General features: G+C 41.6%; 4 protein-coding genes across 14 annotated transcripts; 2 read left to right on the top strand and 2 right to left on the bottom strand.

The window, feature by feature from the left end:
* Positions 1–31947: 31947 nt before the first annotated feature.
* rapgef1b (Rap guanine nucleotide exchange factor (GEF) 1b) lies at positions 31948–87847 on the top strand. 11 transcript variants are annotated; one of them, XM_049604948.1, is made up of 27 exons: positions 31948–32243; positions 58224–58369; positions 59007–59185; positions 62360–62516; positions 62630–62718; positions 62807–62965; positions 65192–65242; positions 65794–65908; positions 66834–67020; positions 67927–68445; positions 69269–69471; positions 73248–73409; positions 76447–76593; positions 77091–77183; positions 78141–78226; positions 78979–79084; positions 79779–79854; positions 80235–80319; positions 82111–82203; positions 82921–83106; positions 83409–83493; positions 83601–83695; positions 83798–83876; positions 83963–84064; positions 86034–86131; positions 86222–86350; positions 86609–87847. In XM_049604948.1, exons 1-27 carry the CDS (start codon positions 32216–32218, stop codon positions 86757–86759), a joined length of 3606 nt encoding a protein of 1201 aa, XP_049460905.1. In that variant the 5' UTR covers positions 31948–32215; the 3' UTR covers positions 86760–87847. The 11 variants fall into 11 exon arrangements, with proteins under 11 accessions (XP_049460905.1, XP_049460907.1, XP_049460906.1 ...); XM_049604950.1 differs by having other exon boundaries at positions 66837–67020; XM_049604949.1 differs by having other exon boundaries at positions 62810–62965.
* A 50-nt stretch (positions 87848–87897) lies between these two features.
* Positions 87898–90955, bottom strand: uck1 (uridine-cytidine kinase 1). The gene is made up of 7 exons (XM_049604961.1): positions 90778–90955; positions 90136–90295; positions 89379–89475; positions 89132–89274; positions 88959–89053; positions 88822–88870; positions 87898–88735 (listed from the first exon to the last, which is right to left on the bottom strand). Exons 1-7 carry the CDS (start codon positions 90865–90867, stop codon positions 88542–88544), a joined length of 828 nt encoding a protein of 275 aa, XP_049460918.1. The 5' UTR covers positions 90868–90955; the 3' UTR covers positions 87898–88541.
* Positions 90956–91982: 1027 nt separating this feature from the next.
* dnlz (DNL-type zinc finger) lies at positions 91983–94276 on the bottom strand. Its single transcript, XM_049604962.1, has 3 exons — positions 93876–94276; positions 93637–93776; positions 91983–92210 (listed from the first exon to the last, which is right to left on the bottom strand). The coding sequence occupies exons 1-3, from the start codon at positions 94146–94148 to the stop codon at positions 92057–92059; spliced, it is 567 nt and encodes a 188-aa protein (XP_049460919.1). The 5' UTR covers positions 94149–94276; the 3' UTR covers positions 91983–92056.
* Positions 94277–99647: 5371 nt separating this feature from the next.
* Positions 99648–120590, top strand: lrrc8aa (leucine rich repeat containing 8 VRAC subunit Aa). The gene is given in 4 exon segments (XM_049604960.1): positions 99648–99818; positions 110102–110611; positions 110613–112224; positions 115932–120590. Coding segments are annotated over 3 exon segments (2388 nt in total). The 5' UTR covers positions 99648–99818; positions 110102–110111; the 3' UTR covers positions 116208–120590.
* Positions 120591–121896: the final 1306 nt, after the last annotated feature.

Here is a 121896-nt window from a genome sequence, read left to right on the forward strand (position 1 = left end):
GCAGGGTACACCCTGGACAGGTCGCCAGGGTGTACCCTGCTATGTGTCAGCAGGGCTGACACATAGAGACAAACAACCATTCACGCTCACATTCACACACATTCACACCTACGGACAATTTAGAGTTACCAATTAACCTAGTCCCCAATCTGCATGTCTTTGGACTGTGGGAGGAAGCCGGAGTGCCCGGAGAGAACCCACGCTGACACGGGGAGAACATGCAAACTCCGCACAGAAGGGCTCCCATGCCCGGGATCGAACCAGCAACCCTCTTGCTGTGAGGCGAGAGTGCTAACCACCACACCACCGTGCTGCATAGAACATGATTATTTTTTTGATTTGTTTTGTCTAGTTTTCAACCTGGACTGTGTGTTATCATCAGATATTAACTTTTAAACATTTTTATGTGCGCTTTAAGATGAAAATTGCAATGATGGTAGACGTATGTGGTTAATTGTTGATACTCATGTTCCAGATTGCGCTGTGTGGACAGCAGGGAAACACCCCTGAACAGGTTGTCACACCATTAGAGGTTCAGCAAAAACACCGTCTCTTCCGTTCATGTTCATACATATAGTCCAGGCAACATGAAGTCCATGTGGCGCAAATATCTTGAACTGTGGAAGGAAACCAGAGCAGCTGGTGGACATCCAGACACAACCGTCCTCAGGTGACTTCAGCGGGAACAATTGGAATGAGTCAGTGTGTTTACTTCTTGTTTGACTTTTGTGATGAATCTATTTAAATCATGGGTGGATTATGAGACAGTGGTCCCCTGGGCACAGATATGTAAAAGGCCCCACCACTTATCCTGCACAGGAGCAAGAAACAGACATTTTGGTGGCTTTGTGTCTCTTTTTAGAGTTGTTTTGTGTCTGTTTGCGGTTGTTTTACCTCTTTTTGTAGTTATTTAGTGTTTCTTTGCCATTCCTTTGCATGTTTTTGTGGTCACTGATTGAGTCTCCTCCTGTTTGGTACGTGCCTCCCTTAGTGACATTGTGCAGATGAAGGCTCGTGGGCTCCTCACATTAATATTAGGAGTTGAGTGCATTGAGATAAACAGCTGGTGGTGCTAATTCACCAGTCGGGTACCATTAATCAACTGCAAAATAAGTGCCAGTCTAACCTCTAACACTGGAAAACAATGTAGAAAACATGATTGAAATATAGCACTATGTTTACATCCCACATTAACTCCAGGACTGTTACAGTCTACTTATCGCTCCATACAAATCTGATGTTTTAGTCTGCCGCCTTTTTCCATCTCTTCAGTGAAGTGCAAGCTTGACCACTATTAAAGTAACATGCTTCATGTAGGTTATGATTTAATCAGGTGACAGGTGAATGGAAACACACTTTATGACATGCTAAAACACAATGTAACAGTAGCACAACTAGAAAACAGTCATAAAGTCTCATGAAATATTAAAGGTCCAGTGTGTAGGATTTAGGGGGATGTATTGGCAGAAACGGAAAATGATATATATTTATTTTCATATTTTTTCTTAAGTATATAATTTACCTGAAAGTAAGAATCAGTGTGTTTTTGTTACCCCAGAATGAGCAATTTATATCTACATAGGGAACAGGTCCTCCTCCACACAGATGGCCATGATGCACTGCCATGTTTCTACAGTAGCCCAGAACGATCAAACCAAACACTGGCTCTAGATAGGACCATTCATGTCTTTGTGGTTTTGCACTGGCCACCATAGGTAGCAACCCTTTGCAATGAGAGCAGAACAAAAACCTGCTTTGTTCAGTGTTTTTAGCTGTTTTAATCACTGGGTCCGCTGGAGAGGTCTCTGTGGATGAAAATCCAGCATGCAGCATGTTGTGCTAGGCTACCCACATGGCAAACAGCTTCAGAGAAACACAGATTTGTAATGTGAAGCTGCTTTATTCAATGTTTTTACTGGTACAGATTACCTGGTCCACTTGTTTTGAAGAGGAGGATATCTTTGAGAATAATTCGGCTCCAGGTTAAAACCTCCTGAATGTCCGGATCAGAAACAAGGTGAGCGCACATTAAGTTTTCATCGGTGAGCACACGTGTAGGGACAGGGCAAGCAGGCTGTCCGCAACATGCCGAGCACAGTAGGAGAACACTTGTTTGTAAAGTGAAACTGGTTTATTTAGTGTTTTTTTTTTACTGGTTCTACAATCTAGTTTAAATTGTTTTGGAGAGGAAGAGACCTCTGCAGACAACTTGGCTCCTGGTTAAAAGCTCCTGAACAATGAAAACTGAAGAAACTCTAACTGGGAGTTCACACTTGGCAAATGGGACCGGTTTCAACTAGTTGCAATCTGCAGTCCTCACTGCTAGATGCAGCTAAATCCTCCACACTGCATCTTTAATAAAAAATTTAAATTGCATGCCCTGAATGTCAATTTGCCTATGGTATCGAAAAAGGTATCAAATATTGATATTTTTCAAGGTAAAGTAGTCCATCAAAGTTAGAGATTCCAGTATCTTGACATCACTGTACCAGACCAAGCGAAGCTGCAGCAGCAGAAGCACAAGTATTTAATGAAACAACAGTTCAACTTTTAATTTGTTAGAGAAAGAAGAGCCATTTCGTCTTTTAAAAGTTACATACTCTCACTTTACATTGACCAGACAGCACAACATTATACCTTACTCTTGATAAATAGTTAAATTATTTAAAATAAATGAACATTTAGCAACAAAATTTAAGACAGATTAAAGTTATGTTTCATCTCTGTGGCTGTAAATATAATTTTTGACTAGCGTTCCACATGTAAGCCATGGCATGTGGAAGGAAAATACCTAAAAAATCAATAAAAATTCCCCACATTCAAGTTATATTCCCCCTTTTTTTCCTTTCATTACAAAACATTTAACACACTAACAACATATATGACATTCCACTAAGCGCCGGGCTCGACATGCTTTTAGTTCGAGCCCTTAGCCAGCTGTCTGAATGCCAGTTAGGGAAACATTATACCTTAAATATTAATGCAGTAATATGGCATTGTTGGAATGCTTACTGAGCTGTGGGCTCCAGGCCTGCTGGGTTATTTGTCACACTCCAGAAAGCTCACAGCAGCCAGAAAAGAAAGAAACCTCCATGAAAGGGGCGAAAGTGTACACAGTGCAGAGCGTAGCCTCTTCAGCCGTTAAGGAAAAATGCAGCACCTTTTATAATTAGAACACTGGGATCATGTTGCTATTGTGTCTTTTAGTATCATTTGTGTAGCCCCAAGTCTCTAATGTTCTCTTTCTTCTGCATAAATGCTCCCTCACTTCCAGCACATTAGCAAGTTGTCCTTTGTAAATGCTAAATCCAACTAAAACCCAAATGAAATGTTGCTATTTGTTCAGAATCCAATTGAGATTTGTACAATCAAAAACAGGTGCAAAATGCATTAAGCTCAATAGTCAAAGCAGCCCTCCCCTCCTCTTTCTTTCTCTGTGTGAATCTTCCAGCAACAGATGGCCGATGGAGAAATCAGCAACACATTTATTTTCTCTGTCCTTTATTTTAACAAAACTGTGTCATAATTGGACGGCTACCCGAACACACATATTTTAGTATATATTGATTCTGTTCCAGCTGAAATATTTTCATCTTACATCATCCCGGGAGCTGAGTATACGTGCCTTTGGGAGTAAGTTGCTTTTCACCAACAACACTTTTTTAAGATTTAGTTTCTGTGTAACCACAAGAAATATGCAAACGTGCATAAAACGCTATGCATAATCACCACGCTCACAAAAGGTTCCTACACATGCAGCCTCAGTGCTCTGTGCTTTACTGCTTGTAATGTATTAAGTTAACCTTGGAGACACCCTATGGTGCTTTAGCTAGAGCTGCCAATGATCCCTTTAACTCTGCAGGGAATGAGAAGATGAGAAGACAGAGGGAAAAAACGATACTCGAACAACTCGAGTATAACTTCAGAGAAAGAGTGAGATAATTTTTTGGCACATACGTATGTGTGTGTATGAGTGTGTGACAGTGTCTCTGCGTTTGTGTGTGAGGAGGTTATGTGAAGAAATGCAAATATAAAATCGGCGATAGGATGCACAGGCTCACAACCGAGAAAGACTTTCTGTGGGTAGAGTGGAAAGGTCGGGGGCATGGGGGGCGGGGGTGGGTTAGGGGGCGCATACGGTTAGAGGGGGTCAATGATGTGAATTCCATCGATCGCAGGCTTCCTGACAAGTGTTCAGTGATTTCCTGTCCCTGGCAGAAATATTGTGCTTGTTAATCCATTTGAGTCAGGGCAGCAAGGGGGCTCAGTGAAAGAGGCAGAGAGTCTGTGTGTTTGCCGGAGTGTGTGTGTGCTGCTTGGAAATGGTGGAGTGGTGGGGGGGTCAACGCAAACAGGATGCTAATGAGCCTGCGCTAATCAATGTGTGCTTAATCAGCTATTCAGCTCTGAGTGGCCACGGGAAGGATAGAGGAGGGGAGCGGAGGGAGCGGTGAGAGAGTGTTGGGAGGAGTTCATGAGAAAGTGCAGGCCCAACCTCTGATTCACTCCCTTTGTTGAAAACATTGGTTCTCAGGAACCCCTTGGTGAATGCAGATTTACCTTCCTTCAGACAGTAGAGCAGCTAGTGTGTCGTTGGGTTTCTGAATGAGCGGCTCTGCTGCTTCACTCTTTACTTAATGATATGCAGTGTAAAAGATGGTGACTTCATGATTCGTGACTTTTGAATGCACACATGTAGAATATTATCTAATATACTTTTCAGAGATAAAGCACTTATACAGACAATAAAAGGATACATATTTTAGCTGGAATTTGGCAAGGGTTTCCTTAAAAATGACACCTTAGCGCCATGGGCTTCTCGTCTGGATGAGAAATAATTCTAATTATGCCATTACCTGTCCTCAGATTGTGTCTTGCAGGGACCTGACCTCTTCATTCTTGCATAAGATGATCTGCTATATAAACCAATTCCCATTATAATGAACTCAATTTGTCTTCCAGCCAAACTACAATATATATTCATCACTTAATTTACCGCTCGTTATGCACTACCCCCCCAAAATTTTCCGTTCTTTCACTGCACATATGCAGTTTACAATGATTCTGGTGGCATGTTTACCACCCAAATTTTTTAAACAATCTAAAAAGTCAATTTCTCATTTCTACCCAGCAACCCTCTATTTTTAAAGCTGAAATGATTAATTTCTAATTTCCAAGACCAGCTCCCAGGCTGGCACTGCATCTACCCCACCACCAGCACATATGAAAAATTAGTTCCACAACCTGACCCATCAACACAAGATTCACAGCCCGAACTGGAACCACAAATCCTATAGGCTAAAAACCATGCTAATAATTTGGCTTGGCAGCACATTTGAAGTAATCATTTTAGAACATTTCATACAGTTAAAATTAAGACAAGATATTTTAGAACAAAGGTGATTCAGGAAATACTATCAAAATTAATATTTATGCCTCTGCTCCTGTGAAAGCCGTGGACAGAGGCATTATGTTTTCTGTTGTCTGACTGACCGCCCATTCCATTCTCATGAACACGATATCTCAAGAACACCTGGAGAGAATTTTATCCAAATTTGACACAAACGTTCCCTTGGACTCATGGATGAACTGATTTTGCTGGTCGTAGGTCAAAGTCACAGTGACCTTGTATCCGTCTCATTCTCATGAATGTGATATCTCAAGAACATCTTGAGGGAACTTTTATCCAAATTTAGCACAAACATCTACTTGGACTCATAGATGAACTGATTAGAATTTGGTGGTTGAAGGTCAAGGTCACTGTGACCTTACATCCATCTTATGTTGTAAACGCGATATCACAAGAAAGCCTTGAGTAATTTCCTCAAATTTGGCACAAGCATCCACTTGAACTCAAAAATAAACTGATTACAATTTGGTGGTCAAAGGTCAAGGTCACAGTGACCTCACAAAACATGTTTTTGGCCATAACTCAGGAATTCCTTTGCTAATTATAACATAATTTCACACAAATGTCTAAAAGGATAAAAGTGATGACATTTTATAACCAAAGGTCAACTTCAGTGTGACATTATAATGTACTGCGTAATCACTTTTCTGGCCATTACTCAATGTTATAATTCAGAGCAGAAGTGGAGACATTTGGTCAGATGCTGAATTTGTGATACTAATTTTGGGTGTCCACCTTGAAACTATGCTGATGGTATAGATCTTCTTTGCTGCCCAGCTGAAGATGTGTGTGAGGCATCCATGTTTTCACAGACATGGATGTAAACTGTAACTACAACTTGATGGGTTTGTGAAGGCATATGACCAGAAGGTGGTAATTCTAGTTCCTGCTTATTCTTATAATAATGAGCAGACCAATTCTCCACAGCGAACGTGCTTGTTAGTAACACACCTGATTAAAGCGGCTCTCATATTCCAGCTTGTGCAAAGCACAGAACTGACGCACATAGACAGCAGTCCAAAGGTTACAGCATTAAAGCATTAAATTAAAACAATTATTATTTTTATGCAGTTTTAATGTACTTGTGAAATATATATGTTGCTGGCATACACAAGTCTGACCCATGCCTTCTGTCAGAAAAACTGCAGCAATCCAATTCAGTCAACAATCTCTAATAACGTCCCACTGGAGTAAAGACAGATGTGTACATTGAATGCCGTATCCAATATTAAGAGACATCCAATTATGAAGTTGTGGTTATCTGAAGGATCATAAGCAAAATAAAACATATATGAGTTTTTGCGATTTTTTTTCTCAATAATCAAGCAAATAACCACAATAAGATCAACTTGTGTGAGAAACAGTCAGCTATATTGTATTACAAAAAACCCTCTGCTAGAAGCAGTCAGCTACACAATACTATTTAAAACTTCGGGTGGAAACAGGCAACTGCACAATATTATAAGCAGTACCCCAAATGTCCAAAGGAGGTCTCTCTTGACCGCAACAAGGGATCTACAGCACGTGTTGAATGGCCGTCGATAGCGTCATAAAAGTATTACACAACGAGCAATGTTGCTTACGTTACTGGATGGTCCCATCACCTGTTTGTAAAAACCTACACATAATTACATTCAGAACAGATAATATACAGTTAGTGCTGCTATTAAGCTAAAGGTCAAGCTTAGAACAACTGTAACTGTATGTGTAAGCAATTTATGAACAGCATGTAATGAACGTGATCATAAATCACCTTTCCTGATAAGGTAATGTTTACAGTTAAGTGCTGAACACCCTTCTCCGTAGCTAGCTAACTATTTGAGCTTATGTTAGGTTGAAAAGGCTGGTTAGTACTTGTTATTTTCAAACAATATTTTTTTTGCTTTTAATGTTACAAGATAAAAAGTTTTTACATGAGGACTAAGTATTCCATTTAGCAAAATACTAACGGGATTTGCTTAAGTGTAAACCTCCCCAAATCCATTTAAGAGCAAGACAGAGATGCTAGCAATAGCCTGTATCAGCCCACATCCAGGCAGTATTTTGTTACAAGCTAAAAAACTGAGGAAATATATGTTCCATTTTTTTTGACAAGACGAGATGGGTCAAAAATATTAATGCTGGACTATCGGACATTCAAAATGAGAGAAGAGGTAAACAGAAGGACCAACAACAGCTGTGCTTCCAATTATTTTTATTACCATATGAGCAGTATGAGCCCGGAATGCTGATTGGCTGTAAACTCCAGTAAATAGTCAGTGCGTGGATGTTTAGCTAGCTGGCAAAACACTCACACTGAAGCAGTGTCAGCTCAGCTGTAAACATAAGTTGTGAACTCTAATTTGGCAGTAAATAAGCAGCATTGTGTTTCTGACTGTAGCTGGGGGAGCTGTTGAATAGATTTTTTGTTTGTTAGTTGCAGCGATGGCTGTTAGCAGCTAGCTCTGCTTGTTAGCTGCTGAATGGTAGAAGACTGAGCAGCCGTCAGCTGCCAGACTTCACATCTGCTGATCCCAGCAGGACTCCTCTCAGATCTGTCGAGAGAAGGTTAATGATTTGATTGCTGTTTGACAGGCAGGTAGGAGGCTCGGTTATCTGTGAGTGCAGCTGTGTTGTCAGTAAACAGTCTGAACTCAGTGGAGTTTTCTATGACAAAGATGAAAGTTACCTTTTAATCACTGACTCTGAGAAAACGTTAGTTTAAACCTCCAGACTAACATGTTGCAGATTTAAAGAATTCAGGCTGAAACAAACTTATTCATCTGCTTCTTAACAGTGTGTTCAACAAGTCAGAGTTTATAATGAGCCAGGAAACAAATCCTAGATGTCTCAAATTAATATGCTGTTTATAGTAAAGTTTGAGACTTAAGTGTGTGCTCTTAAATCATCCCTTAAAACTGTCAAAAACTCTGCTAGAGAGATACTAGTTTGTAATTGTGTAGACATTATTTGTACTTGTAGAAAAAAAAAACTGTCTATACGAAATTTACATACAACCTTTCACCTCTAAATTTCTGATACTTGTTTTAGTCTAGTTGAATTAGTATAAATGGGGAAAAATGAACCTCGACTAAGAATAACAAATCCAGGAAGTAAACAAAATGTCGAAGAGGAGTGCACTCGCAGGAACACGTTCTCACCACAAACAAACCACACCAGAGTTCATTTATAACTGGACCGAGACTACCTCTTCAAGAAGGTCTCGGCCCGGTTGCGTTGGTGTGTACCCGATTGCGATTGCTGTGTTCACACCTGCCCAAACGAACCGCACCTGGGGGGCAAACAAACTTGAGTTTGATTGAACCGAACCAAACAGGGCAGGTGAGAAAGCACCATTAAATAGTTGGAAAAATTCTGACTTCATCCAGGACCAGCTCCCAAAAAGTGAAGAGAGTATAACACAGTATAACACAGTGGATTTGTGAGCGGGACTTTTTTAACACAACCCATAACCCCACAAACTAATGTAGTAACTTAGCCCGCCATGCTAAGGATTTCGGGTTACTGTACATTAGAGTAAGCAGACGCACTGCTTAATCTGTACCTCACATTTTCGCTCGGGTTTATAAATAATATTAAGATACATCACTCTAAAAACTTTTTAAATGTAAGGTATCACTTTTACTGCAGTCCTTTGCACAGTGCTTCTGCATGTAGAGATCCAGAGCTAGAGGTCTGCTGTGTCCTGTTCCGGTTCCTAAACTATGATTGCACCAGTGCTGTTTAGGGGAGGGGTTCAGTGGATGATTTATACCAAAGGTAAGTAGTTTGGTATTGTTTTGTGCTATTAAGCACCTAGTCATGAAAAAAGAGCATTGTAATGATTATTCATTCATTTTAAAAGGTTGTTTAACACCTGCACTACTTGTCAAACACAGTTCACTCGCATTCCCATGAACAGATCACACGTGTCTTTCATAAAGAATTAATGATATCGTAAATAATGCCCTTGTTCATAAACTTTCATTATTTAACCCACTCCCACAGGACATTCTCCCAACTGTTTTTTCCCTTGTTTCCAACGTGTTGGTTTCAAGAGTTATGCATTAATCCTGTTCTTTACCCACTCAGAAAAAGGCCACAACTCAATCAGTCTCGCGTCCTCGGGAACGGCGGCCTTTAAAAAATGACTCCATACCCTGAGTTGACAGCCCAAAGATGGGAAGAGAGGAATTAATCTCAGAGAAAGAGCCAGAATAAAAAAGAAGGTTGGGGAGGGTGAAGAAACAAGCTGTGTGTTTGGTGAACGTGGGGACAGCCAGGGTCCGCTCACAAATTGTACACAAATTCTGCAGCACAAGGTGTATGCGCGCACACACCTACGCACACCCACACATCCAGTATGTGCGAAGATGAGAGGTGGGAGGGAGGGGGAGCAGGGATCAATCCATATTACGGTCTAATCTGTATCGCCCTGGGCTGCCGCAGACGCAGGGTTTTGGGGGACCTTATGAAGTGTCAACAAGTTGTGATTTCAACTGGAGCTAGCCCAGGGAAATAGGGCTACTGCATTTGGTTGTTAATATTCTATAACAGGCCAGGTCAGTGCAGACACTGAGGTGTCTACTTCCAAACAGTTAACAAAAGGACACATTATTTGGCTACCTCGACTGGCCACCCAAATAGGATATGACCTGAGGGCAGCGAGCAGCTGTGGGGGGGAAGATACGGCAAAAAGTGAGAAGTGGGTACGCAGAGAGAGAAAGAAAGAAGTGTTGATTCCTGGCAGAGGTCCATATCGATGGTCTCATGGAGTGTGTTAGTGAGTTTGCGTTGGTGTGCGAACTGCATCGGAATTTGGAAGGAGAACAGAGGCAGACAGGGAGGCAGATTGGGGAGAAATAAAAAGGAGAGACAGATAGATCGCAAAGGATCGTGCCAGAATCTCAAGCCTTGGGAGGACGGCATCTCTCTGAGGCCGTCCATTGTGAATCACGGTTGCCAGTAAATTTATCACATCACAGCATACAACACTCCTCGTTCTATTTCATTGCTCCTCTTGATCATTCCGACCATTCATCCTGCGAGACAGCAGCATGTACATGGTGATGCCCAATTGATTTACTGTTCTGAAAAATACACATTAACATGCCTAACAGTTGTCACATACCAAGTCCGTGACTGTAATTTAAATGGCTCAAGTCTGATGTCGTGTCATTTGGCTTGTGATGGAGAATATTTTATAAGGCTACATCATTACATACCCACCCCCCACCCCCCCAACCCCCCATCTATCTATGTATCTATTTGGGTAAATGAGCAATGGCTCTCGTTTGAGCCGGAAAGCCGAGCTGTCATTAGTCTGTCTTCAAATACACCCACAAGCTCTAATGATGCAAAAACATGCCTGGCTATGCCTGAGCACGAGCCGTTTGAAGAGTATGAAAAAAAATTAAATAAAAAGATTTGAAGAAAGATGGATGTAGCATAGCATGTCTTCAGGTGGAGGTAGTATTTCACCACTGAGAGACGGGGAGGATGACGGGATCTTTTTCGTGGGGCGGTGATGTGTGTGTGCGCGTGTGTCAGTGTGTTTTATTTTCATTTTAAAAGAGAAATGGGCTTTTAACATGCAACTCAGAATCTGTCTGTCTGTCAACCACTCTTTGATGTCCTGCTGCTTCTGTAGCCTTTGAGAGGGGCTTGGGTATCATTAAGCACTTCCAATGAGTCCCACGTAGAAAGATGACTGGATCCCAAAAGTTTTTCATCATCAATAAAACGGAGTCTGCCTCTCCTTCAACTAGGGACTTCTATCGACTTTAATTCATTTATTTGTCCATAAATAACCTGCCTGTGATTAGCCAAATGATATTCTTTTAGCATTGTTTGAAAATCGATCACTGCCCTTTCTTTTTTCCCCGAGCAGCTTCATCACAGTGGCGTCTGGCGTGTGGTCTATAATGATGCGCAGGTATCCATCGTATGTGAGTGATATGAGGCTAATGTGCAGAGAGCTAATATATGCCTGTCACCAGTAAAGGAGCGCACAAGCATTCCAGAGTGCACCGCATGCTGAATTTGAACGAGGGGGAAGACATTAAATATTCTTTTTGATTGCATATCCAGCTGCATATTCTCACAGAGGGGTTTTGCTTTTAACTGAATGTGCTGTACACAAGCACTTTGCAGTTTAACAAATATTTTTCCCCTGGCAATGTCTCAGCCCACCGGTGGTTTAGTACTTAATCCTTCCCAACAAATTCAACTACTAGATTCACCCAGGGGTGGGCGGGGAGCTGCCATCTCTACAAAGGGAATTATTGACATTATTAAGCTGTTTACAGTAGAAAAGGCATTTTGTATTATAAACAAATGTATGCTTTCAATCCCTATAAGCCCTCTGTAGGCTATAACTTAGCTCATAATGATGAAAGTGACCTTGCTCCAGAGAGTTGGGTGGGCAGGTTTTACAAATGTAGCTGGGAATACTTAAGGGAATACTAATGTTAGTTGAGGCAACATCTTAGGCCTGCTTATAGCAGTTCTTACCCCAGGTCTCCCTGAGAATCAAGGGTCCTTTTGAAAAACCCCGTCTTCTCATCTCTGGCTCAGTTCTGAAAGCTCATTAGGACCGGAGATCAAAGAGTGGGGCAGCCGGCCTGCGAACTGGACACTGTGGGCTATTTCCATCTATTTATCACTCATACGGCCATTTTGGCTCGCACTGGAGGTGATCTGCATCCAGATTGCACCACAACTTTCCTATGTTATCGTGCCATTTTGGTGACATCCATCAGCAGCCATGCAGTACGATTTCCCTGAACTGAATGGCTGTTTCCAACAAATGCTGGCCTGCACATGAAAGGCTTATTTACAAGTTTGAGCTGCAAACAGCTTTAACCTTGTCAGACTAAAACGTAGAAGCTGTGCTAATTTTAAGTATTATGAATTTAAAAGGACTTTGAAATGCTCTGTGTGATGTACACAGAAACATGTCGTTCAAGATATAATCAGACTCCTTAATTTATGAATTATTGTGCATCCACATTGTGGTTATCAGTTTGCCCCTAATTTATCTTTTCTTCCCCTGTGTATCTGCATTTCTCTGAGGTCAGTGGTTTTAAAGTTCATTAGATTAGTGCTCTCCCCGCTCGATTGTGAAACTACATTATGCATCATTTGTGCTGTTAGGACAGCAACAATGGAGGAAAGTCACACACACAGAAAACACAGGAATATTAAATGTGCCACTGATAAGATTCATTTGAGGATGTATGTTGTATGTGTGGCATTTTGTAGGGACAATACCAGGGAGACCGGGGCATCATTGAGAGATGACTGCCTGGCTAAATTTTGGAAAATTGCTTTTTGACAATCAGCATTTTCAGTCAGAGCAGCAGATAAAGGAAACTCACTTCCCATCCATATCAGACAATGCACGAGTTTCAGTTTTTTAAAACAACACTTCAAACATAACAAACTAATCTTGTGATCATAGATCAAAACCTTTGTATGGAATCAACCGTCCACAGTGACAGATCTTCCTATAGACCACACAGGCGGCCGCTCAGGGCACCACACAGAAGGGAGGGGGCACAACCCCCACCACCCACCCCACATTCTGCATGTACGAGAATGGGATGACATCTGTCTGTCGTTCCTCATTTCCTCAATTACAGTTTGAACCTGTGTTTTTGTTTTTTTATTCTGTGTCCTCAAGAGTTTACTTTGTCTTAATTTTTACTGTATGTCTCTGTCTTACTTTATATAATCTCTTTTTTCTGTTTATGTGTCCCCGTGCATGTCTTCACTTGTTATGTTATCACCCTACTACACAATAAAGGGGGGAAAAAAGGATGACATTCGTCTGTCACATGATATGTGATATGTCAAGGCCACCTTTGAGAAATTTCTTCAAATTTGGCACAAACATCCACTTGGACTTAACAATGAACTGATTAGATTTTTCTGGGCAAAGGTCAAGGTCACTGTGACATCATCTGTCTCATTCTTGTGGACGCAATACCTCAAGAAAACCTTGAGGGTTTTTTCTTTTTCAAATTTGGTACCATCTCACTTGGGCTCAATGATGAACTAACTGGAATTTGGTGGTCAAAGGTCAAGGTCGCTGTGACCTTGCATCTGTCTCATTTTGTGTACTCGATATCTCAAGAACACCTAGAGGGATTTTCTTTAAATTTGGCACTAATATCCACTTGGACTTCACAATGTACTGATTAGAATTTAGTGATCGAGAGTCAAAGGCCAAGGTCACACTGATCTCACAAAACCTGTTTTTGGACATCTTAGCCAATTATGACAAAATTTCACACAAATGTGTAATAGGATAACATGATGATGTGCTGACATTATATATCCAAAAGGTCAAAGGTTAGCTTCACTGTGACATCATAATGTTCTGCAAAAATACTTTTCTGGGCATTACACTGATACTGATCGGTGACATTAGGAGAAGCATGCCAAGGGCGCTAAATCTAAAGGTCCAGCACTGATTTTCCAAGACTATCAAATAAAATAATTTTGTATGGCATTTTAAATGCAATGAACTGTTTGTAAACTTGAATACTGTTTTGCTTTTAATTGTTTGTGTTGTACTGTCTGTACCGTTACTTTATTGTCTTTAAATAATTTCCTGCCAAGGGACCACAGATGCAAATTAGCTATATAACTAACGCTGGATCAACAGTTGTGTGTAGCATTTGCTCCTGGTAGATAAACTAATACGCTAAGATAAACATAATGTAACATAAGAAAAGATTTTTATTCATCCCAAAGGAAATGTTGCCAGTTGCCTGTTTCTTAGTTAGGAGGTTTTTTGGTGCTGCTATACTGTATTATGTTGTACAAAAAGGTGTTCCTGTTATTAAGCCCACCTTACTGACATAAATGGTATGGACAAAATAATAGAAACACCAGTCAGTGCGGTATAGAATTCAACAGCAACACAAATTGCAGATAGATAGATAGATAGATAGAACACTAACATTACCAATAACCATGCATTTAATCCACATCAGCTTGATTCTTTGCGCACACGCAATAGATCTGTAATGGTGATTTGTCTTATCTGTTGTCCAGGCCCTTCAACCACTCTCAGGGTGCGTGTTAGAGGAGAAGAGTGTTTGTCAATAAATTACTTTTCTTTGTCTTCCATCACCACCAACGTTGCACGCAGTTAGACCTGCTTTCGTGCAGAACATCAGGGAATTGCCTTGCACGATCTTTAGCAGTAACTTTTGTTGGCAAATGTGAGACATGCCTGTCGCACATGTCTGCATCTTCACAACCAGAAACAAGGAAGTGAGTTTAGTGACGTGCAGGGGATGCACATTTGTGTTTCCTAGGATAGAGAAGGCATGACCCGCCCTACTCTGTCTTACTCTGCTTTACATTGGCTTACCCTGACATAACACTAACCGGAAATAATCTTACCAGTCTTACCTCCTAAGAGGGAGAATAGGACAGGTCATGCATATGCTATCCTAGGAAACGCAAATTTGCATTGCGGGCAGCTGTGATTAGTGAAACTGTAGGGAAACTAGGATGATTGGTCAAATTTGTGAAAAAGTTAAGGTGACTGGACAAAATTGCAGGGTTGCACAAAATTCACAGGGATTGATTGAAGTTGTGTTAACCGTTGTGATGAAAACATTGCAACATCCTAGAGGACTGGTTTAATGCATACTGTGTAGCTGTGCTTTCCAACTGCATTTTCACCCGGAGTAGCTTTGTAGATGCTAAATCTCTCGGCCTCAGACTATATGCTCAGGTGGGAACTTGATCAGGGGAGGATGCAGGACAAACAATACAGTTCCTGTCTCAACCTTGTTCCCTGCTTTTATGGTCTGCAGACAAACACACCTGCAAGATTACATTAGTTTAAACATGCATGTTCATTCACTGACATACAATGACTGACCTCAGACAGCCCAGAGCAGGTGATGAGCCGGTGATCCGTCTGTTCGCATTCATCGTTGTTTAACGATGACATTGCACAGCCAAGTCAAACAACAGTGAAGACAGGTGAGCTGTGGATCTCATTCTATTGGTGCCACTCTGTTCTCCCTCAGTGCACGGACTGGCCAACACATGCAGTATTTATAACCTTTAAAACCTTTCTAGTCCTTGGGCTTATAGTGTCCATAACACACACGACAGGAGTAGCAGACAAGTGTGAGAAAATACACAAAGAAGAAATCTAAAGGGAGCTAGTGTATGATGGATGAGCCGTAAGGGACATTGTGTGACAGACAGCATCACACTGTAGTGACCTCTCTACACATATGATACATTATACATGATGCACCTGCACTCCACATGCATATAAAGCCTTTTCACTCATGCATGTCCCCTCATTTGTGTCATAAACATACCAGAAGAGCGCAGTGACCCGTTCCCTGGAGCAAGCATTTTTGCTCTCACAAGCTGTCCAAACATTTCTGCCTTTGAAGACCTGTCTCAGTCTTTTCTACCTTCGCGTGGTACCTGGCTTCTTTTAAAAGCAACACTCTAACCACTGATTTATACTTCAGAGAGACTGAGACTGAGTGGGAGAGAGCAGGTAGAGGAAAAAAGAGTGAGTGTGTCTCGTTTCAGTGTGCTCTTGTGTGTGCAACAGCCCGCTTGTGCGCTCTGCTGCAGGAGAGCGGGATGTTTCATTGCAGAATTTGTTTTTTTGCCAATTAAACAGACACTAATATTCATCACAGGGCCTGAGCTGAGGGGCTGCGAGGTTCCAGGTAAGGTATCTTCGCAGGGCGCAGAGCAAACTAGGTTACTCCGTCTACATAAAAAAGTTGATTGCAGCACATCAGAGCTAAAGCAGCCCGAACACCCCAATAGCTGTCGTTGGAGCTCAACAGATGTAGCTTCCTTCGCTAAATCAGCTCCTGGAAAGTTGTCAACACAGCTCTGCCAGAACTGCTGCTTCTCTTCTTCCTGCCTGTTATAGTTGCCTTTTTTCTCTTCACTTCGGTGTTTAGTGTTTGCTGACTGACTGTGGGGGAGATAATGAGGAGGGTGTTCTTTCTTTTTGTCCCCACATTCATGTCCTCTTTTTGCACTGCCTCGCACCTTTATACTTCATAGAGGAACTATACAGTATGTTTGTGTAGCGCATGGGTGTTTGTGTGGGTGTGTGGGGTAGGGGTGTGTAATAAACATGTAAGAGTCTTTTGATGCACCCTAGTATCATGATAGCATTCACAATTTTGCATGAAGAGATTCTTTTTCATCTGCTTTTAAGGACCCCATTGAGACTGTTTATTTCAAGAGGTTTATCCATGAAATTTGAATTTAAAAGATGCACTAATCTTAACGCTGTGTTTGAAGTTTAAATACTCTCTTAAAGCAATATTAATAGATTTTTTTGGTGGCAGCAGAACCAGCTGTAAACACAGCATATCATATCACTTTTTAAAGCTGATTCGGCTAACACGTTAGCAAACCGTTGCTTGTTTTCGAATTCATCAGAGGCGGAGTAACATTATTTAGGCCTATTTGAAGTCATGTTTCTGTCCACTCCAATATATGTAAGGTCAGTATTCAGCATGGCCTCCACTGCCTCCTAAGTTAAATATATCCCTATGCTTCACTTTGTTCACAAGCTGCTAACTTTCTCTGTCTGCCATTTGGTGCTGGGCAGGTAGCATACAGTGGGTTTATCAGTGCTTTTTCACTGAAAACTCCTGCTTGTTTCTAAATGACAGCCATAAGAGTGAAGCAAAATTTTAAAAAGTTGCATGCTATAACCAAAACAATGTGTTTAAAGACTCTAAAAAAGCTAAATAGGGTTGCAGGAAACTACAGAGTTAGTGAATCTCTGTGGGTTTATCAATACAAGCAACACCTTTCACATTAAACATACCGGTAGTCAATTTACTAACTGTTAATATAAAAATATTGATTAATGCAGCTTTAAGTAGATAAGGTAAAGTAAGATAGAACTTTATTCATTCTGAAGTGAAAAATTGTGCCCAAGATGCTCAATAAACACAATAAAATAAATACATACATCATGTGAATATACCATGCAGCACAAACATAATATACACATGAATGACACAAATACATTTAAAGTTTTAAAATATTGATGGTAATAGTATAAATCATGGTGCAACACATGGATAGAATTGGTGAATACTGGTGCAATCAGAGTAAATCAAGCACAGAAATATGAAGTAGCTATTCACAGAAAATGAAAACACTGCTTTTTTGAGACATTAGGTTCTTCCTTTGGAATGATGTTGTAAACATTGTGGTGTTATGTTAAAACTCAGCTTTCCTGATAATGAAATATCTGGATGTCAACATGTCCTTAAAGCTACAGTTGTTAACATTTAAAATAATGAATTTTTGTCATATTTGCTGGCTTTTAATGACAGGACAGTTATAAATGTGAAGGGGGAAAGAGAGGGGATGACATGCAACAAGGGGCCACAGGCCAGAGCCAAGCCCACGGCTGTTGTGGCAAGGACATTGCTTTTGTACAGTACATGGGGCGTCTGATCTACCCACTGAGCTACTAGGCACCCGTCTTTACCTCCTCCTAGTGCTTACTTAAATCAAGATTCTGTTACCGCATTATCTATTTTTGGGCTCAAGTGTTTTCAGAAACTTTAGTGTACTGTTTAGCTGTAGTAGTTAGAAGTTTGTGGCCTGGCCGCCATGATGAAAACAAAAGTAAGCATTGTCCGCAGAGCAAACCTCATTTTACAGCTAAACAATTCACCAAAATATGTTTCTGAAAACATTTGAGCCCAGAAACGCAACGCAGTAACAAAATCTTGATTTAAATTTGATCAGCCCTGCCTTGTTTGACAGTTTGACAGTAGTTCACGGCTTTAATTAGCTGTTTTCCTTCAGACGCAGTAGATTATAGCAAATGCCATTAAAAGTACTACAAGGAGAAGGAGGAGGAACATAATTTTCTTTTACACACTGTGCTCTGTCTCATGTACTACTGTGTGGATATAGTGACAGGTTTAGCAAATATGACAAACATTTATTTTTATAAAAGGTACCAACTGTAGCTTTATTTGGTGTACATAAAAATAGGCATACTAATTATATAGTTAAAGTCAGATTGACAAGGGGGAGCTAGATTTTAAAGGAAGTGAAAAGGTGATTTAACCTTTGGGAATCAATGACAGCGTGACACTTTTACCTCACAGCTACAAGGTTTGATCCACAGTGCATTCTGTTTGTTCTCCCTCTGTACATTTGGGTTTCTCCTAGATACCCTGGCTTCCTCCCACAGCCCACAGACATACAATCAGGTGGATTAGAGATTCTAAATTTCCCACAGGAACAAATGCGAGTGTGTGTGTGTTTATCTGTCAATCTGTGTTAGCTTTGTGATAGACCGGCAACATGTCCAGGGCTTTCCTTGCCTTCTGCAGAGTGTGTGCTGGTTTAGGATCCACCCCTTCTCCATTATTATTAGCCTGGAAAGAGATACATGAGAGAAGACAGAACTTTTTTTCCTGTTGAACAAAATTTGTGTCAAAGTAATTTGGTGAAATGTTAATGTCTATGATTGTTTCACTGCAAGCAATAGGTGCATGCACGTGTGTGTGTTTGCATGTGTGTGTAGGTAAGTAGGGCAGTTCTACATTAATAATGACCTGTCACAATGTATTTTTTTGAGGCAGTGCGAGCGATTAGACCTGACTTAAACTGTGTCCCACTTCCACACTGTATACTAATACAATTTTCACATTGTACTAAACTTCATATTGTACCATTCTGGCAGTTAATGCTCAGGAAATTCATGCACTTTGCTGTTTTGTACTGACAATGATACAAAACCCATGCCAACAAGCATCAATCAAACACTGATATTGGAATGTTGCTGCCAATTACAATTTTGGAAACTTAACAAAGAGAAAGCAAAATGTTTTCCCAAACATTTAATACTTCTTTAATATTCATGGAGCCGTCTCACCACCATCCAGAATTTATGTTTTTCCAGCTGTGAGCAGATACTCAATAATAAAGCAAATTTAGCATGCATATTGACATCTTTGAGAATAATTTTGTCACTTATCCAGCGCCAATGCACCTCATACTAAAATCCAGGTTAGATATAATATGCAGTATGGAATTGGGACGCAGCTCTGCTCTCAGCATGCGACAGGCTGGGCTACATGTGAAAAAAACCCTGCAAAGAACAAATCCTGCTTTCATTTTCTATTGTTACACCTCATGTATTTATGAATGAGCACACTCTCTGGACCATCACACTGTACATATACACAGAGAAATCCAAGCTGCTATGTATGTCAAAGAAGTATAAATGTGACTTTCAGTGCATAAATGCTTTAGGGGAGACTGGGTCTGGTTGTAACAGTGGAATGATTAGAACAGCTCACTTTCACCAAGAAGGGATGACTTATGAGTCATGTAATATTTACTGTCACTTTAGAAAAAGTGTAATAACAATCCCCAGTGACAGCTATACACATTTTATCTACATCCTTGTTATACCCCCATGTCGGCAGTAGCCGTGGCTGGAGGCATTATATTTTTGGGTTGTGCGTCCATCCCATTCTCGTGAACGCAACATTTCAAGTACACCTTGAGGACATTCCTCGAATTTGGCTCAAATGTCCACTAGGACTCAACAATGAATTGATTGCATTTTGGTAGACAAAGGTCAAGGTCACTGTGACCTTGTGTCTGTCTCTTTCTCATAAGTGTGGTATCTCAAGTAAGTCTTAACAGAATTTCCTCAAATTTGGCACAAACTTCCACTTGGACTCAAGAATGAACTGATTAAATTTTGGTGGTCACTGTGACCTTACAAAACATGTTTTTAGCTGTAAGAAGCCACAAGATTTCATAGCTAATAATGTAGTTTCATACAAATGTCCAGTAGGGTAAAATGAAGTGATGACTCTGCTCTGCCTTTAATAATTTTTTTCTTGAGTCTGTATGTGAACTTGGGAAAAAATTTTCACCAAGGGAACTGGATATTGTTTCATTGGACACAACAGATCAGGTTTTTGAACTGATAGAAACAAATGTGTCACAAGTACAAAAAATCATCAGCTCCTTAAAAACATCCAAAAGTAGAGATGCTTTTCATCTTGACACCAAGTTTGTTAAGTCACACAAAGATATCTTAGCTTGTCCTATTACTCATTTAATTAATTTGTCTTTTAAATTGAGCCTTTTTCCTGAGGCCTGGAAATGTGCCATTGTCACGCCTGTTTTTAAATCTGGAGACCGCCTTGATGCCAGTAACTACAGACCTATAAGCATACTGCCAGTACTCTCAAAAGTTGCTGAGAAGGTTGTCATTAAACAACTGACTACATTTCTTAACACTAGCAATTTTGGTCTACATCGTATGCAATTTGGTTTTAGAGCCAATCATTCCACTGAGACTGCTACCTTGTATTTAATAGAGCAAATTAAATCAAGGCTCGACAAAGGAGGAGTAGTCGGTGCTGTATTCTTAGATCTGCGTAAAGCATTCGATACAGTCAATCACAGTGTTTTAATATCAAAACTTACTAAATTTAATTTCTCTCCTAGAGTGCTGGCCTGGATGTCCTCATATTTATCAAACAGGAGGCAATGTGTTAGTGTGTGTGATGCACAGTCCAACTACATGAAGTGCACTATGGGCGTTCCACAAGGATCAGTTTTAGGTCCTCTATTATTTAGTCTTTATATTAACGATCTTGCTGAAGAGTGTGCTGATGTCGACCTACAGATGTACGCAGATGACACTGTTGTATATGTACATGCTAAAACAGCTGACTTAGCAGCTGTCCAGTTAACAACTGCGCTGGAAAGGATCACTCTTTGGTTTGATCAATCATGTCTGAGTTTAAATGTAGATAAGACAAAATGTGTGTTTTTTTCTAAAACCATGGTACAACCTCCTAATGTTGGTATTCTAATTAAAGGCAAACAAATTGACATAGTTACTGATTTTAAATATCTTGGCGTGATTCTGGATTCAAATTTGAACTTTAAGAAACATGTTAAAAAAAATGGTTAAATCCATAAAATACAATCTAGTAAATTTCAGACATATCAGAAACTGTCTTTCTCTGGATGGAGCCAAGACATTTATGCATGCCATGATTCTGTCTCGTATGTCTTACTGTATCACCTGCTGGGGGCAGGCTGGTGATTCCACTCTAAGACCTCTCGAGTCCTTATACAAACAAACTTTAAAAACTCTAGACAAAAAGCCAATGCGTCACCATCACTGCAGGATACTGGAGAAATATAACTTATTGAGCTTTGAGAATTTTAGGTTATTTTCCAATTTGTGTGTAGTTTATAATATTTTAAATGGTTTGGCCCCCCCTCCACTATGTGATTTTGTGCATACTCGCCCGTTAAATTCTATCAGATCCTCCAGAATATCCTCCATACGAGATTGTACCATACCATTTCGCCGTTCTGTAACTGGACAATCGGCTTTTTCTATAAAGGCCACTAATCAGTGGAACACCCTGCCTGATGTTGTGAGGAGCTGCAGTTCTGTCAGCACTTTCAAAATCACCCTAAAAAATCTGTTAAAAGCTGCTCAGCTCTGTAATCACTGACTTGGTCTTTAGAACTTGGTTTTTGGAGTGTGTGTGTGTGTGTGTGTGTGTGTGTGTGTGTGTGTGTGTGTGTGTGTATGTGTGTCTGTGCGCGAGTAGCCTGTTATTTTTCTGTCTATCCTTGTATGCTGTTTTTATCTGTCTTGCTATTGTACTGTATTTTTTACTGTGACCTGCCAAGGGACTACAGATGCGAATTAGCTTGAAGCTATAATCTGGTACGGTGCATCAAATGGTGACATTTATGTTTGAGCTGTACATTGTCCATTTTAAATAAATAAAATTTAAAAAAAAAAAAAAAAAAAAAAATTATATCCAAGGCCAACTTCACTGTGACATCATAATGTTCTGCTAAAACACTTTCTGGACATTACCCAATGTCATATCTCAGAAACAGAAGAGGTAACATTTGGACAGATACTGAATTGGTGGCACTAATTTGGGGTGTCCACCTTGAAACTGTGCTGATTGTATAGATCTTCTGTGCTGCTGGTTTGAAGATGTGTGTGAAGCATCCATGTTTTAGATGCATGGCTTCATCAATGTTTTAAGCATTGTCTACTGTCATGGCTACATATGAGTCTGGACAGACATGTAAACTGCAACTTGACTGGTTGGTGGAGCCATACAAACGCAAGGCCGTGGCTCTAGTTTTAGTTTCAGTTGCCAGGAGAGTTGGTGAAAAAAAACTTAGAGGTTGCACACATACTAAAGTTTGCATCAGATGAGGTGAGGCAAGAGAAGACACTAAGGTCTGTCCCAAGCTGCAATGTCCTGGGCTGAAAAATGAAGCCAACACTGAAGTGCCACAAACTGCAATTCTTTGAATGGCACCTTGAAGCTGGCTCTAGTAGCCAGTCATCCCCATAGGCACCCATGTTAAACATGTTTACAACCTGGTGCACAGAGAAAAAAAAAACAGTTTTGATGTCTATGGCTAATTTTCCCCTTCATGATAACTACAGAAGGTGCATTTTTATATAACTCACCAGTTTACATTTTAATAATTAAGGATTGGCCACACTGAGCGACATGCTGTTTGCCGATAGTGTCCCCAGCTTCTCAGTCAGATCCACCCCTCACTTCTCTGCAATTCCACCCTCTCACCCACATGTGGTCACTTCTTATGAGTCCCAAAAAACAAGATGTTGGCAGCCAAACTGCCAAACTTGAGGCTTCATGGGAGTCCACAAACCAGTGAGTGATGTTTTACACTCTGTGGTATGTCCCCAAAGAATACTGTACCTGCCATGTGACACTGATCAGATGATGCAAGAATTAAAAAAAAAATCTACAGAGAAAGAGGATCAACAAATCTGCCCTGCATGGGCAATCACATCAGTCAAAAAGTCTTCAGTGTGCAGCAAGAGGATGTTTTGACTGGTTACTTGATTGAAGCAGCAGACGTGTATTTTGGACCCACTCCATGTGAGGTAAGCATCAAAAGGTACAGGTGAGGGAGTTAGACTTCAGTGGGAATTGGTTATTAGTGTCTGTCTTAGTTTTCTGCTATGTCTTTTTTTCATTGTGTTATTTTTGATTTGTCACTCTTAACTATTGCAACAGGGTTGTGTTACAGTTTGCTCTGGTACTGGGGTAAGTTGTCAGATTGGAAGTCCTTGCATTTGATGCCAATTAATTAATTATGTGATACTGTTAGAGAAGTTGGAAGCATTGCTTTTTGTAGCAGATAAATAAGGGTACTTTGTGCCAAAATCTGAGAGCTTTAATACCGAAATTCAACAAGTTACAGGTGCTGAGACAAAAAGTGTTATAACCATACCCTGTGTGGTCTATCAAAAGTTTCTATCACTTTATGATGACTCTTTGATGAATCTGTGATCATTAGTTACGGGTTAAATAATGTGTGGGCTTCACTCACCTCTTTTACTTTAACCACAAACTTTCTCATCTTATTCCCATCCAAGTCTCTGTTAGGCAGCTTTAGCTTTGCACAATCCTAATTCAATTACTCACAGCCTTAATCACTGATCCTGTTAAATGGCCCTTGTGTGGATTGTATGTTGGATAGTCAGGCAGCTGAGCCATGCTGCAGGACTTGTCAGGCCAGCAGTACAGTAACCCCCTCACCCAGGAGCTGGCATGAACTTAAGCGTGACACCCACGGACCAGACTGTCTCGCTCTGCACCTAGTTCATAATAACATGCTCCTGTCAAAACTGGGCTGGACTAGTGTGAATAGACAGTGACGCATTCTGGTCAGCTGCCATATCCACTGATAACACCTACCAGTACAACTGACCAGTATTACACACTGAGATGAGTTGTGTGAAGAGGCAGTCACCCAGAGGGCAGATTTTACAGAGTGGGATTTAAAACACACAAAAAAATGAGTGCGTGATAAAAATTTGAATGTTACTGAAACTAAATCCGAACCATGAAGCACAGACAGGTAAGGAAGGATAAACACAAGAGTGATATGAGACCAGATGTGTGCAAGAGAAAAAAATATTTAGTGTCACTGAAGCCTCAAACTCACATTAAATGCTTCAGACCTGCTGAGCAGCATAAAGGAGATGATGCACATTGACATTTAGTCGCCGAAAGTGGAGAGTGGAAAGTGGAAAGAAAGCTGAGGCTTACTGCTAAGATGATAATCTAAAGAAGTGTAATTGTGCTCTGTGTCACTACATCACAAGGTTGGCCTATACACTCCCGTGCTCTTTGTGCTTTTACATCCAGAGCCGTGAGCTCACCTCTCTGGCTGAGGGCGCCTGCACACCCCAGGGACTCTGGCAGCTAATGGAGGTGGAGGTGCGAGATGGGGAGTGGTCAGGTCTCACTGTGCACCCCTATGGCCATTCTCATTTCATGCTCTTTGGCCCTCTTTAGCCAGGCCTTGGAGTTAAATGTCAATCAGGAGTGCTGGAAGGACTGGCACAGTGGAGTGGAGGGTCCCGCCACGAAGAGCGGCTGACCCTGCCGTTTGAAAACGCCATGAGAGATAGAGAGGAGGGAGAAGGCAATAGAGAGAGAGGGAGAGTTTTGGGAGTGAGACCTTCACTGTCATGTTGATAGGACGGAGCGTTCTTGAAAGGCAAGCAGCTGTGCTTTCCAAAAGCCAGGGCCGCCGCCCTGTAGCGCTCCAAAGAGCAGCGCAACAATGCCTGTCTCAGCACATAAATAATTCCTACTGTATGTGTTAGAGTGTGTATGCATCCACAAATGTGTGTAGTTACAGTATGTGTGTGCCCTGTCCTACATAAGACCCACTGTATACCTTTGAAACTGTGGGAAAACCTGTGATTGGTTTATATGATGAGATTTGTGTTAATACACACTTTTCATTTCATGTGTATACTGGGAAGAGCGTGCAGCTCTGTTTGTTTTTCCAGTTCCTGTCAACGACCTCCTTGTCTAATTTCCCCGACCTTGTCAACATGTGTCTCCATGTGTTTGTTTGCAGCAGTGACAGAGTGCTCTATTCTCATGCAGTATTGAGTAGGTTATGACCTAGACATCTTGTCCTCTTCGTCCGACGCCTCTCCATCTTCTATCTCCACCGACTTGTGTCTGACCACCTTATTGATACCTCTGGCCGTTCCATCTTAATTCCACCATGAAAAGCTCACTTGAAAAATCACTCTATTGTATGTTTACAAAGGGGCCAAAGACAGAGGACCCCGATTGTTGTGGAGGTACTTTTCCCTCCTTCTCCGATAAACGTATTCAGTCGTTTAAGCCTCACTGATCCCCTCCCTTTTTCCCCAACTCTCAGATGTGAGACAGACGGAGGGGCCTGACCGCTGGCCAAGGTTAACAGAGCCTTAAACTGTGTTTGAGCTCTGCATCACACGCCCACCACCGCAGAGATCAAACACTGTTCTTCTCCCAGCTCCCACAACTGACAACTCTCGCCTAACAAAACTGTCTCGCTTCTCCTTTCTTTGCCCTGTCTGCCGTGAACCGTATCCAGCCTGCAGCGGACCTGATCAGACTCTAAGCCCAGTGTGAAACTTCCCAGTATAAACCAGTATGAACCTTCCCACATGAATCAAACATTTCAATCCTGAATATTTGAACGTGGTGATTGATTAATGCTTGCTTTGGTAATCCGTTTCAATTTAGAAAAGTTAGGCAGCAGTGAGATGGTGTTATAAAGTGAAAACGTACTAATCATATAATGTACTTCATGTGTTTGGTCCTTGTACGCCTTGTCATAGTCTAATCTAAATTCCTGCTATCAGCTCAGCTTTATTGTTTCAGTGAGTCTCATCAAGAAAACAGCAATTTCATCCTTGTAATGCCAGATTTGGTTACACTGAGCTAATCCTTCTCAAATTACATTTCATCAGCACTCCCTCCACCTGCCTATACATTGCTACAAAGTAACCACTACAGGGTGCATAAAGCTCCAGGATACAAAAACGATCAGCAGTTCATGAGCACCACTTTGTGGCGCAAAGTATAATGGCAGTGTTTGGTTTGTACTGTGCTTTGTATAGATATAAGTTAGCTGCAAAGAGCTACAAAGCCCTGACAGTGATACCTTTGTGACCTTAATGACAACAGTAAAATTGACATGGAAATTGATGGATGTCAATCGTCCTTCACAGACATCTGCTAGTACAAAACTGCTAGTCCTAGGTATGAAGAGAATCTGCACACACTTACACACATTTGAGTGCTGACATGTTTGGGGAAAAATCATTGTGTTTGCTTAAGTTCTACAGTTTATAAAAAATATAGCATTTAAATCACAACAGTAGCTATATCATCTATATTTTTGATATTTAATTTTATCATTTTACGAAGCATTATGGTTTTTCAAAATAGATAACCGCTACACTAACACTTTAGTTCATATCAGTTATGTTAATTGGGAACCACGCCATCCAGTAATTAGTGATTTATCAGGCTATTTATAGGCCCAAAGTAGCCCTATTTCTGCACCCTGGGTCCACCCGCACAGTGGCATATTTACTGCTGCTGCAAGATGCTGCAGAGTGTGCCCTTAGGACAGAATGCATCTTCCAGGGTGATGAGGACAAGTCTCCCATGGTCAGCCTCTCTCATCTGTGTTTTGTGATTATTGGGGGACCTCAGGTTTGAGATCAAACAATTTTATAAAACTTCATCAGTTGTGTTCTTTGAAGGAGTAATAACATCGCATGCATCATTTGTGTGTGTCTATGTGTTATTTTTTTTTCCATTACTGACGCTACTACTGTAAATATAACAGCTCATTTGGCTGCACTTCCTGCAGAAGTACCTTGAATTCATAACTATTGTGTTTTTACGTTTGGAGTCCGGTGCTCCACCCTCTTTAGACTTCTGTTTGGGCAGTCTTGACTTTATTCTCTCAACTTTTTTGTCAGTTTCTTTGTGCAAACGGCCAATGCTAGTTAGCAGAGGTGTGGACTCGAGTTGTACAACTTGATGATGATGACTTTAGACTGGACTTGATAAAATCAAAAAAGACTTGCGACTCATCTTGGACTTTAACATCAATGACTCGTGACCTTGCCTGGACTTGAGCCTTTTGATACCCGATACCTTCACCCAGGCTCAACGATTATAAAGTATATTACTTCAAAAGTGTGCCATAAATCATTTGATTTTTTTAACTCAATGTTACTGAGAGCCAGTTGGGGAAAAAACTGATCCGAAATTTCTTGGTGGTCTACAAAAAACAAATTGCAGTATTCAAAATATGCAGGTTGAAAATTACAGATAGAGACGCAACATCTCTCAACAAAATTTTTTTTAACAAATAAAAACAATTTTACAATTAAAATTCATGATTTTTGTAAATTTAATATATTACTCTGTTCTTAAGATGGCATTAGATTTGGTGAAGAGTGCATTATAACTTGTTTGGGACTTGAAACTCAGTGTTTAGAACTTGCGATTTACTTGTGACTTGCAAATCAATGACTTGGTCCCAGCTCTGCTAATTAGGATCAACTGCCACAGGCTTTAAATTTACGAGCACAAGTTCATCATTCTAAGAGGTGCAAACAATTCTGCAGTTTAAGAACATGTCATGAACCTGACTTAGACTTTTCTTTTGACCTTTCTCAATAACAAATTTAAGAAGGAGTCTATTAACATATTAGTAAATGAGGCCCAGTGTCTTTATTGACAGAGAGGTTCACACTGCTTTTTGAAGCCAATATTTTAAAACCAAATTGTGTAAATGACCTTTTGAGTTCGTCACCTGCTGGGCTGATTCAAGTTGCAGCACTGATAAACTGAACGTAGCCTGTCAAGCAAAGCTAAAACAGTGCGGCTGTGATTGTGCTGGAGGCCTATCCTGTCCTGACAAGTCTGCCACTGCTTAAGAGTTCATTGTCTTCCCTGTGTGACTTTACCATAGCCTCAAGGAAGGTATTCCACTCCTTCCCCTCCACCATTCACGCCCACACATTCTCACTAGTGCACACACACACATACAGAAAGCACATCGCACTTGTTATATGGGTGTGGTTTCTGCTGTGCAAGCAACAGCACAAGGGAGCAGGCATAATGACAGCCAGTGTAAATATGAACCCTTGACTCCCGAGGCCTCGGCTTGATAACTGATTAAATAGGGCTGATGATGAGGTAAGCTGCACGAAGCTTGAAAGAAGCCTCTAACATTATGCGATGAACTCCTTATTTTGGTGTTTTAGTACATGCCTCTGCTTTCATGAGTGCATTGCAAGCGTACAGGCTGACCCAGATCACTCAGAGAATGTAGATCATTTCAGTCAGATCAATTATTCATAAAAAGATGACAGGGCATGCTTGCTTCGTCTTGATATGCCAGAGACATACCGGTAATCCAAATGGTTGCTCCTTAATGGCCCAGGATAATGTGCAGCACTAAATAGGCAAAAGCCATAGTCAGCAGTTTACTGAAATCAGGGTTAAATCAGAAGTCATCCTCCCCCCACCCTCTGCTTCACTCATTTAAGCTGTCCTGTAAGAACAAGTTGAAGTCAGGGAATGGGAGGAAAACAAAGAATAGCTGCAGCCAAGGTTTCATTATGCCCAATAGGGGGCTCTGTGCTTCCATTTAAGCTGCATATGACCTAAGTCAAGCACAACTTCAAATGTAACCACTTTATTTCCCAAGATTATTTTTCATTATAATATCGATATTTGCAACTAAACTTTTCAATCACTGTTTATAAGGTATCCATAAGTTACAAAATGTGAAGGCTTCACACCCCATTGTACAGTTCAGTCTGTGACAAATTGTACAATTTTTATTATTTACAATTGAAATTATTTATTGCAGACCTTTTTGAGTGGATTTGTCAAAGAGACAGTTCATTGCCAAATAAGAAAACATATTTTTCCTCTTACCTGTAGTGCTATTAATCAACAGAGGCGTGGACTTAAATTGCATGACTTGGACATGAGTCAGATTTGAGTCACAGATTATATGACTTAAGACTTGACTTGACAAAATCGACAAAACTGGACTTGGAGTTTAACACCAATAACTTGTAACTTCTCTTTGACTTGAGCTTTTTGACATGCAAATATTTGAGAACTTCAACCAAGCCAAAAAATTACAAATTTAAATTTAACATATTATAGTTGTTCTACTGCTGATTGTTTCTATTGTTAAAATGGCATTACATTTGGTGAAGAGTGCATTATGACTTGTTTAGGACTCAGACTCAAAGTTAAGGATTTGGGACTTGCCTATCTTGACTTGGGACTTGATGACAAAGACTTTAGACTTGTGACTTCCTAAACAATGACTTGGTCCAACCTGTGATTATAAATCTAGATTATTTTGGTGTGAGTTGCCAAATGTTGGTGAAATCAGCCATAGAGATGTCAGCCTGCTCTCCCGTGTAATGGAACTAGATGGCATTCAGCTTGTGGTGCTCAAACGCCAAAATAATACATTTGAAAAACTCAACAGCAATGTCTCTTTCCAGAAATCATGACCTGGTTACTCAGGATAATCCACGGACCTTGTTGTAAGCAGTTTGATGTCGGAACTATTTTCTGTCTACCGAAATACACCCACTAACTGTATCACTGTGCAGAGGGAAGCATGCAGATAACTCTAACACACCAAAACAATCTAAACTGATAAATAGCACTACATGTAAGAGGGAAAATATGTAATTTTGATTTTGGGTTGAACTGTCTCTTTAGGACTGGGTGAAGAAAAATGACTATTATATACACTGAGTTCTGTTTTTAATCATAGCAGTTTGAGCTGATGCTCCAGTTAACATGGCCAGTGATGATGCATAAAAACACACCAGGGTTTCCTGCAGGGTTTTATAGCAGAAAAGGGCCATCTCACCTGAAACAAAGCACACCTCCGCTAACATCATTAAAATTATTACACTTTTATGAAAAAACCCCAACCCATTAATGTTTATGAGGAAAAAACATATATTTAAGTTTGTCTGTTGTTCAGGCATCCACTCACTAAACTGATCACTTACCACCTCGGCTAAACAATATCCTGAGGGAAACCCTGCACATAATGAAAATTAAAATAGTACACAAAATGATAAGCCTCCATGTTAAGGAAATGGCTGAAAGTCTCATGCTGTCTTATCAGTGTAAGCACTGAATCAGGAAACACCCTAACCTGACCTAGCAGAGGAACACATGAGCACACAATAGAACAGCCTTGATGCTAACCTGTGGAAGGCATTGGAGAGCTATGACGGAAAAGAAAAACTGTATGGACCACAACAATATTCTTATAAAGAAGATGGAGTAGAGGACTAACACTCCCAGGAGGAAGCTGCACAGTGTGCCAAGGCATTTTTCTGGGGAAGAGTCTAACTTCTAATGTGCAGAGCAAGAGGAATATTGACACCGATAATACCTTCAGTAGAATGATTAAAGATACAGTTTGATAACAAGCAAAAATATTGTCCAGGTTGTCTCATTTAGATCAAAATCAGTTTTTTTTTGTTCAAGAAAGAAAAAAGGCGTGCATAAAAAAAGTTTCAGTCACATATTCCACAATTGTGAATAACAGATATCAGCTACCCTGCGAATTACGACAAACGTCAGTGACTAAAGCTTTAAAACCAGACCACGCTGATAAAATGGTAGGAATATGCTATTTTGTTAAAGTCTGCCATATATTAATGTAATCAATGTAAATGAGGCTCTTAAGCCATTACAGAATAACCTAGAAAATGTGATCTGTTGAGTTTACTGTGAAGTGAATCGTTGATATTTACATGCAAATTTCTAATCACTGAATGTACCATTTCAAAACAACACTGCTGATCATCCTTTTAATCTGTATTTTTAGGGTCAGTTGTCGCTTTTGGCCAGTGATGGTTGGTTTAGTTTTTGAACTTCTTTTTCTAGCCAACAGGCTTTGTCATTTCATTAGCCCCGTGCTGCTGAGATCAGTGATGAGGTCAGGAATGACTGTGTGATGGCATGGACTACAGCTTTTAACTGGGTCATATAACACCCATTCAAGCTGTCCAGCAGTGGTTTCTTCTCTTCCATCTGTGTAATTTGATTTTGCCTAGCAGTGCCTTTTTTGCTCAAGTGGATGAATTTAATTGTGTTTTTTGCAGGCGGGAACTGCATTCTGCACAACTTCTCAATTTTGATGTTTTGGGAACTCCATGTTATTGTATGCATGCAAAACACAGCGGATGTAGTTTGTGAGTCCATGCAGAATCTATGATATTTTTGAATCACTTTTTTAACACATGCCTTTTCCTCGGTAATTTATTCAGTTTTCTTTTTGTATTATTTTAACTGCACTTCTGAAATGTTCCAACCCTGATTCTACCATGTAAAGTATTTTGTAACTTTGTTTTGAAGAGTGCTGCATGTTCATTATTGTTATTATTATGTGCAATGCTTGCCATCTCTATGTTATTATTCCATGGTGCCCACAAATGCACCGCACTTAATATCTAACCCTGGAAACAAATGTGAGCTCCAACTCTTTGAATTGAAATTGAAACACGCCCATCCTCTTGTTGACAGATTGACATGACTAATTCCTCCCGCAGGGGGGCGCTGCTCTACTGGATGAGGCGCTCTCTGCCCGAGTCTAGGTTCAAGACATTACCGAGTGTGTGTGTTGTGTGTATCCAGTGAAAATTACCCGGAGACGGACTGAGACAGTTTTTGACCGTACCAATGTGTGTGGCCTATAAATATATAACGTTAAACCCGGCGGAATCATCTCATGGACACAACGGCGTATCGAAAATGAGGGAATAATCGGAGGAGACACACGGCGAGGCTCGTCTGTAGCTAACGTTTTGTTGAACTGCGAGTGGGATCACAGCTGCTGGCTACGAAAATGTCGGGAAAAATAGAGAGCAAGCAAGGTAAGTGCTGCCCGGCTGGACTCAAGCACACTGCTCCACCTCACCGGATAACGGTATTCCTCACACAGGGCACGGATGAATCAAATGTGGGGTCTATGGACGTTAAACGGCGCTCCAGATACCGCTGGACGGATATGTGGAGTGTAAATGGTGGTTTAATTGGGCCTTATGGATTGTTCTTTTCTTGGCTATCCAGTTAAAATAAAGCGTCACCGTATCAGCTAACGTTAGCTATTAGCTACTGAGCAAACGGCTTTTCTGTAACGTTAACGTTACCATTTCAGCCTCATACTGGTTAGTAGTAACTAGCTGCTTTAGTGACCAGTGAATGATTTACGTTGGTACTATCCCAGCAATTTAGCGAGAGAGATGTCGTGGGCTAGCTAGCATAGAAAATACCATTTAAATGTGCTATTCTACTTCACCGGCATTTCACCATTGACTCTCTCAGCTCAGCGGTCGTAAATATACCCTGCTTTGATTGTTTGGGAGCATCTCCAACATTCAGGAACAAATCGCAGCTTTTTATCCGTGAAGGAACATTTTAACACAATTAAATACTCGAGCGTTATGTGTTTAAAATTATTCTCCTGCTCCATAGTTTGCTTCATAGTAAGCTAACATTTAAGATGGGTTTGTAACGGGGGCTAGCAACAGCTAAGGGTTAGCTTTTCACGAGCTAACGCTAGCTACGTTGTTACCTAGTACACTGGAGTTGAAATGCGTTCACGCCCAAGACTGTCGTGTGTATTTGTGTTGTGTTGGTTTCCACATTGTGTGCACGTGGCATTTTTTCCTTCTGCTTTGACCCCTTGTTGTGTATGTCTGCCAGCGCCGTTCATTTTGTATGCAGCTTTAAGGACAAATAAAGCAGTGCAAAGCGCACTCAGTATGAGGGGAAACAGGGTGGTCTCGGGTATGCTTTGGAAAGGAAACTTTATACCCACCAGCTACACTTGCATCCCACTCCACCAGCTGTCTCCCTGCTTCGCTCCATATAACAGTCCTGTCCGGTGATGCCTGCAGTAAATGGACACACACACCAGCACAGTCACACAGTTCCCAGTAACAGGGGAGGGAGTGTCATCCACCACTAGCTCAGTCATTCTTCATAGGCGTAAAAGTTTCCGATTCCTTTCGTGTCTTGCAGACAGATGACTACATATGGTCACAGCTAAATGAAAACTCTGAGGCAGTGTAGTTTCTGCAGAGTGTGGTTCAATGACAAGTTAAAAAAAAATAAAGGCTAAGGATAATAGAGCCCAATCCATCACTTCTCCCATGGATCTGTGTCCCCAGACTTCTGGTCACATGTGTCCATCGATCCCAAATATGTACCCAGAGGACACACTATGCTGGATGAAATGGAAACAGGGGGCAAGGCTGGGGACTCATGGTGGCACTGAAAAATTGTGCAGCAGGCATAGTGTCAGCGTCAGCTTGTTAAGCCTTTTCCTCAGAGAGAGACTGTGTGTGTGTGTGTGTGTGTGTGTGTGTGTAAGGATTGGAGTAAAAAGATGGTGTTAAAAGGAGACACTTGTCTATGTGAGCTTAGGCTGCGGAGACTCCACAGAAAAGGGACCAGTTTTAGACCTCGACAGAAGGAGATTAATTCACTGGTGCCTCGAGGAGCAAATTAAAACAGAAAAGATTTGGATGAAGTGAAGTAAAGTTCCCGTCTGTAAGTAGGGATTCCTGCACATGGATATAGTCATCACAGGTTAAGGTTTAAATGGTGATATAATGCAGATGGTTACCAGGACACAGACCAAGCAGAACTATCAATGCACACATGGACACCGAGCTCCAGCAGGAGACTTAAGGCCAGCATTTCTTCCAAAGCTGCATCAACATACTCTCTTATCACCATGGATACTGTATCCTGCTGTCACTGACTTGTCCTCTCTTGGGGGTTAAACACTGACACACTGTTACCTGTTTGGAGCCTTCTCTCCCATTTGTGTGGAGCTTAGCTAGGCTGTCATCACCTGGAGAATCACGTGGCTGGGTCTTCTGTCTGTTTTGAGCACTAAACCCCACTCTGTGTATACGCACCATCATGACTTCATCACTCAGGCAGCTCAAACTGTGATCCATAAACAGAGCAACAGCAGCAGACAGCTAAAGTCATCTCAAATGCTTTCCTTGGAGAAAAGGAACTGGGTGGAGAAAACTGAGGATGTGGGAGTGTGGGTTTTTATTTGGATGTTCACACTGTGTACTGTGTTGGATTTGTTAAATGGACTCAGAAAAGTGGACAGTAGTTTAATTGGATTGTTGGTACTCAAAAATGATGTTTTAAACCCACCTTTAGACATGTGCATGTGATGTGTTAATAAGTGATCTAGTCTGTTACGTCCATGTCAGCTAACTGTTAACTTACAGAGGTCTCTTCAATTTTTTATCCACAATGGGGAAATTTCATTTTTCTCACTGGTGCAAAACCCCAGCTAATGATGAGTGATTCAAAATAGACTGGGTGTGCCTTTATTGTGTATGAAATAAAAATACTTTCTGCTCATTACCTCTGAATTACCAGGCTTCAACAATAATAATTGCCCAATTGCCCGGGGCAAGTAAAACACCATGTCAGGCCAGTAAATCTAGCAGCTCACTTGCCAGGTTAGGCAAGTGTTTAAACAAAAATGAAATGCATTGTTTTTTCTAGAGCTCATGATGGAAGTAGCTAAAGAGTGAGCCATCTCGCTTCCTCGTCAGCTTTGTTCAGAGTTGCACATGCGCAATACTGCTTGGGCACTCACTCACGAGAAATTTGTGGCAGGCAAAGGCAAAGTTTATGAGCTGAAGTGCAAGCGAGCATTTTGGTTATGTTGGCAACAAAAATTTATTTGGGTGGCGTTAGAGGATGTGGGTGAATCTCCAACAATGTATTGTGCAGTTCGCTGTAAGTTTGAGAGCAAGGTGGATAATACAGAATCATGACAATTAACTTTTACCATTGATGTATTGAGATAATCACGAATAAATAAAACAGTTGGTATAGTGTCAAGTAAAAATAGACTTTGGGCAAATAGATTTCTGACCCACTTGTTCGACCAGGCAAGTTTAAAAAACATTAATGCTGAACCCTGAATACCATATTTTGTTGTTGAGAGTTACTGCTCTGTATGGGACTCTCCCACTGAGCCATTAAATGTGTTGGAAATTAATTTTTTGGTCCACCTGCCACTGTGACTGGTGGATTCCAAGATCTGCTAGTCACTCAGTCGGTCGCCATTGTTGTTTTGGCAGGTGAATAAAGCAAATCTAACACCCACTTGCATATTTTACCAGCATTTGCCTGGTGGCTGGTTCCAATTTCCAACCCTGGCCGTTACCCAGGTTCAGACTCTGTGTGTTGTGTGGCACTGGCTTGTGAATGCCAACCGATATTAGTAAAATTGCTCATTGTTCACTTTGTATATTTGTCTAATGTAATGCTTGTAATGACCTAATGAAACACCCTGGAATGAGTCCACTGTTGCAGTTATAGTTGGCAGTGATAGATTTAATGCGACACCCTTAAAACAAGTTGTGACACAGGACTTTAGTACAGCAAGCGCCTTTTGGCTTCATGTTGCAGAATATAACCTGCATCCACTTTTCTGTTTATCATTCCTGTAGAAAAATACAGTGGAGATACACATCTGCTGTGACTACATTTTTTTGCTGAGATAAGGAGGTCCTCCTGTGTGTGAAGACTTCATTCATGAATAATTCTAAAATTGAATGACTTGACTACAACTTATAACAATTATAGCTGCTCCTTGTTGCCAGGATATGTGCACTGTGTTCATTTTACAGAGCATGAAAGTTGTTTCATTGTGAAGATAAGTAGAAGGTTTAAAACTCAGATTGCTGGTGTCTTTTTTTATGCTGTGTTGAAAAAGCACTGTGATGCAACGGCATATTTATAAAACCATGTGTTAGTAGTTATGCATGGATGTTGTGCACACATTTACCACCTAGTAGGATGCTTGTGTTGCTGTAACGGAACATTCAAAGAAGTCAAAGAAAGGTCTTCTAGTGTTGCTTTTGTATCTCTGTCTGGCAAACTTTACAGCAAGAAACGCCCTTATTAACATGCAACTTCATGACTAAACGAAACAAGCCTTAATTGAGACTATTTTTAGTATTATTGCAGTTGCAAAACTTAGGCTGTGTCCTCATTTTCCCCATAGTGACAGGGATTGTGACACAACAGTTTTGGCATGGCAGTGTTGGTAACAAAGTTGTGGGAGTATGTTTTATTATTAGCCTGTTGACTGCTCTGCTACTGGACAGTGAATGGTAGTAGCCAGTCACAGCGGAACTGATCCATCAGTTCCTTATTTTAGGACACACACAAACACACACACACACACACACACACACACACAGTGTTGGAGTGTGTATCTGTGTATTTGCCTTTGAAAGGTTTCAGCCGTAATGCGAAGAGTTTACTCTCAAGCATTCCTAGAGTTAACACTGAAGTGTAAGTCATTTTGATGGCTTTTTGTTTGCTAAGTGGTTACTGCATTACCTTCAGACTGAAATATCTCCTTCCCCTGATGTACAGAAATAGCAAGCTCCACATGCCTTAGTCACCAAAACTCTGAGCAAGAGCTAAAGTAGTCGTGATTACAAAAGGCTTCCCCGGATGATTAGGTTAACGCACATTGCTGATGAGTGATCCCACTGTTGCACAGGGCAGGCTATGGGTCTTGGTTTGACATGCTGCAATTTTGAGGTCTGATGGCAAGAAGCATTTCACCCTCCCTCTCCCACAGAATGAGAGGCTTGCTGTTCCCATATAGGTTTAGCAGTGTTGTAATTAGTTTTTTTTTTGTGTGTGTGCGCGCTGTGTATGGGAAAGCAAAAAAAAAAAAAAAGAAGGAGGGAATAGAACTTAGGGAGAGAAAGAAAGGGGGTGGAGGAAGGTAGCACACTGATGGGAATTGAGTCTCTGCACAGATGGAGAAATGGATGGATTACATGTTGGGAAATGACTGGACCGAGGCTATCAATGAGCAATGGAGGGCTTCGTCTGAGAAAGGCAATCAGGTCTTTGTAACATGAATATATGCAAGGCTGTTCTGCCTTCAGCATCTTTCAAGGAATTCAATACTGCTTCCATTTACAGGTCATATTCATCTCTCTACTTCCACGCGCGCTCTTGAGGCTTCTTTCTTGAAGGAGTCCGTCTTAAAAGACGATGCTTCACTCAATTTCTCTGCTGTGTGTTGGCCTGCACGCCAGAGTGCAGGTCATTTATTCCCACAAGTGGCCCTGCTCAGTTCCTTGTGACTCTTATGTACATCCCCGCTCCAGATAACTGTGGGTTGGACCCTCTCCAGGACCACTGATGACAGCTTAGACAGCTTCACGCAGACCTTCTGCACAGGATTATGTGATTCTAGACATATCTACAACAAGAATTAATGAATAAAACACTGGAAAAGCACATTACTTTTTAATTCCTCTCGCCCTCTCTCTGTGCTATTTGTGGATCTTTCCTCCAAAGTGCTGTGTAGTGTGTCTGAGTCAAGCAAGGATGATCATGCGGGCCAGTTAGTTTGTGACTAACTCTCAGCTGTGCCATTGAGTGATAGCTGTGACAATGCCAGCCTGACCAGCAAGTCGTCAGTATACAAGAAGTATAGCTGCCACAATCACTCCTGGACCGGTAGCTGTGTGTGGACACAGGTCTCTTGGATGGGCAATATAAACTGGAGGAGTCAGGCCTCCTCAGAGGACACAGACTCCTCTCTACAGGGGGATCTAGATGAGGACACAGGTAAAGACGCACAACTATACACAGTTCTTCTCAAGAGGCATGCATGGTGGACTCTGAGATCAATGCCACACTTGCTGTTTTTGCATTAATGCTGACATAGTCCATTGTTGTAAAGTAAACTAGGTCAGAGAGTGCTAAATAAACAGGATTTTTTTTACATTAATCTTCCCCAAAAAGTCTTTTTTTGCATTTTATGTGGGATGAAATGATTATAACAGTGAAGAAAACCGAATATAGCCTTGTGATACTCTGTGTTGTTCCACCATTAAATTAGCACAGAGTTGAAATGCGTCAAAAGAATAGGCATTATTTGAAATGTAAATGAACAGGCTAGAACACAGGCTCTATTTGCTGCTAAGAATTATTCTCAAGCAAAGTCTGGCACAGGAGTAGCTGGTTACAGAAGTTTCATCGCGTGCACACTATGCATTTATTCAACAGTTTTTTGTGAAGCAAATGCATACTTGCATTGTTTTTTTTGGGCCACACACTCCTTTGTTTAAGGCTGCTTTCGCCAGTTTTGGAGCTTTAATGTAAAAAAGGCTCGCTGGCGGAATGAAATGCAGGGGACATTCCTCGCTGTGCTTTTTGTGTCGTGTGGCTTTTTAGAAGGTGCTCATTTGCTCCGCCGAAAGTCTTGGGTGGACCCAGCCCGAGGAGGCTGCTCTGCAGGGCCACAGCCTTCCATCACGGGCTGCCTCTGTGCCTTGTCACCTCCAGAGTTTGTAGACAGAAGCCATGGCTTCTCTAAGCTTGGCTCATCAGGTGAGGATCTGCCAGCATGCTTAGATGCTGGGGTCTTAATCCAGTTACACAATACAAAAGAAACTGGCACTGGTTTCACTGTGGGGCTGTGATCTTGGCTCCTTAAATCCAACCTGCCTGCCTTGCTTCACCGTGGCAAGCTGAGCCTGCTCGTTGGGGTTAACACTGTTTGATTTGTTAATGTTCACAGTGAGTTTGTGCTGCTCCTGTTAAGCTGCGTGAACAGATCCACCCTGGTGAGCCGGTAGCACATAGAGGCTCCATAATTAAGGCAGTTGAGTCCATCATTGTGTAATTACACAGTGCCGAGTGCCATAATACCTTGTTTTGAAAACACACAGTCTGTGGTGCGCTCAGCCTAATAAATCTGTGCATTTCAGCCCAGCGGGCAGTAAGAGTCAGTGTTTGAGTGGGTGTGTGTATCTTCTGTCTGGCCTGCCCAGTCTCTGTAGCTGTGATGGCCCTCACTGGGGATGAGTAGTGATGTGTGTTAAAACCAATGGACTGCATGGTGGTACAGATGAGGAGGTCTCACTTCAGCTACCACTGAGTTGGCCATGCTGTAGGGATGCTACACAGTGAGGATTATCAAGAGGATGATTCCACTTTTTCATCATATAAAATGAGAATCAGCTGATGCCAATCTTAATGCAGTAACAACATTTTTAAACTGCAGAAAATCTCAGGATGCATCTGTGTTAACTAATAATGCCTCCTCCACTGTGTCCTAATGTATAGTGCTTGGGTGTCAAGATTGAAAAATTATCTAACCCAGAGTTTCCAGGTTGGATTCAGTCTGATACATTATGAAGTTCAGTAAATCTAAGGGACAAATTAACAACAAGTTAATTGCATCAATGCACTGTGTGGTATAGGCTCAAAGTAATCCTTGATCAGACCCTGGAACTAAAACTAGCAGGGCTGAGAACCACCACTGAAACTCAGTTCTTATTTGTAGTGAGATTTCAACTAAGTTTATATTTCAGTTTGCTGAGATTTGTGAGATTTTTCAGAACCTGTCGTGCAGAGCTACAAGTTATGGATACATGTATTTCCACTTCAAATAAGAGCGAGTATATAAAATGTTTATTTAATGCCCTTGTTGACTACCAGGCATACATTACAGATACATTAACTACAAAGAATGAAGAAAAGAAAAGCCTGCAAAAGTCTGCATGCAATTTCCTAAGCAGCCAAAGTCAAATGAGCAGCAGGGAGAGAGTCAGAAATAGTGGCCTTGGTGCGACTGTGAATGGCTAAAGGAAAATGTGGTAATCTTGAAAAAAGGGTTTTGTGCCTCCGTGTGTGGTTGTGTGTGAGTGTGTCAAATCATTCAGACCCCAGGGTGGCATGGCTGGGTCAGGGAGCTGGCACACAATGAAGGGGACGTCCCACAGAAGCTGCCAGTTTCCGACGCCAGTCTAAATCAGGAATGAGAGAGAGAAGTTGACATCGCTTGCAAACAAGTCGCTGTTGTTGTCAAGGCAGATGTGGGCGCGAATTTGTCTGTGTGAGCATGTGTGTGCGTGTGTGTTTGTGTGTGTGCCTCTCTGGGTACAGAAATGATTCTGAATTGTTGGTTTGATATCTTTTAATGATACCCAAACAGTATATGACATACTTTAATGCAGAAAATGTTTATTACGTCAGTGACACTGAAGTGTGGACTTTGTGTTTGACTGTGTCTGCCTTGTCTGACCCACTTCCTCCTCATACAGTCTGGATAAGAGAATATGTTTTTAGACTGGCAATAAAACACTGGATTTATGAGCTTCTAAGGAAATTGTAAAATACTTGACCAGAGTGAATTAGGTTGGTCTGAGGAGGTCAAACTGAAAACATACCCTAACACTTTTTGCCTTTCATATATCATACTTCAGTTAAATAAATTAATTAAAGGGGTAAATTTTAAGTAAGGTAAGGTAAATTTTAAGAAAAACCAAATTCTGGTGGCGGAATGTGTTCCTGCAGAAAATTGTGCCCACCCTCTGGTCTTCCATCAGATCGCCCTGGTGGCTTCATACTGAACCACAAAACCCTTTTTGCATTGTTAGGGTTGTTACCACTCAAAATTGAGCCGTACTCAAGGGCAAGCTGAGGCGACACTGGAGAGTGGGCACATTGTTTCCACAGCAACACTGTTGGGTCAGGACAGTGTTAATAGTGGTAATGACCAGATGAGTGGTGCCGCTAACGCAAGCTAGCTCCCACCAGACCTGCGGGATATGCAGTGCAGTAAACTGAAGAGTAGCATAATTAACCTATGGACTGACACGTGTAACTGATCAAAAATATTCTCTGTGATTAACCGTTGACATCGCTAGTTCAAATGCAGGCGCGTGCCCAAGCACGCTACTTGGCCGTGCAGGAGATTGTTTGTACTGACATGTTTTAAATCGTGATGTTCTGGCAAAAAAGACATCTGTTTTGGAAGTACTGAGCACACAACTAGATAAATGAGACTTGAATTACACTGAACAAGTTGTGTGCAAGTTTGTGAAGGGATGTTTTCATGATAGTTTTAATATAGTGATATAGTTGCCTTTTTTTATGGAGTCTGTTCCTCTGGTTTCTCACAGAAGACACATGCAAGAAAAGAAAAGGTTTATTTACATATTCAACATGCAGTTAGTCACTGGTATGCAAATGGCCATTTTGCAGGGGAAATACCCCTTTAAATCTCGAAGCAACGTCACAGATGTCTGGTCAAGCAAGTGCATCCTCAGACTGTTAACTCTGAAGATTCACATAGTCAAGTAAAAACCACAGACTTTTCATTGTTCGTTATTTTAACCCAAATCGATCCTCGTGTTCTTCAGTTCCTTGAGGAGTTCTCTAGCAACATCTTTTTGGGGGGGAATTTTGGCTTCATTATTGTCCCAGTGTTTTTTATTATTATCGTTGTGAGGCAACACATATTGGACATCGTTTGCACAAGCATATTTATTATAACAAGCAGCACATGGACAAACTGAAACCAATGGAGGGAAAAAAATACACAAAAACAAGCAAGATAAAAGCCTTTGCTACCCACCAAAAATTATGCCAGAAATAATGTTTGCTGATGATCTCTTGCCAGTTAAGTAAGGAAACGATATGAAGTTTCAGCAGAGGCCTCCTGTTTGTCTTTTAAAGCTGATTATTTATTTATTTATTTATTTATTTATTTATTTATTTATTTATTTATCCAGATTTAGCACATAGGTCATTTCTGCAAGCCACTGCTTTACTGTAGGTACCCCACCATGTTTCAACAGTCTAATAATGAGTTTTCTTTTAGCTGTAATTAATCCATAAGCAATAAACATTTGCTTAAACTGACCTCCAATAGCATCTAATGTTCACTCTCTGCTGGAGCAAGAGATGCGAGTAGGAGGTTGCAGCTACCCACTCATCAGAATGCTTTTCTTTATAGACCTCAGATGCATCACTATTTTAGGTCCTATGACTTCTACTTCATTAAAACATAGAAATGAGGCAACAAAAATACACCTATTGGGTCAGATCAGATGTGTTTCAAAGGGTCAGTCATACTCGTGTTTGTCTCAGGGTTTGATTGAAGTGTTTTAACATAGACAGCTTTGACAATAAATGCAAATGTGGTAGAGTCTATCTCATTTGTTCAGTGTGTCTGCTGCAGTGTGTCTGCATTCAGAGGTAGACCAGAGGACAAAACATCAGTCAATCAATAAATCGCTGGAAGATGATATGCAGCTATGTAGACGCAACTTTTTTCATTCCTTTTTTCACAGTAAGACTGCGTAATAATGTAATATGTAAAGCCTTTTAAGATGTCATTGTGACATCAAAAACTGACATCTGTATTTTCTATACATTTTGTATTACAGACTGAGGAACTGATCCCAAGTGATTCTGAACAATAGAGCTCTTGCAGTCTTTGTCCCGCCTTCATTTAAACTCTCAAATCAAGTTCCTTCCGACTTCAAGTCCTGCCCTAACATGCTGTTTCATGTGGAAAAATGTCAAACCACAAAAGAAACGTACAATCTCAATGCTGTTTTATTAGACCTTTTTCAGAAATATATATGTGACACCACAATAGACTTGGCTCAGTGTTTAGCACGGTTACTATAAATAGAGACATTCATCGTTTTTTATGAAAGAAATTTACACAAATAAAAAAAAAAAAAAAACTGAAAAGGAAGTATTGTATCTTCTGCAACAGCGCAGAGAGAGTGAAACACGTCAATTGTTTTGCTGGTGCACGTGATGATTAAAAGAATTTAAAAAGAAACAGTAATGTGTGTTGGATTATTCATCACTGACATAGTTTAAACAACCACTGCCTAATTATAAGTGGCTGTGCGAGGGCGAGTCTTGTTCTTTGTGGCGGACACATCTGTCATCTAAGCCTATTTATAAGAGGCTGTGAAACAATCCGAAAGTAGAGAGTTTGGTTTGCCACAGTGCATTGGAGCTGCAGGATGAGTGTGTATCATTTGGCATCTGTCTGTCAGCCTTGTCTGATGCAGTGTGTGTGCTCAGCGTGTCAAGAGGATGACAAGTAGCCCGCTGTACAGACAAGATCAGCTTTGTACAGACACTCTAACACGGGGAGAGTGGTACCACTCCTCGCTGCTTGAGGCCATTTACTCACAAGAACGCTGTTGCTTATGCTTCTCTGTATCTGTCTCTGTCTTGTACTATGGCAGTGAAGTGATTGGCTCTCTTGTGGCTGTTTGTCTGTGTGTAGGATCAGTCTCCTATCTCTAAGGGACCCCTAAGTGCTTTATAGTGCCTGTTTGCTTCGTGCTCTCTTGCCAAACAGCTGCCGTTCACTGAGATCTCTGAATTCATCTCAGTAGATCACAGGGTTTTTAGCTGTCGCAGTGTCTCTGTTCGGGTGCTGCTTGATGTTACAGATACTGACAAGCTGGGTATTTATAGCACTTTGTGGGTCTTTAGTCTATTGGTTTCACCCAAGGTGAACCTGCTGCCTGTCTGTCTCTGCTGAAACACTCAGTTCAGAAAGCAAGCTTTAAATGGAATTCTAGAAAATGCAGTAAACCACTGTAGGCAGAAGGTCACATGGAAGGTTGGGACTGTTTTGAGCGCGTTTTTGTGGAATGGTTGTGTGGCACAGTGAGCGTCTTTGTCTTGTGTGAGTTTCAGTGCACTGTGTTATTAGGTCTTTGCCTGTTTAGGTGAGGTAAGTTGTTATACAGGGGAGCTGTAGCAGCAGAGGTTTTGAGTCCAGGCTTCTCTGGACTGTGAGGTTTGTCCAGAAAAGAGGGAGCGGCTCTCAGCGAGGGAGACAAGGGACAGGAAATTGTGCCAGTGGCCTCAGCGTCAGGGGGGAAGGAACAGGAGGGGTACCCAGGATGGCACACGTGTGTGTGTGTGCTGTGTGATTTCCCGCTTTCAACACTCTAACTCACATTTGCTTACTAAGGTTGGATAGCATCCACATTTGAACCGATAGTGGTACCTGCGATACCGAACCGAAGGATACAATTTATCGGTACTTAACTCTTCTTCAGAACATTCTGTTATTTATTTAGAACATTTTATACATCACACACACATCACCCCTCCCAAACCCGTCCCTAAACCTCCAGCCTGTCAATCTGTCACCAGGGTATAGCATGTGAACCCCGTCATGTGTGTCTCAGAGGACGCACAGCAACTGCAGTAATGTTGTAAAGTAGTAGTGCTTTATTGAGAATTAATCTTGCTTTTATGTGCATAATATTGTAAGATAGACTTGAAGCGTAAATAGATGCTTCAGGTCACAGTTACGCCTTTGGGATGCAGCTGAGTCGCGAGCCTGAATGGTATTACATATTAGAGATATTGCAGCGAGTGCTGTCTGTGCCATTGTTCGTCATTGCCCTGACTCTGTGACATGACTCTACTCTCTCTCACCAAGATGCAGTTGCAGGTACCAAAATTTGGCACTGCTTGATCTAACATTTATTGGTACACAGTAGTACCAATGTAAATTGGTCAGTACCTTTAATACCAAGTTTGGTGCCTTACCCAAGTGCTTACCCAGTCCTACACTGTAATTTTGACATTGTCTGTAGCCTCATTCATCCCATACATCAGCGCAATGATGAGCTGTCACCACCTTGGTTTCCCAATATGGTTGAGAAAAAAATCAATATCACAATTACTGCTACACGTAACGATTTAAAATGTAATTATTTTCTAAATTAATTCATTAGGGCAGTTAATTGGTTGTCAAATGTGTGGCAATAGTGAAAATGCCCAGAAGATGTTGTCAAATTCTATGTTTTGTCCAACAAACAGTCCAAAATCTAAATATATGCAGTGAACTATCACATAAAAAGCAACAAATTATCACTGTGGAGAAGCTGAAAGTAGTATGTGTCTCAAAATATTAAATATTTAATTAGTTGCATTGATTTAACCAGTAATTTGGGCTTAGTCATTTGATCCCTTTGCCTAAAAAAAAAAACAGTAATAAATTGAGAGTGACTATATAATGGTTCAGAAATTTGAGGTTATTTATCTCACAAACCCCTGTTCTCTGATAACACGAGGGAGATGTTTCAATATAGTGTTGCCCATAGTGAGACACCTGAACGAATCTGCTCTGGACATCTGATATTTTATTACCATCCCCATGACAAGGATACTAATTCTTTAGACAAACTAATTTAGAACCAAAATACTGTACATCAGCCCATGTAGAAGATGTGAGCTTTATCTGATGATATCAAGTGATTTCTTCCCTTCCTGTAGTGATACACAGGGACTCTCAAGTTAATTGTGTTTTTAATCTTCCTCAAGGCTACTAGATTTATAGCCTGTACCTACTGTAATAAAAGTTCACCTCTGGACCTTTTCCTATTTTCACTTTGTTGTTTACTCAACCCTTTTGTCACTGTGCCAAACAGTGTGTGCAGCTTGCTTTTCTTTTTTATTTTACAGTTCGGGCATCAAAACCCCCTGTTCATGTGCCGCGGACTGTGTTCTGTGTGTTGTCGATGCTGTCGAAAAGCAGGCCCCGTGGCATCCCCTCTGCAACCTTTCACTTTTGGTTGAATAGTTTAGAGGCACTCTTTGTGTACTCAATTGTTTCTGTCTGGGGATGTGGACGTGCACTGTGTGTATGTGTGTGTCCGTTGTACATAGGACAATTGAATGACCTAGACCTCGGGGCTCCCTCCATAGCTTTCAATACAACCCCACTGAACTACTTGTGCCAAGTGCTCCTATTAACTAGTTCCATTAACTCGTCCAGTGTCCACTTTGAGACCTCAACCCATGCTCAAACCATACAGATAAAGAGTTACAGCTACGTCAAAAGAGTGGGGATTATTTGAATAGTCAGAATAACTTAACAGTCAGTCACAGCCCACAGTCAACAACACTGCCACATGCAGCATGACTAATAAATTGCTGTTAATTTAGTTGTGATTACACACAGACATACTAATATAAAAGGTAGGGTGTGAAAGAATGGCCATCAAAAGCAGTGGAGCAGAGGAATAAATGAGTAATAATAAGAAAGTAGCTTGGGGGGAGGGGTTGATATGGTAACTGAGCCACCAGCAGCTCCAACAGTATATTTGTTTTTTTTGTTTTTTTTTTGTTCTAGCCCATTGCACAGTGATGTGCAAATGTGGACAAATAATGTGGTCTATACCGTCATCACACACTACCAAGGAAGGAGGATATGTGTGGGCTACCCACTAGCACTGGTACCAGTGAGAATGAACCACCAGTCTAGCTGAGGTAGGAAGGAACAGAGGAGCATAGAGAAATATAGATCAGAGAAAAGATACTGGTAACTCTGCTCTGAGAGAGCTTTGGAAGAAGGAGTTTTGTTGGGCTTCATGGTTAAACAGAGGAGGCATTGAAGCTAGAGACTTGTAAATGTTTATGCCACCACACAATACACAGACCTAATAGTCCCACCCTCTTCCAAAACACCACCTTCCATCAGAGTCAAACTAAATGCATCCATATTGGATCGTACATGTACCAATCTGATCGAGCAGTTTTTACTCTAGAGAAAATTAAAGATTTACTCATGAAATATCTCATCAGTAATTAATTGCTTCACCAGAATGGTTTGTGAAATGACTCATTTTGGATTAATACTTTGATAATATTTCAAACATTACCTAGAGAAAAGATGAAAGCTTTTCTTTGGCCCTCTTTACACCTGGTACTAACAAGTGTCCTGGGTGATCGGATCACAAGTATGAGCTCTAAGTACAGGTGTGAATGCACCAAATGTGTCCTCAGTGCATCTTCAGATACAATCACTCAGACCTCATCTGGAGGTGGAATGTGTAGGCTAATGTGTCTTTGCCACATTAAAAGACTATTCAGTCAACGTCCTTGCTAATCTGACAACCCACTGGGTAAGAAGACTTTCTGTTGGTGCAGTTACACAGCCGCAGAGCTGAAGGACTGTTTCTGGAGCCACTCTTCTCCTAGTGAATGGTCAGTTCAGCATCTGCACTTTAGCATGAGCTAACACAACAGCAGCAGCAGCAGCAGCAGCTGTCAAATGGTCCCTACAGAAATGGCTCGACTCCTACATTTAGATAATATTTACATGCCAAACCTTATACTGATTAAAAACAAGAAATGAAAATGATTTATGTGTTTATTTCTACATAGAGTAGGGAAGTGAGACCCAATCACAAATGGTCGCTCAAGATGCATGTGGAGATGCAGACAGACATGAAGCTGTCTACTTTTTATTGGATCACCCAAAACGCATATTAATACGAGGTGAAAACAGGCTCTTTGTGAGCTATGAACACAACCACAGCAGGTAAAGTCAACTTCCCTTGAGTGGCATTTCATACAGAAAGTCCCATGCCAGGGTTTACTGTTGATTTCTGTTGCCCATGCATCAGTAGTTACCCTGTCCACTTTTTGACAATGTGCTGGAACACACACACCCTTAATCTGCAAATAACATTTATATGTTGACACAGCTCTCTTACAATCTTATCTGAATATTAAACACAAAATCAGTAAATAATGCCTCATATTATTAAGAACTAATTTAATATTCAAATGTATACTGTGTGGCATTTTCCTTAAAAATTTACAGATTCATACAGAAGTAATTTCTCTATCTTAATACAGTTTTTCTTGAACTCAATGAATAGAAGCATGCCAGCATCTTTCTCTCTAACTAGACATTGTCCCTTCTGCTAGAAAAGTTAACATGTTTGTGAAATCCTTGTCATTTATACAGCGTCACTCTCAGGATCAGGGCTTCACATTAACCTGCCACTACCCCCAATATCTGCACATCATCCACCACATGTCATCTGCAAGCTGTGTAATTATGGAACTGTGCATAGTCTGCGCTAACCTCAGCAGCCTTGGGTGCAAGCGTAGTGGTTTATTTTAAGTTATGTTATGACTGTAAGGCAATATGTTTGTTTCTCTTCACTGTTATGCCTCAAACTCTGTTTCTCTGTCATGTTGCTCCAGCAGTATAACCTTGTGACTTTGAGCGTGCAAAATATCTTAGCAAAACATTGCTTTAAGCCACAGTTTTACTGCTGTACAGTGATAGAAGATTCAGATAATAGATTGTGCATCATCAGATCGCTCTTTGTGTTTTAAAGTGCAATGGAAATACGCTCTTCATTTTAGCCGGTCTTTAAACCGAAACAAATGCGTATGTGACATGATAAATGGTGGATTTGTCCCTTAAATTCCACTGTAGAGGATGTGATGGAAATGTTTGGATGTGATGTGTCTGACTTTGGCCATTTATCTTGAGAAATGAGAACACAACACATACAAATAAACAGACTCAAGAATGCAAGGTGTGTCACCAGGAGATTAGGCGGGATTTTGTTGATATGTGCCTCTACATGTTGCTTGTTATGCCTTAATGCAACCGTGTTTTCATCCCTACAGATAATTCTAGTCTCAGTTCACTTTGAAGATGCGTCACACAGTATTGAGTTAGGACTTTTTTATGAGATTGTTTGTTCAATCGGGAATCAGAAGACATTTGCGCTCTGAATGTTATTCTTCCTTTTTTATGAGCTCTCCAGGCTAAAATAACCCCTCAAAAGTGAGAGAACAGCGAGAAAAGTGGATGAGTGTACTTTTGATATTGTGTTTATCTCAGGGTGTCATCTCATGACTCATAGGGGTAATGATGTCTTCTCCACAGAGCAGGACTTTCCCCGTATAGATGTTTTTCAGTCATCAGCCACTCAGGCTACTGTGTCACCTCTGTGGTTAGATTTAAGGGCAGATGGCACTCTCAGAGATAGACACAGTTCTGTACTGTCTCTCCTTCCCTTTCTCATCTTCATGTGGCACACAGGCTGAACATGGGTGTCTGGGTTATAGATCGCCTGTGTTGGGCGGTCGCGCTCTGTTAGCCATGGTTGACCAGGCAGGCTGTCTGTTCCCATGCAACCCAGTACCCAGAGCGCCTCCGTCATCACATTGATATCTGCTGCTGATCATTGACCCATGGTTGGTAGGGCTGCTTTACTAGTCATTGACATACTGAGGGGATGTTTGTGTAAGTTATTAATAGGGCTGAGGTGTTAGAACAGCGGAGGTGCAAGCAAAAGACATGCTGCATTATTTTCCAGGAAGGAATTAAAAATTATGTAAAGCTCGGGTACGCAACTTATTTTAGAAGGCAGTTTTATTATATTTGTTGAAGTCTCTTAACATCTCGACACTAATCAGTAAATGGAAAAAATCTATTGACTGTGGCTGTCGCAGGCCTGTAAAAAGCCCGTCCGTTCATTTCATTTAAATAGCTTTCCTTTCCTGGGACATTCCCATTTGTGGTTTACAAATGTAGACACACTTACACGTCCCTTCAGTCAAAGCGTGATTCAGTGGCAGAAAACCCTGCAGAGAGAGTTGCGATTCCAGCATTGGCAACAACTGCCTCTGCGAAGCAACCCAAAAAAAGGAAGACAGACTTATCAAAAAGATAGTCAAAAAAGTGAGTTGGCAAAATACCCAACATGTTTACATCAGTGAAGCATTTTAGAGATGGAGAAAAAATGCTAGCTGCTGATAGCTAGAGCCTCAAAAGCAAACCCCCACTCCCAGCTGGATAAGTTAACAGGTTAGAGATGGTGTTGCTGCAGTCCATCAGCCTGCTGTGACACCTAGCGCTTTGGGGTTTGTGCTGGCCAAAATCAAGCTGCTAAAGCCACTGTCCGCTTTCCTCCTGGGGAAGCAGTCCCCAGTGGCGGGGAGCAAGGCGACGGGACAGTGGGGTGGCTAATGTTAGCTTGCTAATTCTTGTCTGATTTGTTGTCTGATAAATAGAGAGAGCGGGAGGGGCAAGGGGAGGCTGAGGAAATGTACCGTGTGCAACACTGCAATGAAATGAGATTAAATAAATCAGTGTATGGGAAACACAGGGTTACTGTGTGAAGTGCGTGCATATGTCCATGGTCATCTGGTGGGAGGAAATTTGGGTTTTAGAAAAGTGATTGTAAATTATAGTATAAATGAGCTATTTTCTATGCCTTGGGTGAAGTATTCATTTCAGTCATCCATCCCACTTAAAATGTCTATTAGTTTATTGTAATCTGAGATTTAATGATGATGCCCATTATGTTTATTTTAGGACTTGGGAAGTTATTTGGAAGTGGGTGGCTGAAGACATCCAGTATTTGGATGTGTCTGTTTGCACTGATAATTTGATTTGCCACATGTAAACCATCCTCTGTGTCTCCTTTACTCATTTGTAAAGTGAAATACATTAGATGGTGAGTGTACTGAGCACTTAGCATCCACTGTACCTCATTTACTTACTGAGTAAGTAGACTGGATGCTCTAAGTCTTCCTGCGGCTCGTCAAACGGTATACTCAAGCAGCACAGCTGTAAAGCTGTAGAACTTACAGCTGGACTATTTCTTCCATTACATCTGAAATCAAGCATTAACCAGGGCCACGTTTTATACCAGGGCTTCCTCTCTTCCCCTCCATCCTTGGGCAGTACCTCGGCTTGCAGCACACACACACGCTCAGCCTACTGTGTCTTATAGTGCTGCTTGTTGATAACTGAGGACATAAAGAGGATTCCTATTGAAAATTGAACACAGCCAGCAGGAAGCCAACCACTACAATGGGGGAGAATAAATAATTCACTAAGCACTTAACTGTTTCCTGTTAAATTTTTCTCTCATTCCTCTCCGTTTTCTCTCTGCTGTTCATCTCACATGCCTCAGGCTTGCATTCCACACTCGTGCGCCACAGCAGGTCTTGCCTGTGGAGATATGATACTTGGCAGTGCACCTCCGCGGTTTGTGTTTTACAGTGTAGCAGACAGTAATTCACTCACTATGTTGTCGTTTTTATAGACAAATAAGGCCTCGTTGCAGGCATGGTTGCTTACAAACAATACGCAGTCTATTTACATGCATCCTAGGGTGGGGTCTCTCTCATTTTCACAAGTTATACTTAAAGGGACAGTACACCCCAAAATCAAATTATTTTTCTTTTTAGCTGTAGTATTATTGTCTAGATTGTTTTGGTGTGAGTTGCAGAGTGTCAAAACAACAACAACAACAACAACAAAACATTTGAAAAATTCAACAGCAATGTCTTTTTCTAGAAATTTTAACCTGGATAGATAATCCACAGACCTTGCTGTGAGCAGTTTTATGGAGGAACTATTTTCTGTCTACCAAACTACACCCACCAACCATATCTCCGCATAGAAGGAAGCATGCATCTACTCATGGACGAGAGGCTCTTGCTCATGGCAGTGCGAGAAAGAAACATGAATGGCGCCCTCCTTGGCTGAGCTGTAACGCTAGCTCGCTCAGTGGTGCTAAGTGAGCTAGCAGTAGATGCACACTTCCTTCTGCACGGTTTGCGAATGTACTTCAGTAGAAAGAGAATAGTTCCTACATGAAACTGCTCAAAACAAAGTCTGTGGATTATCTTGAGTAACCTGGTCCTCCTGATCATGATTTCATTCTCCACACATTAGTTCAACTGATGTTAACTGTCCAGTGTGGCTTTGATGAGAAGATAATTCTCCTTTACACACTTACACACTTGGAAGATGAGTCCCTGTTTAACAGCTGGCACAGTGTCCTCTCTGACTCTTGTTTAAATCTTCTAGCAGGTTCAACAAGTCCATATACGCAGACCTTGCACACTTTCACTGAGCAGTCCTCACTGAGGGAGTTCAACAGAAGGTGACAGCTGTGTGTGTAACCTTAAGCACAGCCTTCCCGGTGTCCCTCCACCCAGTTTGCATCCTGTTCCTAGAGTTTTGGGGGTGGTCAGTGAGGAGCCGGCCAGCTGTCCAGTATAGATCCACCTGCACTGAACAGGAACCAGATCAATCTGTCAGTTCTTTAGTCAGATCTGGACAAGCTCATATGTCACCAGTCATCAGTTGTGCTGAAGGGATCATTACCAGAAACTGAGATCCTGGGATTTCCCACTGAAATATATGCTGGATATCCTCTGTCCAGACGTTTGGTCAGACAGCTACATGTGAGGGTCACTGCATTGTTGAAGTACATTTTAAAATCAGTTAAAGCAAATCCCACATGAAAATAATAAGAAGAAATCCAATGTTTTGATGCTAACATGATAATGGCAATGCATCCATCTGTCCTGGTCTGTGTCATCCATGAAATTATAACCAATTGTACACCATTTACATCAGCAGAGGTACCAACTGTCTCATGCTCAAAGAGACTGTCCTATAAATAGAAAGGAGCAAACACTGTTTACACTAATGTAATTTATTAGAAGGCAGAGTTTTAAAAACCTCCAAGGATGTCTCCATTAGTGAGCCTTTTCGGTGTGCAAAAGCCCAATTTATTTATTACACTTTTGTAAAACATGATCAACTTTGCCTTAGCCAAAAGACATGATAAATATTGTCAATTTTTTTTTTTTGCAGTTGCCGGATTTGGCTTTTTCATTTACTTAGCAGTCATGCTATAGAACAGGTGTTTAGAAAATAATATGAGTTTCTACTGAGGTCAAATAGGTGAATTCAGAACAAATAAATTCAATGCTATGAATTCAGTGATGTTTAATTTTTAAGTATTTAGTGGCTGTTGAAATTCAAATACTTTAAGTCTCTTATTCGCTTCCATACGTTTTGGCAAAACAGATCTAAATGTGAAGGTCTGTGAGAGCCCACAGTTAGCTCGCCAAATGAGAAAATATGTCAGGCACAAATAAATTTATTCCCCTGGTGTGTGTGTCTGTGTGTGTCTGTGTGTGTATATATTTGTATTTACTTATTGTGTAATGATGCTTTGAGACAATCCAGCAGCTTGGAAGGCTCATGGGGACTCTACTATACCACAGAGCTGTGTGAGAACCCTCCCAGGCTTTGTTCAAGAGTCGTTCAGACTGGAGTGTTTGTTTTAAATGTCCCCAAGGCCTTTGAAAGCAGCATCGTGTTTAAGCAATTTAAATGCCTCCAAAAGATGTTTACTTGCTAAATCCTTCACTATTTGTTGGGAACAGTGAGATTTTCAGTTATTCCCCAATTTTATTTTTCCATATATCCTTCACAGCATCATAAAAAATGTCACTGATTTGACAGACTTCTATGAAATTGAAAAGAGTAACAAACATCAATTCTTGATCATTTGATTTATTGCTATGGGATATACAGGAGCTTTCACTGCAGACCTGTAAGCTCCCCACACTGTACTGAGTGAGGCTGCAGTGTAACAGTGAGGCTCAGGAGAGCTGTGTGTGTCTGTGTGTGTGTGTGTGTGTTCAGGTCTCTGTGGGACCGTTACAACAAAGGAGTCCAACCTCACCCTTTATGGAAGTGTAACCGCACTTTACTGATTATCAAGTTGGCTCTGCTCTGTATACTAGATAGAATCAACAAGGAGAAAGTGTTATGGTTAATGTGGCCCTTTCTGAAAATATTATGGTTTCAGTTTCCAATCTTTCTCTTAAGGCTGCCTGATTTTGGCAAAATACAAAGTCATGATTATTTTGGTCAGTATTGAGATCATGATAATTAAACATGATTTTTCATTGACTTTGGAAACATCATGTATTTGTTGAACTTAAAAAAAACGCAAGTCTTTTAACAGTGGATTTTTTTTAACTTAAATTAGGGTTAAATTTTGAGTTTGGGTTTGTAGGGTTTTTTATTGTCTGTAAATTTTGTGTTACCATTTTTACATTTATAAACACTGGGTGTGCACGCATATGTGTGTGTATGTGAGAATGCCACCTGTCTGGCGTGCTCAAAGAAAGATGGAGAGCGTTGTTGGAGTTTGTCCCTGTCTTTGTCTCTTCTCCGCTATGCTTTGCTGGTTAGGCCGCTGGTGACACCAGAATGTGCAAAATCTAGCCACAGCTTCTTGTCGCCGTTGTAACAGCCTGTCAACCATGACAGGTACACGGCATTTACATGTCAATGTTGCGGTTTCTCTTTGTGCTGTGTGTGCGGTGTATCAGTGTGTGTGTGGCAGCGCACTCTTGAATTTTTTTTAAGGCAAGGTCTACCATCAGTCCTGTGACCATCCCAAAATGTATTATAAAATGACTACAGAGGTGCATACTATCTAGAGCCAGTGTTTGGTTTGTCCATTCTGGGCTACTGTAGAAACACGGCGGCGCAACATGGTCATCTCTGTAGACGAGGACCAGCTCCCTATGTAGAGATTAACAACTCATTCTAAAGTAACGAAAACACAACAATTCTTATTTTCAGGTGATGATACACTAAATAAAACATACTTACTACATTATTTCTGTCAAGATATCCCCTTTAATCTCACACATTGAACCTTTAAGGCAGTAAAAACCCAGCTATTGGCTATAAAGAATAAACTAGTGTATGAAAATGTGCCGCAGGTGAACAAGAGTACATAGAGTTTTGGAGGCGCACTCACAGAAAGGCATGTTGTGGCCTGGGCAGCTGAAAAAAATTAAGGAAAAAAATGTTTTCGCTCTGAGGTTTCTTTCAGTCTTTTATTCAGCGCATGACTAGTCAGATTGAGTGTAATAGACATTACAACCAATGACATCACCACCTCATAACTCTGGACAGCAGCAGGCAGGCAGCTGGAGAGAGCGAGGGGCATGGCTGGGCCCGTCTCTGGTGGAGGAGTGGAGGGCGGTCGCTGAGAGGCGTACATGACTATAACAGAGCACTTCACTGTATTCACTGTATCTCTTTCTCTCTCTCTCTCTCTCTCTCTCTCTCTCTCTCTCTCTCTCTCTCTCTCTCTCTCTCTCTGACTTTCGCTCTTTCACCCTCTTCATTTTTTTTCTGTTGATGATGTCATTTCCACGTTGAGCCAGACTTCCAGTGAACTCTAGAGGAGGAGGAGGGGGTGGACTCTGTTCTCAGAAGTGAACAGAGAGAGAGGGAGTGAGGTGGTAGAGAAATGAAAAAGGGAGCAGAGGAGACAGGGAACCAGCCCAGTGTGCATGATAAACAGCTGAGCCACGGGGGCTGCGATGGTGTCTGAGGGACCAGCTGTATCGATCATGGTGGTGACTCATGGCGCTGATATCACCGCATCTCAACTCTGGGCTGGGATCTTTGGGTTGCAGCTGTAAACTCGCACATAGTCCTTCTGGGCCTGTTCAAACTGGGATTGAGTGAGAGGGTCCAGCATATTGTGATGTCAGCCACAGGCCCGTGCACTTGTGCCAGGAATATGTTGGAAACAAGGTCAAACAGATAGGATTATGTGAGACAAAATTCATACGGAGACTGCCCTGTAATCAAAAGCATATGGTCTGCTCTTCACTCTGCCATAAAGTTAAACCCTGTCAGGATAGATAGCGCCCTAGCTTGCAGCAAAGCCGGTTAACACAGGTATGTATAACCTCAGGGTACAGAAAAAAATCCTCACGCACTGTCAGCCCTAGCTCTGCTATCCAGGCTCTGTTTAGGTGCACTGATGCAGCACAGCATCCCCTGTGGATAAGCTACAGAGTATTGATCTAGACAGCTGTTGAGATGAGCAGGTTGTCACCTTCTGCAGGGGTCTTCACTGTATCTAGTCACTCATCTGACTCTCTGGTTAACTCAAACACTTAGTCTTCCTCCTCTCTTCGCTCAGTCCTGCCTGGTTGAGTGACTAGCTGATGTTTCATCTGTTTACTCCGCTGATGGTGTGAATAACAAGCCCTTGAAGGCTGCTATCTTTGCTGCATTGTGGTTTTGTCTTTGTAGTGACGTAACTGGGCTACTAATGAAATTCACAAAAAGTCTATATTTGTCTCACACATGTCTTCTAACATTAGATTTGTGTTTTATTTTAACAAAGCCGATGTATTTATGTAGGACAGTAAATTTGCCTGTCAAGTGTGTGTGAGTGATTTGACTTGTTTGGATGTTAGGAATGAGGTCAAATGTGGATTAAAGGTGACATAGCAGTCACAAGATACATTTCCAGTAACACAGTGGTTTATTGAATCCAGCATGCACCATTAGTAACTTACTATCGCCTGCAGAGCAGCCAGTTGTGATTTATTTTTGCACAACATTGAGATAAGATTCTTTTTTAAATGCAGTGTAAAGCAACAGCCCGAGGGGTCATGCATGCCTCATCACATACATTTGTATCAGAAGGAAACTCCACTGGAAGCATTCTCATCATCAACATTTTTAAGGAGACACACAGTCGTCCTTGGCTGCCTCAGCAAACTTTTGGCTTTTGCTCGGAGTAAGGGATGATGAGGATTAGGGGCGGGGAGAAAGAACAGTAGGGTGGATATGTGTGCGCTGTGTGGATCGATGGTGCACATGAAAGCTCTGCCCGGCTGGAGGTCTAGTTTGTGGTGTTTTCCCGCTGCTGCCAGCTATTCAGCATTCAGTGTTTTTATGCTGATGGCCGTGGAATGTCAGATCCCGCTGTTGTCGAGAGCCGAGGGGAGATTACAGCAGATAGAGGTGTAATTTTGCCACTGATAAAACCCACCCTTCCTGCTGCTGTTATTAGCATTTATCTCCTGATTCAGTTTGGTGTGGAGATAGAGGGACGGGGCACAGAGGTGAAGGGAGACAGTGAGTGAGCAGTCAGTTCTCCTGGAATTGACAGACTGAGGAACTCTTCTCTCCCCAGATACAATCAGCTCTCTCTACAGTGAACAAGAGGAATTCAGCTTTATTACTCTGCTATTATGAAGCCTCTCTCAATTATGTACCATAAAGTAATTTTCATCTCAGCACTAACTAGAGTATTTTATTAGGACCACACTCTTCTGCTTTGTCCTTGTCTCTCTTTGTGTGCACTCACATGTGTGCGCACACATCTGTGCACATAATTGACTGCTGGAAGAGGCTCTGTGACTGTGACTGTCCAGCAGATTTATTGTTGGGGACAGGAAGAGCAGATGAAATGCGCATGTTACAAATATTTCTTTCTTTAACGGGTAACTTCGGTATTTTTCAACCTGGATGCCTCTTTTCCTATGCTTTCGTGTCTAAGTGATCAGTATTGAGCGAGACAGAAGCGAAACAGGCTGTACTGTAATGCTAATGGGCAATTGTGCACCATCAATTAACATCCACCAAAGGCCCTATTTTTTCCACTGAAAGGCTCAGATTATTATTATCATAAGTGTCTGACAGCATTTTGGTGAAGATCCCTACAGAGGTTGATTTTTTTTTTTTTTTTTTTTTTTTTAAAAGAGTAAGATCCTTTTTGTTTAACCAGAAACAGCCATGAAATCGCTTTCACCAAACCCACCAGACTCCATTTATATAAACAGTAATTTTATTATGATAATATACAGTCAGTTCAAAGAAGATAAAAAATAAAATAAAATACATAAAAGTCACAAAACCCATCTTGGTTTGTCTTTCACATGTTTCAACAATCACTGACTCTGATTTTGTTGAAATAAAACCTTAATTCACCCAGAAAACATGCTGGCCATACACATGCTAAAATTACTGTTTATAAATGGAGTCTGGTTGGTTTGCAGATAGCGATATCAGGGCTGCTTCTGGTTAAACAACAAGGATCTTACTCTTTAACATAAAGGTCTTTCTCTGTAGGGTTCCTTTCCATAATGTTTTCAGACACTTTTAATGATGATCTGAGCCTGTCAGTGGCAAAATCAAGCACTTTTTGTGAACATAAATTAACGGTGCACAAGTGCCCTAAGGGGTTACCTTGCAGCCCATTTTGCCGCTGTTGGCTGCAGCATTCTTGCACATTCCCCGACCAATTTTAAAAATTGCGTTTCCTTTTAGTCATGTAGTCACAAAAACATGGGACAGTTACTCATACTCTTTAAGTTACTCTTTAAAGATACCAGTCCTGCATTTAGCTGGTGTCCAGCTAAACTTGAGCATAATTTAAGATGTATGACACTGTGTGATAGTGATATCAACACTTTAGTGTGCTTGCGCCATCTGGCCATCTGGCCATCTGTTTTTTATCTAATTTCTATTCTCCCCCCGGACAACCTCTCCTCCTCGACTGACCACTCTGTTTTCCCTCCGTCCACAGACTCGCAGCGGTCCCATCTCACCTCTTTCACCATGAAGCTGATGGACAAGTTCCACTCTCCCAAGATCAAGAGGACTCCATCCAAGAAGGGCAAGCAACTGCAGCCCGAGCCAGCAGCCAAGAGTACAGAGAAACCTACGAACAAGGTGTGTGTGAAGCACGGTCATGTGCTAGAAAATATACAGTATGTGTGTATTGTGGGAAATGCATCTCTTTCCCACCTTTTCCCTGTGTTTGTTTGCCTATTTGTGAGACGATTGTTTTCCTGTTTAACGTTTTGCGATCCTGTACTCCATTGTGTCTGTGTGTGTGCGCGAGTTTCCCCGCTGGTTCCCACAGCTTCCCAGCCGCTGTGGCGGCTGGCTGCACTACAGCAGGTGTCTAAACCTATAAAGACATGAATGGAACTGGGCCGCTTCCTGAATGAACTCCTCCACTCCCTCTTAAGGCTTTCGGTGTAATGAGTATATTCCCCAGCAGCCCTGCTGTGACAGACTAGAGAAGCTGAAAGGGCCCGTTGCTGTAGTACCAAAATGGCTCCAAGCCACATCACTTGATAGATGGTTCTTTGAACTGCGAGCAAACCATGGGAATAATAGAACCACAGTAGGGTGCCCAGACTGTAGTGATGGTCCAATGATAAATAGGTTGTTTAGTGATGAGTATTTCACTGTGCATGGTATTTAAAAAGCTTGTAAAACATTTGCCATTATCGTGAAAATCATAAGTAGCTCTGTAGTGCAATTCTGAAGCGCTGTTCTGTTTTATTGCTTTTTTTTGTAGAAGGTTAGTCGGCTGGAGGAGCATGAGAAGGAGGTGGTCAGTGCCCTGCGCTACTTCAAGACAATCGTGGACAAAATGGTCGTGGAGAAGAAGGTGCTGGAGATGCTTCCAGGTTCGGCCAGCAAGGTGCTTGAAGCCATCCTGCCTCTGGTTCAGGTAGAGGCCCGGATACAGCACAGGTGAGTCACGTGTTTTTAGAAAACGATTGAAATAGTTGACACAGTGGTGTCTTTTGCGCTGACTGCAACCTTCAAAGTTTTATATTCTGAGACAGACATTTGAAAACAGTCATTACAATAAACTGTTGCTTCCTGCTTGCTGTCCCTTTTGTGCTACAGATGTATTATTTCACAGTGTACCATTTATTGGTTCATTCTCATCATTCTTGTCTCTTGACGTAACTCACATTGTAGCTGGTATGCATGCCGGACATGTCAGAACTAGCACGATGCAAAGGCTACCACTCACTGCAGCTCATGATGATTGATGGTATGTTGTGACAGACAACATCCGTCACCGCAGAGCTTCCTGGACTCAATGCCTGAAGCCTTTAAGATTATGTTCACGTGTAACTCGATGTTGATATGGCACGTTATCAAAAAATGTTACCTCCGAGGAAGAAAACTGAACTTCACTTTTCAGATATATGAACCAATAGATTGCTTTCCTTCCTCTCTGGGTAAGATCTATGGGAAGTAACCTTAGCTGCAGTTTGGTTTAGACTGTCAGACATGTTAGAACATCTCTGTCGGTGTGCCTTTCCCCATCTGTTAGAACACATGAAAGTGTGGAGGTCAGAGGTGACAGATTTTGTATCTCACAGCCCTGTGTTTAGAAGCGATTGATGGATTGTTGCTGCAACATTGAGAAGCAGTCATCTCTGGGGATTTGACCTCAGTCTAACAGAGTCAAACCCCAGTAGATCACAGTAGAAGTGAAGATGTTTTTCTTGACAGATAAGACACTGTATGTAAAGTAACTATTGTGTGACAAAGAAGAAATTTACCCTCATGTTAATAACCCTGAATTAGCTTTGCAGTCTGCTGCTAAACATTCACAGTGTACTGCAGTGTTTAACTGTCTGCAGTGACTTAAATCAATATTGATCAAATAAGTGGGTCAACACTCGGTGTAACTTGTACCCACTGTCCTGGCACCCAGTGTTAAAGATACAGATCACGCCAAATCCAATACACAGTTTTCCTCTTTCCTGTAGTGCTGTTTATCAGTTTAGATTGTTCTGGTGTGAGTTGCCGAGTGTTGGAGATATAGATTGTACTCGGCTTGTGGTGCTCAAAAATTTTTTTTTTTATATAAAAATGTAAAAACTCAACAGCAATGTCTCTTTCCAGAAATCATGACCTGATTGCTCAAGATAATCCACAGACCTTGTTGTGAGCAGTTTGATGTAGGAACAGTTTTCTTTCTGCTGAACTACACTCACCAACAGTATCACTTAACAGAAGGAAGCATGCCTCTACCCATGGACAAAAGGCTTGTGTTGTGATAGCCAAGTCCCCAGGAACAGCACCTGGCTTTAAGCCAATTTTATATAGTGGCTAGACATGGAATTATAACTTCTGGGTCCATCACATGATGCTATGGGGCCCTAAAATATTTTTTTCCACGGATTTACATTGTGAAAGAGATGTCTGTAAAGCAGTGGATGAATATTTTTGAGCGTCACAACCCCCACGAAATGACTCCTTTCACTATTGTGATGTGATCCATCCAGTCTAACAACTAGAACCATTTTAGGTTAGCGGAGGGATATATCGAAAGTTAGCTACTCGGCCATGCTCAGCCAAGTTCGGCCACCGTAAGTCTCCATTACGCTTGTTCAATGGGCCCCACAACATTGAAGATCTGGGTATTTTCTTATGATGGAAATTGAGCTTTTTTGGCCTCATGTGCCACTGAGCAGCTTTCATAGGAATGACTGGGGGCCTGCTTCCAATGCTGTATCCAGTTCTCTTTATACATCCACAATGATAGTGCGAGATGTAAACCTCAATGGCATCCTCCGCTGCTGAGTTGTAACGTTAACTAGCCCAGTGGTGCTAGGTGAGTTAGCTGTAGATGCACGCTTCCTCCTCTGCAGTAATGAGGCTGGCGGATGTAGTTTGGTTGAAAAAGAAATAGTTCCTAAATGAAACTGCACACAACAAGGTCTGTCGATTGTCTTGAGTAACCGGATCATGATTTCTGGAAAGAGTCATTGCTGTTGAGTTTTTCAAAAGTATATTTTTGGTGCTTTGAGCACCACAAGCTGAGTGCCATCTAGTTCCATTATATTGGAGCAAAGACAGATATCTCCAACACTCTGCAACTCACACCAAAACAATGTAGATTGATAAATAACACTACAGGTAAGAGGAAAAATATGTATTTTGAAGTTTGCAGTGAACTGTCCCTTTAAGTTGGCTGATGTACTTATTTGCTAAAAGGTCTGTGTATCAATCTCATATCTGCAAACTCTAGCCACAGAGTGTAACTGACTGGTCACTCACAGTTTCAGGCTTTATAATAATTCCACTGTTCCTACTTAGTTCCAGTGTAACATACAGCCTTCAGTCTTTCTGGGTCAAACCTCTCCACCCTTCCAACTGCTCAACCATCCCTCGCACATGGGAGAAACTTGCCTTCAGGGCTTACTGCCGGAAAAGGCTGTTCATTTAACCCTAAACCATGATCTTTTTCCTAAACCTAACCAAGAAAGGACTTCCTGGAAGAGAGCCCTAAAGGCAAACTTCTCCCGGCAGCCCATCCTTCAAATCCCTCTGCTAACCCTCATAGCTACAGTGGTCGCCTGCTCACTGTAGAGCGTAGCTATGTAGAGACAGTGGAGGGATATTCCAGCACCGTGAATCAGCTGCAGCATGTTGGTACAGGCCTGGGCCACACCTTAGAGCTGGGACTGAACGCACCATTCACTACAGGCAGAAACAACACCCCGCTTCCCCGTGTGGTTATACATTCTTCTATCAGCACTAGCTAGCTTATTCCAACCCCCCCAAGCTTGTAGTCAGACATACCTCTAGTTCCTCAACACATGCCCACTAAATATGTAGCCTAATAGCTGGTAGATAGATGGAAGTGTATCCAATGTGTGATTTTTGTCACCTCCAGTCTAACATGTGCTTGTCCCATTGCTTTATTTTCACACCCCGCTGTTGTGTTGTCTTGAATCATTCTCCTTTCTGCACCTCTGGTTTCCTCCTGCACATCATCTCTCTGTCTGTTCCATATGCTGCTCTTCTTTTTCTCCTTTTTTAATTCCTTTTGCTTTTCCCCTTAATGCTTTGTTCCACTCTCACCCTCACCCAACTGTATTTCTCACACCATTTCAACAGTTCTGCGCTGTCTTCCTGCCATAACCGTGTGTATCAGAGCCTGGCCAACCTCATCCGTTGGGCAGACCAGGTGATGCTGGATGGCATCGACTTGGAGGACAAAGAGAATGTGGCGTCTGTCACCAGCGTCATCAAAGCAGTGCTGGATGGAGTAAAGGTAGGCCCCTGTGCTAATAGAGGAAATGTTGTGGATAGTGTTGGCGATGTCCTCCCTTGGTGTTGTTCTAGTAGCAGCCTCTGAAGCTTGCTGTATTGTCTTTCTACAAATAGGAATTGGTGAAGCTGACCATCGAGAAACAAGAGCAGCCGTCACCCACCACCCCTAACAAACCAGCACCACCTGCTACCACAGCAGAGAGGTGAGTACAAAGCATGCTCTGCAGAATACAAACACTCATTCAGACACTCAAAGTAGTTCATTCACTCAGACAGCTTTTATGTGTGTAGCAGCGTGTCATCGGAGATGCCCTTGATAGATCGGGAGCAGGAGGTCTCGAATAAGACTGCTCCGGCAGCTACTCCCGCAGAGGCTGCCTCTGACATACCAGATGAGGACGTAGCCCCACCCAAACCCCCCCTTCCTGAAGCCAAAATGGCAGAGCTCAGGTGAGGATTAAACACACAACAAAACCACAGTTGTCATATTCTGATATTCTGCTCTTTTTTTTTTGCAATCAGTATTTCAGTATTGAAGTTTAAGGAGCAGTGTGTAGGATTTAGTGGCATCTAGTGGTGATGATTGCAGATTGCAACCAGCTGAAACTTCTCCCATGTGCAAAGTGTGAACTCTTGGTTAGGATTTCTTCATTGTTTATTGTTCAGGGTTTTTTTTACTTTGAACCGAATTATCCGCAGAGGTTTCCTCCTCTTCAGAACAAACAGACCTGGTGATTTAAACTGGTACAAACACTTAATAAAGCAGTTTTATGTTAGGAAATTAGTGTTTTTTCTCTGCTGTTTATCGTGAAGGGACTTCTAACTACGGTGAACAATGCAAACACACACACCCTCCTGATTAAATATCAGTTACTGACGCGTGCAGCACTGCAGCTGATCTGATACATCACAACATCACTAGAGTATCAAACTGTAGGGAAGACAGATAAGAGATTAAACTCAAGTGTATCACTTCCAAGTTTATACTGCACCACAGAGAACTTTCTTAAATGATTAGGGAGTTTTTTCTCTTCATGATCTGTCATTTCATAAATTTCCCCTTTCATAATGGAACTAAATTAAGTCAGAGAGAGTCTGTTGGTCAGCGAGAAACACTTCTTAGTTGTCATCATTTCCATTCAGTCACATGAGAGGTTTTCAGTTCCCGAGCATCGGGTGTGATGAGTTACAGAATTTCAATAGTTTTCCTGAAACATTTAGCCCAATGAATAATTTACGGTCTTCAGAAGGCACAATAATGATATTCTGCTTATTAAATAGTGAATTTACAATCAGAAAATCAATAAATAGCCTACAGATTCAAATAATGAATAAATCATATGAACGCATTCTGTGCCTCTAAGTGGGACATGGGATATGTTATAAATAAAGATTGCAGGTTATTAATGTGCAGATTTTTGTTAAACAGAGAAAATCACTGCTGCTTTGCCAGTGATATCTGTGTGCCTTTATGAGTATTAGCACAGTGTACAGGTGACACAATCTCCATTGGAAGTCTCTATTGCTGTTGAAGCTGACAGACAGCTGATCCAGCTGTGATCTACGGCCACCGTCATCAGAAACAGGCGTCGCTTCACCTGACGCTTCAAATGAAAAGACATCTGATTTCTCTTAAAACAAATCTCCTTGATTCCTCTCTCCTCACATGGTTTCCTTGCGTCTCTCCCCGGTGAGAAGGACTAAGACGCAAGGAAAAGACGCAGGTGAGGGAAACATGGATGCAGTTTAAAAGATTTGGGATGCACCCCCAATATAGATACTTACGGCTCATTGTAAGGTAATGAAAACACAATGATACTTGTTTTCAGGTGATTATACACTAAAGAAAACATACTTATGATATTACATTCCATTTCTGCCACTATATCCCCCTAAATCCTACATACTGGACCTTTAAGGTGTTGGTCTGGTCAAAGTTAAGTTCATAAGGGGCTGAAATATTAATTGTGTAGGAGTTTCTCAGCATACATTTCTCGCTGCTTCCACTTCAGTCAAGCGGTGCTGCAGAAGCACTGATACCTCACGTAGCTCTATTTGTTGTTGTCGTACAGTGTTGAAGGTTCTGATTTTATGTAATATGACATTCTTTCTCAGTTCAAGGTTTTGTTTTCTTTCTGTTTTGTCTCCATCCAATGAGAACCTAGGACAAGGGCTCAGTGGTTACAATGTGGTCACAGAAATGTTGCAGCCTTTTGCACCATTGTAACAAAAGCAGAAGTTTCCCCTCTGGCTTTATTCATCATATCTGTTTCACTTTGAGCTGAACTTATTTTTAGAACAACTTCCGAAAATGCGTCACAAATAATTAAATAAGGAATAAAGATGATTTTTAGGATGTAGGTATAGGAGGGTAAGGGGAGTTCCATAGGTTTGTTTCATTTTCAGTGATTTAGACCTTTCTTTGTTTGAAAATCAAACACATTTTGGTGTATGGTGCCCTTTCGATGTAGTTTTCCCATGTGATCCAGCTGCAGCTCCATCGGTCCAAATGCTTAAAACTCCAAACTCCTTAAAATCTTTCATTACTTTCACGCTTTAGGCTTTAGATATGGCACACTTTGGTTTGTTTGTTGCTCTGTCTCTTCCTTTCTTACTCTTTCTGCTGTCTCTCTCAATTTGTTTCATCTGTGGTTTCCCTTTGGATTCTGGGAACAGAGCACAGTTGAGTGCTGACGCTGGCCAAAGGAGACCCTCTCAGAAGGAGAAGTATGTTAGCCCATAGGATCATCTGTCTCCATTATAACATCCCACCCTAGACCCCCATAAAACTTCTGAATTGGATGAAAGTGTTTTTTTGACTTGCATGGTTGCATCATCCCAAACTTTGTGTTATCCCGGACATTCCCTGAAGAATTCATCATCCAATCAGAAGACCGTCCAGTGCATGAGAGTGTGTGACTGACCCATGAAGTGTCTTTCCCTGGCCTCCATGTCATGGCGCCTTGTGTTCCGCTCTTCGCCCCATTTTGACCTGGTATTAACTCACTGAATTTAGGTTTGACAAGCAGGACAGCTTCATGTCATAGCTGAGAGAGGCTAACATGAAACACTCTCACTTTCATCTCACTATTCCACAGGAGGGATGATAATGCGTGTGTTCATGTATTCATACATGGATTTGTGTGTGCATACATGCCTGAGAAAGCGTGTTTTGCGTGCTTGCCTGATTGTCTGTATTGACTTTGCCAGTGGGACAAAACATATCCAGCATTCATGTTATTTTATTCTGCTGTTTCTGTTTGCTGTTCTGTCACCAGCCCTCCACCAGCTCTTCCTCCTAAGAAGCGTCAGTCGGCCCCTTCGCCTACACGGGTCGCAGTGGTTGCACCAATGAGCCGTGGCTCCAGCCTGCCCTGCAGCGTCCACAGACAGGTGGGGGACTATGGTCCATTAATTGGTACCTTCAGTTTCAATACACTATCCATTACAGGAATACTTCACCCCACAAATGACCATTTATATTTCAATTATACCACATGCTGTGTTGAATCTGTGAAGAAAACTTCATCTTTCTCACATGCCCCCATGTTGAACGTTGAATCCAAATCTGGAGAAAATTCTTGACTGGTTGAACTTATAGCGGTCCATTTACAACAGCAAAGTTATATCAAAACAGCTGTTTTCATACACAACTAGTGCAGTATAATTCAATTCATTTATCTATTGTATGCTCAGTGCTTTCCCAAACAGACAGCCCTTTCCGACAGTGAACTGAGCTGAAAGTGAGACTTTTCTATGCTCTCTTCAAAACCGATCCCCAAGGACAAAAACAGTAATTTTACCTCGCTGAATACAGGAGCTGCTGGTCTACCTCTGCTTCGATCAACAGTTTGTACTATTGTGTGACTTTGTTGAATTCAAACTAACCCTTTAAACACCAGAGTCACACAATAATACAAACACACTATTTTTGTCAATAGAGTCTGGCTTTGAAGAAAGCAAAGATAAGTTTCGCTTGAGATTCAGTTCCTAGTTGGAAAAGCCTGTCTGCTTGGGAAAGTACTGATCATACGACTGAATAAATGACACTTGAATGTTACTGCACGAGTACTGTGAGAGTTTGTGAACAGATGTTTGATATAGTTTTGCTGTCATGAAATGTGAACCCTATCTCTTTAGTTCATCAAGAATTTTCTCTGTTTTTGGATTATTCGTTGACCAAACGCGTGAGAAAAACAGGGTTGTTTTTTTTTTCATGAATTCAATACAAGGTGTGATATTGATGTACAAATAATCATTTCGGGGGTGAAATATACCTTTAAGAAAAAAGTAGTGCTAAAGGTCTTTGTCTTTGCAGCAGCAGGACTATGAGCAGGAGTTCCTTCAGAGGCGCTTCTCTGGGGGCAGCCAGTCCTATGGGGGCGACTCTCCACGCCTGTCTCCATGCAGCAGCATGGGGAAACTCAGCAAGTCCGATGAACAGCTCTCCTCCATGGAGCAGGACAGTGGTCAGTGTTCTCGCAACACCAGCTGTGAGACACTCGGTAAGGCTACAAAGGCATCAACGTATGAATTGGGTTCACCTCTGATTCTCGCATTGAATCCGCTTATCTGATCCAAATCCCTTTTAATTTAATATATTATATTCTAATATATTCTTTATTCTACACGACCACAAAATCAAGCTCCCATTCATTGTCTATGGAGCAGCTCCAGACTTTATACCCTATGACATCACAAGTTTGAGACTTACTTCTCTGGTGTCTGGCTTTGAGAGGAAGTAGCTTATGTTCATAAATATTGATTGAGCTTTCCTAGGCCTGTAGGCCATGGAAATAACATAGTGGGATTTTTAATTTAGGTGGTGTTCCCCTTTTAAATGTTGATCTGATATGCATTAAAGTTAAACTCTCCTGCGTTTGCCACAATAAGAAGATAATATCTCCGGAGAAGAGTCATCACTATGTTGATCTTGTTGAACGGCAACAATACACAGCCCATTTGCGGCCAAAAAGTTGCATTATAGAGTGATGTTTCTTCTCACTCACAAACCACACACATGCACACACTCCGGCTTACAAAGAGCACATTGACCAGACAACACCCAGAAGTTTCCACATACTGTAACCGTAACAGAATTAACATCAGTAAGCTCCAGCCAATATCGTCTACTGCTTGTGACGTGTCATTTTAAATGCCATATTCACTTCTGGTCATGAATGAGAAGCCTATTTATGTTTCCTGAATGTTTCCTACACTGCTCTTTGCTAATAAATAAAAAGGGAGGAGCTTATTGAATCTGGGTATTTTGCCTTCAGGGAACCAGACCCAAAATGGAACAAACCATTGCTAATGTGTCTTCAGTTGTTGTGAAGGTGTTGAAGTTCACACTCTGGTTGAGAGTTCAATCTAAATACATGATGACTGAAATGTGTTTTTTACTTTTTCAGACAACACAGAGACCTACGACCCAGATTATGACTTCCTCCACCAGGACTTGTCAGCTGGGGAGAACCTTCCCCCAATACCAGTAGGGGGGTGCCTGAGCCCCCTGCCTGAGTCTCACAGTGAGTCCTCTTCCCCTGTCCCGGGACAGCATCCCTCACATCCCCGCTTCAGCGCTCCTCCGACACAGCAGCAGCCAGAATACTGGACCCCGCAGCTCAATCAAACCAATCCCTTGTCCTCCCGCATCAGCGCGCCCCCTGCTCTTCCCCAGAAGAAGCGACGCAGCACCCAGACATCCCCCTTCCCTGACGGAGGCAGGGTGCTGTATGAGCGCTACCCCTCCCAGTATGACAACTTGTCAGAAGAGGAGCTGCACCCGACGCCGCCGTTCCCCCTTTTCACACCCATCTCACCCATGCCCCAGACAAATGGGGGCGTGTTCGTCGCCCAATACATAGCCAGCGAGAACGCAGATGTCCCCGCCAGCCCACCGCCACTGCCAGAAAAGAAAAGTAGACACAGTAAGTGAGGGAAAAGGAGGGGATGGGAACGTAATGAGGGACCAAAGAAAGGGATGACGGGGTAGAGGGCACAGAGGCAAAGGAAGGGACAGAGAGTCTTATGTGGGGAAGAATAAAGGAAAGGATGAGGTTGATTTAGGAGGGGACAGTGGCATATATGCTGCACTTCGTCATGAGTTCATTGAAGCAGAGCTTATGTCAAGGAAATATTCTACTGCGAATAGCAGCAGGAAGTGAATACCAGGATGTGATACAATGGGTCCGGCTCGAGGGGCACAGAGGGCAACATTTGGTCATTTCCTGACACACCTGCTACATCACTTCCTCTCAAGCTACTGTATGATGTCATTCCATACAATCAACCCTTCCTTTTGGTTGAAATGCAGTGTATGACTACATCAGTGTATGATTTCAAGAGGAAATGGGAAAGACATGGATTTTTTTACAGGGTAGAGAGGGTCTTATTATAGATGCTTTTGAGTTGCATCATGGGGAATGTATGATCAAGGGTTTTTGGAGCATGATTCATACTAGGGACAAAAATTTAAGATATCTTGGCCTTTACAGCTTAAATTTTTACCTGTCTTTCTTAACTACGTCTTTTGTATGTCTTCCAGCTTTGTGGGGGTGCAATACTAAATCATCAGAGTGCCCCTTTAATAAAAAGTGAGGAGTAATTTAATCCAAAAAGGGATATATGAATTTTTAGAGCACAGAATTGACTGTTGTTAAGTCCATTCTTGACTTGGTTGCTTTTAAAGTCAGACCTCTAAGCAAAGTAAACAATAAATGTTTTAGAATCTAATCCACCTCCCTACTTCAGTCCTCCAGTACATGCAGTTTGTGGAAGACTACTCCGAGCCGCAGCCCTCCGTGTTCTACCAGATGCCACAGAGCGAAAGCATCTATGAGCAGCGCAACAAGCGCTTCCAGGAGGTCTACGGCTTCAACGACTCTTTCAGCAGCACCGACTCAGTCCATGAGCCGCTGCAACCTCCAGCATTGCCCCCAAAACAACGGCAACTGGTAAGAAACTTCTCCATGTGTGCAAGTATGATGACAGTAACCCTTCTGAAGGACTAAAACCAGTTGCTTTGATATTGTGTCATTTCTCATAAACTACCAGGGTTAAATTAAATTAATCTTTGGCAAGTGGGTAGACATAAATTGTTTGGTCACCATTCTGAACTGTGTGAACAAAGCTGTAATTTAAATTCTTTTAAAGAAGCTGTATGGAACATTAAGAGCATTAATCTAGCAAGCAACTATTTGCTATGTAAAGATATGGTGTGGTATTGGCATCCTGAGCAGAGAATGAAGTCACGCTCCCTCTGTGTGTGATTTAATCTGAGCCTCTCTGTGGGTTGTTGTGGTAGCCGCGCTGGCTGCGCATGCATGTTAGTGCATGTGAGTCTCTATGAGTGTATACCAATGGCTAGCTCATTGCCCCCACTCTGCACTGCGCTTGTACAGCAGTTGCTGCTGATAACAGGACAGCAGTGGCGCGGAAGCATAGCATCCTTCAGGTTCCCCCTGGTATCAATGTTAGCTCTGTCAGCGCTGTTGCTGTCGTTGGCGCTGTTTATGCAATTAGCACTGTTAGCTGCTTGCTGCTAGCTCAGCCACTCTGAATCATAGATATGCTCTGAATGTGACTTAAATTGATCAGTTCATCTTCCTTAAATTGAAACCAAAACTTTGAGGCTGTGGAGCTTTTATTGATTCCGCTATCAATTTATGAGACAGAGATTGTTATGAGTGTCATGACGACAGAGTTACTGGCACATTTGAATAATACTAACAACTCTGTGTGGTAGAGCTTTATGCTGGTCCCAGTGTCTTCATGCTTGATGCTGGCTGGGAAAGAAAGAGTGGGAAAAATGCAGGGGCTAAAGTACATTCCTGTGGTAATCCTCATCAATTTTCTCTCGAGCCTCCTCCGATCTTGTTATCTCTCTCACCTAAGCAGTTCCCCCCTCCTTACCCTCACTATCTCCCCTTCCTGTAACCAAAGCAAGGGCCTGTACGTATGCGGAGGTGTTTGGTTGTTAGTGGGCGATAAGACCAGCCTTTATCAGCCCCACATCAGAATGAGTCCACATATCTTAATCTCGGTCAGCGTCTGGGTTAATTGAGACAGCCGTCTGACAGAGAGTCAGTGAGCAGACAGGGGAAGAGACACGATTGGATAGATCATAGCAGGGGAGGACATCCTGTGATGAGCCATGTTGAGGTTGAAATAACACCTTTTAAAGGACCTGAAAAATTCTTCTTCTCGCTGCAGTGTGAGTGATGAGGTCCCACGCAAACACACTATTTCTGCCAAAGTCAGACCAGTTTTGGTTATTGTTATTTCTCATTAGATATTTGTATTTTTTTTCTCAGTGTTCATCTAACTAGTTTGAAATGAGATAGGATCAGTTATAAAAAGAGGATGTCACTACTTCTCTGCACCAGTCACAGTTTAGCAGTATGCTAGATGAGTTTTTAAGTGTTCATTAGAAAAGTGCATTCAGTTGAGTGCAGATCTCCACCAGGCACCCCAGCATCCACCCGTGCTGACCACTGCCACTTTAGACAGTTCTTGTAATTCAAGCAGAGGCGGTGCAGTGCGTTTCAGAAGCATCCCAGTAGCTAATAAAAATACACATCTCGTCTATTTTTGACAGAGCCACAGCGCGTTGCACAGAGCACATCAAGTTATGAGGATGAATGTTTTTTTTTAATAACACAGCCATAAGTTTTTGATCCTTATCATCAATAACTGGACAGTATTACAATATTAAATTACATTTGTCTGCAGGCTACAGCACAACAAAGAAGGAAATAACAAAAATAAACAAATAAAACACATCAAAATAGAAACCATTTAACTACAAAGCCTGCTTGCTTACTTATGAAAGAAGCACAAATGTCAAGGAAAAATGAGCAAATCAACAAAATCTGCAAGTCTACAAAATCAGGTTGACAAAGTGTTCCACTTCTGAAATGCTCCCGGTGTGGTGTGACACAGTGCAGCTGACGAACAAACCTCATCACAGCTATGTCAGCAGGAACAGTTGTCCCGCTCAAGTCCCTTACAGTCAAGATGGCAGCAAAGATAACAAAAATGGGTACCACTTAATGCCTAGCTTTAGTGGATCATAACATATCGGATCTGGAATGATGGTCTGTTTCAAACTCTTTTTATGGATGTCAGTTGTTGAGCCATAGCGAAGGCCAAAATATGGCCTGCATCAGACTCGGTAAGACTTGTTGTTTTTACCATAGGAGACATTGGAAAAACTTGTGGCCCCTACCAGCTGGTTGAGAAGAGTTAGGAGTCAGCCATCAGCGATGGTATATAACAGTTTTTCACCAATTGTGAATCACCATGACCACAAGAGGTCCTATCGCACACAGTCATAAATGTGCACACAAAATATTAGGCTGACAGGTCCAGTAGTTAGTGCGAGATTAGTTGCAGACTTGGTATATATCACTTAAAGATGGCCATTGTGAGCCTATGGGTCATGTGAACTTTGAACTCCCCACCTCCATTGTAGAGAGTCAAGGAAATGAGGACTAGCGCAAAACAATATATATTAGGGCAAGTTGTGTGAGCCTCCTACAACTTTCCAAACTGGACAACAAAGCTGAACTGTACCAGAATTTTCCTTCTGTAATCCCCGCTGTAGAGTTACTGCATGTTCAGTAGATGGTCTGTGGTTTGCCAGATTGTCACATATGATATATGGTGTTTTCACAAAGGAACACACTTGCCTATTTTCCCTCGTTAATGCCCCTCATGTGTATTTAAAGGTGACAGATTGATCAGTGGTTGGCCTGAGGCTGTGCAGTAATGAAGACAGTACTGTTGTGGACAGTATACAGATGCTGCTTTTCTTCAGTGTATAGCTGGATGTACAGTGTCATAACCCAGTAAAGAAAATAGACTTTGTGGCTGAGTGGCAGTGTACCCGGCCACCTCTGAGAGTCTCTCTTCTTTCCCTTTGTGCATTGTCCTCTCTCTGTCACCACAACTGTGTATTTGGAGCGCTGTGCCCAGCTTTTATTTTTATCATTCTTTTGTCTGAGCGTACAGTCGAACTGCACTCATCTCTGCTCCTGCTGCAAGGCCTAATCTGGCCTCATGTTTTGGACTTGATGAGCTCGTGGCCCAGTGGAATAAGCCGGTTTGCCTCCTCCATAAACCCATGTTCCAGGCTTACACGCTTTGGCGACTTTACACGGCTTTGCAAAAAAAAAAAAAGTCATTTCAGCTGCTGCATGGATAAGGAAATGGGTGGAAAAAAAACCCTGAGCGGATCACATTGGCCCTGTTTAGAACATGTTGTAGTTGGCCTGGTTTCTGAAAAGCCCTTAAAGCTCAGGATATTAAAAGAAGGTTTATTGGACTGTCACAGTAGACAGAAATGTGTGTAACCTGTACATGTCACATGACCCTCTAGTAATTAGGGCTTTTAAGAACTTGCACATAACCGTAAACCCGTATTCAGTGGCACTTCAACAGCAGTACTCTGTCCTTTATTTACTTCCACAGCTAGTACGCTGATGCCTCTCAGCCAAACTACCAGAATCCTCCTCAGCTTTCACCACTTCGACTTCACTACTCTGCTGCTGAACTTTGATTAAATCTGCTCTAATTCAGTCTTGCTTACTAGTGTAATCAACTGTCCCCTTTTTTTCTTCTTTCTTCCTTCCCTTAACACCCGGTTTCCCCTCTTTGCCTTCCTTAACCCCCTCTTCTCTTACTCACTTTCTTTTCTATCTTTCTTTCTTCCTCTTTGTTTCTTTCTCAGGCCTCCCACTCTTCCTCCCCCTCTTCCTCCTCCTCCTCTTCTCTCTCTTGCCACCTCCAGCCGTCTGTAGCGGCCATGGAGGAGGCGGGCTCTGGGCTGGGCCTCAGCATGTCCGTTTCTAACTCCTACCTGATTGGCCAAGCATCCTTGACCACACCCACGGTGAGTTCCCCCTCCCCACATCTTTAAACCCCATCCCTCCACCTCCATTTCTCCACTCCGGTGTGGGTGCTGTGTGGTCCTGGACTGGTCCAGGGGCGGCTTGACCTCTGTGTGCTCCATATGTCATACAGTCTGTTTATCTACCCCTTGCCTCTTTGGAGTTTCTGATGCAGCCACCCCTCAAGCGTCGGTTGTTTGGTTGCTGTGTGGTCCTTAATTTTGTCCATCCTCCCGTCTATGTGTGCTTTTGTTTTGACAGTGTGAATTTGTTGTTTTGCTGTGTTGTTTTTTCTAGCTGAGGCATTAGATATGATGTTATTAATGTGTGCTTTGCTTGAGTGTGTGCAGTTATTTGTTGCCTCTGGCTAGTCAAGTTTGTGTGTCGCACTGAAGCATTCCTCCACATGACAGGTAATTATTTGACCCCTTCCCTCTTTTCCGTTTGCCTCAGAGATACAGTCAGTGAGTTGTGTGTCTGGAGCAGCTCATCCAAATATCACAAGAGACTGTCGGGCATTGGGTTGGGGTTTATAAATAGGGATGTGTGCGATTAGTCAACTAGTTGATTAAACTTATATACCCTTGATAGCTGGCACCAGAAATACTAGGCGGTTAAAGTTATAAAGGTATCCAGTGGAAAACGAGAGGAGTTTGGATTGGCATGTGAGACTAACTAGCAGCTCTGATCATCAACAAGTCTCCCTTTTACTTTTTTTCTTTTACATACACGCCCACACACAAACACACACATGTGCCCTCAGATTTAATGGTTGGAACCGTGTGCACATACCCGCGACCGGTACAAGTCCGCAGCTGTCCGTGGAAAGTTTTTCTGAGCCACACACACTCACACTGGTTGGATGTCTTCTCACTCAGCTGAAAAATAAGTGCTTTTGGGAGCACAAGAGATCCTGAGAAGCTTCAAAATGTGTGCTAGTTTGCATGCACACTTATGATACGGTGTGTGATTGCATTTGTTTTTTAATGGAGTCAAATCCCCAAATAAGTTTGCTACGTTCCACAAGCTCTCCTAGTTTTTTTCAGTCTACTAAATAGATAATAAACTCACTAAATGTCAACAGAGGTAATTTTCATAAACCTATTTTGCGTACATCCTCCGAATTCAAGTTTCTCTCTTTTATGCAACTAAAGACTAGCTGAAATGTTCTGTTGACTCATCATAGTCATTCTAACTCGGCAGAAACAAATTAATAGTCACCCTAAACCGTCTTGTTAGTCATCTAGGTAGTTCGTCCACAGTTCTAACAATCACTAATTCTGGTTTGGTTTAAATAAACCCTTAATTTACCTGTTAGATTTGAAAATATGCAGTTTTCCTCCAAGATTTCTTTCTGCCATTGTGGCTCTTTACAGTACTGTAACGTTGTCCCCACCACTCCCAGTCACCCTGTCTGTCAGCTTAGCCGCCTGTTCCATCAGTAGAGACTGACCTCTGGTGGCGTGTGGTGTGCACTACAGTCAATACATCCTCAACACAGCCTCTCCATATGAGTATAATGGACAGAAGAGAGCCTGTATTTTTTAAGGTATTGAACATTTTACCATGGGATTTCTTAATGCCCAGGTATACTGTAATATCCTGATGCCGCCCAAGCTTGATATACGCAATATTTTTCTTGCAACTTTGCTCAATTTTTACCATTTTTTGAGTGGTTTCTTAGTTTTATACTAGTCGACTAGTCTAAGTTTAAACATTTGTTAAACGTCTGGGGAACTGGCCATCAGGAACATCCCTATTCATAAATAACAAACTGCCCATTGTTGGTTCAACTGGAAAGCTTCAATTAGCAACAGGATCTTGTTAATAAATTAGCTTGTGGTTTATCAGACCTGTCTATTTGTTACAGTGGTTAGGTCAGTATTTTAGCCGGGACTGAACCATAATGACCCCATGGTGTGCGAGGCACCCTAAGGCATTGTGATCTCCCTTAGGATATCTCCAGTGGAATGCAGCACCAGATGGACCTGATGGGAAACACATTCCTCCTGTTTCTGCTCTTCTTCTTTCCTCCCCTCATCGCCTATTCTCTTCCTCCAGCGTCAGTCGCTGTCCACACACTCTCTCCTTTCTCCCATCTGTCTTAGTCTCCCCTTCACCGCCATGCTGTAACCTGCTCCCACCCCAAATGTGCTTCCACACCTCCCATTTGTCTGTTTCTGTGGAATGTTTGCATTCCTCAGCTCCTTGGGGCATGCTGTTTTTTTGAGGGGGAGTTGAGGCATGCCAGGAAAGCTGCTTTGCATATGTTGAGTGGAAAAAGAAAGAAATATTCAGTAGATCATTTCAATGTAGAAGTGTCGTGTGTGTTGCTGATGTTAGTAGACAGGATTTTTTTTAAAACGGCTGCTACAGAAAAGAGGAGAATGAGAGACTTTCATTTCCCACTGATCCTGCGTGTCCGTGCATGAACACGTGCATGCATTTGTGTGTGTGTGTATATGTCAGCCTAGTGTGTGCAGTGTTTATCAGTGATCTCTGTGTGTGTTGCTCCATGCTGGTATGCTGAAACAGGGCTGATGTGCAACGTGTTAAAACAGGTTACCTCTACCTCCCTGCAGACAGGCATCTCCACGGCTGTCTGCACGCACACATACACACACACACTCACGTACATTGTTAAGACATCTCTGACCACATACGCAGATGTGATGCTGCCTTATCTTGGAGTTTCCTTGTTCCTGTCTCGTCATCCTCCCTGTTATCTCACTGGAGATGTGTCTGTTGCCACTGGTCCCAGTTTAGCTTCATTTTTTGGGTGTTTGTGTGTGTGTGTGTGTGTGTGTGTGTGTGTGTGTGTGTGTGCGCTGTGCATTTCATGTTCAGGCACATCACTCTCACAGTCCTGGCTTAATGGAGGTGTCGGAATATGAGGTGAACACTTGAACCCCCCCCCACTGCTTCTTATTGTTCAGCTTCTTTTTCTATCTGCTCTGTCTTCACCTCTCTGATCTCTTCCTTTCTTTTTATTTCATTCTTTTTTATCTTTCCTGCTTTCCTTCTTTCCACCAATCACAGAGCTTGGACCAGGTTGCCTTGACCAATGCCACCATTCTGGATGGCAGCGGGGGCGGGCCCAACGGTTCCCTGGCTGGCTCAATGGGCTCTGTGGCTGTCTGTCTTCCTTCTGAGTCTTCTCTCACTGACTCTCTCCACACCTCAGCGGTGAGCTTTTAAAGGACAGATGTTGACGGAACAAGCAGGATACTTTCATGAACCGGCTCTCGAAGACAGATAATAAAATGTGCTACTGGACCCCTTCCCTTAGCAGATTGGCATCAGATTACAGCAGTTTGGTGTTCAGTATTGTTGCTCAGATGATAACACAGTGACTCATTCACTTAGTGGCATCTTGTTGTCATTATCACTGCCCACAAACTGTCTGCCGTCTGATTATCGGTCTTAAGAATCCCAGTTGAGCATGTTGCACTGCATGTTCTTTTTGCCAGTAAATACTATTACCTTTACAAATTATGCACTCTTACACCACCTAGTGGTGATGATGAGCTGGAAAGCACACCGCTCACTGTATAAAACCAAACCCTGGCTAGCTGCTTTTCTCTCCACTTTAAGCCACATATTCACTCTGCTGTTAGAAAACACTCTGTGCCCCTCTCCGCTCCCCTCACGCTTGGGTTTGTGTCCCTCCTCTTTTCCCATAGAGCGAGAGTGCAAACGACGAGGGTGGGGAGGGGGAGTACGTCAACTTGTACTCATCCAGCCAGGCCAATGGGGAGCTGCCTCTCTCCCTCAGAGTAAGTAGCTGACCGCCACCGGTGAAAGGTCAATTCCATTTACACGTCCCATCCCTTCTGGAATATGAATCAATTTGAAATGCGGCGAGGGATTTGAAGTAAAGAGGGCCCGTTTGACTGGCAGATATCACTCGCGGCACTCATCTGTTGCAGTGAGCAACTCTTATTGATTCATCTCTCGAACTGATGGCACTGAAATGGAATGTGAATGCAGCCAAACCTGACTGAGCATGACTTCAGGTCCTCGGGTTTGCCTGCGAGGGACTTCTGTGCTGTGGTTGGTGTCTGTGTGGGAAAAGACGTCCATCTGTATGTTGTTCTGACTGCCTGGCTGGTGATTGCTGTCTCTCTGGCTGTGCTTCAACTGTACCGAGCATTTAACCTTGTTCCGATCTAACACCTGACATGTCGCTGCTCCAAACGGGATTCTCAATGGTTCACTGGTTTTCAATTTTCCAATAACATTTCCCATAACAGCTTCTGTGCACCTGCGCATGTTTTACAGCGTGTGTGGTAGTGTTTGTATTCCCTTCGGCCAATGTGTGAACTCAGGGTGTGTTTAGTGATGTTTGGGTTGTGTGTGTAAATGTGAGTGAGAGGAAAATAGATGGCTGTGTGAGTGTGTGTGTGTAGTTTTACATTTGGTTCAGTTTCAGTGTGTATGACTTCTACCCTCTGTTGTCTTTCTGTTTTGAGTCTCATCTGTTAGGTTTTTACTGCTCACACTGAGGAAAAGCTGAATTCTACCCATCAACATGACAGTCTATATAAACATAGTGTTACAGACATTTGTACACAGCATCCATCCTCCCTTCCACCAGAAGTGTTGCATGCACTGATGGTTCATACGATCTCATCAATAGCCAGCCTTCTGTCACTGCATGGAACCATTCATCAGTGTTGTTCCATGTGACCCACAGCACACATGTTGATTATTGCCTTCCCCTCCACGATTAGGAAACAATCACAGCTGACGATGCACTTCAAGACCCCACCCCTCAGATGCCGTCCACCAACAGCAAAGAGGCTTTGGACAAGGAAAGGTAAGGGTCGTAATGTCTACATCTGTGTCCCACCCCCATACTACATGCTACCTGTGTACAGTATGCACTATACTAATGGTGAACTGGTTCTGAAGAAATCAATGTATGAGAAATGATGTAGTAAGCGTGCGGTCAGATGTCAATTAAACTGCAACAAAGTCCAACTGAAATCCCATTTAGTCATCCCTTTCATAGTCAAAGGTAAAGTTAAAATGTGTTTTAAATGTGTTTTGACAAATTAATGCAAAACTCAGAGGCACCATCATGAAACCAAAAAAAATATGAAATATGAATTTCTCTGTGATTTTGATGCAGATATTTTTGAGACAGACAGCTTTGACTATACTATATTTTATCACTTTTTTCAGTGTGAAAGCTTGCTTAGACTGAGTATGTAGTAGTGCTACAACTAAGGATTATTTTAGTGATTAATCTGCAGATTATTTTGTCATTTAACTTTTAATGTTTTTTCTGTAAAGTGCTGCTTTTAAAAAGCCCTCTATTATCTTCCAGAGCCCAATCTGATTCAAACAGTCCAAAACCCAAAGATATTCAATCTGCTATCATGTATGACAAATAAAAACATCAGATCCTCACATTTTACAAGCAGAAACCAATTAATGTTTTCTAATTTTGCCTGAAAAATGGCTGAAACAATGAATCAGTTATTACAGTTTCAGCTTTGTGTCTCAGAAAGTTGTGAATATTTCTGTGCTGATGACACACTGTATATGCTTGTCTGTTTGTTTTAGGAGGCAGAAGTCAACAGAGTCGGCTGGAAGCGATGAGGAAGACGTTGACGAGCTCTCTCTCATCGACCACAAGGAGATCATGAACAGGATAACACTAAAACAAGAGGTGAGACGGCAGCCGCCACCCCCAGGAATCTGCTGTGACAGAAGTGCGCAGCGCCGGCATACAAAGCACATTTTATCCTGTTAGTCCAGCGCAGGCTAAAGGTCACTGTGAGTCACTCAGATGTGAAATCAGATCCTGAGATGCACCACTGACAGCCATTGCTGCCCTCTGGAGTTAAGTATCTAAAATTGCAGAGCTGGAATTGATAAACCGCCCTCCTCCTACACCTCCTCCTCCTCCTTTGTCCTGTGTGGCGCAGTCTGATAGACAGATGTGTGAAAACGCTCCACTCTGCAAGGTTAGGGCCAATGTGACAGCAATGATTTACAAAAGGAGATTGGGAGGGATCAGAAATGGGTGGAGGGAAGATTCATAGCCTGTGATGACATTTAGAGCTGGTACAGGAGACATATTGCAGTGGTGGGGCTTTTATCATACACAAGTCTGACTTTTTCTTCGTCATCAGAGGAGCTGCTGCAGGACAGGGAGCGGTGGGGGCTGTTTAAGAGAGGGGAAAGCAAAAAAAGGCAGGCAGAAGAAGGAAAGGTGCAAGCTACGTTTTGGGCTGGGCTGCATCACTGCACATCAACTCTAACCACTCGTTTCCTCTCCTGCTTTCATCCACCTCTCCATCTTTCTGTCGTTCAATTCCTAAAATTGTTTATGCCTCACTTGCTCTCTTTATTTCTTCCAGAATGATGATGGCCCTGACGTTCGTGCTGGATCCGGAGACATTCTATTAGTCCACGCTACAGAAACAGACCGCAAAGGTACAGTACAGAACACATGAAGTCTCACCCTGTGTGTTTTGCTGTGAACAGTTCAGTGTGTTACTGTGCTTCTAGGTCACTGGTGCAGCTGTGTTTTGCTAGCTTGACAGACCTGCAGTCATTTTATATTCAAAGACAGGTTTATTTGTACTTGTAAAGTTTGACTGATGTGTTATTACTTTTCTGATCTTCTTATCTGAGTAGCATTTTAAATAGCCTCAGTCTGTCCCTTGTTCAGTTATTTACAATGTGTCAGTCTGGATATGTAGCCTTCACATTTGATGATGTGTTTTCAGCTTTAGTTAGTTAATTGGGAGCTCTGGCTGCATGTCAACTGAAATACGTTGCTTTTTTTTTCTTCTCCTGTTTGTGCTCGACAGATCTTGTTTTGTACTGTGAAGCCTTTCTCACTACGTATAGGACTTTTATAACCCCCGAGGACCTCATTAAGAAGCTACACTACAGATATCCTTTTCAAATCACTCAACTTGTCACTCTAGCTTTAATCTCTGTTTAGTTGGCAGTAGATTTTTTTTTTTTTAAAAAAATCCTTATTTACTAAGAAAAAGACTTCTTTATCTTGTTTGCTCTCATTCAGCTCTTACAAGCCTTCATAGATGGAGACCTCCAGCATGACCGTAGTCTTCTCCTGATGGACACTGCAGTCTAAATTAAATATCAGGGCTTGTTTTGATTGTGTGCCTTGGTAATGGCACTGCAAGAGAGCAAGTATCATGAAGACTTCCCTCCCTCCCTTCCCTGTTATGATGTAAAAAGCTGGCTCTCCAGTAGCTAACTTTCATGTTTAATGTTTTGTTACTGTTTGTAGCTAGTGGCCAGCTCACAGATCAGCGAGTATGGCTGTAGACTCTCGTTGCTCTGTAGAACTGACAATCAGAGGCGGAATATTACACAATGTGCCCCTGGACCCAGACATGCAAAAGCCCCCACCCCTCAGCAGGGCAGGTCCAACATGATGTCATTTCTTCCCATATTGCCTAGAGTACCCTGCCAATTTTAAGTCCTACAGGTAAACTGAGGTTATAGAAACACTCAGTTAAAAAAAATCATAATGTTTTATTTCTTGAGACATCTTTTGAATTAGAAGGACCCCCTGAGCCCCTGGGTCCCTAGGCCTTGTAGGCATGTTTGGTAATATACCCAGCAGCCCATTTTACGCTTTAGGGCTGCTATGAAGTCCCTTCTTTACACAGCCTTTGCATTTTTACAAAAATCCAAACTACGGCATTGTTCATATTGCCCCAGTGTGGGACTTTAAACGGCCTGCCAGGACCCAGGAAACAAAAAAGGTGTGATATGTAACACAACAGCACCGTCCTCTAGTGTGACATATAATGTATGTGTCAGCGGCGCTCTATAAACAACCATGGCATAACATGGCAATAACTATCTTTTACCATTCCTGTTATATGGCAGCTGATCTCATCCTCTATTCGGAGAGCAAGAACCTTCCAGACCTCATTTTTTTCCAATTTGCAGACAGTTTTGGCTGCTGTCCTTCTTCTCTTCATGAGTTAGCTGCTAACTGCTATCAGCCTCTTTTTAAATTTCCTGCCATGAGTGGCACACATAACATGTCGTCAAAATGTCACACCTGTCCGTGGTCCTGTCCTGATCCCTGAAATGTAATTTAAGATAAGTTAAGCCTCTCCTGTAATATTTCTGTTTCGATATCAGCCTGCCACTTAGTCATGTTCAGGAATGTAGCATGCACATAGGTCCATGCTTAATTACAAGCTAAACTGTGATAATAAGACAGTAAGCAGAGATAATGGTTTGAAATCTCTTCAATCACAGCTACAAATGAGAATTATTAGGAGAAGAAGTGCAGATGAGGAGGAGAATATCTCGAGCAGCCCCGCTGAAACTGTAGTTGACAACATCTGAGCCATGTGTTAATGGCTACTTCAGCAGTGCCAGTGAATCTGCTGATGAGGGGCGGTGTTTGAGAGTTGTGAGGAAGAGTTAAGTGTCAGTTCTAGTGCTGTCCTTTTGTATAGCATGGCTTTGGCTGACAACAGTCAACAATAAACGATGTTCTGATTCCAAATAAACCTGACACCTGTGTGATCTGACCCTCTCTACTGTATTTTAACATTGGTCATAGTGGTTGCAACTTCACAGATCTTGTCACATCACTTGATAAATGTCTAAGTACTTGTAAACTTTTAGTTGAACGTGTTCTTATATTTTAAATGTACAGTATTGTTTCCATTGTCCTTGACCACAAAGCACATACACCAGGTTCTGCCACAGTCCGGACACCTTCAAGAAGCGAGTCAGCAAAAACACGTTCTTCGTGCTGGTTCGTGTGGTGGATGAGCTGTGGTGAGTGAAACTTGCTCAGTTCCTTAATCCTTAATCTGGGGAAGACCTCTTTAGAATGTGTGGCTAAATAATGATTGTATTGATTTGCTGACCTCCATGAATGTGCTCCATGACCCCACTGCCATGGGTTCCAGCCTGCTTGTCAGGATCCCCCAAAGGCTCACAAGGGCCCAGTTGTTCAGAAGTAATGTGATCGGATTGGATCAAGTCTTGAAAATGGTTTGAAGAAAAAAAAAATGCTTTTAATCTGGATCATACCTTTGGATTGGGAGACCTTTGATCCAAAATGGGATTATCCTGACATAAGCAACCTGTGAAAAGGAGTACATATTGCTTTGCTTTAAAGGTTCATGAGCCAAAACTTTCAAGTAATGTATTAAGAGATGCTGGTTATGGACACCTGTCGGCAAACTGCATTATGTAAACTCATGGATGATTGTTTTGATGCTGGGATAAAATGATGAAAGTAATTCCTCAGGCATATGAGCCTACTAACAGGGGATTACAGCCTTATAAAAATGTTTCTCTGAACTCAATCATCATAAGAGCTCTACTCTGTTGTTCTGCAGACAGCTATAACCAGAAAATACATCCCTATCTCTGCAAGAGCATCTGGACATCTCTCTCTTTGTTCCAAATCTCCCTTTTATTTACATTTGATGGTCATAAATGTGCACGTCAGCAGCTGATTCAATTACTTTCTTCCTTCACCTCCAGCTTGGTGGAGCTGACAGAGGACATCTTGAAACAGCTGATGGACCTGGTGTTCACACTTGTGTGCAATGGCGAGCTCAGCCTCGCCCGTGTGCTCCGCAAGAACATTCTGGATAAGGTGGAGCAGAGAAAGCTGCTGCGCTACACTAACTCCCTCAAGCCGCTCGCTGCCCGAGGGGTCTCTGCAAGGTACTGTGGGGGTCAAGGGTCTTTTTCTGTGACTGGTATGGCATGTGTGAATAGAAGTGTCATGTAGCACCACTCTTAAGCCATACACAGAAGTATTTAAAGGAACAGTTCACCCCAAAAATCAGAAATACACATTTTTCCTCTTACCTGTAGTGCTATTTATCAGTCAAGACTGTTTTGGTGTGAGTTGCAGCATGTTAGAGATATCAGCCGTAAAGATGTCTGCCTTTTCTCCAGTGTAATGGAACTACATGTCACTCAGCTTGTGGTGTGTCCATCACCTAGTCTGTTTGTCCCAACAGGCCTGGAACACTTCATGACTTCCGCAGTCATGAGATCGCTGATCAGCTCACTCTCCTCGATGCTGAGCTCTTCTATAAAATTGAGGTACAGTGTCCTCTTTGTGTTAATCCTCCCAGTACTTGCTGACATTGATTAAATTTTGAGTCCCACGCAGTTGACACCAATTTGAACTCTTTCCTGTTCTCCTTCAGATTCCCGAGGTGCTGCTTTGGGCCAAGGAGCAGAATGAGGAGAAGAGTCCAAATCTGACTCAGTTCACAGAGCACTTTAACAACATGAGTTATTGGTAAGGCCAAAAATCACAAAATTCATGCCCTCACATCTCGCCATGTGTCCTTATTACACCATTTCATTAACTCCATACTGTTTGTTTTTCTTCATCCTGTAGGGTCCGCTCTTTGATAATTCAGCAGGAGAAGGCCCAAGACAGAGAGAAGCTGCTTCTCAAGTTCATCAAGATAATGAAGGTTAGTTAGCGTACACGTTTATATCCTAATTGTTGGGTAATTCTGTTGTTGAACACTGTAACATTTATACAATTTTTTTATTGCAGCACTTAAGAAAGTTGAATAATTTCAACTCCTACCTGGCAATACTGTCCGCCCTGGACTCTGCTCCCATCAGGAGGTTGGAGTGGCAGAAACAGACCTCAGAGGTGAGAGGATTGTGAGCTTTTGATATTACAAATCAACATGTAAAAACAAACATGTCCAAAGATGTCGTACATCTCTGAATCTACACCATAGACTCTATATTAGTCTTGCCATGATACTGGAATTTCTAACTTCGATACAGTACCTTAAAAAATATCAGTATTCAATACCATTTAAGATACCACAAGGAAAATTGACGGCATACAATTAAAAAAATGTGTTTAAAGGTAAATATAACAAGGCCATAACATGATGACGATGAGGAACAGCAGAGTGGCTGTAGCAAACATTAGCATTAAGAGAGAGTGTATCAATAATGCAGGAAATGAGTATTGAAACCTTTTAATATATTGACAACACTGCTGTGTATGAAGATGGATGACACGTCTCCATTTCCCCCCTCAAAATGAAGCCAAAATATTGCGGGCACGAGCGCTGCCATCTTGCACTTTTGGAGCCAGAGACTGCAGTGGAATAGTCTTTTTTTGCTGATATTAGAAAAGTTCCTGTCTGAGTGAAATGATCTGAAGTATCTAAGTGGCAGCCATGATAAGTGCTGTGTGAATACTCCAGATATTAATGAAAGGTGCTTCTTTTATTATCTCCTATAGCATATAGTCCATACACTGGACCATCCTTTACTAAAGGACTGGTGATAATGTCATCCAACAATTCTTCTCAGATTTTTGCCTTTAATGTAAACAGCTAATTTTTCAAAAACATATATTTTCTATTGCTCCCTATAGCCTTTGCTTATTCTGTTTTTATATTTACTGTTTTTTTAAACAGAGCCTCTCAGCAAAAACATTATACATGATTGTACTCATAGAACCTGAGGTGACAATAAACATCTTGAATCTACAATATCATAATCAGCATTTTAAGCATGTATGACACTTAAGAATTAGAATATGTGCAGTAGTAAATTTGTATACCTCACACATTATGTCTGTATAAATTAAATAACTATAACAATTATTTTCATACAATCATACAGATTGGGATTTATGTTGAGTACTAGTGGACAGGAGGGTGAGCATGAGCAGCCATTCTCAATGTGACCACCATTTTGTTTTACTTTTATGCCTGGTAGTCTACATTCTTTATTTCTTTTTATTTTATTTTCAACCTTGGCAATGAAGCAAGATTTTTTACCAGGTTGTAGGAAATAATTTTTTTTGGACTATTTGACTGCAGCCAGAGTCTGCGAAGTCACGTTGAGAGTTTGAGCCACAGTATCGAGTTCCTGCCCAGACACCCATCCAACCCAGTCATGAGCAGCACCATTGATCACAAGCCAATGATTGTCACACGCTGCTGTCGATCATGACGTCACACCCCCTTTCTAAAGCATCAAATAACTAATTAAAATCAAACCTATCAGAAAAGTGAACACATGAACATACATCAGCATGATACAGGGTACCCACGGGGTCTTAAAAACTTGAAAAAGTTTTAAATTTGAGTGGAAAAATCCTGGGGGGACCCTGTGATAAGACCTACCTAAAATGACCGACATTACGTTTGGGCAAAAGTTATTTGACGTGTGCTTTGAATATTTTTAGTTTGGACTGTGTCTCATTCGCTAACATGGAGTAGAGGAGGCGGGGTTTGTTATGTGTACTGCAGCAAGCCACCAAGAAGTTTTAGTTACACTTTTTTCCAAGGGTGGTCACCTATTCTAACTTGCTGTACTCTGCCTCTGATTGGCTTACCCTGAAATTCTCACTCCTGTACATCTCATCAACTCAACCAACAAAGGCAATATGTGCTAGCCAAGCAGAGGGAGAGTAGGGCAGGTCATGCCTTCGCCACCTTAGGAAAAGAAAATTTGCTTTGGGGAGCTGTAGCACCGTCCATCTTAATACACAGTCATTGATCTACACGTTTACTCTTTGGTTATAGAGCAGTATCATGATTATGCTACTCACGTTTCTCTCACATCACACTTCCACCTCATTGTTTTCTCAGGGATTGGAGGAATATTGCACGTTGATCGACAGCTCCTCCTCCTTCAGAGCATACAGAGCTGCCCTGGCTGAAGTGGAGCCTCCATGCATCCCGTACCTGTAAGTGAACAAATGTTTACGTGCACGTTTGAACTCAAACAAATTAATTAGCCGAGAGTCACAACCTGACATGGCTCTTTCTCCCTCCAGGGGTCTCATTCTGCAGGACTTGACCTTCGTTCACCTCGGGAACCCTGACCTCATTGACGGGAAGGTTAATTTCTCCAAACGCTGGCAGCAATTCAACATTCTGGACAGCATGCGGCGCTTCCAGCAAGTGTAAGTCCACCGGGATAAATTTACAGTACGATGAAAAGATGCACGTCATCTTGATAGATCATTAGAAAGCTTTGTGAACATCAGTCACAATAACACGTCATCATTCGTTTGCCCCTGGCAGGAAATACAACGGCTGCCTATTTTGATTTACATGAAATTTTACTATCTTAAAGCATCACTACGGTCTCCACACGGGCTGTTTGTTTTCTCACTAATGAATCACTGCATTCATCAAACCTGCACCTCTTCCCATCTCAGGCATTACGAGCTGAAGCGCAACGAAGACATCGTCTCTTTCTTCAACGACTTCAGCGACCACCTGGCAGAGGAGGCCCTGTGGGAGCTGTCGCTGAAGATCAAGCCCAGGAACATCACCAGGCGCAAGACGGACCGCGAGGAGAAGACCTAGGGCCCTGTGGGCCTCCGAGACTGACCTCCAACTGTGCTTCATGACACTAACTCCACTTTACTACAGACTGAGAGAAAGAAGAACGGAAGCTATCCGCTGGAGCTAATGGGAGACTCATTTTGGGGGATGCAGAACAAACTACAGACAACTGAAGCGTGGCCGAGGTTTACAAAGAGCTCTGCTGCTCTGGGAGATTGTATTTGGGATTACTGTGGCTCCGGCGTTTAGATGGGGAGAGATTCAGTGACTATGGTGAAACGCGAGGAAGCTTAGTGCCAAGGAGGAGTGAAGAATCACACAGAGCGGACAGGGAGACACTACGGAAATAACCAAAGTCTGCTCCCTGGGCTCTCTGTTTTAGAGTGGAGCTGTTGCGTGTATGTGAGATTGAGCTGAATGGTCCATTATTCTCCGAGTTGCTCCTTCCTCTTCCTTTATGTATGTGCCATTTGTTGGTCATCTTCTGCAACCCTCTCCTTCACTTACGAGTGCCCCCTCAAAGAGCAGAACCTCGATCGCGCGGCCTGCCCTGAACTGTAACGTCAACATGCAGGCCACAGACACGAGAATCTGCCGGCGGGGGGAGACACGAGGGGATTTGAACTCCAAGAGGGGATGACCATTAGAGACTGGAACCTATGAGTTTGTTTTGAAACATTTTGTGTAAGAATCATGTATGGTTATGAAATGTATTATATACAGTGCTCCTTTTGTTCTTAAAAAGGATGTTTATGCTTATGAGAAGAGCTTAGCTTCTCCCAAGTGCCATACATATGTGCACTAAAAAAAGCAAAGCAAAAACACAAAAGATAAATTACTAAAGATGCTGTGATATATGTATGTCATACTGAATCATTGTGTGCCGTGTTCAAGTGTAGAGAACCATCAGGCAATCACAATCATGTCCCGGTCATGTCAGTGTGTGGAAGAGTGTTTGTGTGTGACTGAAGTCCTCGGCGACTTGTGTGTTTGTCATTCCAAAATGTGCTGTAGTAAATCATTTCAATTCCTTTTTGGGATAATGGTCAAAACCAACACATCACACTGTGCTCTCAAACTCAATAAAACAAAACAGCTCTGTTTCTAAACACTGTGTCCGTCAGAGGTTTCATTTTCGTCGTCAAAACTCAAATAAGACTTGTTCAGAGAATTTCCATTTATTGTTGTACAGAATGGTCACTGGAAAATGAACTTTTAAAAAAATTAAGGCATGTATTTAACTGTAAATGATCAAAAGGAAGCACTAGGTGCGACAGTCCTACACCACACAGCCATCTGGCCTGATTTGATTTAAATCAGTTAAAACACACAGGGAAAGCAGCAACATAACAAGAGGTTAAGGTGAATATAATTTAAATAAAATCTAAATTAAAGCAACAAAAAAAGCAGGTATAAATATAAGGTCAAGGTGCAAAAGCATGACTGAAATTAAACATTTAAATGACACGTCCTACCCCCAAATATATTACCTTCCATCTCAGTAACCGGTCATCTGACCTCAGACAACAAGGAAAAGTCACACCGTCATGGAAGACTGTTGCATCTGAAAAGCATTTTAGCATATTGGTTGTTCACCAATAATTACAGTGAAAATATGAAGAGGTTGCAGCACTAAAAGCTTGCACTGTCAGATTGTGGATACTTGGAAAAAAACACTGCAAAGGGTGAGACCAGCATCACAGTTGCTGACCCATCCCTCACAAATCAGTAGCAGCAATCTTAAAACTCAAAGCTCATATTCACAGTCCGGACACATCCGTCCACCCATGCATCCGCTCGGTCTCAGTGGGGCCGACAACTGGGCTCCAGCAGGACCCTCTTTCCAGCAGGATTAGCGGCTCCGGTCTGCAGGTCCCCCTGCTCAGAAATGGCCCGTTTGAAGCCTCGCGCATGACCGTTCATGGACCCACGCTGCCATTTGCAGATGTCACCGTTGAGTATGTCTTGGATGTGCTGCACGATGAGGTTGATGGCCACTGGTGAGAGACGGAGAACTTGTCAAGCATTCATGCTGGAGAGAATAGCAAAAAAAAGCATCTTAGCTAGTGAAAAAAACACTTACCCATGTTGTCAACTCCTCTTGGAATGATGACATCTACATATTTCTTTGTCTAAGAGAGAAGCAAATATCTTAAGGTTTGCTGATAGAGTCAGACAGTAGAGAAAAGGCACACAGTTGGTGATAACTTTCATACTTACAGGCAAACAAAACTCTTCAAAAGCAGGCTTGACAAATGTTGTATACTGCGTGAGGATCTGCTCCAGGTCTCTCCCTCTGGTCATGTCTCGCAGAACTACAGGAAAGTTGAGTCAAACTTATTGATACACTGTGGCAACATCTGCAATACTGTGTGCAAGGGAGACGTCAATACCTCTGCGAGACAGTCTGACATCTGAATCTGTGTCCACAAAGAGCTTCATGTGAAACATGTCACGCACTTTCTGGGGGTAGAAGACCAGAATCCCCTCGAATAGGACCACATCTGCGGGATAAACTGTGATCCTGTCTTCCAGCCTGGAAATACACACACAGTGTTCATACAAAGGCAGTGTTAATGTGAATTATTCTGTGAAAACGATTTCTGATTAGGGATGAATCCAAGAATATTTCCTTCCTACCTGGAATGGGTGACAAAGTCATACGTCGGCACTTCAACCACCTTTCCCTCCACAATGTCCTTCAAGGTCTTGTACATTAACTCGGTGTCAAATGCCTCTACAAGACATCATACAGAAGCAGACCAGTTTTACTAAGATGTTTATTTGTGATGATTTCTCATTAGCTAATTTTTAGGTGAAGGGGAGACCAGGGGAGGCTTGCCTTGGTCGAGCACTACCAGTACGCCCCAGTATTAACATTCTGTCACTGTAAAGTATCTTCATTACTGCAGTCTGACAAGCCAGACTGCAGATAACTTTATCTAATTCCACGTGACATTTACGACTACATTTGGCAAAATCAAAAAAGGCTTGCAACACAATTTGGACTTTGATACCTTTGCTCAAGCCAGTTTGGGAAGAGAAAGTTTCAGGCTTTTTTCCAATATGGGATGTGATAAGTACAACATGACGAGACAGAAACATCCTAAATTTATTTTGTTGTGGTTCATAGTGCTATATGCTATTAAAGTACAATGTCAGCACTCTTTTTTTAATGATTAAATTCAGTCACACTTGTTTTGACAAACTCATCCAAACAAATTAAATGCAAAGGACTTGGTACTTGACTTGAAACTCATCAGTCTTGACTTGGGACTTGAGTGGAGACTTTATACATGTGGCTTGGTCCCACCTCTACACATCAGTGCACCTGTGAAAAGGCGCGAGGCGGTGTGTGCATGGACAGGAAGGAGACCCCTTTGCAGCCCGGGCCTACCTGGGTGATCAAAGTTGTACTGTCCCTTGAGCGCTTTCGCCTTCTGCTCTGGAGTGAGGACTCTGTAGAAGCAGTCCTGGCTGATGATCGCCACCTTCCTCTGGCGATGGTCCACCTTGTTCTGGCCCAGGAGCTCCATGATCTTGGCGCAAACCGTTGACTGTGGCAGAAAACTTCCTTTACTCATCTACAGGTATTCGTGACTTCCCACAATGCTTTATTTATTACATTAAACTAGCAAGGCTTGCGTCAATGTCCTGAGGAAGTGAGGGGAACCAAACGGTGTGCTATCAGTGACCTTCTCAGTGTGGTGCTTATCAGCTGACCCAAGGTCTGGCATTGCGAGGGAACTGACACATTCTTACAGCGGCTAGTTAGTTAGCTCAATGAAGCTCTTTGGTGCTAAAAGGTCACAATTTAGTGTTGCTAGAGGTGGTAAATAGCACAAGAGCTGAAATGTCATGACTGTTCTAGCATGTTAGTGAAGTAATATCAAGGAAAATGTTAACTGAGTGAAGGGGGCGTGACAGCTGCTTTGACAGTTTGATAAATGCTAATGTTAGCGCTGCTAGCAAACTAAACTGAGCTTCTCGGTAACGTTATGCTAATTTCCGTAAATCCCCCGGCTGAAAAGGGACTAACCTTGCCGCTGGCGGTTCCTCCGCTGACCCCTATTAGGAAAGGCCGATGCCGTGGCCTCTCTGCCTCGTCTAAGGCTCCGAGGGCATCCATTGCAGTCCAGTAACTCAGGAAGACTGCGTGATATTCAGATAGCTTGGCTGAGCGCTAGCTATGCTATCTGTAGCAATAACAACGCGCGGTTCTCGCGAGAACTAACGCTCTCAGCATGGAGAGCATGGAGCGGAACTGCACTCTTAGGAAAATACGATAAATGTGTTGGTTATTTACATATAAAATATATTATCTAAATACCTTTGCTGATAATAGATAGAAAAGTTTGGTATAGTTAAAACAGTTTAAATGAGTACCTGCCTTGTTGAACTTGCCATCAGTTAAAAATAATAACAATAAACTGTATTTTCAAAACAAAGTCACAAAGTGCTTAACAAAAAAATAAAGAAAAAAACACTTTAAAAGTTATACAACATGGGGCATGGGCTACACATGAGAAATAGTAAAATGAAACAAAATAAAATAGATAAAACAACCAGTTTAATAAAAGTTAATTAATAAGTGATTTACAAAGAGGATTGAGATGTACTTGATGATTGTGGTGTGAGTCCGGAGTGAGCTGTTAAGGTTAGCAATAATATCGTAAAATCATTTCTAAAATTTACTGGGAGCCAATGAAGAGAAGCTAAAGTAGGAGTAACATGCTCTATTTTTGGTTTTGGAAAGGAGTCTGGCTGCTGAATTTTGGACAGGCTGTAGTTTGTGTTAACTCTGCTGATTCAGGCATGTGTAGAGCTAGTACAGTACAGTACTCCAAACAAGAGTAAATAAAACCATGTATGACAATGTCTAGTTTTCTGCAGGATAAAATAGAACTGATCTTGGAGAGTGTCCTGAGCCGCAGAAAACAAGACTGGACATATGGAGTTATAGTTGGAGTTCCTGCTATTAAATCTAGTCTCTTATTTCCCAATTCTTTGCTCAGAATCCATGACAGAGTTGGGGAGTTTTTCCTTATCCGCTGCAAGGGTCATAAGGACAGAGGGATGTCGTATGCTGTAAAGCCCTGTGAGGCAAATTGTGATTTGTGATATTGGGCTTTATAAATAAAATTGATTGATTGATTGACAGCTAATAAGATAAGATAAACTTTGTGTCAAAAACCAACAGAAATTCTCCTTTGACAAGGTTTAACGTCAAACAGACCATGCACATTTAAAAGATTTGTGTTTATTATGGAATGAAATATTAACATCTTTAAATATACATATACAGTACATACACAGCGTTATTGTTTTTCTGGGTCACTGTGTGATTTCTCTGTGTCGTCACCACGTTGTGACTCATCTTTGTTTGATTCGTCCATCACTATCTCCAAAGCAGCGCTTCCTTCAATCCTCCTCACAGTCTCTCCTTTGGCAGCAAGGATTTCCTCGATGTTTCTAAAGTGCAAAGCGACACAGAGCATGAGTCATTCAGAAATTCATTGCACAGTAGTTACTGGTAAATCAAATGAGTCAGTTTCTCTTGTGCATTTTAAACAGTTTGTGCTCCTTAAACATGCTTAAAGGGATAGTTCAGGTATTTTGAGTTGGGGGTTGTGGAGGGTACTCATCCATCATCACTGTATTGCATACAACAGATGTCTGTTGACTGGCCCCCAGTTTGGAGAAGCAGGCTGAAGTCCGACACTGAAGCTAAGCAATCTACTGCTGCGGATGGGTCAGCAATAAAATGTATTTTAGTCACTGAAGAAAAGTCCCACATAAAGAAACCAATATCAGTTACGTGTACGCTATTTTTAGACTAACTTCACTGCTTCATCTTCATGTCAAACACACAGGGAAAATTATGCTGTTATTTTGTTCTCTTCAAAGCCAGACTCTACTGAGAAAAACAGTGATTTAATACTGCTGAACGCAGGAGCAGCAGGTCTACCACTGCCTCAAAGAGTTATTTTGTGTGTGTTATTCTGTGACCTTGGTGTTTAAAAAGGTTAGATTGGATTCATCAAAGTCACATAATAACACAAACTAACTAACCAATCAAAGCAGAGGTAGACCAGCAGTTCCTGTGTGAAGTGATAAAGCAGTGAAAATACTCTAAATGTAGCATACATGTATACTGATATTTTTTAGGTGGGTAAAGTACCTTTTGTTGCTGACCCCTTCCCACAGTAGTACATTGCTGAGCTTCTGTGTTGGACTCCAGCCTGCTTCTCCATCCTGGGAGTGTGCCAACTGAAAACTACTGCATGTAATACACTGAGTATGGATTATCACTCCATACACCCCCACTTTAAAAATCCCAAACTATCCCTTTAAGAGTTGCAGAGTTGTTGTTTGTCCACTTAAGCAGCATTTTAGGATTTCCATTTACTTACTCCCTTTGCCCAAACCAAAATCTTGAATCAGTCTGTCCTCATACCTCTCAATGAAGTGCATGCTTCACTTTATTCTCACCTGTCTAAACTTAATAATTTCAAAAGACATGTTGCTGCTTTGTGAAACACTAGTTATGTCAGTCAGTAATAAGTAACGAGAAATTACAGACCAGAAATTATAATTTACAAAGCTGCCATTACAGAATGTGTCCACCAGAGTGTGTCTTTTTCAACTATCAAGTGTCCTGCTCAGCACATATCTTGGTCACAATTCCTCATAGGACAAATTTAAGGGATGCTCATCAACATGTATCACTCACGTGTTAAAAAGACAGTTAATACATTATGGTTTTTTTTTAACTGTCAAATACTGATATCATCAAAATACTGCTCGAAGGTTGGATCAGTGGTTGTTATGAAAGGCTTTCTGTGTGAACTGGGCCATATTCTGGTTTAAGTTCAGTTCAGTCCAAAGCACTACAAACCTCTTCCCCTCCAGGTCAGAGAACCACTTGAGGTTATCAGCGATGATATGGTGGTTCTTACATCCTGGACATGTCACTATCACAACACCATTGTGATAAGCCACTTTGGAAATCTGCTGCGTGGTCCTCGTAGAGCAAACCTACAAACATGATACAACCCGCATTTCAGGTATATGACTCAGACACATGTCAACATAGACCAAGACAAACTGATCTGGAGTTTAAACACGTATTGGTACCTTGCACGTGTAAACGAGATGATAATGTGTTGGCTGGATCTTTCCAACAGCGTCACTTCTGATACTCGGTGAAGTTGAAAACCCTCTACAGCTGTTCAGGCGAGCTTCACATCTGTCAGCAGGCGCTAACAACACATGGAAATTGCACCGGTGATCCTCTGAGAAGAGCCCTGACCTGGCTGCGATCGTGGGACGACAGGTGAGCGGAACACGACGTCTAGACGGTGTTAAACGGCTGTGTAAACACCGGAACATCCGGCTGACAGTCAGCATCGTCCTCGGAGAATCAGAGTAACGTAAAATAACCACGCATGTAAGTAAAACCAAGATGACAGGGGACGTTTAAGTATCTAACAAAACATAAACATTACATGCGATTTCGTCAACGTTTGTCGCGGCCTGATGACATCGCGTATATTGATGACATCACGCATAGTGGCATTTTCAAAATAAAAGCATATTAAATTGTTCAAACAACAAATCAAAGGTGATTATTTATATAAAGGTGACATTTCAGTGGGTGTAATTACAAATTGTTTACATAAAACTTATATCAACCTAAACAAACAAATAAAAGAAAAAAATGGAAGTGCATTCAAGCTCCTATAGAGATTCTGAGACCTGTTTAAAAGACTAATATATAAATGAGCTTTTAGATTAAATGTCATTCTGTGAATAAAGCATTTACCCAGGCTATAGGTTTTTCAGTTGTGGAAAGTCCCTCTACATTTACTCAAGTACTGTAATTAAGCACAAAAGTAATCTTTAGTATTTCTATAGTCTGCTCTGCCACATTTCAGATGAATATATTATTGTTATTATAAAATATATATATATATATATATATATATATATATTATAGAATATATGTTATTCTACGCCCACGTCCCTCAGTTCAGCTGACCTGTGGCTCCTGGCTGTCCCACGCTCCTGACTTAGCTCAGGGGTGAGCATGCCTTTGCTATATCTGCCCCCAAACTGTGGAACAGCATCCCCCTCCAAATCAGATCTGCCCCCACCATTGACTCTTTTACGTCCAAACTCAAAACCTACTTTTAGTCATTAGCGTTTGAGTCCCCAATGTGGTTTTCCCTGATGCGTGCCTGTGTGTGTTGTGTCTCTAAATGTGTGAGTGACATTATGTTATGACAGTTGAGTTTAGCATTTTATTCCTTCTGTATGGGACTTAGGTCAACGTGAGTTGTTTTTAAATGGGCTTTATAAATACATTTGAGTTACATTTTGCTCCACTGCAATTATGTGACAGCTGCTTGTTACTTTGCAGATTTGAAATGCAAACATTTCATCAACAAAAAAGAAAGCAGCCTGAGGAGCTGAACCAGAAATTAAGCATTTTTCAGACCCACTCTGTCACAACAAAAGTCATCATAACATCCTGGTCAATTAATTAAGTTCAGCCATCTCAGAAATATATGGCTCTGTTCTGTTGTTTGCTAATCGTAAATGTCTTAATCACAGTCAGAAGATTTGTGTCCAAGTGTATGGTGTGGAATACTTTAGCAATGGGCATCATAATTCCTTTCCCTTTTATAGCCGTCAGTGATGGAACATTTAGTGCAGCAGATGCCGTGTTGGTGGTAAATTCCAGGTCAGCCACACAGTTTATGGACTGGTTTTAATGGTGATACAAAGGCAAGAAGAGGAAACAGTGCAGCAGGTCCTCTTTCAATCCCAGCTAAGACAGTATTCATATTATGCTCAGATGAGAATAGTTATGAAGTCTTGTTCATGCTAGTTGGGAGTCTATTTTGGAGCTGTGTTCACTTTTCACTCGACTTTGATATCATCTCTCAGATTCAGATTTTCCTTCCAATTTCAAATATACATCTGATACAGCATGCTGTAATATTACTGTACTGAATCGTGTACAGATAGTTATCATCACCTCGTGGTCTGCCAATGCTTTGGAGGGGAAAGGAGAATATGTATCTATAATGAAACAAATTTCAACATTCCCCAACTGGCTAAGGTCAAGGTTGCTGCAGGAGTGCACATCTGAGTTGAATGGCAATCAGCACCAATGACAAATTTAATAAGCTGGTGGTGACTGAAGGGTGTGTCGCTTAACTCGGAAAGGTTGGCTAAGCTTGTTTAGGGGGAGCTGCAGTCAGTCTGAAATTAGAGGCCTCCCATTGCTAACACGCTGCCTCTGTGGTGAGTCCATGTGCAGTAAATGTGTTGTATTCCTCTCCTCCTGATTTGAAATGAATCCCTACAACCTGAACAAAGAGGGACGTCAGCATGAGGTTTGCGTGTATCACTTCAGATAAACCAGGACAGAATAAACTATTTTTCTTAAAAGAAAAACAGAAGAGAATAACAAAGAAGCCTTAAAACATAAAATGTCCAAATTCTGCTTGTTTAGTATCACACTGCATGCCAGTCTGATATTCCGTGCAATTCATTTTTACATGAAGCATTCATTTTTTATTTATAAGCCCTAACTTTAAGCCAACATTCATTATTTATTGGAAACAGTCCTCTCTGAAAGTTTTATGATTGGCTTTTTGGAATGCAAATGTTCAGATGTTGATGTACAATGTTTGAAATGAAGCTGCGCACATTTGCCACAGATGACACTATCAATCACATTTATTATATCCCATCTGATTTTTGCTCTAAGGTTCATACAGTGTGTGTCAGTTTTAGTGGAGAGGTCTCTGTAGGTGCAGATTTATACATGCTAACCAGTATTAAAGAAGGGTGGGCATCATGTTGTCATTTGATTGCTTTTTCACCTCCTTGCAGATTTGCTCAGCATCACATAGTGTTAGCTTTGCAAACATTTTGTCAAGTAAATCTTGTTTAAAGTAATGATTGTCCAATTATTTTTTTTCAGGTCAGAAAGTTAGTTAAGATCATAGAAAATCTTTTGGAAGGTTTTTATTTTATTCCAGTGTCACTTTCCTTTTTTGCCAATTTCTTTCTTTCTTTTTTTTTTTTTTTTAAGATATTTTTTTGGCCATTTTGCCTTTAATGGACAGGACAGGTTAGCTTGAAGGCGGGAGAGAAAGAGGGGGGATGACATGCAGCAAAGGGCCACAGGCTGGATTTAAACCCGGCCGCTGCAGCAACAGCCTTGCACATGGGGCACCTGCTCTACCACTAAGCCACCGACGCCCCTTTATTTGCCAATTTCATACTGTAAACTGCAGCTCACAATGCATCTATAGGTATTAAATAACCTTCGATCCTGATTGTGTTGTGACCTCACATCTAATCAGACACATATTACACACAAAATGCAATGCAAACTGAATGAAACTGTAGCACAGTTTCACCCTGTGAATTCATGTATGTGAGTTTGAGTTTGACCCAATGTGACAGTAAGAGTGACACTGCTGAATAAAGTGGTGACCTTTCTTTCCTCTATCCAGGATGCCCTGCACTTGTTCCCTCTATATGTGGCGCTGCAGCAGTACATCAGAGGAGAGCAGTGTGCAGGTACAAACATATCGACACGAACACTGTGCACCAATAATGACAGCCATGACAACTGTAATCATATGTTTCTTACTTCTGTCGCTTTTGTGCATGCTACTTCTACAGGGACTGAACGTGATGCCCATGACGTGCTGTTCAGCATGTACACGGAGCTGCAGGCCCAGAAGGTTAAACTCCTTGCTGAGATGGCCACAAATCTGATGATCCTCCACTCCTACCTACTGATCAAGGTCAGTACACACCTGCGACATGTTCCCCTAAGGTTTTCACTGTAGTCATAATGAGTGGCTTTGTTCATAGACTGTCCAGAATGTTTATTATTATATATCTGACCCAGTTCATTAACACATCAGTGCAGGAAATGGGATTAATTTATGTTTGGAGAGAACGTCACCCTCTAGAAAAGGACTATACACACTATTCAGTACCTCAATCTGTCTATTCCAGAACTGATTAATTTTTAATGAGTACTGATAAAAGCCACAGGGTCACAGAGAGTAAAATTGGGATGGCTGATGTATCAGACCACAATGCGATCAGCCTGACAGTAAACCTGAATAGTAGATCAATAAACACTGTATGGCTCAATGTGGGTATTTTGAATTAGAAGGCATATGTATAAGAGAAGAGATTAAAAAAAAATGTATGTTGAAAAGAATGATAATGGGGATGTGAGCACTGTAAGTGGGATGAAGGCAGTTATTCATGGAAAACTTATCACCCTAATAGCATCACAAAAAAGACCTGGCTAGCCACATAAAGACACGAAGAGGAAAATTTGAGACCTGGAGAAAAACCATAAAAACACACAGGACCAGTCGGTCATCATGTAACCGACCGGTGTCATATTTCTAGGTAGGCATTTGCACATCATTTCCAGTTATTGGGCCAAGTTTCAAGCTTGTAACTCATATCAGCTCAGGTCAATTTAAGCCACGGCGTGAGACAATAAATAATAATGCTGCAAAAACTCAACATGGTTCTGCCTCTTCCGGGTTTGAGCCAGTGGCGTAAGGTAGTTACGACAGGCCCCTGTGCATGCTATCCTGCATATATCGTCTCGTCAAATGATTAAATAGACCCTTGACACTGGGCAACATCACTATAGGTACATATCACCAGCAATCATCATCGCATATCTGTATATGACAAAAAATACTAAAATAAAATTATATTATTCTAACAATTGGGATCCTTAATTTGTAGTTTATTCAGGACAAGCACATAATTTTGTTAGAGATGCCATTTACTACTCGACAAAAAACATGACAGAGATGGGTTCGTCTATTTCAGGACAAATACAGCAAATGGCACTGTTTTTAATTTAATGTGAGTTCTTTGAATACAGGCATATTTGTGAGGTGGCAATCACCCATAAGGGGCCCACTCTCCATCCAACACATTAGGAGCTTCTCAAAGTTTAGGAAGGATCCTTTAACGACTGAATTTCAATGAGGCTATGTCACTGAATCCCGCTGATATAGTCCTCCAATGTCAAGGATCCTTGGAATTCTAATTTTGTGTCATGTGTGTATTCTTGGCAGGCATGAGGTACCCACAATTCTTTCATTTAATTTGATATATTTTATTAATCCCCAAGGGGAAATTCAGTTTTTTTTCACTCTGTTGATGTATAGGCCCGAAGTGCACAGATGGACAAACAGGACTTACATGAGATGTCAGAGTGAGGGGACTGTGCATGGACAGGCCCTGAGTGGCTGGGGAGCTTGGTATGTTCCTCAAGGGCACTTCGGCTGTGCCCAAGAGGTGAATTGGCACCTCTCCAGCTACCAGGACATGCTCCATATTCGGTCCAGATGGGGACTTGAACGGGCAACCTTCTAGCTACCAACCCAAGTCCTCATGGATTGAGCTACTGCTACTGGGCATGATTTGCCAGAACTGATCAGTTCTGCCTTCGAAGGCTGCTTTAATGACACACACCGAGGTACTGGCTAGCCTGGTCCAATGTGAGTTCACGGAATGCTAGGAAGGAGTCTTGCCTAGCCTCTGTAGGACCTCACTAGGAAGGACCCTTCCCACCAAGGAGGCATCCTTGACTTTGAGAAGCACCAATTGTTTGGAAGACCCACGCTCTCTATGCCCCACTGCCTGCACTCCAAATAGAATAAAGACTCATGTTAAAGACAAGGTATTTAAATTTGTATGGTACTTGAAGAAATGTACAAAGTAGGTGAACGAGGGTAGAGGGTGTTTTTGTCACTTTATCACCTTGCTGCCGTGCTTTTATTTTGACAGCGGCTCTGTTATGTACTTCCGCCAGTTTCGTGCAGCAGCGGTGTTCTTCGTGAGAGCGGCCGAACCCCCTCGGCTCGTACCTCCGTGTGGTTTTCTCCACCGTCACTGTCGTACGGGGCCCCGGCCCGGTGTCAGACCAGACACAGCTGCTGAGAAACGTTTGAGAAATGTGTCACACGTGTGCGGCGGAGGCGAGAGACACCATCTTAAATAAAACAGGTGGGTCTTTTCCTAATTTTCTCATGTATTTACCTAGCTAGTGTAGCTGTGTGGTCCTCACTGATTTCACTGCCGCAGCGTGCTAACTGGACATCGGTGTGAGACATCGTTTCCCGTCCACTCGGCTCACTGTTGTTGTGGACAAGAGCCACCTAATGAAAAGTCGCTGTGTGGGCTAGACATGTTAATAAATTATACTACATTACAGTCACAGTCTTAATCCCACATGAATAGCTATTGAAATATTTTCTGTCATATCAACATTTAGTCCACTGTTGAGGGCCAGCAAGGTAACGCTGCACGGGTAGGTGTTACATGACACAAACAATGCTGCCCATTAAACACAGGGACAGTAAACAATTAATTACAATTAAAATGTTTGATATAAATTGTGAACTGTCTCTCAATAAAACACATTGATTTTAACTGTAATATTACAGCGTTTATGAGATAGCCTATATTGTTAAGTTCATAGTGAATTAATCCAGCCTCATTATGACACGACTATTGCAGTGATACTACAGGATGTAGTGCCTCTGTGTGTTATGTGGTGTAACATCCTTAGAGCATAAGTATAGTCCTTTCTGGTATGGGGCAAATCAGTATTGGCGAAATAACTAGTCACATTAGTTAAAATATATATATTCAACATATGCTTTTATGCTGTCACAAAGTGGTTTTGAATGGCCCATGTTTTAGATATGTTTTGTGTGTGTGTGTGTGTGTGTGTGTGTGTGTGTGTGTGTGTGTGTTTGTGTGTGAGTATGACAACATCAGTGCTGTCATGAAAAGGAAAGTGGCTTTTTGTGAGTTAGAACCAGTTAGACCTGGTCAAGGCTGACAACAGTGCCCTGTGTGCTGCAGCTCTTGATGTCGCACTCGCTTGTACATCACTTCCAGGGTTGGGCAGATGGGTTGAGATCAGAAGCTGTGATAACTCTGTTTTCACAGCTTCTCTTGTTTTTGGAGGAACAAGAAGTATATCATGTTTTGGGAGGATATGTGGACACATAATGGCCAAGAATGTGATCTTGAATTTGTTTTGTGGTTACACCTACAGCTCAATCAGGAGAGACAGGAGAATGACGTAAAGATAATATTTAATATGAAATATGAGTGTACACATTAGGGATGCACCGATCCACATTTTTTAACTTCCGATCCGATCCCGATACCTGAATTTGGATATCTGCCGATACCGATACTATTCCGATACCAGAGCTCTGTTTGCTTTAATAATATTATTATCATTGTTGATTTTATATGAGGCTGTAATAAACTCCTCTCTACAGGCAAGTATGATATGTACGTATATATGCACGTATGTCCCAAAAGGCAACTTGAGGTAAGTATAAGGTCAGAAAAGCAGGAAATCCTGCTCACAGGAAAAATCCCATCCTGAAAACAGCCTATGCAACTGTAAGGGTTTCAAATTGATTGTCAACATTTATTAAATTCCAAGACAGTGTTAAACTACTAGTGCAATATACACTATCAAAAAAACAAAAAGCACCTGTCATATTAATCTGAACAGCTCAGATACAAATCAAGTAGACACTACTATGTAGTAGTTTTGTCATGGTACCAAAATTGGGACCCACGGTACGATACCAGTGAAAGTATCATGGTTCTGAGTAGTATCATGACAGCGAAAATGAGGCAGATGTGCCTTTTGTCATTTATAAAAAGATAAATCACTTTTCTATAACACATCAATGATATTTCAATGGAATTACAGCAATGGAAAACAGCATCAATAAGTGATTAATATGGGGGGGGGGGGGTCAAAATAAAATAAATAAATAAAATAAAAATCAACCAGCCATCCTCCTCCCCTGACAGTCCCTTCATAAGTAACAAACAGTCCCTAAAGTGCGGTGAGGTTTGTGAACCGTTACCTGCCACTGAGAGCGAAATGTGAATGGCTCGTTTCTCCTCTGACACGTCACATACCTGTGTGCCGCCACGGCTTGGTTATTCTGGTACTTTTGGGCAGTCATGACGCCAAGAAGAGGACATTATTAGACCTGGAGTCGCTGTCGCCGGTAAGCCGTTCTTGCGCCGCGCAGCACTATGAGCCTCCGCCGTATTTGACAGGAATACATTCCCGTCTGTGTCTGTGACCCCCGTTCAACCCACAACCGGCAGGATTTGCCTTTAGTTTCTGCTGCTGGTTGAAATCTGTACTCACACAGCTTGCTGAATGATTTATTTTGCACACACAAAACTATTTTTAGTCGCAAATGGCAGTAAAATGCTCGCACCATAGAGCTCTGTAGTGGAAAACAAATCACTGTAGCATAATCGAACCTACAAGTAAAAATAAATTAATAACTTTCACAGCTTAAAGATACTCAATAGCTCAGTTTATACCTGAAATGTCACTGGATACAACCACTGCAGCGGCATATTGAGTGCCAGGTGGACAGCACGCGCCGTTACTGGACGCCGCATGGACACTCACGCTCTTGCGATTGGACTTTGATCTTATCCCACAGTAGTGGTACCTGAGGTACCGTAGTACTACAGTACTCTAACATTATGGTATCATATGTACCATCGTGTTTTAGTACCGCGGTCAGTGCAACACTACTATGTAGTAATCATCATATCATTGCAGCAGACAACGTGAAAGCACAGACGCGGCTCATGAATCAGAAATTTCCGATCCATGAATTACGTTGGTATCGGAACCCGATACCGATACTGGATCGGATCGGCCCCATCCCTAGTACAGATAGACAGATTATTTGTGCTCATTAAGATTTAGCAGAAATCTTTGGCGCTTGGACACCAGAGGGCGATATCTTTTGATTGAGAGACATCTGAGCAGCAGCAAGATTCAATTTCAGTTCATTTCAATTTTATTTATAATGGCCAATATCACAAATCACAATTTGCCTCACAGGGCTTTACAGCATCCAGCATCCCTCTGTCCTTGGACCCTCACAGTGGATAATGAAAAACTCCCCCAAAAAACAGGGGAGAAATGGTAGAAATCCCTCCACTGAGTCCAGACACCAGTGGTGGTGGTGGCTGCTGACGCTGAGGCTGCTGACTGCTGAGGCGGATGAGGCAGATGAATCTGTAAAGACTAGATGGTGATGGGGAGGTGGAGGGCGCACACCACTGCAGCAAAGGCAGAGAAAGAACCATATTAAAAATGAGGAGCAGTACGATGATAGGCTGACAGAGAGGGTGTGTCGCTGTGCTGTTGGTTAATTGTGAGTCAGCCGAAAAACAGCTGATGACTCAACTGACAGACCCAGACGATGACACCTAGAGATGGTGAGTGAGCATGCGTACAAGGAGTAAATGGCAGAGTGAGAAAGAAACTCACAGCCTGGGCATGAAAAGTATTGTCTTCCTGACTGAACTTTTGCAAGGGCTTTGTAATGCATTTAACATTCGCACCTCAATAAAGACACCCAATTTAGAATAAGCTGTAGCTAAACTGAGCCAACAGGCCAATGAATAAAAATCAGAAACCTCTCAAATAGAGGTAAAGGTTATTTATGCAAGATACCAAAATCTTATTGTCAGGAATTTTTTGTTCATGTAAAATATTCAAAATCTTACGATACTGTCTTATTAGGAATGCTCAGATTTTATTCACTGAACCAGTATTGAAAATGACTTTTTATCAACATAAATTAGATCAACAATAAATATAGTTTTATTTGTCAGTGTCATTATGAAATTAAATTCAAAGGGTTAAGCAGTTTTTAGGGCCACAACAATTCCTGGCCTCATGTTACCCTGCATAAAAAAAAAAATTTTAAAAAATACTTGAATTGTTGAGTTTTACTTAGCATGGTGTCCTAATAGGCTCATTCGAGATTAACCAGGCCTGCACATATCAATCACAATGCGTGCCGGTTAGTTTTGTGTGCAATTTCATCTGCATCATTCACTGATTGTGACGTTTAGTATTCAGAGACCAAATACATTCATCAGAAGCTATATGTAGTCTACTGTGTATTAACATTGGATTTTAATTATTTAAGTATCAGCCATCACAGAGACTTGTGGTCAGTGGGATGTGAGGATTCTTAAAATAACATCTGTACAGATGTGAAGCCTTGATTATATCCGACTGATCTTTAATTTATTTTATTTAACCTTTATTTTAACAGGGTAGGTCCATTGATGACAGCTGTTCTCTTGGTTTTTCTTTTTCCTCTGAAAATATGAACCTACTAAATAGTCAGACACAATTTATTTAGCCCCTGTAATTGAGGGGACAGGTCTGCTCTGCAGCAGCAAACTGACATGATGCTGATGTACATAAGAATTCATGTCAAATGGAGGTTGAACCATGAACAGAAATTACAGATTGCTGCTAAATCTTTTTCATGTACATATGTCATAATTAAAACAATTGTAGACTAAGAACAAACTGATATATGAGTCTGAACACATTTAAAAAAACAACATCATATCTGACAGGATGTTAATGTTCTAGTGACATCCTGTACAGACTGAAGGCTGCTGGAAACTGTCGGGAAACTGTCCGACTTCACTGCAGCCTTTTGTCATCACTTCCTGCTGCAGCCGCCTGCTCTTGTCCTCTTTCCAGGGGAGGCGCATTTCATTTCAAACGGGCCTAATCATAATTTGTCCTGATGTGGGAAAAAGTTCTGCTCTTGGTCAGTCTTCATTTTTATGAACATAGACGGAATAGCAGTGTTTGTGTATAACATCTTTGGGGTAGAAAACCCCCATGTCACGTACATTAAATAAATGGCACTAAGCAAATGCTGTCTCAGTTGTTTAGTTCCATACTTAAAAAAGACCCACTTAAAAACGTCAATATCACTTTGACTGCACACTATATTTAGAATATTTTCACAGCTTTCTAAGCCTCATTTATGCAGTCATATGCTCAGTACTTCCTAAAACCTTACTATTAAAACCTGAACTTAAAGTAAAACTTATGTACAATCTCTTCAAAGCCAGACTCCAGTACTAAGGTGTTTTTTATAAATAGATGTTTTGATATAGTTCTGCTGTTGTTAATGTGGTCTCAAATCAATTAATTAATCAGTGTGTTTTTGATTTTTGTGGAGGCATGCGAGATAAACAAGGTTAGCATAACAAATTTAAGGTAACACAGCATAACTAATTGATTTACAAATGGTCATTTGTGGGTGAAGTATTACTTCAAGCAGCTACTTTGGACTGCATGCTGTGGACACATCACTGGGATTTGGACATAATGTTTTCAACAGCTAAGAACTGGTGAAATAATCTCCAAATGTGCCGTCTCACATGGTGGAGTCAGTGAGCTATCCAGCCACTACATGAGTAAAATTTAACAGATTCATGCTTCAGTGCTTCATCGACACACTCTTGTCCCAGGTGAGGAAAGCACATTGCTATCATCAGATGAGTGACAGCTTTGTTCAGCTCATTTCCTGGAACCACTTTATCATTAGCATAAAAGCATTGTGAAATTAGCAAGTTAGTTAGGTAACTAGCTAGTCACAAAGGTAGGTAGGTAGGTAGGTAGGTACTTTATTAATCCCCTTGAGGAGAAATTTCTGCGCCACAGCAGCCAATAGAAACAATACAAAACAATAGACAATAAAAACACAGGTCATATTATAAAAATACTAATAAAAACACAGTGACACAAGGTACAAGCAGTAAAAACCAAAGTGTAGACTGTCCATAGGAAATAGAAAGGGGGCGGGGGGGTCAGCACATGGATGAGTTGTACAGTCTTAAGGCAGTGGGCAAAAAGGAGCGTCTATGTCTCTCTGTAGAACACCAAGGCAGGATAAACCGGTTGGTCAAAGAGCTTCTTTGCCTGGTCAGTGTGTCATGTAGTGGGTGGGAGGGGTTGTCCATGATGGTCAAAAGCATCTGTAACATCCTCCTTTCAATCACCACACTCATTGGATCTAATCTGGTCCCAAGGACAGACCTGGCCTTCTTCAGCAGCTTATTGATCTTGTTTTCCTCTGTAGTCTTCATGCCACTGCCCCAGCATGATAGTGCAAATAACAGTGCGCTCCTCACCACTGAATGGTGGAAGGCATTCAGCATTGGAGCAGAAACAACAACAAGGTGTCCACAACCTGTACAAGATGATGAAAAAGGGCGAGCTGAAAATGCCCGCCATTAACGTCAACGTCAAGGAAGTGGCAGTTTTGAACAGAGGATAGAGAGGGTCACCTCATCAGTTTGTTTTGGGAACACCCGTGCCTTTATGGCACTAGCCTTAAATGTATTTAAATGTTATTGACTATTACCTGTTAAAATGTCAGAACAGGTGCCGCCACTGACACTGATTAAACTTAAAGTGAACATTATGTGTTATGTGTTGCCACAATGACAAAATTCTCCTTTCAGTAATTGGCGCCAATAGGATGTTTTACAGACTATCTTTATTGGTGCAGCTTGGCTCGGATAATGGCCGATGGCTTCTCAGCCTTCACCAGTCGTGGGGAAGTATATCACTGACTGGAGCTGAAGAGACAAGAGTTGTATTAAATGTTACCATCTCTCTTAACAAACTAAGACTCTACTTGAGACTGAAACATGAAATAAAATAGAATAAAATAAAATAAGTTTTATTTTTAAGGAAAAACAGAATGATATTCACAACTTAAAGAAGGAAACAAAAAGGGTGAGAGATCCGAACTGAAAGGAGCCAAAGATGGGGAAGTCTCTGGTTGCCCAGTGGGCTGTCGTACCCAGCTCATCTCATAAGTGTACTGTTTTTCATTTTCACATGCATTTACATGAATTTTTGGACTTGAGTACAACAACAGGGCCATCGCTGTAAGCAAAAGTCAAGGTGAACAAAAGTCTGTGACTAGGTATATGCCGTACCATACCATTGGCACAATATGTAATGCGTTATCTTTTGTTATAGTAGATCTTTGGTATTACGTTTACCATGCTCACCATCTTAGTTGATGGTGTTAGCATGCTAACATGCTAATTAGCACTAAACACAAAGTTCAACAGAGGTTGATGGGAGTGTCATGAGATGTGCCAGTATTTGGTCATAAACCAAAGTATTGGACAAATTAAAATTCTGACCTAATGATGATAAAGCTACACTGTTACATTTTTAAATTCAGGTGTACTTTATTTTCTTTCTAAAGGTAGATCCAGTATAAACTGCGAATATACAGTACAGTCAGGATTTTCTCTCTCCGTTGTTCTGTTTGACTGTAGCTTGAGTTGAGAGATGCTTGTCCTTGAGGAAGCTTATATTTGGCTCTGTAATATATTGCCTCTCACAGCAGCCAGGTTTGCCTGCACCTCTATCAGCCCATGTGTCAGGGCCTCATCTACAATGACTGCCTACACAAAAGCAGCTTTGTTCAGGGAACAAACTCTGGAGAAATGTACCAGGGTAGGGCTACAAGCAGGATGCCAAGAGCAGAGTATCTTTATAATCCAGCCTTGACCTTTTTCTTTTTTTAATCCAGTTTGCATTTTAGTACTAGTTTACTGAATTCCTCTGGAGGTGGTGAGAGTGATCAGATAGCTATAGTCAGTAGGTGATTTGCTAATTTTTAACAGAGGTGACGAATCCCAGTCTAATGAATAACTTGTGTTATGGTTCAGTAATTCACTGCCATATTGTTTTCTGTGCACTCACTTAGGAGGCCAGTCGAAGCGAGTATGTTTGCAAGGGGGAATGGCGTGTCCCTCCTCCCCCATCAAATCGCCTACTGGCTTTAGTTCCACAAAGGAGAAGTCTTTGGTAGAAAGTCTGGAGGAGTGGTTTGGAAAGACATGCAGTGTGATGCACAGGCAAGATAAGCTGCCTTCACATTGATGTTTATTGTCCTGTGCCAGGATATTGTGAAACTAATCTTGGATGTCCTAATGATGTCAGTGACTGCATGTTTGCTGTAACTTGATGCTGCTGATGAGTCTTCAAAAACTTCTATTTTAAGACATGGTACATGAATCTTTGTTGTTACAGTTTACTTGACCTTATCAGTGCCCTCATGTGAAGGGCCATTATCTATACAGTTTGACTTTGGGAACACGCCTACTGGTTTAAGTTTGTCTGCTATTTGCTTGGCACAGGAAATAGAGATAGTAAGCAGCCAAACACATTTATTGTGCTGTTCTAGTTTTAGATGTGTGTCTAATCTGTGGCCATAGTGTAATAGAAATTGCATTGGTGTCAGAGATTTCTGTCCCTAAAACCATGTGAATGCTCACAGAGGTGTTTTGGCAGCTTTGTGTGCTGTGATTTCTCAGTTGAAGTAAAGCAGCAACCTCACAGAGGAGGCCCACAGTGACTGTACTGCCATTCTGGTTTGAACTGGATAAAACAAGGCTTTTTTTGTGACCACTTGACCAGCTATTCTATTTCATCCTTTTCCTGTAAGTAAGGGGTGAGTGGAGCGGGCAGGGTGATACATTTTCAGAACAGCAAAGCAGAAGTCATCAGAATGTGATATTTGGATGTTCTCAAAGATAACAGTTTAATCTGGGGTTAACATTAAGCATTGACACAACTTGATGAAAAAAAATTGGTGAGATTGCTAATTTTCTTGTATTATTTACACATATAGCGTGTGAGGAAGTAGCCTAGTTGTGGTTTGACAATACTCAAGTATAAATGGACGCCTGGGAGAGTCTTGGTTTTGGGGTTTCTTTGTTAAGTTGTCAGCAATCAAATCTCGCTTGGTATCACTAACATTTTCCTGAGAGCCTTCAGTCAAAGTTTAAGTTGTTGTTCAGTATCGTCACTGATTCAGATAATTTAATCTCAGCTTGAAGGAGTGAAAATGGAAGAATTGAAATAGTCACACGTTTATATTTTTTGATATGTTAAAATATGATTTGAATGAAGTATTAGCCTGAAAGAAGAGGCTTTTACCACTTCGTCATGCTGTGAAAATGTTTGTGCAGAGAAATCACTGCACATCAGGTGATAGATGAAGAAACAGTGACTTGTGTGTGAACATGCATACTGTGTCAGGATCTGTGGCCCTTTTACTTCCAGCTAACTCTGCAGTCTCTGAACCGCAGCGTGCTGTCGGCGCATGCAGGATGCCGAGGATATGGCTGATGCTCCGTAGACTTTACAGCTAATACAATGACTCCCAGTCTTTGTGTGCTACTTGACCTTAAACATGCTGACTGGACTGTGTGTATGATGATGAGTTCAGTACCAAATTGCATATCTGTGTGATTATGTACAGTATATTAGCATTGAGCTAGCAGAAGGGGGAATGTCCTTCTACATGTATTAATATGATATCCATTTGAAGCTATTCATAGTTGTAGAGGTAGATGCTTTGCACTACGTACATTTGAATTTGTTTAGAAGCCTTAGCAAACGTAGACTTGCATTGTTGCTCCAAACATAAAGAAGCTAGTGATACATAAGGGTGTAGGGTGCAAATTAATTCATCATCAAAAAAGTATTTATATATAATATATATATAATATTTTGAGTAGCCATTCATAGTTTGGGTTATCTTTCAAGCAAAAACTTTACATAACTGAAAATTAAATGTATTCAGGTGCTTGAGTGTTGTTTGGAAAAATGTGTATATATTTGAAGATGTCACCGTAGGCTCTGAGAAATTCTGATGGGCATTTTTCACTAGATTCTTCATTTTTTTTTTAGACAGACCAATTCATCGATTGATTTAGAAAATAATCAGAACAACAGGGAATGAAAATAATCATTAGTTGAAGTGTGTGTTGAAAATACACACATAAATCTTAAAATTTCTCATTTTGTGTGATCATACCGTAACCATATGCTTAGAAATTACTCAAATATTACGTCAAAATTTTATTAATACATATCCTGTCAATCAACTGATGGACTGATTGACCAATTACCCTCCCAAATATCAACGGGTTCTTGGTGGAGAGGGTGGACAGATTCCAGTACCTTGGTGTCCACATCACAGGGGGCCTTACCTGGCTGTTAACACCAGGCAATGCATTAATAAGGCCAGGAGAATCATTAAAGATCCCAACCACCCAGATAACAGCCTTTCTCCTTGCTGAGGTTGGGAAGATAGTACTGGATACACCAGGCCAGCACTGAGAGGCTCAGGAATAGGCTCTACTTTCAGGCCACAAGGATCCTAAATAATGACACTGCCTAAGACTGCCCAATCTAATATTGACTATTACAGCCTTTTTAATGCACAAATTGAAGGAACCGATGGGATTACATTTCATTAGAATAGAGGCCCACTGGAGTTTTAAAGAGTTGAGTTTATGGAGTTTTAAACTTGATAGATCACCCACTAATTTCTCATTTTTTTCTGTCATTTTAGATAAACCATCATGATTCCCATCACAGAGCTCCGGTACTTTGCTGACACCCAGCCGGCGTACCGTATCCTGAAGCCATGGTGGGACGTTTTCACCGACTACATCTCAATCGTCATGCTGATGATTGCGGTGTTTGGTGGTACGCTGCAGGTCACGCAGGACAAGATGATCTGCCTGCCTTGCAAGTGGGTGGTCAACAAGTCCTGCGAGACCATGCCCGCCCCAAATGTAAGCAGCGCCTATGCACTTGAACCCAAAGGCATTCAGTATGACCTTGACCGTCATCAGTATAACTACGTCGATGCTGTCTGCTACGAGAACAAACTACATTGGTTTGCCAAATATTTCCCCTATCTGGTGCTACTCCACACCCTTATCTTCCTGGCCTGCAGCAACTTCTGGTTCAAGTTCCCCCGCACAAGCTCTAAACTGGAGCACTTTGTCTCCATCCTCCTCAAGTGCTTTGACTCCCCGTGGACAACAAGGGCTTTGTCTGAGACCGTGGTGGAGGAGCGACCCCAAGCCTCTGGGGAAGATGAACGGTTCGATGGATAAGAAGGCCTCATGTGTGAGCGAGGATGTTGAGGCTAGCGTACCCATGCTGCAACGAACAAAGTCCAGAATTGAACAAGGAATTGTAGATCGCTCTGAAACTGGGGTTTTGGATAAAAAGGAAGGGGAGCAGGCCAAAGCTCTTTTTGAGAAGGTGAAGAAGTTCAGGATCCACGTAGAGGAGGGTGACATAGTATACCGTCTTTATATACGTCAGACCATCATCAAAGTAATCAAGTTTGTACTGATAATTAGCTACACAGCCTACTATGTGCGCTACATCAGGTTCAGTGTAGTGTGCACAGTGAACATACAGAAATTAACAGGGTACAGCACGTTCTATTGTGCTCACCCGTTAGCCACTCTTTTCAAGATTTTGGCCTGTTTCTACATCAGCTTGGTGGTGGTTTATGGTCTTATCTGCATGTACACTCTTTGTTGGATGCTCAGCCGCTCCCTCAAACGATACTCCTTTGAATCAATCCGCGAGGAAAGCAGCTATAGCGACATCCCTGACTTGAAGAACGATTTTGCCTTCATGCTGCACATGATAGATCAGTATGATCCTCTCTATTCCAAACGCTTTGCTGTGTTTCTGTCAGAGGTGAGCGAGAACAAGCTGAGGCAGCTGAACCTGAACAATGAGTGGACGATGGAGAAGCTGAAGCAGCGCATCACCAAGACCTCCCAGGATAAGCAGGAGCTGCATCTGTTTATGCTCAGTGGAATCCCAGACACAGTATTTGATCTAGTTGAGCTGGAAGTGCTCAAGCTGGAGCTCATCCCGGACGTAACTATCCCACCAATCATCGCCCAGCTCTCCAACATGAGAGAGATGTGGCTCTATCATACACCAGCTAAAATTGAGGCACCAGCTCTTGCTTTCCTGAGAGAGAACCTGAAGTCTCTTCACATCAAGTTCACAGACATCAAGGAGATCCCACTGTGGATCTACAGCCTGAAGAACCTCAGTGAGCTTCACTTAACCGGGAACCTGAGTGCTGAGAACAATCGTTACATCGTCATTGATGGGCTTCGGGAGCTCAAAAGGCTCAAAGTGCTTCGTCTGAAAAGCAACCTGACCAAGCTGCCGCAGGTCGTGACGGATGTGGGCGTGCACCTCCAGAAGCTCTCCATCAACAACGAGGGCACCAAACTGATGGTGCTCAACAGCCTGAAGAAAATGGTCAACCTGACGGAGCTTGAGCTTGTTCGCTGCGACCTTGAACGCATTCCACACTCCATTTTTAGTTTGCACAACCTGCAGGAGATTGACCTGAAGGACAACAACCTGAAGACCATAGAGGAGATCATCAGCTTCCAGCACCTGCACCGGCTGGTGTGCCTGAAGCTATGGTACAACCAGATCGCCTACATCCCCATTCAGATCGGAACACTTACCAACTTGGAGAGGCTGTATCTGAACAGAAACAAGATAGAGAAGATCCCCAGCCAGCTCTTCTTCTGTCGCAAGCTGCGTTTCTTAGACCTGAGTCACAACAATCTGACCAACATCCATGCTGATGTAGGCTTCCTCCAGAACCTGCAGTACTTCGCTGTGACAGCAAACAGGGTGAGAGGCAAAAATTCCTTTAAATTTCCCATCCATGGTTTAACTTAAGTAAAAGCTTATTCATAATTCCTGTGTTTTTGGAGAGATAATTCCCTCTATCTTTGTATCATGTGTGAATAAGATTAGCTCAAAGGCCAGATAAGGTGTTTATGAAGGTCAACGCTTATAACTGTTGCTATCTCAGGAGAAAGGTTGGGCATTATGGCTTTAAAGATAACCACATGACTGAGGCTTTGGCAGTTTTGCAGTTGTGAATTATCAACATATACGATGCTTTATATTTCTGAGTTTTAAATTGTCCTTAGAAGTTTAGATTTGAAATCAGACAGAAGTCAAATTGAAAACATTGATATAATTTTGGTCTGTTTTATGCCTGGTTCACACGACACAACATTTCTGTCTGTTCCAACAGTCACTATGTCGCAATAGCCGATTGTGGAGTCATAAAATCGTGCCATGACTTGGCCGACAGACATGACACACTATATGACGGTACACACCAATTATCCACGGTTGTCTTTCACAATGTGTGATGTCATCAGGTTATTCTTGTCCGTTTTTTATTATTGTTGCTATTATTTCAGTCACTGTGTCTGTTCACGTGCCAGCCGAAATGTTGTTGTAGTAAGGTAAAAAGCTCCACTAGATGGCAGGAGCTACATTTGAAGTACAACATGTAAACATGCAAGTCACTGAATCCTCCACACTAAGTTCCTGCAAGTGTTTCACAATAAAAGCCTGTTTAGAAAATGAAGGGATTCTTTTAACAGATGTTATAAATGGGCTTTTAATTTGAAACAGATACAGGAAGTGTTGAGTTTGAAATGACGTTGCAATGCATTAACTTAATCAAGGCAATCAGGAACAGATAAAAAGTAAAAATAGAAGAATAAAAAAAAAAAAAATAGAATCAGGCTGGTATCATGTAGTGTGAACCTGGCATTAGGGATGCATGATATATATGGGCCGGTAAATTATCAGCAGGTAATGGGAAATTAATATTACGTATTATTCCAATAATGAAATCATGGTTGATAAATAGACTTTAATGCAAAACCAAATTACTTTCATTGAGTTAAAAGGGGAAGTTTCTACATAGTTGATACAGTAGGTGGTGGAACACCTTTAAAGTTAGAGTTTGAGCTGCCAATAAATTCAGAGAAGAAGAACAAGCGCAGCCCGCTGACTACAGAGCCAAACAACGGCTGGTGTGGACGTCTACCAGCAGGTGCATTCCAAGTCTCTTATTTGAATCATTCTTGTGCTCCATCTTGAAGACTGTCCCAAAGCTCTTATTTCTGCTCTGAGGAGCAAAAAGGGATCTCTGAGGAGCATGAGCGAAGACATACAAGAGCAGCCTTCCTGGAAGTGAGTTAAGCTGAAAGCCATGACAGGCCTATTTAACTCTGCCCCTACATCTGGCTCATTGGAACGGAATGGTGAAGAAACATTACAAACGTAAGTGCTCCTTATGTTAATTTATTTTATGTTTTGATATGTAATGTAATGTTAATGCTGCACGTGTTTACGCATATTTTATTCACAACTCGTTTAGTTATGTCATATCAGCACTCTCCTATCGTCTGTGTTGTACAGCATCTGTTATTTATCGGACCTTGGTTAGAAAATGTGTTACTTTCATGGGTTGGGTACTTTCACATGAGAAAGTGCTGGGTTTTATAAAGCATGGTATCAAATGTTGCCTTATAACCTCCAAGGTCCGATAAAAAGCAGATGCTGTAGGTATATACACGTTAGAAGGATATCATGTTAGGACAGTAAGAAAATTACTTGCATTCATGTGGCTGACACTTTTTTAGAGCCCATCATCAATTGTTAAGCATGTTATTTGACTGAAACAATGTGTGTCATGGCCTGTAGGGTGCCGTCATATTCTAGTGGTTTCAGTGTGTCTACATCTCACTAATAAATCCCATGTTTGATATCTTCCAGGAGCTCTAAAAATCCACTGATAAGAGCAGGGACAGACAATGGGAGGACACAACAGCCGTGGTTTTCTGTCATGCACAAGGCCAATGGGGACTCGTGTGTATTGGGAAACCATGAGCCTGTGGCCTCCAGTGGTCATGGCTCATCACCTCCTGGAGCTGGAGCCGCTACTTGTGGTCGGGAATGTGAGGAAGTGGATCCTACATGGCCTGGCACAAATAGCGGTGCCACCACAAAGGCATGATGTGGGAGCATTGTTAGTGTTCCTAAAGGAGGAGGCTAAGAAGGAGGACCAGCAACTCCAGGCGATGCAAGCCAACACTAAAAGATTTTTGGACCTTTTGGAAAAATTTGTTAAAAAAAACAAAAAGTTTATCATTTTGTATTTATTTATTTATTGTTATGTTGTTATGTCTGACAGGAGGAACATTCTGTTGTGTAAAACATGTAATTTGTTATATTTATGTGACAGTGTATATTAAAATGCTGAGCAAACAAGTCTTCAGTCTGTGTTATTCAAATCCTTGGTCTAAACTAGTTTAGCCACACAGTTAACAAATGTCTCACAACTTTCTTTTCCAGGGTAATGTTCTAAGGACAGGAGTGTGGCACAACTCAGCTTCTTGTCTCATGAATAGCTTTTATTAATAGTATTTCAAAAATCGTTGCATTTTAACAGGTAAGGAGGTGAAGGGAACAAACTGGAATAATGACAACTTGTCTCCAGCACAGAAAACATCATATGTACTAAGGCATATGTTAGTATAATGAAAAGGACTCCTAGTTACTTCCTGTTTCAGTGATTTGTGTATAACCTGTTGACATGTCTGGTTTGACAGATTCTGTTGAAGCATTTAGTGCCAATTCTTAGGCAAAATGCGCTTTAAAACCGAAGTATGTTTGGGAAGTTTTTTGATGTACTTTACTAGAAAAAACAAAGGACATTTCAAGTGTCAAAACTGACACAAACCTACAAACAACTAAGCTTGGCTTTGGCTGAAGTGGATCATTTCATTCTTAATAAAATGCTGTTAATTTGCTTCACAATGCAGGAATTTCATTCTGTTCACTGTGAAAAGTTCTCCTGAAAACACTGCTTTCCACTCAGGATCATGTGTTTTCAATAAAGGCTACTATTACTGCTGTTTTATTGCGTTTACTTGTGTGGTTGCGCTCTGAAAATAGGTTCCAGCAGGTTTGTGTGCAGCCAAAAATAGTTCCATTAAACAGGACCCCTCTGGTGTCTCTTGTGTTTTTAAGGCCTCTCTTATCTAACTCCTCTTCACACTGTTCGCACATTATCAATTCAAATTAGTTGCATAATTATGAATATTGTGACCATGTAGGTGTTTAAAGAGGATGTGATTTCTTTAGACAATCAATGAATACAGATTGAAATTTATTTTTAGATAAACAAAAATTACATATAGTTTTGCTGAATGTTGGTTTTAACTTATTCATTGACATCTTTGAAGCCATTTTTCCCCATTATCCTAAATTTGTTAATGAGACTTTTTAACCTTAAATCTAACAACAAAGCCCGATTGCCCTCTGATCTTATTTTGACTAGAACTGAACCTTTTCTAGTCACTACAGTGGAAACAGCTGCCTCATTTTCTTAACGCCCTTTGCTCACATTGCAGATTGTGGCTTCACCTGCCAATGCATATTGATTGAAAAATTTGACAACTCAGGCTTTCTGTTCACTGTTTAACTTACACCCCTTATTATTCTTTTCCTTATCCTCTCCACTTCAGATTGAGACTTTGCCCCCAGAACTGTTCAAGTGCAAGAAGCTGCGTACTCTGAATCTGGGAAACAACTGCCTGCAGACGCTGCCATCACGCTTCGGGGAACTCACCGGATTGACCCAGCTGGAGCTGAGAGGGAACCGTCTCGAGTGTCTCCCGGTGGAGCTCGGTGAGTGTCGGCTGTTGAAGAGGAGTAGTCTGGTAGTGGAGGAGGACCTGTTCAACACGCTGCCGCCAGAAGTCAAAGAGCAGCTCTGGAGGGCCGATAAGGAGCAAGCTTGAACTAAACCCCAGTAGAAAGCTGCAGAGGAGAGAAGTTTGATTTAAGAAATAATAGAGTGGTGATATTGTTTGTATATGCAAACTAGAAGTTTGCAGCAGTGTCGGCCATGCAGGCTCCGAAAAATGGCTTATTGTTTGATTGGTGCTCGGGGCCCTCCTGGCAGAACCTGTACAAGCAAGGCATTTCAAGACCTCCAAGGATGTTGATGGGAATCACAAGTTATATGGTCGGCAAGGAATAATCTCGGTGATGACTGTTGGTTCAGTAACGTGGCTTTTCTGTAATATCATCCCGAATATAAAGCTGCAAGAATGGAAGCAGGCAATGTTGAATATGCATGCCACAGTAGGACCTTGCTAAAGCAAACCTGTTTATAAGAGAGAACTGAAAAAAACTGCATGATTCAGCCTTGCCAGTGAGCTAGATGTGCTCACTATCATTTCTTTGCGGATCATGGGACACATGCGCCAAATGAACGTGCTCAAAGCAGTGTTTGCCTGAACTTCCCCTGGCCTTGAGACTCAAAATTTTTTGTTTGAAATTTATACAGTTACATTTGCAGTTGCGGCGCCCCGTGTGGCTCAGAATACTGGCAGATGTTCGTAAATAAATTTAAGTGCAACTGACAGCCAATTTGTTGAGGCATGAACGTTTGGTCCTGTTGTTTTCTTCAGGCTCTCTGCACCCCCAACATGCTCAGAGGCATCTTTTTATGTGAACAAAATAACTCTGACGATCAACAGTCAACAGATCGTTCCACAACTGATCTCACAGCTTAGGCCTTAACTCAGAGGACTGATGAAAGAACATCAGAGAAAACAATAGGTGACAAACTCTGCAGTGCAAGTCTAAATACCCTGCAGCTGTTAATTTGTAACGTTAGTCAGAGTGGCAGGTGATTTCTAAACTGTGTGGGAGCTGTGGTGTGGAACTCTTGCTTTTCTAAACAACATGTCTTCAGTAGGCATGGTGGCACACACTTTATTTTATATGACTTAACATCACACACATTACGGGTGTGTCTTATCAAAGTTTGTGAGATTGATTGTGATTGGACAAGAAACAAGGTCAAGAAGTTATTTTGGCTTTGAGCTATATAATGAGGTACTTTTAAATGCTACCACACATTGGTATCATGTTTGGGCCTGGGACACAGGCTGTGTTGAGATTGGTTCAACATTAAAATTAGACATGATCAATATCCAGTGAGGGACTGAATGCCACACATTCTACACAGCCATTGATTCGCTGTTTTTGTGTATGACTTTATTTTAAGTTGCTTATGGAACATATACTTGTTGTCAAAGATCTTAAGTGGCCTTTGTTTAGATGAAGGCTGATGTACGTGTTGCTTACCTGACTAGATAGTAATAACACAAGGTGTCCCCCGCCTGACAGGAAGTACAGGGGAACGCACTCAATTAGAAAACTCCGTCACAGTCGATTTCTTTGTCTTCGTTAAATTAAAACTTACGCAAACTTGCACAGTGCTAATCATACATCCAGAATATGTCGATAAAAAACAAGAATCACAGTACTTTTAAGAGACTTAAGATGATTATTACCTCCAAGAGGATGAACTCCTGCAGATGTGAGACAGGAGAGTCTTAACTAGCTGCAAGGTACTGCCAGTCCCTAAAAGAAAAAGTGTTGTTTTTGGTGACTCAAGTGCCCAGCTGTTTGTATGTTAGCCCCTCTATTTATCATGCTCAGTTTACATCAGGGTAAACTGGACATTTTTCTGCGCTTTGTTTATCCACTGAAGAGCAAACTGAGGACAAACAGGAAATTATAGTGAAGGAAACTGGTTCTGACTGATCCTACCCGAGGGAAAACATTTATTCCAGAGTATGCAGACTATGTGATTTCCACATTCATGGTCCAAATTAGTGCAACATGCTTTGTCTGCTTGAAACACTTTTCTTGTTAAGACCTTGGATTTAATAGCATCATTTGGAGTAACCCTGCTATGTTTACTCCAGCCAGGCATCTTGTTGCTAATATGGCCTTATCCTTCACAAGCCACATGCCCTGTTAATGATCACAAACATCATGTTCATGACTTGTTTTGTGTGTGTTCTAAAATGTATAGCTGAGATGTTTTATATCAGTCATATATTATGTGGTCTTATTGTTACCAGCTGTTTTGCTTTGAATTTAACTTATTTTTTTAAAGAGGTTTAAGGGAAGTTTTACTGTAAAAATATAATCGCACCTTTGTTCACAGTGAATTTTGTTCCATTGAGTCCCTGGCTAAATCCAAATGCCCTTCTCGGGGTCATAGGTAATTTGCTCCACTTCTGAAAGAAGAGCCTCAGTCTTGACTGTGTTGACTAGCAGCCAGCTTTGAGTTGTAAGCAAAGGTCACAGGCTAAGTAAAAAAAAGGAACAGATGACATCAGTGAAACTCAGCAATTTAAAGGAAATCTCAGCTTTTCCAGTATGTATGAACTTGTTTGACATGTTTTTAAGTGGCATTTCTGCTCTTGATGAATTATTGTGGTGCCAAGAAAGAGACAAAACATGTTTTTCGGTACACTTTACAGGTAGTGACCTGTTGTTGCCAAATAATGAGTGCAAATAATGACATTTAGGTACTAGCACATGCACTATATACACATTATAAAAATAGAAATAATCTATTGCAGTAGGTGGTTACAGATATAGGGACAAGTTGTGGGAAGACTGGTCATTCCAAACTAAGAGATAGTGACATGGCCCATTGTGGTGGTGCAGTGCAGTTGTCACTGCTGCTGACACTAAAAATCTCCTTCCTGCAGTGCACCGCAGAGTGTCAAATTAGGATGTTGAAACAATGCCTGTCAGTTGTATCAAATGTCTTTTGGCCTTAACGTGGTGGTCATCAGAGATTGAGTAGTAACAGCTAAATATTCTTTTTATGACCCTGAATTGATCCTTGGTACAGCGGTTTTAGTGTATTTAACTCTTGAAGCTTGAGAGTGCCATAGAAATCTTTCTCAGGGCATCACTGGGATGCTAGTCACATCTTGGATTTGCTAAAATTGCTTGATATATATCCGTCCATTCGCCATTTCAGCTTTGTCATATTCAATCTGTGTCAGCATTGTGACACATCTGTAGTCAGCCAAATTTTCTGAGTCACATTTTCCTACTAACGTTTGGATTTATATTGACAAATGCCCTTTTTCCCCTGACCTCCAGAGCTGTGACTGCAGCCATACAGTCCTCAACAGTCACTTCCCTCTGAGTCACAAGATGAGCACATTAAAACCCGTAGCCAGACTCCCTTTCCTGCTTGTCAGCATCACTGAATCGGGTGACGGGTCTTAGCTGAGGTTAGTCAGCTGTTTGCAGAGAACCAAAAGAAGAAGTTTTAGTCAAAATATCCCTTGGTTACTTGAAAACTCTTACGCAGGCACTTTAATTAGTGTCATGTCAGAGGTGGCCCGTTCTCATGTAAACACTTAAAAAAAAAAAAAAATCAATTAGCTCTTTTTTTTTTTAAATTGTGTGCTAAAATGTGCCCAAAGTTTTGTTTTGATCTTTTGTGTTGCCTCTCCTGAATTTCTTCAAAGTACGAAATGCTCTGTATTTATGTTATGATGCCTTAAATAGTGTAGTTTGTGTGAAACAGCGTGATTTATCAGTTAATTCTGACAGGATTAACTCATTTGGATCAAGAGGGGGTTTTCCAGCAGACAGTGACATGCTGATTTCTGTGGACACAGCTCACTTCCCAAAAAAGGACAGGATTTCACAACTCAACAGAAGCAAGTCATGACAATCTAACATACTGTAAATGGAGATGATCTCTCCCTCCAGTGTGGTGCCCACACACTGTTAATATCTGTAATATTTCTGAAGTGTGTACATTTTTGGATGGTTGTAACCATTTCACTTGAACTCAGAAATCGCATTATTCAAAAAAACTGCCATGATTGCATTGACATCTAATCGCTACCTGTGTATAAAACCTTTTTTTGAATACATGATTGTATTTACTATGTACGATTTATTCATCTCTGTATTCTGAAGCCTGTAGATCAGGGATATGAAAACAGTTCCTTTTATTCGGGGTTCACATCTATTTCATCTTGCAGCATGAGTTTGCAGATGCTGAACTTGTGTGCATTATAGCCATACTGAAAGCCACACCACTTAACCCCCAGCAGCAATCACTGTTGAGCATTAACTTTAAGCTGGATTGGACAGACTTGTTTTAGTCAGCACCGTCTGTATCACGTGACAAGGCCTTTATTATCTAATTGTTGCCAAGTGGACTGAACACTGGCTTTTTAAGCAGGATGTCTGTAACAATGGACAACTGAACTGTATTTCCTAATGTTCAGACCCTACATTTTGTACCATTCTGACACATGATAATGAAATAAACACTTAACACCAAATCCTGTTGCAAAGAGTGATTGATTCCTCATCTGGCGCATGGTTCTTCTTTCAGGGGAAAGTCCTAAACACTGTTGAACTTGTTGCTGAGAAACCGATTTAAACACATGAAACAGGCTTATAGACCTTTTTCCTCTGCTGACATTTTGAAATGTTTTAGCTAGCAGGGACAGCATAGGTGTAATACTCCCTGTGTCATAGATATCTGTGAAATGGCTGTCAGACTGTAAGTGGTAGTGCATCATGGTCAGATAGTTATAGAGTCACAATGACCATTTTTACCATGGCAACTTTACTGACATTGTTATGTTTTTAAGCCTATCCAGGTATCCAAAATGACATGGCCCAACATCGGCCCAAACAGTAAGATGCGGGAGTAAGACCTGAGTCGGGCTGCATCCAGTTGCCCAACTCGGCTGAGACCAGGTTTCATATGAGAAGAGGGAAAGATCGCTAGCTGCTAGGCTAATTTATACAATGTAAAATGCCATAGGCTTGTGCTAATAACATTAGCATTTTGTATTTGTTTGGAAAACATGTTTAGTATGACAGTTGTTTTGTCGGTGAATCTTTTGAGTTGTAATGGAGCCAAATTGTGTGCAGTTACCTTTGTTAAATGTTGCTGTTGTCCCTGGTTTCATGAGAAGAGGGAAAGATCGCCGGCCACTAGGCTAATCTATACAATATAAAATGCCATAGGTTTGTGCTAATAAGGTTAGCATGTTATATTTGTTTGGAAAACGTGTATAGCATCCTGGAAGAAAAAGTCAGACCCATCTGGTTGCCCGACTCAGCTGACACCCGGGATAAGTGACACTCTGGAACTAGGCCAAATTAACCGGCTTGATTCTGGTTGCCAACACTGGCATCACTGGGCTGTTATCAAATTGATCAAGCTCAGCATTGACAAAACTCAGCAGGCTGGAGGAAGTAAGTTGGGCCACATCCGTCTGGTTGCCTGACTCGGCTGACATTCAGGGTAAATGACAGAATGCTCCAAAATCTGGCCAAGTAAACGGACCTGATTCTGGCTGCCAACACTGGCGTCACTAGGCTGTTATCAAAAATGACCTAGCTCAGCACTGGCCCAAACTTGGCAGGCTGGAAGAAGTAAGTTGGGCCACGTCTGGTTGCCTGACTCTACTGGGACTTTGGCTAAATGACACCTCAAAATCAGGCGAAATACACTTGTCAGATTCTGGCTGCCAACATTGACATCATTGGGCTGTTTTCAAAATGACCTAGCTCAGCACTGGCCCAAACTTGGCAGGCTGGAAGAAGTAAGTTGGGCCACGTCTGGTT

Source organism: Epinephelus fuscoguttatus, linkage group LG18, assembly GCF_011397635.1.
Source record: "Epinephelus fuscoguttatus linkage group LG18, E.fuscoguttatus.final_Chr_v1".
NCBI classification, from domain to species: Eukaryota; Metazoa; Chordata; class Actinopteri; order Perciformes; family Serranidae; genus Epinephelus; species Epinephelus fuscoguttatus.

Coding starts and splice junctions, on each gene's coding strand:
- rapgef1b (XM_049604948.1), top strand. CDS start 32,216: ATGTCGGGAAAAATAGAGAGCAAGCAAG. Junction 76,594..77,090: donor ACTCTCTCCACACCTCAGCG/GTGAGCTTTTAA, acceptor CTTTTCCCATAG/AGCGAGAGTGCAAACGACGA. Junction 78,227..78,978: donor GAGGCTTTGGACAAGGAAAG/GTAAGGGTCGTA, acceptor TGTTTGTTTTAG/GAGGCAGAAGTCAACAGAGT.
- dnlz (XM_049604962.1), bottom strand. CDS start 94,148: ATGCTGACTGTCAGCCGGATGTTCCGGTGTTTACACAGCCGTTTAACA. Junction 93,777..93,875: donor ATCTCGTTTACACGTGCAAG/GTACCAATACGT, acceptor TCATGTTTGTAG/GTTTGCTCTACGAGGACCAC. Junction 92,211..93,636: donor TCTGACCTGGAGGGGAAGAG/GTTTGTAGTGCT, acceptor TTTGCACTTTAG/AAACATCGAGGAAATCCTTG.
- uck1 (XM_049604961.1), bottom strand. CDS start 90,867: ATGGATGCCCTCGGAGCCTTAGACGAGGCAGAGAGGCCACGGCATCGG. Junction 89,275..89,378: donor GACTTTGTCACCCATTCCAG/GTAGGAAGGAAA, acceptor GTGTATTTCCAG/GCTGGAAGACAGGATCACAG. Junction 89,054..89,131: donor TGTCAGACTGTCTCGCAGAG/GTATTGACGTCT, acceptor ACTTTCCTGTAG/TTCTGCGAGACATGACCAGA.